The sequence below is a fragment of the Labrus bergylta genome, chromosome 12, assembly GCF_963930695.1.
Source record: "Labrus bergylta chromosome 12, fLabBer1.1, whole genome shotgun sequence".
In the NCBI taxonomy this organism is placed as follows: Eukaryota; Metazoa; Chordata; class Actinopteri; order Labriformes; family Labridae; genus Labrus; species Labrus bergylta.
The window spans coordinates 21,737,850-21,878,222 of record NC_089206.1 but is presented as its reverse complement, the minus strand read 5'-3'; the positions used below and the strand labels follow the sequence as shown (position 1 = coordinate 21,878,222).

Here is a 140,373-nt window from a genome sequence, read left to right as displayed (position 1 = left end):
CGCGCCTAAAGTGAGTAAGTGCCGTTTAAAAAGCTTGAAATGTAACTGAACCGAGACATCACAGACTACAGCGGACTGTCATCTGTGTGTGTGTGTTCAATGAGGTCCTTTGTACAGATATAAATGGAAAGAGGGGGACATGGAGGCCACTGAAGAGGACATTTTGTCTGACATTCTCTGAGTCGCAGACTGAATACCGGACTTTGTTGACTTTCATGTGTTTTTTTTTATATTGTAATTAACTGCAAATAAATTCTTAAGTTATAAAGTTAATCTCTTAATGGCAACAAAAAGTGGCGTCGGTGTTGTCTTGGAAAAATTAATAGAGAATTACCGCTCTTTTTTGGTTGTCTTTTTTCCTCAAAAGACCATGAACTGTAAATATTAATGTTTGAAGCCTGAGTGAAGTCATCCGTCTGTTCCTGCAGACCGCCATCGATGGTGGTCTGCATGCTGGAAATGCTGTCTCAGTCTAACTTTCAGTCAGCGATCACAGGGAATAAAGGTCACCACCCCTCGTCCCACTGGCTCCAGGTCCAGGACTCAAAGCTGATCGTTTGCTCTTACTGACATTGTTCCTTTTTTTCTAGATCCTTGCTTGTGTTGTTCTTACTCTCTGATGTACGTCGCTTTGGATAAAAGCGTCTGCTAAGTGAATTGTAGAATTGTAGGTGAATTCTCTTGATTATATCCTGCTGCGTTCTCACATCAGTTCACTCTGACTTTCTGCAGAATAAATACCAGGAGGATGGAGGAGAAACTCTAGAACGAAAACTTCAGGAAGGTTTTGCAATCATGAAAGCACTAATGGAGATTTATTTTTCTACATTATTATAAAAAAAAGGGCCTTTAAAAAATATGTTTTGTACTCTTTCTTGTAGGTCGGCCCCCCTGTTCAGCATCTACAGCTTCAAAATATTGAAAACAAGTTCAAACTGTTACATCGCTCCCTCGCTCAAGGTCAGTTAAGGTCATAAAAAAAAAAAAAAAAACAGCTGAGAGATCTGCTTACGAGATATTCCAGCGTTGGTGGCTGTCTCCTCTGACGTCGGTCTTTAGGCAAGGCCTTCAGCTCGGCTCCTCTGGTGACACAACAGCTGTCAGCAGAGTTCCTCTCGAGTCAACGTACAAATTTAACTATTTAAAAACGCTGTTAGAAGAAGTTTAACTTCATTATAACCACGTTTGGAGAGACGAGAGACGGCTTCTATCTTTTCCTTTCCTCTTGCTCTTCAGTTTTCAGTTTTTATTGTTTTTTTACACTTGATTGTAAATCAAATTTGTTTTATTTTCTGACTTTTTTCATTTTTAGCGGCAGGACAGTGGATAGTCAGAAATCGGTGCAAGAAAGAGGGGGGGAGAGGGTAGGAGCAAGAGGTCGGATTTGAACCCAGGCCGCCCACTTGCAGGACATCAGCCTCTGTAATTTTAACCATTACAGTATCGGCATCCCGACATTTGTTGTTTTTTAAAAGTGCTTTGGAACATTGACTGAGGCGATCAGAAGAAAAGCACAAAATGTTATTTTCCCGTCTTGTTTTCAGGGTGATTATTTGATCACTGCAGACGTATTAAACAACGATTAGATAACCTCGACTCACATGGTATTTCTTTCTGAACATACTTAACCCTAGAACACTAACGCTGGGTGATCTTCATTGTGTTGCTGCTGTCTGAGTTGTTCCTGTTTTTTTGGTGATTTAAAAAAAAACAAGTTCCCAGCTCTATTATTCAATTATTTTAGGAATTTTTCATCATTCAACGATTTTCTCATTTTCCCCTAACTTCAGAGCCTTTTCATAGCGGCCCCACATGATACCTTTTTTCTGTTTTATGAAACTTTGTATAAGGGGAAATTAAAGAAGAGTACTTCAATTTGCCATATATTGTTGTACTTTAATATATTTTGATGGGAAGTATATTATATCTGGTAAAATGTACCCGACGTTATTGATGGTGTTACAAAACTGTTATTTAATGTTCCAGGGTTAAATCAAAAAATAAAGGAGACAGAATCAATCAATCTGAAGACGTCACTTCTGTGCGTTTGTTTTTTCTTTTTCTTAGAAACTCCAATCAGTGACGGTTTTATGAAGAATATTTCTGTCTGGGTTTTTTCTTTTTTTATCTGAATTAGTACACGGTTATATGTTTCTTTCCATGAATCATCATTTGGGAAATGAAATTCAGCCACATTTAAAAAAGCTTTCAAAGTAAGAGACCCTGACATTGTGTAAGTGTGCAACAAACCACAGACCTGGAAATAAATATAGACCCGTATCATATACCACCATCTAGTGGACAAACCCTACAACGATGAATATGTTCAGGAGGAAACGATGGACCAAACCTGTCCTGGAAAAGGATGTTTGGAGATTTTAGATTATCAATAAAGTTGTTTTTTAAATCTACAAAAAACATTCAAATGTTTGTTAATAAAATGACAACAACCTAAAGAGATAATTATTTCTTTTTTTAAGCAATTCATGGAGTTGGATTCAAAATATTGTCAATTTAAAAATGATGTTACGACTCAAATGTTAACACACGATCAAATATTAAACTGATTTAAATGAAAGAGACGTCAGGAGGACTTTGAGTAGAACGATCTCAGACTTACACACACAAGGACATATTTGTAAATGGAGTCATGACATCAGAATTTTAAACTCTAAATTGATGCTAGAAAAAATCTTTGCCATGAATCCACAGCAATAAAATTAAAGTCCTCAGCCCACGATATAAGGAAATGCCTTTTTTTCATGACCTTACGTAGAAGTCAAACTCCTGCACACTGTCTGAAAATGCAGAAATACGTTGGAAACATTTCTGTACTAAAACTTATTAACATATTTCTGTATTTTCACCCAGAGCTCTCTTTCTGATTGTTCTGATGCGACCGTGTGCTCGCCATCGATTATGGAAACGTCTGATCGACTCATCTAATAATAAATTTCAAATTTTTTTATGACCCTTATTTTGAAATTAAAAAGTAAACTCCTGTAAGTGTTTCAGTACTCAAAATCGGTCTTGGTCTTGAGACAACTTTTTGAAGGTGTCGGTCTCGTTTCAGAATCAAAAGCCTTTTGGCTCGGTCGCACCCTGCCACGGTCTTGGTCTTGTCTTGGTCTCGCCCTGCCTTGGTCTTAGTCTTGGTCTTGGTCTTGGTCTTGGTCTTGGTTCGGTCTCGCCCTGCCTTGGTCTTGGTCTTGGTCTTGACTCGGTCTCCTCCTGCCTTGGTCTTAGTCTTGGTCTTGGTCTTGGTCTTGGTCTTGTCTCGGTCTCGTCCTGCCTTGGTCTTGGTCTTGTCTCGGTCTCACCCTGCCTTGGTCTTGTCTCGGTCTCACCCTGCCTTGGTCTTGGTCTTGTCTCGGTCTCGCCCTGCCTTGGTCTTGGTCTTGTCTCGGTCTCACCCTGCCTTGGTCTTGGTCTTGTCTCGGTCTCACCCTGCCTTGGTCTTGGTCTTGTCTCGATCTCACCCTGCCTTGGTCTTGTCTCGGTCTCACCCTGCCTTGGTCTTGGTCTTGTCTCGGTCTCGCCCTGCCTTGGTCTTGGTCTTGTCTCGGTCTCGCCCTGCCTTGGTATTGGTCTTGTCTCGGACTCGCCCTGCCTCGGTCTCAGAGCACTCTGGTCTTGGTTAGTGTGCTCTTGATTTATTGGCAACATTTTGGTTGTAGACCTGTATCAGTTTTCTCCAGATGAAAGTCTAGAACAGAACAGTTGCTCTCCTACTCAGCCGTCTTAAGAAAATGAATGTACGAACGTTTTTTGCAGATAAGTCGACGATTCGTTGCACCTTTACTCTAGAGGTAGAAAACATCCCACACATGCTCACAATAACTTGTTGTTTATCATTGTGTCACCTTTATTTGTAATTCTTTTTTTTTTTTTTTACATACATGTTTGAACATTTCAACAGGACAAAAAAAAACTGACAACAACCACTGCATGCAGGTATGATCACCCTCCTGAAGCCGAACACAGCTCACCTGTGCTTTCAACTTTATCAAGAAAAATAACAACAATAATTTAAAAAAATAATGAAGCAGCAAATTGATAAAGTGCAAGTCTTCACTCTGAAGGAAGTGTTCTACGGCAGCCGTCCCGCTCACTTGGCAACACACAGTGTATGGCTCTACTTTACGACGCGGCCGAATCAACCACGACCTTTCCAAAGCGGATGTGGTGTCGTCTCTTTGGGCGCTTTTCCCATGGTTTCCTTTTTAAAGGCAAATTAAGTTACATTATATACACATTTTAGAAACCAACAGCACAATCTCATGTCCCAAACGGGTGGGGGGGGGGGGGGGGGGGATTCTGCATTTTGACCCCCTCACAAACCCGTCATACAGACTGAAGCCCAGATTCCTACTCGGAGGTCAAATATTTGTCTGCAGGAACAGAACGGGACCCGCATTCAGAGCAAGACAAAAGAGTGGAACTCAAGATACACGAGACACCGAGGTCGCCATCGGCAGTGCGGATGTCTCGAGTTAAAAACATCATTCTCTAAAATCTTTAGATTTGTAATGGAGAATCAGTTCTGAGGAATTTATTTTTTAAAATAGCGTCAAAAGTTTCGAGTTGAATTTAATAAATTGGGAAATAAAGTTGCACACCGTGAACTTCTTTTAGTGTCCTCGACAGAGGGATCAAGTTTAAAAAGTCTGAAGATCAGATATGAGCCAAGTCAAGCTAACTTCAACGATAATGATAGAAATCCCTTCTTATTTTAGATTTATTAAATTTAGTTTTTAAAAAAAGGTGCCCAGGTGTGAGATCAGGAGAACTTTTAACAACCTAAACATAAACTTCAGTTGTCCCTGTCCGTTGTCTTTAAATGAGCTCACACGTCTCTTTGGTTTTTCTGACTTACCTAATAGCCGACTTTAACGCCGACACCCTCCCCTCTGTTGCTAAGCGACCAGATAGCAGAGTCTTCTGTGAGAAGCCTCAGATATCTGGGAATGCTTTAATGCACTGTTACCACAATTATTTCAAGGTGTCCTTTAAGTTTCATGGGAAATATTCACAATAAAGCAACTTCAATAAAGTCTGAATTCGGACATTAAACATCTAACCATGTGCAGAAAGTCTCCAGGTCCTTTTGTAAATAAATATATTATTTATCATTAAGTTAAAAATCACCTTTGTGATATTCCAAATATTCAGTCTCATCAACAAATCCCACGTGCAGATCCAAACCAATGACAGGCTGTGAAACCAATGTTTCAAAGCTTCTTCCTGTGTTACTGACCAACATAGTCCCATTAAATACATAATTTCCTTCTCTTTAAAGGTCCAATCAGTAAGATATATGATCAGACATTAAGGAAGCATGCTATGTTGAAGTGCTGGCTTCTCTGACAACAATGCAGCAGCCAGTATGTCCTCCTTCTAACTTTAGATTCTGCTCCTGAATGCTCTGGATTTGTGTGGACCAGAGAAACACATGGAAATAAAGAGGTCTCTCTCTCTTGACTTTGGATTGATTAATGTGCGACCTCTCCCATTTAATGTAGACCCTCTAAAGTCATAGTTTGTAAAAGCTTGTGAAAGCTGAAAGTTGTTGGTTTGTAAGTGGACTTTGTTGACTGACAAAAAAATATGGAATATCTCAAGTCAATAAACTGGGATCTCTGTAATCATTATTAACATTTTGAACTCCGCTGTTTGAAATGCACAAATCAACTTAGTTATTTCATTGCTGCACAATCTCTCAGGCATAAACGAAGATGTATTAACTCAAAAAGAACAATAAAGGAAAAGCACTCAGTAGATGTAGACGTAGGGCTATTGTACATAAAGGTGAACAGATAATACTCAGTTAAGATGCTTAACCACACGTTAATATGTGAAGTGTCACCTGTTTCCTTCTCGTCTGAAACTCGACCAGTTTCCTCCTTCTCTGCATCACTCTCAGACTAAACGCTTCATCTTTCAAATATTCTTCAGTAACTGGAGGAATAAATTAAGTCACTTTCTTCGATTCTCCCTCATGTGGACTTGCCTTTCACTAAAGCATGGCACGCGTCCAGTGTTCAAAGTGTATGTACAAAAAATCTAATCTACACACACACTCAGAGGCAGAGTGAACTCGAGCTGAATTTAACGTTCTGAAAGTCGCTCAGTGTTTTAGGGATTCAAGGAGAGCTCAGTCGTTCTTCTGCTCTGGAGTCAGATCCATCGGTCCTTCTGGAGACCCCAATTCCATGTTCTCTTGTGTGGCATCAAAACTGAACTTGAAAGCGCTAAATAGAGTAATAAGCATCAGGAAGTCAGCTGGGAAGTCAAAGTGGTTAAACCTTTTTTTTTTTGTTCTATTAAACCCCCCGTCTTTGAACTTTTCTGTAGATTTTTGTGTGGCGAGTCATCAGGTGACTCCATTCCTGAAGCCAAATCAAAACCAACCATTCAAATTAAATATCCTAACTAACTACTTCTATTTCCCCCCCTCTTCTGTTGACAACATTGGGTACCACATGTTCCTCTGGAGGTGTTTAGTCTCTCAGGCGGAGGTTCTCCGTCAGGTTTACTTGCTGTGGTGAAGGTACTGCTGCGTGAACATGTTGAGCTCGCTGTCCAGCCAACCTGCCTTGTTCCTAAACAACACAACAAACACATTCATAAGAATGGGATGTAACTTAAATAACAAACATTCAGCTCAATCAATAAGGTGCTATTGTTCAGGGTGATCCGTGTTTTTGACAAAAGCTCTACTGTGTAGTTTAACTTGAGCATGCAAGTAGTCGTCATTACTTTGTAATGCTTCTTCCTTTAAGGTCACATATTCTGTAAATTCCTCTTCTCCATGTTCCTCTAACTCTAATGTGTCTCTAGTCTGTCTACAAACCCCCCAATGATAAGAAAAGTCCATCCTCTCTGTCTTTTGTCTGCTCCACTTTTCAGAAAATGTGTGCTCAAACAGGCTGTTTGGAGATTTTCCCTTCATGACATCACAAAGGGCAGTAGCCCCTCCCCCAGGTGGGTGACACTCCCACAGCTAGGTGTTTGTTCTGCCCTCTGAGTCTGCCTTCTCACTGTAAACAATAGGACATGGAGAGAGGAAGCCCGAGCCGACCCAAGCCCTTCCAGAGAGGGGGCGTGGTCAGACACAGCTCATTTACATATTTAAAGGTACAGACACAGAAACAGCCTGTTCTGAGCAGGGCTAAAATAGAGGGGTTTATAGGCATGATCAAATACTGGATCAGAGTGGATTTAGAACAAGAAACTTCACACATGTTTTGGGGAGCTCTGAGACTTGAACTGGTTGAAGAGGAGGAGTTGCAGGTCTTTCAGTTAGACTCACATGTCTGGCTGTTTGTTTGTGCACCCTGAGTGATGTGAGGTTCTTACCGCAGCAGCTTAGCCTTGCTCTGCAGGCTGTCCAGGAGCTCAATCTTGCTGTTCATGTCAGTGATCTCATCTTCCAGGTTCTGACGGGTGACGTCTACCTGCTGGCAGAGCTGAGCAAACACACCTGCCAACTCCCTGATAACAAAAGACAGCAGGACACACACAGGGTTAGAGCACAGTAGTGCAACAACTATGAGCTACATTTGATGTAATCACAAAACCTGCTCTGAGGTCATAGTAACAACTGTGTCAGTATGGTGGACGAGATGCTCACTGCTGGACTTGGTGGCTACAGTTGGAGCCGGTGTAGCTGACGATGAGCTGCAGCTTCTCACTGGCGTAGTCCACAAACTGTCTCTTGAAGGCTCTCTCCTTGGCCTTGGTGGTCCAGGTGAGCCTCTCGTAGATGTAGAGGAGTCCGTACAGACCCACGGACAACGCAATCAGACGCCAGCCCACTGCCTTCCAGATCTGAAACACACAGAGAAAAGGTTAGGCTGAACACCTTCTCCAACCAGATATCTAAAGATACTCTGGTACTTAATTTAACCTATAAGTTATAATTATTTAAGACACATCTTTGCATAAACATACGCCTTTTTACTTACCTACATAAAGATAGAGACTTAAAAAAAAGTCAGTTTTTCTTGCATAAATAATGAATTTATTATGAAAATGTTTGCTTCATTATTTCATTTTTATCTAAACGTTTGTGTAAGTGTCATGTTGTGTTAGTGTGATGTTGTGTTTTCTCACCACGCCACCAACTACAAGGACGCCCATGGAGGTACGCGAGGTGAGGGAAGCGAGGCCGGTCACCATGGAGACCATCAGCTCCTCTTGGGTCATGGAGCTCTGTGGGAACGGAGGCATGCTGGTGCTGACCGGAGTCAGAGCCATGGGCCGAGGAACCTGCAGGGAGAAAAGAGATGACAAAGAAACTCAAATAAAAGTAACAAATACATGAATATTTCACATTTGCATTAACCGCTGTGTGTCTGCAGGGATCTCATTTGCTAGTTGTGTAACATTTTAGACATTTTTCTCTTGGGCATCAACAGCAGTGGATCAGGTCTGTTATATCAGCCTATCATATGATACTGTTTGTGCAGTTTTTGACCCCTACAACAGCATTACAAGTTGGCCCTGCTGTGTTTAGTTATGATCTGTAGGTGACAGTAATGAGCCAGCAAAGGCAGAAAAGACTGATTGGACATAAAGAACACAGGGTACAAACTTGAGGAGACATCTCTGTCACTGCCTTTTCCTCCTGATCAAGACTCATTAATCTATAGAGGGACATGTTTTGTTACCTTGTAAAAAAACAACAACAATCATTCTGTCTTTCACTCTGTGTAAGATAACAGCTCTGACAGTTTTTCGGGTCCTACAACTGGACACAGCGATGTTGTTCTTTTGCCTGCCGACCTCCAGCAGCAGTAAAGAAACACCTCTCTGATTATTTTTTGAGTTCAGCAGGTAGCCTCGTGGTTATTTCAAAAACTTGTTATTTAAATGATTCATCTCCCAAAACTGCATCTTCTACTGAACAAATGGCAATAATCAAAGCGGAACAAGCCGGTTAAGAGCGATGGGTGAGTAAATTTTCCTTTGGGAGATTTCGGAAAAGTATACAGAGAAGTTCTTGCAAAGGATCCTCTTTATTTTGAGTCGGATTAGGATGCTAAATGCTCTTAAAGGACAAGTATAAAGACCCTTTCAGGATACCATTAATCTGCTTATTCAGACTGGAAGGAGGGGGACTAATTTCTGACGCCTTTACCTGGTCGTTGTAGCCCATGAGGGCCCGCCTGCTGTTCTTCGGCCCCAGGAAGCGGTTCACCAACATGGTCCAGCCCAGAGAGAAGTGGAAGCTGATGTCCTCCTGGAAGTCCATGCAGAGTTTGTCACAGGCCAGATCGTAGCTGAGGCTGAAGCACTGACGAGGGACCAGCTTGTCCACCTGCTCTCTGACCGGGCTGGGCAGCAGGGGCTTCAGACCCTCTGCAAACACACACAGATGGAAACCAGGTCAGTGTGTTTGTTTAACTTAGGTCAGAGTAAACCATCTTTCTTATCCTTGGACATCAAAGCCCATTAAGACACAATCAGTGCTGTTATTACAGCAGACAGGTGTGAACCACAGGTGGAGGGTTACCTATCATGTCGGTCTGCGTGCCCTGCAGGGCGCCAGTGATGGAAGTGGAGCACCTCTCAGACATGTTCTTTCCCAGACCGTCCTCTATGTGCCTATGGAGCTCCTACAACAAAAAACACAACAACAAAGGAACTATCAAAATCTGAAGTTCAGTTTCACTGATGTCTCACGTAAATTAAAAGTTCATAAACCTAAAGGCCTAATCAAGGCATGAGTCAAGGCTAACCTACGATGAGAAATTGATGCAATCACAACACACGATCCCTCCAGTTAACTTGTGCAAGTCTTGCAGATTACGTTTGTGTGTGCAGAGCTCAAACTGTTCTGCAGCTCGTGTAAAGAGTTTAACCTTAGCTGTTTGTCCCCAGACTTTGCTTTGGTACACACTTGATGTGCAGGTGAAATCACCTGTAGTTGTCCTTGAGGACAAGGAATTTAGGAGTAAGAACTTGTGAAAGGAAGAGAGGTACCAGGTGATAGGCTGTCAAGAATGTAAAGGATTATCACAGAATTAGTTCTGTTAAATAAATGGTTAGCTATGCTGCGATTATTGTTTTCATAGTGCTGCAGCTCATGCATTGTTAAAATAAATACAGATAAACCTTTTGTGTAACACGGGTTCTTTCATGAGGTTATTTTAATCTAGAACAGTTTGACCTGTCATTCTGCCATTTCAAGAGAAAATAAAAAAAGACCAAATAAAGAAATGAATAAGCACAAAAGTGTCCAGTTTCTTGAGTGCTACGTGAATCAAAGTGTTTGGAGTCTCTTTTAGAGGTTTTTCAGTCAGGAGGCAGAAGCAGTGGGGGGGAATAACAGAGAAAAGTGCTGCCTGCTTCTTTCAAGGACTAAAGTTAATTAACTGAAGTGTTCAGACAGAGAGCAGCGTGTAGAGGAGCTCAGTGGAAGGCTAGAAATGTGCATCAAGGTTTCCAGTCTCGGATCTCTTTTTCTTGCCCATCACGAGCAAATCAGTCTGAAAAAAATCACCTATTATACAAGAAACATGATTTATATGATGCAATTCTTAGATTCTTAATATGCATCGTAAAACTGGACAATCCTGCAGTTTTCATTCCCCTGATTGTTTCACCTTTCATGATAAAAAAAAATGTAAAAATTTGCCCGTCTACTATATTTATTCTAAATGTATCTCTTCTGTTGTTGACCGTGCCTTTTAAATGATGTAGCTCATCCTGCACAAATTCTTGTCATTAAACCGGAGAGAGCACAAAGACAAAGAAGAAGACGATCAGAGACGGAGGTGCTGATCAAATTCAGCACTGCGTGTGATTAGAAAAAGAGCAGAGCAGGAGAAGCGTGCAGTCTGAGTAACTGTGATTAAAGTATTTAGCCAGGTTACTGCTGCCCAAGAATTGACACCTCGCAGCAGCACCTTCATCCCCCCCTCCCGTCTATCCCCAGTATTAGTCCATCTTAACTACTTGGGATCAGGCCCTCTACATGTGATGATCTGTGAGGTAACAGCTTTTGGAGAAATGCGTCCTGGCCTGTGCTTGCACTCCTCACAGATGTGAATAGAAAGGATTAAGCAGGAGCAGCATTCTTACGGCCTCCGTGCCCATCCAGTGAGGGTGAGGCTACATGAGTGCACCATTACTCAGACTGGGCTCTTATGTAACACAGATTAAAGGGGCTTTGTACAGGTCCAGTGAGCCAGCAGGATATCAGGGATGAGCTTTTATACTGTGTGCATGTAGATACTGGCTGAATGGTATGTAGGAGGCTGAAAAACACTTGTGTTGGGAGGAGGAGTATTTCTGGATGCACACGCAGCATTGTGTTTCTATTTAGGATCATACTTGTATCCTGTTCTATCACAAGATATTTTACACTGTTGTTAAAGTCAGACCGGTCTGGGAGGTGAACACAACAGATCTCATCAGCTCATCAGGAGCCTGTGTGGACCGAACCGTCTTCAAAATTTTAGTGACAGACTTTTGCATGCTTTAAGTGATCCACCATTCAGTACAGACTCCCCTGAGCTAGAGTGACAGCATGTGTGCCCTCACAGCAGAGCTAACCTCCACAACTAGTGCTGACGCAGACCAGCTGATAACCTCAAACACAACAGCTGACCGACAGCTAACTGCTGACAAGCACAGAAACATTCTGCACCTGTATGACAGAAGAGGTTAGTGAGCCTCTCCTCTCCAAAGGATAGACCTCACAGAAACTATTTTAAGCATCATTCCCCCCCTCAGCATTCTGTACTAGTTTTACGCAGGTCACATTGAGGACAAAGATTTCCGTTAAATCTGTGTTGAACTCACATTCTTGTAGACCTTGAGCACCACTTGTGACGGGTGGAAGTCCATGTGGAAGTCGTCCACCAGGACACTGAGCTTCCTGATCTCCTCTGCCATGGCATTAGACACCTGAACATGAGCAGAGAGCAGGGGTCAGGATTTTATTTATATACAAGAAGGAATCAAGCTGTTTTATAACGGCTGCTGAGAAGGCAGGTATGTTTGGATGAGATGCAGGGCTCACCTGTCTCTCCACCTCCTCAGTTATCTTCTTGATCTTGGCCTTACAGTCCATGGTCAGCAGGTCTAACTGCTTGTCTATGAACTCCAGTCGGTCCTGACGGTCCTCTTTGGTCTCGAGGCAGTAAACCCTTCACACCACAAACAAACACATTACTCACCAATTTGTCACCAATCCCACCCCCCCAACATTCCTCCTCTGAACTCAACTCACCTCTGCTCCTGTGCAGCGATGTGAACTGAATCCATGATGCGGCGCAGAGCTTCAGAGATCTGTTTAGCCCTGACTGTGTGCTGCTCGAACTTGGTCTTCACGGCTGACTGCGAGATGCACTCCTACAAACAGCAGCAGACAGGTCAGATACAAAGGCAGCGAGAATACCAAACACTTCAGACTTCATCAGACACTAACAATTCAGATCTGGATGATTCAGTGACATTGCTCTGTTCTAGCCTCCCTCCATCAATTCTGTAGATTTATTGAGGAAGAGTGATTCAAAAACATCAGGGAAGTAAGCATAATTCAGAAATGCCGTCAGACAGTCAGTCGTTTCTCAGAGGAGAGAAACTTGTGACCCGCTGAAACTGTATCACATGTTGTTCATTTTGAGGATCTTACCTCGAATCGCCTCTCAAAGTTTTGGAATTCAAACATTCTGGCTTGAAAACCTTCTGCAAGAGCGCCTCCTAAATCAGGAAAACCAAATGAAACTGTTAAAACTTGCTCTACGTTTCAGGAAACCTGTTATTTACAGCACTGATACCAAAATGATAAGTCACTTCAAGTATAACTGGAAAAAGAAGCCAAAGTTTGAAAATGTAAAAGTACGGAGCAGTACAAGAACTTCTAAAAGAAACAGGCTGATTTCTATCTTTACTCTGAAACATTTTATAAAAGTCTCTCCTAACAAGGCGACTACTTGAGTGACCTGCTGAACCTGTGATCATTGACAACCCTCAGGGATTGTCTGTACTTTATAAATGTCAACAGATATTTATCTAACACTGGTTAAGTGTCATATTCCAAACTGAAACACTGACCAACACTGAAAAATTAAATATTCAATTATTTTTTTAAATTCTGTGACACTCTGAAAGCTGTCAGGTTCCCCACCTCCTTCAGGCATCCCTTGAGCCTTCTGCACTCGAGCCTGGAGCACTTCCTTTGCAGACACGAAGAAGATGCGATCACTGGCCTGGCTCCGGTCCACCAAACCCAGCTCGTCGACTAAGAAGTTGGTGCACCGGTCCATATGCTGCCTTCGGACCTGTCGCAGAAAAAAACACTTACTTAAACGTGAATTACAACAAATAATGCAAAACGAACACAGCTTCTTTATGCGGTGTGAAAATGTCTATTAAGGTCTTTGGACAATGTGAAGTTAAGAGTTTCAAACTACCCGGGTGTTCATGTCTTTAACTGCACACATAAAAAAACACAGAGGCACAGAGACAGCATGAAAACATGTCCCTGTCAGGTCTGAACCCAGGACTTGCAAGCTTAAATGCAAAAACCAGTAATCACTGAGTTGAGAAGCTGCGAGCATACAGTTTTGTTCAGGAAAAATAAAAAATTAGAAGATTGGGATGTCAATTATTGTGGTTCAAGCATTTCTATAAGCCTCCTCAATCAACAACCTGAGATTGAACCATAAAAAAAAATTAATTGAACAAGGTGTGGTGTCATGTCTCAGCTGCCGACATTTCAAAACCAGAGCAAACAAACCCTGACAACAGTATCAACACAGCTCCATAACACTGAGGGTAACTGAGGGTAAAGACTTTAAACTTTAATACAGGTTATATCAGTTGGGGAGTGGAGAGAGGCCTGTGGAGCAGGAGGTGATCCTCAGGTCACACCCAGCAGACTGGATTGAGCGATGGTGATGGTAATACAGGCTAAGCCGTTCACCAGCCTAATCTGAGGCTACCGCTGAGTCAGCAGCAGGTTAGACGTGTACTAGACCTTAGGTCGCACAAACACAAGATGTCACTGTGCCAAGACTTTCCCTTTATCAGGAATCGTATATTCAGAGTCCTTGGAACAGTAACACAGGCTTTGCTAAAATGACTGCTGAGGAGGAATGACTAGGCTAGGTTTGGAGGTTTTGAGGAAACAAAAATGGATCTAGATTCCCGGGAGAAGACAGTGAAAACCTGACTGACCTCCTCCATGTATTCAGGCTCTGAGGCTGAGGCGTCCCAGCGGTTGTTAAGGATGAAGATGTTGGGGCTCGAGAGCCGCTCGTTGACTTTGTGAAAAAATGACTTTTCCTGCAGACAGAAAAAAAAATGGGCAAGGCATCAGAGGAAAATATATTTAAAACAATAGATTTGCATTGACATTGACAACCAAAGTCCTGCACATGTTGCCTCATCTATCTCAGCAGTGTTGTCTTACCGTCTGCATCAGAGTTGACTCAGAATTCGCCACCAGAACAAACACATCGGCATCCAGGCAGAACTTGTCGATCCAGCTGTCCAGTTCTGTGGTGACATCGATACCCGGGCTGGAGGAGGAAAACAGAGCCACAAGTGAGCCAACAGAAATCTAAAGCAAGTGAACAGTGAGCATGGCAGCTTTAACGTGTTCATGCCTACATTGAACTTGTGAAAATGTGCCGACACTAAGGGGGATGTGAAGGCAGCATGTGAGAAATGAAAAGTCAGAAATCAGTTGATCCAGACTTTAAACAGACTTTCAATCTCCTATGACGAGTTTTTAACTTGTTATTGAACAGACTGAACTTAATACTGATGTTTTTCTTGACATACAAGAGCAAACAAAACCATCAATGAAAGGATCCATCCAGCCATTATCTATACCGCTTTTCCCATTTGGGGTCGCAGGGAGCTGAAGCTGATTCCAGCTGTCATTAGGAGAGAGTCGGGATACATAGTGGCCAGGCAATCACAGCACTGACATATAGAGCCGACTAGCCACACTCACATTCACACCTACGGGCAATTATAGAGTCACCAGTTAACCTAACGAGCATTTCTTTGGACTGTGGGAGGAAGCCAGAGTACCCGGAGAGAACCCACACATGCACAGGGAGAACATGCAGACTCCACAGAGAGAGACTCCTGTCAGATGGGGATTCAAACCAGGAACCTCCTCACTGTGAGGCAACAGCGCTAACCACTGCACCACCATGCAGTCCTATTATTGAAAGGATGTTTATTTTATGTAGTTGTCATCAAATGGAGTGACTAGCAAGCCTGCAGGCTGGCTGAAGAAAAAGCCTCTATTTTACATTTCAAAGCTTTTTGATGAGCAATACGTTCTACTGTTTAAGGAAAGCAGGGTGAGATTTTTTTTACACTTACATATCTATAGGAAAAAAAGAGCAAACAGATAAAAGGTACGGCCTTGTGCACAGGAGTTGCCAAAATCAACACAAACCAAAAGTCCCTCGCAGGATCCTACCAACATCGCACCAACAACCTTTAACAAAAGTTTGTGTAATGTCCTTTCGAGTCAACATTAGAATGCAGCAGGTAAATGTGCAGAGCGTGTTGAAGAGTTTGTCTGTGTCGTATCCTGTTCTGCTCCTCTTCAGTTGCCTGTATAATGTTTTCTGCTTTTGCATTTGTATAGCCGATACATCCTCATGTATGTTTTAGTCATATGAACGTAAAAGCCAGTCTACATTACAAAACAATCCTCCTCCTCATGCACACTCTACCCAGGAACCACACAAGGCTAAAGCAGGCAGAGTATTTCTAGAAACAGAGAAGGCTTCTCACACAGTCAATCTCCTACTGTGTGTGTGAGGGAGCAAGTCAGGACAATGTCCAGACATGAGTTCATGTAAGAAAAACGGCTTACGGGTAAAAGAATAGCACGTAAATACAAGCTTAGTAAAAGTCAATTGATTGATATTCATCAATGTGCCCTTTGTCACAGTAAAGTCCATGTGACTATCAAAAGAAGGGAGGTTGATTAAATTACTTTAACTTGTGTCTCACCTGTCCACCAAAACCAGATCATCCCTTAGAAGAGCACACTTGGCTTTAGGCCACATCACACACACCAAACTGCCCGCGTCCAGGTCCTCGTCCTGGTGGAGAGCGTGGGCCAGCTGGTTCACCGTCTGTAAACACACATAACATCAAGAATAAGCTGGATTTACATTCACGTTCCACACTGGGTATGTTAAGATTAGAAACACGTTGCTGACCTTTATGCTCTTCCGCTCCTCGGATCCTTCAGTGAGGAGGAAGGACTCGTTGCCATCGGTGCCCTCCACCCTCAGGAAGCAGTTGGTGGTGTGTCCGATCCCCGAGGGAAGCACCTTGTCGCACAGCATGGCATTGATCACCGAGCTCTTTCCGTTACTCGTCCTGAAGAACAAACACAACACCTGTCAGCGGCACATTCAACCCAGAATCATGACACAGATTTACTAAGAGTTGATTTTTAATCATCTAGTTAAATCTAGAATCTGTTGATCATCAAAAGGAAGCACATAATTGGATTTGTAGAAACGAAGAAAAAAAGGAACACAAGGTGGCTATAAAGTTATTTTGTCTCAACATCAATAAAGGAAGTTCTGAAACCAGAGAGAGAAAGATATACATACCTCCCAAAGAAGACCACCTTCATGTGTCTGCGAGCGAGCACCTCTCCGATCCCTGCCACCTTGTTGAGGTAACCTCGGACCTCCTGGACCTGCTCCTCTGTGGTGACCGGGTCCAGCTCCTCATTTTTGTAGGTATCTAACATGAGGAGTGTAGCAGAGAGGAGTAAGTTCACAGTGCATAACCTCTATACAAGCCTGGCAGCAGAAAACTACAGAAGCTTGGCATGTGATGATGTAAGGTGTGATGCTATTCTCATACCCAGGAATGTTTTTTAATGTCATCCACAGATTGGATTTAACACTCTACTCAACTTTATTTACAGAACACAGTTGATCCAAAGAGCATAAGAATGTAACAGACAAGAAGAAGAAGAATCAAAATGAAAGATGAGGTAACAGTTATGTCCGATGTAACACAAAACCTACAGAGTTATGGATCCCTTAGCTGGATGGGTTATTAAAAAACTGAAGGCAACTGAATAGAAATATGTTTTAAGGAGAGTCTTAAAAACACAGATAGTGGGTGGGAGACGGATGTTGGGTGGTTGACGCTTCCACACTGACATAATCTTTATGATTGTCATCGTTTATGTAGTTAAAAAGGTAAATACTGCTGCCTGTTAATTAAGTCAAACAGCAGAAATCTTTGAAAAACAGAACCTTAAGAGGTAAGGTAAGAGAGACGCAATTAGTTCCTGTCGCTGCTTATTGACGACATGAAAACTGGATGTATACTGGAGAGGCAATGCTCCGATAACTACTGTGGTTTTACATGTTTTTCTTTCTTAATCTGCACTTTATTTGATTTCTTTATTCAAGTCAATGTATTTGTTATATTGTATGCATTGAAAAGTATAGTGTAGGGGGCGCTGGTGGACTAGTGGTTGCTGCGCACGCCCATGTACAGAGGCTACAGTCCTCCAGACGGGCGGCCCAGGTTCGAATCCGGCCTGTGGCTCCTTTCTCGCATGTCTATCCCCAGTCTCTCCCTCCTCGATTTCTGACTCTATCAGCGGACCTATCTCTAAATAAAAGACACAAAAACCTTAAAAATAAACCTTTAAAAAAATAGTATAGTGTAATAGTATGCAATGAAGTGCATGTTGCCTTAACAACACCTGATCCCTCAAAAACCAGCTGACAAATGAATGACTGAGTGAACGAATGAATGAAAAGAAAGGCTCTTAGTTTGTCTCCATCGGTCGGCGCCATCTTTACTTTCTGTTCTATATGACGATCTGATTCGAGAAATCTATCTAAATGTAAAAAGAAACTGTCAAAGTGTGTTCTGCTGTTTATTAAACTTACACAGTGCACTGAGAGTCGAAGGTTTAGATTGTGAACAGTAACAGAGATATTTGAAGGTGGAAAAGGCCTTGACCTCTCCCTGACCTGAGCCGTGTTGAAAGTGAAACTGAAATGATCCTGGTCTGACCTACAAACACAGCCTCAGTGACGAGTGCCAGGTGACCTTCAGGGAGCCTTCACACGTTAAATTGCCTTCTGATCGTTAGAAATAAAAGCATAGTTGAAAGAAGTGAGAAAGGCGGTCTGTACGGTACCTTCCAGAAATAAGGCGCTCTCCTTGATGTAGGCCCCTAACTGTTCAAAGATCCCGTTGATCTTCTTCTTTGCCGTGACAAAGTGTTTGAGCGGCGATGCGTTCACTTCCGCCATCAGTCTCTTATCCTTCTTGCCGTGGACTGCGTTGGTGTTGGGTCGTGTGAAAACCAGAGACATGGCACTGCACAGAGGATAGGACAAAGAACACCCCCTTATGAGCATTCACAGACAAAAAGTAAGATAAAAAGTAAAACAAAATGATGCATAACTATTTACACCGCCGCTGCTAAACCTATTTGGAACACTTTCATGTTGTCACGGTGGATGGTAGGGTTTTAACTATCTGCAGCTCACGGAGTGGTTTGAAATGTAAAAGTAAGACACAGCTCGTTGACTTAAATGCAGACAACTAAAGCTGCCTGTTAAAACGTAATTTTAACAAATCAAATTGAACAAAAAGGACTTAAGCAACCATAACCTGTTCAAATGTTTATTCAAGCATATTTTTTTTGCTACTTAGGCAGACTTGAAAGTTGCTCACTTATTCTTTATCCTGCTGTATTTTTACTGTTCTGTCAGGAATTGATGAGAACAGAAAATAAATCTACCACTCGGATATGTGCTTGCCAAGTCTTTGGACAGCACTCCAAAAGAAAGAGATTTACAGTCATTGTTTGATCTGAGTGGTTGGCAGATAACTCACTTTGTAAATTAAACTAATTGACCATTTGAAGAGATTCAATAAATGCTTGGAAGGAACAGATGAGCTCTCTCCTTAAATGTTTACAGTGTAATTTGTTCTGAATTTCCTCCGAATGTTATGTTGCTTCAGTGACATCAACGCAGCACGTCTCCAAACTTTCTGGTTTCCAAAACATTTCTGTGAAAAGGGTGAAACTTGACAACAATGCTAACATTACTGAGCAAAGAATCTAACTGTTTGAGACATCACTGCCTTCAACATGGAAGCCATCTTTTTCTCACAGCCTCTCCCTGACGCTGCTGATGTGCGGGGGGGGGGACAACAGTTTGATCTGATTTCAAATGCAATGAGATGATGCAATCCTAAAGTCCAAACCAGCAGCTTGCGTTATGTAATAAGTAATGCATTAATAGAGGGTTTGGAAAGGTCCCCTGAGGCATCTGGCAAAACACTGCACAGAACAGATCATTAACTATAAATGTTTGAAGGAACACTATCTACAACAACATCCAAGATGGCTGACAGTGATGTCCAGTGTGTACTGTAATCTTTACTACCACTTACACCTGACCTGACAGGAACTCTTCAGACAGAAAGCCTAACACAACTAATCCTATCCGAGGTGAAATTTCCTCTTAAGTGAATTAAACTGTGATAAAACCGTCTTACTACGGATTCACGACTGCAACACGAGGGCTTAGCAAATTCCTAGATAGTCTCTGTACCTAAAAGTCTCATGACCCCACCTGGCTGGACCTTTTTCCTATTATTCCCATCAAAGCAATGAATTATTCTGAGGTATAGATAAAACTATGTGAGCATCAGGCTATGCTGAGCTCAGAATCTTTGCTAGCTGGAGGTTGGAAAACATAATAAACTATCATAACAGTTTAATTAAAGGTTGGTACCTCAATACGTTTCTTGTGTGGTCATTTCTTTGACGTAAAGACATGTCAAAGGTGTCATTGCCCACGCTCCTGAAAGATATTTTTATTTTGCCATACTCCACTAGAGTCTGCATAATCTGCACATTATTCAATACAGTACAAAAGTAATCCAACGCTGCAAACTGTGAACACAATATAACACTGTGATCTATATCTTATTGATGCACTGGTTAGCCATAAATGCAAGATCACCTGTGCAATATAATTCAATAAAATACACCCTTCATATAGTCTACCTTCCAATGCATCTACATTTTGAGGAGTTGTAACAAAGGTGGTAATTGTACCTTGTGGGTAATAATGACATCATAGTGGATTGCATTATATTGAAAAGTGTACCTAATATTTTGCCAGTTTATGTATGTTCAAGGAGCTGCACATATTGGAAACATCAAGTTATAACATACTCCACTACGACTTCAACTATAATTAAAAAGTAACAGTATCATCTTTCTGATTATGTAAGCAAACACTGAAAATGAAGAAGCTTCATGTAGGTGAAAATTGATGTCAGAGCTGGAGTACTGAATTGCATCTGACAGTACAGGTGTTCACAATGCTATAGCTGGTTAGTGCACAGTGTCAACATGAAATAAACCTTTGTTGTTGGATGCTTTCTAAACCAGCAAAGTCACTAACTCATAGCTAGAGTATGTGTCAGCCTTTTTAGGGATGGGCCATTACTCAGCTGTGACCTTTCACACAGTCTGAAGGTAACACTGTAGGCATGGTTTCAATGTCTTTGATACATTTTAACAGTCAAGTTATTGGTGAATGTAACATGCAAAAACCTCACAAATACACCCAATTTAAGATGCATTTATATAGACTAACAACACAAGCTAGCCTTTGTTAAGATACTTGTAAAGGCTATCTCACGTAAGTTTGAATCGTAACGTTTCATACCCAAAGTGGGTTAAAGTATATCCTCTTTGTGCTTGTCCTTGTGTTATTAACATCTATTAGCAGTGACTGTCATAGTCCGTGCATTAAAATGCGACCAGCAGGAACAAAATCATGCTAATTTACAAGCTAACTAGCCACCTAGCATGCAGGGTGACAGACTGCTTCGGTTTCGTGACTTACCGTGGATGTGGGTCGTTCCTCAAAAATAATCCTCTCGCATCCTGGACCCTCGGGTTTGGAAAATGTCTTCAAGCTAACAAGCAAATGTTACTACGCGACTGTGTGTGAGTGATTAGCGTTAGCTGCTAATGCTAGGTGAAGGGGGCGTCACTGTTTGTTTCAAAGAGCGCAGCCGTTGCATCAAGTTTTTCTTCGCCGGTTAATCTCTAAATGATGTTAATAATTCCCATTAACTCAAAGCAGACGTGGGTAGATCCAGCACAGGCTTTCGTTTTTAGTCAAATAAACGCTATTTTGATGTTTCCCAGAGACGCATGAGAGGGACGTCTCGACCTTACAAAGTAAAAGTATCGCGATAACGCCGCTTCACACTCTTGAAATCACGTGTGACGTCACTTGTGATTTCCAACCTTTCCAACCTGCTAATAAGTTATGATGAATTTCTGGCTCATAAAAACTCTCCTGTAACATGTAAAGAATATAAAAATGGTTGTTAGGGCTTCTGCAAGCGGTATCTTGCAATTACTTAATTATTCTTCTGAAACCCATCAAGGAATTTGAAGAACCAGTGGTAAAAACCATTGCTTCCAGTGGTGTAGTAGTGCCAGAAGAAGTGAGGAAGTGAGAATACTCTTAATTTGTCCCCAAATGTTTTATATTCAAAGCAGTCCAGCAATAATTACCCAACCACTGCCAACTGTTCAATATTACTTGTGGAATAACTTTGTAATTCACTGCTTTACAATTGTCTATTTATTTACTCAGTCACTGCACTTTAACTTCAACTGTCTATTTATTTTTTTATTCATTGCACTAAAACTATTCATTTACTCATCCAGTCACTGCACAATAATAACTGTATATACTATGTCACTGCACCATAACTGTCTATCTATTTATTATTATTATTATCATTCATTCACTGAACAGCATATTCTCTCTCATATCACCACAAATACATTTTTGTTGTTGTTGTTTTTGTAAACGCTGCTGTTTAGGATTGCTGCTAACAAAGTTTCGTTGTGTCCTTGTATACAACGATAGTAAAGATTCTATCTTCTATCTTCAAATTACCTTTTATATGTGCACACTAAAACTCAACTTCCACAGCTTGACATAATAGAGTCTGGATTGTATATGTGAGGTTGAATTTACTTGCTCAATAAATAAATTAAATATTAAAAGCCAAAAGTATCAGCATTCATACCAACAGTCGCAGAACTAAGCAATTACCATGAAGAAAATAAATATGCAAAAAGAAACAAGCATGCAAGTCTTTTCACACTTTGTGTTCAATCCTTTATTGATCCCCAATAGTCTATATTAAGAGTCTAGATGCTGTTTTTCCTCGTGTTTCTCTTTTCCTTTTTGCGTCTGTCAATGTTATAAAGAAAATAAAGTCAATGCTGCCTCCTACCGGCACTGATGAGCACAACTATGATCCACTCATGCGTTTCTTCATCTTTAAATGGTCGCCAACAAACGTCTAGCCGTGCACAGCGCCCCCTGTTGCAGATTCATGGCAGTAATTCAGCAATAGCTAAAAAAAAATAAAACTCATAATTCCCTCAACACCCTCCCAATTAATATTTTAGATTTTTTTAGGCTTCTGATTGGACAGTGGAAAGACTAGGAAATAGGGTGAGAGTGGGGAAAGCAGCCACAGGTCTCGGTCTCACCCTTCCTTGGTCTTAACTTGATCTCAATCCCTAAATGTCTTGATCTTGGTTGGTGTGGTCTTCACTTACCCAAACTTTGGCATTCTTTAGAACGCCTCTCAGGCCGTTCACTCGTTCAAATAAAACAGACACAGAGTAAATCTAAAGATTTCTTTATTTGTATTACTTTATGTTCAGACAATCAGAAAATGACAACTCCTTTTCTTTCAAATGTCTTCTAATCTATTAAGTGATAATACAAACACCTAATGCAAAAAAACTTATCTAAATTAAAACGTAGCGAGACCTGCACGTAGTGGTTCTCAGAGCCAACTTCGATGCAGGCAACGCTGTACTGAAAGATCATTTAGTGAAATGAATCCTGAAGTCTCCTCTGCGTCTACATTCAGTCTGGAATACTTTCACTTGAGTTTACTCGTCGTTCACATGCCTAACTCGAGGAGCAAGGACAGCACCACAACAGGCTTTACAGATATGCAGATATAAATTGGTGTAGTGCTTCTTTAAGCCAAACTGATAATTTCTCAGTTTACCTTTTGATACAGCACAAATAAAGACCCTTCAGGAAGCCAGAGTTCCCCATTTCCCAGAGCATGTTTGTGATCTTTGACAAAAGCTCAAAACAAACAAAATATATCCAAGGCTGTGTTTCCTTGAACTCAATCTCAGAACGTAGATACACACAGCCAGAGCCCACTCAATCACAATTGGTCGCAAAAAGAGTGTAAATCTCAATCCTTGAATTAATATTCTGGATTCATATGCAGACAGATATTCAGTGCGGAGTTGGATAGTTTAAGAAGTGCTGATTTGGTTTTTTTTTTAATGTTGAAAAGTAAAAGTAATATCTCCAAAGATTAGATGGATATATATCCCTCCTAAATTCATCCTGTCCTCTATCAACGAAGAGGCTAACACCAGAAAGTGTTGGGCATTGTTATCAGAAGAGTCCATCATTCAGATCAGGAAGGCCAATTTGGAAAATGAGGGAAAGATGCTGCTGCTTCCAGGTGAACATGCTAGTTGTGGTAAAGTATTGTCTGTACATTCCAGCATGATTCTGGGGAATTCCTCCAGAGCGAGGCCCAGATTCATAAACAGTTAGCATTCCAGACTGAAGAGGCAGAGTAATAAACAGAACAAATGCAGCTTGAACTGGTACTTTTTTTTTTGCGCTATAGACACATCATCCTGCTGTGAGCTAATCTCATTTAAAAAAAACTATGGAGCTACAAAGTACATGTGCTTCCTCTGACAAAAATAAAACTCTACACAGACATTTTCTCTGCAGTTAGATGGACAGTCACCTGTCTCTTCTCTGAGGTAGTAAATAAGTAGAAATATCATTAAAGGCAAGTATAGAGAACAAGGTTTGACTCTTGAATACACCACAAGGACGTGTGTGTACCCGGCCCTTCAAAAATTGAGTTTATGAACACATCCCCGCGTTCAAAAGTGGTGAAACTGCCATACTGTTACAGGTTAAAACTAGCGTTTAATGATTTTTTTTTCTTTTTGCAGAAAGATACATGACAAGGTAGAGGTAGAAAGTTTGACTGAATTATAATGTCAATGTCTGCCGCTAGATAAAGAGTTTAGATTCATAAAATCTACCTTTTATAGTTTCAATCTAATGGCACAAGTAAGAGCCAAATTAACTAAAAGCAAAATCAAAGAAAAACAGAAACCCACAGTTCTGCGTGTTTGAGGTACAGATCATCCTTTTTTTTTTTTTTTCTAGAAATGTTGTAAGTGCTTAAACCCGGTCGAGAGTTAGACACTCAGAGAGGCACAACAGTAGCATTTTAAGACATTGGTGCAACACTTGGGAGGCTGGTTCCTGTGCTAGTGAGAGAAGTCCTTCAACAATCAGTTCATGGAATTAAGGCAGAAGAGAGAGCGTCACCCGACTCTCTTTTTCTAAATATCTTCTTTCCAATATCAAATCAATCACTCGCATCATTCAGCAGGAGGCGTCCTCCGTCTCCACTTCACTTTGACCAATTTTCTTTGAGTGGAGTGTCCATTACTGGAAGGCCGCTGGGGAAAGATCCAATTCACGTGGCATGCTGCAGAGTGACTCCGTCGAAGGAACCTTGATCAACGGTTCCTCAACTTCTTCCCGTCTCTGGCTTTGAACAGAGATGTCCAGGATTAAAGGGAAGGGAGGGCTGGTTGGGTTGGGGGACACTTTTTGTTTTAGTCCTAATTACATCAGAAACTCTTGAGCTCCAACAATACCAGAGCCTTAAAGGAATGGGTGTCAATACCAACAGCGGCATTTAGTAAAAAGATGGGGGAGAAGTGCTCTGGGAGGCCTTTCTTGAATTTACACTTTCTATTTAGTAAAAAAAAAAAAAAAAAAAAAAAGGAGGAGAAAAAATCACAGCAAGTATGTCACAGTGAGGACCTGTTCAGATCCATGGGTGCAGTTTGAAAGAACAGATAGCAGAGAGCAATTTTTGAGACTTCCTTTCATTCTAAATTACACCTCTGAACGTGCTTCAGGTCACATCGTGTAGCGAGGGTTGCCACCTGGCCATTGTGAAAATATGGAGATAAGAGGAAAAGGAGTAGACCATCTGTTTCAGACACAGATACTAACAAATCAACTTGATTCAACGGTTTTTTTTAAAGGCCTTTTCTAAAGCCGTTTTCACATATGCACTCCTGAAAATATCTGGATAATTTCAGGACTTCAGGATTCTCCCGACCTGGCTGTTCATATAAGCTCCTCACAGCAGGAGACTGTCCCTGTCAGACAGGAGGGGGGGGCAGGGGGGTCTCCAGAGTTAAGACGTGATGCAAAAAAAAAAAAGATGCTGAAGTTGCGGACTAAGCCACAGAGTCCACCATCGATGCTATATTGAGAATATTTACCTTTATATCAATGCTACATGTAATTTGGCAGAATCACAATGTCAACAAAAGAGCAGTGAAGAACTTACTGCAGAAAAACTTCAAGGGGTCCGGCAGGAGAAACTTCAGGTGAAGTCCGAGCTAAAAAAATAAATAAATTCAGCTGTTCACACATGCAGCTCCTCCTGGAAATATCCAGAGTTTTACAGGAGCTTTTTCTGCAAATGTGAAAGCCCTATATGACACATTTTTGTCAGCACACATTTCTTAACATGGTTAAAGGCTTTATATGTGATTTTTCACACTTAAATGTAATAGAAATCAAGTATATCCTCTGAAAATAACTCTGTGAGTCATAACTGTCTACAATGGGTGTAACACGCGAGTCCCACTGTCTGTGATGTTTTCAGAGTCCTATCTTCAGTTTGTTTACATCGTCGGGACAGCCGGCCGGCTCCTCCCCTCACATATAAAAGTTGTTTAATTGAGGGACAAGAGAAAAGAAGAATAACATACTGTACTCACTGCTTAACTGTGTTTCTAGATCAGGCTCATTTCAGGTAAATTTACATGCAGTGTGACGATACGGGCATAATAAAGATCGCTAGCATTAGCATGCTAACACAACAATGCAGCGTGAGTTGTTTTGGTTTCATGCTGGTGCTCAAGGGCAACATCTGCTGGATCAAAAAAATCGCATATAAAGCCTTTAAGAAATGGTTTTTGGTGATTTTCCCATCTGCTATCATGCAGTACAAGTATTAACAGATGCAGTAACTGTCCAAAATACCTGTTTGGGTAGCTATAGTTTGTGTAAAGAAGTTCGACATACTATTTTTCCTGAGAGATGAGGGGAAATTAGACATACCACTAAGGCCGTCAAAACATAGCTACGAGCCCAAATTCAGTTATTCTACACACGAGTCTAGTCCTGTTCGAGGATCATGGTACCAAGGACATTTGTCCCTCAGCCTGGCTGAACACCTGGTTATGGACTGAACAATATGGTTGCCAAGAAAGCAAATTTGTAAACTTTGTACGAGTCTAGTTAAAAAAATCCAACAATGTTGACACCTCTACAGATCCCGCTACAACAAAAATAGGAATCCCGAGCACCCGGTATCAAGTAATTTCTTGTTCCAATTACACAAAAAAAGCAGGGAAACTCCTGCACTCTGTCTGAATTGCATTTATGTTTGCAATGTTGTGTTACTAAATTGTTGGACTGCTGAGAATTTCCTCATAACACTTTTTGAAGTTCACATCTGAAAAAAAAAAAACAAGGTTCAAAAGGTCCATTTGTAGGACAAGATGGCCACTTCCACTCAACAAAAACTGGACCCTCTATTCTGTGCATCCGAGCGCAAAATTGTAGTGTGCGGACAAAAGGGGGAATTGAGATCGGGCCAAAGTGTTTAGTCATTGCTGAAACACTGAAAACCAAAATAATATCTGCTTTACTACTTTAAACCCGCCTTATCATACCCCCACCCTTTAAGTCTCTGCAAAGTAAAAAAAAAATTCAGAAAGTTCACAACTATACTCACGACCAATTTTCATGAGGAACTGAGTGGGGTTTCTGTGGGATGGTGCATTTGAAGAAGAGAACATGTTCACATGTTTTAGAGCACAGGTGGCAACCCTGAGATCAGTGACCTGGTTGGCACAGAGGGGAGGCAATCTATAGTCTTTAGGGCTCTTGATTTGAGCATTTAACAAAAAGGGGCTCTCGAGGATCTGGAGTTGCTGCGCTGCTCTCTGCTGTCACATTCAGACAGAAAGGCACCAGACCAAGAGAGGACGCGAGGAGCATCGCGTGAGGGGGAAACAGATTATCTGTTACTGGCCGCAATTTAAATCTAAACAAGATATTAAGATCAGTCTCCCATCTTTACATCAATAGATGCAACATCTCAAAATCTGAACGACGGGAAACAAGATAATTTCATGCACGTGTTGCTTTTTTCCGTCTGTCAAGTGTTCGGACCCCCAAATGTTTTTACCCATGGAGAGCAGTGGAGCAGCATCTAGGCTGCGACCACTTCATGTGATTTGGCATTCCCTGCTAGGTTAAAAATGAAACATAAGTGCCTTTAATCTAGTAATGCTACGTAATACAGCCAAATAGAGGATAAAGGTCGCATCAACTAAATATTATCGGGGATTCCAGTATGGATTTCTGGCTTTAAGAGCTGCTACTTTACTTTTAAAAAGAGAATCAGAATTTCAGATTCTGGCGTTGCTTAAATGCTTTTTGCAGTTCACATGAACTTGAATGACTGGGTGTACAGTATCCATTACTGTATCTTTAAGATTTAGGTAATGCAGCCAAGCTTTACAGGTATTGTAAACCATTATCGACCGCTGTAAGTGACTCAAAAACGTCCAAATTCTAACACGGTCTGGGTCTGAATTCTTGAGAAAAAAAAAAGGGTTCAATTTACACGACTTTAGAAAATGGTTGATAACAAAAGTCTTACATCTCCATCTACTGCTGCATTCAGACTGATCAGCTGGTGCTTCCTGGTTTACTGCATATTTAAAATGAGTTGACAGTGCCATTGAGTTTGCAATTTTCAATATTTTTAGCATGCGCTCGCTGTAACGGAGAACACTTGACACCGTCCTGTTTCTCTCTGTAAGGCTGTTTACGGTCCAATATTCTCAAAAAAAGAAAGGAAAGGTGAAAATTTATAAACATGATATGTTACTGGATAAAAATAAAAATCCCTAACACTGTGGAATTCCCAGGGTTTCCTAAAAGTGGATGACTACGCATTGTGTAGCACCTATGACAACTTTTAAGTGCTTTCACTGTAGGTCTAACAAGAGGCACTACACTATTTTGGTTGGAGTGAGACTATCTACATTTCCTCAAAGGTTCAAGCTTCCTTTTTTAAATAATGAGGTAATACTGATGAGGTGATTTGTTGTGTTCAACAAAAAAAAAAAAAAACTAAGATTAGCATCATTAGCACTGACAGGCTAAAGTTACACACTCGTTTTACAAATAAAAATGCCGTTCTCATGATTTACCCTTTTTCTTGAAAAAAAAACAAAATTCAAGAGCTTACTTGAAGGCAACTTTAACGGGGACAGAGCTGCTTACTGCTGAAAGGCCTGGTAGTAGTGAGGTAGGGAGCTGGAAGTGCTCATAGCAGAACTGCTGTATGCCTGAGGTAGCTGGCTGTGGTTGTGGGCGCCGGAGCCCTGGGGTACATGAGCCTGGGGAGGCTGGAAGAAGGTGAAAGGCCCTGGCGCCTGAGAGGACAGCCCAGAGGAGGAGGATGGAGAGGATGTGGTGGTGGTGGCTGGTGGGTAGCTCATCACTAACCCTCCCATCCCCATGTGAGGGCTGTAGGGCGGCAGGCTGAAAGGCAGAAATCCCAGGAGAGGCCCGAGGTCCATGTTAGTGGTGCAGGACAGCTCAGTTGAGGAGATAGCTGGGCTCCTGGACAGCAGGTGAGGGTCGCCGCCAGCACCCACCCCATCACCCAGAACCTCCCTCTGAGGGGAGGCAGAAGCAGAGGTAGAGGAGTTGGCCACACTCAGGTGAGGTGGGGGGGCACTCTGCAGGTCGAGCAGGAAGCTGTCCACGTCGGTGCGAGGATATGAGGTAGATCCGTGCTGGTACCTGGCCATGTTGCCGTAGGGCTGCTGCTGCGGAGCCACCGGGGGCTGCAGGTGGTGGTGGTGGGGATGGGAGGATTGCGGGGACATGTGGCGACTTACACCCATGCTTGAAGACAAGGAGCCCTGCATAAGGCCATGAGGGTGGCCCAACCCGGGAACAGGATTGGCTATGGGGTAGGAGTTGTACATGTCCCTGGAGTAATTCTCCATGGGCTCCTTCGAAACCGGGCCCATATCAGAGGTCACAGGGCTGGGCTCTTCCTTCACCGGGCACTGAGCAGCGGGGGTGGGTGTAGCCACAGGAGTGCTGGGTGCACAGGGTGGCATCAACCCCGTCTCCTGAGCATGACTCTTCTTCAAGTGGCGGGTCAGGTGATCCCTGCGGCCAAAGCGTTGTGCACAGCGCGGACACAGGAAGTCACGTCGGCCTGTGTGCACCACAGCATGACGCCGAACATCCTTACGGGTATAAAAGCGGCGGTCGCATCGTTCACAAGAGTACTTCCTCTCTCTCACTGGCACAGCAGCGTTTGTGTTTCCCTCTGACGGTGGAGGTCTGTCAATATGGGTGCCCAGGTGCTCCAGGAGGGAGGGCGCCCCCTCTGGGCAAGGCAGGTTTGCTGAAGCGCTGTGGGCCGCCACCAGGTGGCGCCTATAACCCAGCTGGGTGTTGTACTGCTTCCCACACTCCTGGCAGTGGAAGAGTTGCCTGCTGGCTGGTATGCTCTCCTGCAGCTGGCTCTTCAGATGGTCCTGCTGGTGGAACATGGTCTAACAGAAGGAACAGTACTGGCTCTGCTGGTGCGCGGGGACTCTGGCCAAGAGCCGGAGCAGACACAGACAAGACTCATGAGGATTCTCCAGAGCGCCGACCATCAGCCTGCAGACCTCTGCTCGTTTTGTTATCTTCGAGTGCTAGAATTAATGCTAAGTGCTGTTTGTTGACTGTTTGATGGTCTCTTGCAGCAATGACTAGTGGTCTGTCCTGCCTTACTGGGGCAAGCCTGTGTCCAGCACTTGGTCTCTGTGACAGCAGCTGCCATAGCAACCCCAAAAGGGCTGCGGTGATGAGGAGCTTTGGAAGCAGTGACTGGGTCTGTGTGTTCCCTGAGAAGAGCTCTTGTGTTGGCCCGCAGTCTATTTTAGTATTCAGCAGCCCTGAACGCCACAGACACAGCAGCTGAATCACAGAGGCAGATCAACATCTTTGCAGACCTGCAAACAGGAAGGAAAACTGTGTCACTTTGTGCAAATGATACCTTATCATTAAATTGTATGGCGCAGTAAGAAGCATCCTGGATGAGATGGATGATACGACGCATGTGTATTACAAAAATCAGACATTTTACTTTTATATACATAAAGGCAACAGATATTTAGTTTCATTGAAAACATCCCACCTTTTCTACTGCAGTCCCCAAAGTATGTTTTGTATATTTTAAAACCACTTCATTAAGCTTCCTGTGTTATCAATTATTTTGTAGTCGTTTAAAGAAAAGTGAGCGCTGTCTGTGAAATCATAATTAACCTTGATATATACTCTAGAGATCATTAAGGGGCAACCTTAATTTAGTCCAAAACCCCTTCATACTACCTCATGCAAAGCCGACCTACGCTGTCAGATGACGGTCGTTTGTAGGAATATACAAAGAAAATAAATCAATAATCTGAGGTAGCCTGAAAATGGCTTCCTCAGGTTCGTCCAGCATCTTATCATATTTGGGAGCTTGGTAATAAAAAGGGAAAACAGTGAAACGTTTTAAATGTGATTTTTTTAAGTTGCAAAGTCTCTCTGGGATGGAGAGATTGCTTTTAAAATTTGCCTAATGTGATTTTTTTATGTACCATCAATTCTTCCAACTTAAGCAGGGTACACACTACAAGATAACCGGGCCGTTTTTTGAAATCGTAAATTTCAAACGTGTTCAATTGTTATGATCAGAAATCCTGTTGTGTGGGGAGAACACAGAGGACGGATGTCGAGCAACGACTCTGTGCATTGTCACTTAGCCAATAAGGACGCGAGCTGACTGAAGCAGGAAGCACAACAAACACGGCCGTGGTGACGACGGCAAACGTGAAGTATAAAGTTAAATGGACGTCAGAAATTTAGGACCAACTTGTTGATTTGGGGCGACAACACGTGTTGTTGGATCGTGTTGTCGGAAAGGAGATGAACCAAAATGTTTACCGTAATGGATGTACCAGCTAACAGCTAGCCACCATTAGCTTGACCATCATGTTTGTTTACCATTAAGTCAAGTTTTCATACTCAAGATGGAGGATGAGTCAGTTAAGTGTGTGTTGTGCTGAGTCGATCATCCTTTTTGCTCTTCACACACGATAAGAACAGATCTGTTAATCTGTCATGATTTGTCATCATATGGGCACGCTCACATTTCTAAAATCGTTTAGCGTGTGCGGCGCCTCATCAACAGACGGAAAAAAATAAAACAGGCACGTCAGCAAAAAGATATCGGTATCGACCCCAAAAACCGTTTATCGGTCGAGCCCTTCAAACAAGACTTATAAATTAAATATGTTTCCTATTTTAAACTACTCATGTACATGAAGTATTTAAACTGCCCAGAGTAAGACCAGCAGCTGCATCAATAATTAACCCTCTGAACACTGAACAGGACCAATCCTGCAGAATTACAAATCTTACTTTCTCTGTGTATTAAAACCTTCATTTTTAGGGACGTCAGGATTCACTCACAATATGATTTATTTTACAAAATGAGAGCTTCTCATTGTGGTGTGGATTAAATGCTGCATCAAGTTGGTTGTTCTATTTGTGTAGTTCTCCGTCTTCTTGTAATATTTGCACACAGTTTTTTTCTCGTCTTTTATCTTCTCACCTCTTCTCATTTTCTGTCTTGGGGAAGACAAAATGCTTCCACACCTCCGATTTAAAAGACGGTGATGCGTCCTCAATTTCTAAATCTTGCTCTGCAGCTGCCAACTGCCTCTGCTCTGCAGCTGCTGACGCTCACCATGTTACTGCGATTCTTTTTTCAGAGTACCGATGTGAATCTTGACACCTTTCAATCCATTTATCGCAATTTTACAATGAATCTTTACATCCTTATTCATTGTCACTCACGATCATTTTAAAGATATTTGTTGTTGTGCGAGTAGTCTTTTACGCACTGTAGAGGTAAATAAACAAATACTAATGAATATAATATATTAGTATCTGCAGGGGACTCAGCAACTAAGGAAGTTTCAATTTGGATTTTGTCTTCCCACGATCATGAAAACAAGATAATCTAGATTAAACAATGACTCTGCAGCACGCCATGCTGTGCTCGTTTTCTCCATAGGTTTTGTTGTTTTTGTTATATTTTGGCCTCAGGAGTTCATCACCACTACCTCAACAACGGTTTATTTATTATTATTATCATCATATATTATCAGTGTAAAGATCATTAAAGTGTTCAGACGGTTTAAATTCGATAAATGCTCGCAATTCAGATGTTGTAAAATCGTGATTATGATTGCTGTCCTCAAGCGGCCCGAGTATCGGCTGCAAAGATTACCACAATACCTGTCTGAAAAATGTCAATCCTGAAACCAGACGAATCCAAAAAGCTTTTTTTTACCCACTCAATTATTACGTGTGCACCACCAACCTGACAAGGGACTACAGATGGAAATTAAACAATCTGGCGTATTTACATGTTTATGTTCATTAATGTTCACTTTCCCTTTTTTAAATGAACAAATAATTTAGCACCTATTATTCTGAAGGTAGCTGAAAGTTAGCTCCTTGAGCTTCATCTGACTGAATCCAAATGGTGTGAAAGCCAGTTTTCAAACCCACGTCTCCTTCCAAAAGGTAAAAAAGTGTAAAATATTAGCTTTTTTAAATATTTATTTTACTAATCGAGATGATTTCATTCTATTGCGATGCATTCTTTTGTGAATGCTCACTTTGTGGTAATGATAACATGTGTTGTCCTAATGTGTAATCTGTTTGGGTCCAAGAACAAAACAAGATTAATGGACCGGGGTATTTCTCTTCAGTCCTTCACTGCACAGTAGTTTCATCTCATATATTACTTTTTTAAAAGCTTCTGCAAGCTGCATGAAAACAGCTGCTCTTACACTGCCTTCAATAATATTTTAATTTACAATGCAGCCCCTGTTTACAAAGTTGTTTTCCCTTTTGTATCTCGGTGTTTAAACTTAAGTTGGATGTTCTGCCACACATTCCCCCATCATAAAAGATGTTAATATGGAATTACAGAAGAAGCAAGAGCAGCTGGAAAAGTGGATATTTGAGTGAACATGAGGGGGTGATGTGATGGGAGCTGGTAGTGCCATCTTGTGGGTTCACAACATGGAGCTGCCATGAAGCTCCGTGAGGCGTTTTTCTGCTTGAACCCTGCCGATGAAGTTGAGCTTAAAAGTGAAAATGCATCTTTAAAAACATCTAGGGGACACATGCAATCAGCCCGAGGGGAGTTTAAGTGAGCAGACGACGCGGAAAAGTGGTGCAGACTGCCGGGGGACCGGGGGTCACTGTTACCACACCGGGGCTAATTTTGACTGCTAGCCCAGGCTGCGCTTACAAAATTCGGCGGCGGTGGCTCAAGTTCGGTTAAAATATCGGATGTTTTTGTTCGCAATGAGCTGCTTTAACGTCGAGGAAAGCCTCCAGGAAGAGTTAGCATGAATGTTGTTGGAGTTAGGGAGTTAGCCGAGCAAGCATGCTGGTTTTAAAAAACACAAAAGATGAGCGCTTCACTAAGTTATATCGGAGTTTGTGTTGCGCGGAGCTAACTAACTAACTCCTCCATATTTTTTTTTTTGGGAGTTCACGCTGCAGATAAAGAGAGGAGGAGGGGGGGTTTACCGGACCACAAAGTAAACGGCGGCTAACTTACCGACTGTGCCTCCGTCCATCTCTCCGTCCAGCCTCCATTCCGCCTCCATATCGACATTTTGGGATAAGTTTTTCAAGATGTTTCTCAGAGTCCGGGCCTGGACTTGCTGCTGCTGGGCGCCGCGCTGGGAGCCATGCATTCTGGGAGAGTGACGTCACGACCCGGGCTGCAGAGAGAGGAGGAACTCCTGCAGGAACCCAGAGCTGCACAAACAAACACGCCACATACTTGGGGATATATTTAGCCCCTCATTGATTAAACCCGATTTCATATGAAAAGATCAGTCATAAATTATGTAGAGAGGATTCATTTTAAAGGAGTTTTGGTGGTGAAATTTGAAAGTTGGAGAAGTGAAACAATATGCTATATTTTCTGAACTGAAAACACAAACTTCACTCAAAGAAAAGTTGGGTCCCTTGAACAATGTTTGGAGCTAAAAAGCTACCAGGAGAGTTACGGTTTCACTGTTGCGGGCCCCCCAACACAACTTCTAGCATAGCATTTTATCTTCAAACAGTGTTACAGGGACCAAATGTTCCTATGAGGACAGTTTGTGTACAGAGTTATGAACATATACCACACTTCTGCAACTTTCACATTCCTCTACCAAAACTACATAGTGCACATTTAATTGCCAGGACTTTTGTAATCATTTGCACCCAATGATTATCCTCTATTTGCCGTTTATGCTGTTCTTCTGCATAAACTGATTTCAATTGAATCTGTTCTCTTTTTTCATGTGACTAATGCTGCATTCAGGTGCTCCTCGGGTGCTCCAAGTTTCCAAGTTTCTCGGCTATGATAAAGGCAGAGTGTTAATTACATAATTACATTTTTTATTATCATGGTTAGTTAGTTTGCACTATTGTCTCATTAAGTCTTTGATTATTTTGTGTTTAGTGTTGACTTTTAATGTTGTACTTTTGTAGGGAGCACAGTTTACTAAAAACAAATCTCTCGTGTGTGTGTGAGCATAGCTGGCCAATAAAGCTGATTCTGCTCTGATATTTTTTAAAACAAAACGTGTTCTTCTCTTTCTTACTTTCAATGCAGGTTACGCTACAAGGCTTCTGCTAACAATCTGAAGTAAACACTATTTAATGCATTCTCTGTTCAAGTTGCATGATCTGTTATACGTCTGAAAATAAGAATTACTTCCATTATTATTTTAATTGAACACATGTTTTGTATTTGTTGGGTATAATTAACCAACCATTGCCAAAACTATGTTTTGTTCTTTTTTGGGCCATGTTTGCCTTTTACTATATGAGAGAGGACAAGCTGAAGAAAAACAGGAAATGATGCAAGGAGAGAGAGGGGGACGACATGCAGAAATGGGCCGTGGTCAGAACCGAACCCAAGGCCTCTGCAACGGGACGACAGTCACCGTACATGGGGCGTGAAACACAACCACTAGGCCATCCGACGCCCCACCATTGACAAAACTTGAATCTAAATCTATGTCGTACTTGTCTTAATTCAATGTTGTAATACAGTTTTAAATTCCAATATATTGGTCAGATACACTTTTAGACATACTTCATTGCTTAGTGAAATGTTTTGGTCACTATAGCCAGCCAAGATACATGCACATTGTATACATGACATAGATTTAAGGTACAACAGACTCCCAGAAATCCAAAAATTACAATTAAAAAATCTTGTGCAGGATGATTATCTTGTGTGCACAAGATATCAACTGGTCTCTGCACATTTTTTGGGACTTCGGGGTTTTGTATATCATTCATTTGAGACTTGTGGTTAATACTACCTACATGTGTTGTGCACCAAACCGTACAGCAGTTGTGCACTTAAATGTGTTTATATGACCCAATTTATATTTTTTTATTTTCTGATTTAAATACCAAATATATCCTATTTCTCCCAGCTGGGCATCAGTTTTACAACACTATGGATTAGAGAAAATATTGTCTTAATGGACTCATGTTTTATCTATGAAGTGGCCGATATGTGACATACTTGTGCAGAGGGGAGGAAGCCTGAATCAAAAACTGTGCTCTTCTGATATCAAACATCATTATGTTTTCTGTTTAAATTAGCTACATTTGCATGCACGGGGGCTGCTCGATGTTTTGTTGCATTCCTGCGGAGGGTTTGACCTCTGACCTGGTTGTTGCATTCCTTAGAGGCTTGTCCTGCAGCAGCACACACTCTCAAACACACACACACACACACACACAGCCAGCCAGTCAGCCAGCCAGCCAGCCAGCCAGCCAGCCCTGCACTCACACTGCTTCTGTGCTACAGAGAGACGATATGTGTTGAGCTAGCTCCGAAAAGGCACTGCACATAGTAGCGACATATATTAGATACTAGCAGACGCCACAGCATTCTCCCGAGCTACAGGAACGTCTTGTTTTGGCTCCACAAAAGTGAACCTGGAATCGTAGTTAGCCATTTTGCTAAGCAGCTAAGTCGCCATCGTATTGCTTTTTGTAGACACAGAGCAGGCTAGCCGCAGACACAAGCGCAGAGGAAATGAAGGACAAACAAAAGAGAAAGAAGGAGCGGACCTGGGCTGAGGCGGCTCGCATGGTAAAAACACTCCTATTTAACGGTTCAACGAGCTGCATGTGAAATAACTTTGTGAATGAATTCATGTGAAACGATGGATCCAGATGTGTTGTTGTGTTTGGCCATTCTCCTCACGACCACAGCCTGAGCTATGCTAACCCAACCAGCTAGCTCCTGCTAACCTGCCCAGTTTGCAGGATATATATTTAAATATGTGTGTGTATTTGAAACATAACCAGGGGGCATATCTTTACCTCTGCTGCGCGTCTCTCTGACTGCTGATATAAAAAGTAACACACGTAACATGCTAACGCAGGCTAGCACGCTAGCATCCACCTCTCCTATTTTAAGCTCTTTGTTTGCTAGGCAACAAGCCTGCTAGCCGAATGCTAATCATCATTCAAGTAACCCGAGTCAAATAATAGCAACGCTAGCCTTACACTGAGAGTGTGTGTGTGTTGTGAACAAACCAGCATATTAAAACGTCACCTCGTTGTTCTCGTAACATGAAGGAAACGCGTATTTAATTGTAATAGTAGCCAATGTTGTTGCCCATAATGCTAGCTGGTGTTAGCACAGCTGAATGCTAACTCAGCTGTCTTGTGAATCCACATTGTGGGCTCGAATGCTAAAGATGGGAAATCAAAGACATCCTGCTGACGGGCATCAATCCACCAGCTCTTTGTCTGAATATTAACGAGCAGAAGATGCATTTTTAAACTAAAAAGGAGTGTTCATGTGCAAATGTACACGGCTAACCATTTAAACGAGCGAGCATTGTTTGATTTACTAAAATGCAGTGTGACTACTTAGCTCTTATGTCGGATAAATCAAACATGATGATTGTGTAGAGATGTTTAAGGTGTGTTTTTTTCACTGTGGGTGCAGTGTGTTCATTATACTTTGCTCCGATTTTACAAGACAGGCCCATGTGCTTTCTACTCAGATTGTTTGCAGAAAGCAAAACTGAAATCCCAATTTTGATTTTGATGAACTGGAGTCAACATTTATGTCCATGCAGTGCACATGCAGATACAGAACAGATGGTTGCAGGGATGCAATGCAACCAATGAATCGTTTCATTATCAATGAATTAACAGATTATTTTGAGATTAAACCAAATGATGCAAATTTACAAGATTTAAAAAAACAAAGATGTGAAAGTGTGCTGTCTTTAGTGACATCTTTTGAGGGCTTAATTTGTCCAACAATAGTTAAAAACCCAACAACTCTTCATTAACGGTCATACACGTTAAAGCAATGCAACAAATCCTCTTAATTAAGAAGCTTGAATCTGCAAATGTTTGACATTATCACGTGACAGATGACACACGATGAACATATTTCTAAAAATGATTAGGCGTTTTATTTTCTTTCAGACAATTTGTGGACTTATTGTTGCGGATGTACACAGGTCTGATGCGTAATATTGAATGTTTCATGAACCCTTTATGTGGTTTAAAGAGAAGTTTAAGTCAAGGAAGAGTTGGGTATTTTCAAAAACATATTCTGTGTTATTTCATTTTGTCTTGAAGGTGAAAGGATTCAGCTTGTTGGTGCTTTTTTTTGGTCATGGATTCACAGCTGCAGCTCACACAAACTCCTCGACTCTTTTATTTTTTCAAAACAGAGGGTTTCCTCCTCCGTTTAAAAAATCCTCTCCACACACACACACTAAGATCTCAAAACCATCTTTGTCCACATGAAAACACTAAAAAGCACCGTTACGGCTGTCATCAGCACGCCAAGTCAACAAAGATGTCCTTGACATACTAAAATGTTCTTGCCATTCCTCTGCAACGACCATTTCATCTACAAAGTTGTCCAATCAGGTCCCTCTGGTGGTGCTAACAAAACCTCTAACAGCAGTCCAACACCCCACTGTTGAGTTTTAAATCTTTAAACATCAAGCCAAGCACTTTCAATACAACATGTACGCCAGAAGAGATGTATGAAAGTCTGATAATTAATGTGTTTCCATTTATAGCATGACAGTCTTCACATCCTTGTGGCAGATTTCTCTCTTTGTTGAAATTAATTATGATATTGATTCAGGAGTTCCCTTGTTGGAATTGAAAGAGGGGAGGGGGGTCTTACAGGCTCACACTAGATCATAATAATAAATTAGACTTATATAGCACTTAACAAAGAACAACGACAAAAGAAAACAACACAAAAAAGAAATAATGTCAAGAGAAGGAGGATGAGCACAGAGTTTGTTAGTGGTTGTTTGTGATGTTGAAGAGGTGAGGTTTATTTTAAGGGATTTCTTGAAGGTTTTGAGTGAGGGGGAGTCTCTGATGGTTTTTGGGACTGGGAGCAGCAATGGAGAAGACCCTACCCCCCCAGGATTGATGGTTAGTCCTTCATGGGGGGTGCAGGAGGTTTGTGTCAGCAGACTTGAGAGTGCAGAGCGGGAGCATGCCGGTCTAGGATTGAGACTTCTCTTATCATTGCTTTTCCACTTTTCTCACACACTGGGTGACATCAACTGTGCAAGTATTGTCGTTGGAAACCACTTTTCAGAGAAGCGCAAAAATTTCAGGATCGGGTTTGCACCTACTTGACTTATTCAGTCCCAACGTTGGGCTTCCTGTGGTCACTTCTGAGTATTCATTGAACACCAGCGTTGAATTATTATAACCGGTATGCCTCACTGTGTTGAAGAGACTGACAACCTTTCATGTGCTTAAACAAGAGGGTTTAAGCACAGGACGGGGTAGCCTCCTCCCTGCCTCCTAGCATCCTGTCGACACTTCATATGGCGAAGTTAATGCAGAATCACGCTCAGCAAAGATCCGCCCCATTCAGACTGATTCCTAATTGAGCTGCTTGATTCAGTTTGGGGCTGATTTTCAATGTCAGTATATTTTTCGCTGCCTCCGTAAGCTACGAGGAACATTTTTTCATTCAGACCCTTGACAGTAAAGCAGCTCTTTTTAAGAGCTACACGAAAGATGAAACCATCGAAATTTTGCCTTTTATGTCTAAAATGCGAGTGGTGAGTCATCCCCTAATACTAACATAGTCTGATATCATCTGCAGATTTAAGTCTATTATGGATACATCCTTGTCCTCTGCCTAGAGGCATCCGATCAGTATCAAACATAACGTGACATGGTGCAATCTTGCATGTTGCTATTCTTTCAATAACCTGAACAGGTAATTTTGTTTGTGATTTTTGTTGAGAAGTTGCTTATTTTTTGAAGGTTTTGATCATATAAAATTATAAGGAGCAATCCGTTTGCTCCTTCATTTGAGCAACTTGTTTTTTTAGATCTTTCTGTGTCTTTTCCTCTAATCTTTTCAATGCACTTTCCCAGTCCGTGTGTTTTAAAGTTTTGTCTTTTCCAGGTGTTGGAGAACTTCTCAGACGCACCCATGACTCCCAAACAAATCCTCCATGTCATCCAGACCAAGGGGCTAAAGGAGATGCGGTAAGAAGCACACACACATAAATGCACACTTTGACTGTTTTTATGGAAACGAGTCATCTGCTAGTGTTGCTGCAACATTGCAGCATCATGATCCAGTTACAGATCTTCTCTAGAACCTGATTTCAGTAATGAGGGTTTGAGAATATTTCCTGTAGCCTAGAAATACATAATCCAATAAAGTGCAGTCACACCACAGACTTCATTAGTTGATCATTGAATCCTCCATTAGGCAATTAAAATCCATTTTGAAAAACACTGTCTTTTAAAGGTCACATATCCTCCTCCTCTTCAAAAAGTTTAAATGAGTCTCAGAGCTCCTCAAAACATGTGTGACGTTCTAAAGCCACTCTGATCCTGTATTTGATCATGCCTATAAACCCCTCTATTTCAGCCCTGCTCAGAACAGGCTGTTTCTGTGTCTGTACCTTTAAATATAAATGAGCTGTGTCTGACCACGCCCCCTCTCTGGAAGGGCTTGGGTGTCTCGGTGCTTTCTCGCTCCATGTCCTATTGTTTACGGTGAGAAGGCAGACTCAGAGGGCAGAACAAACACCTAGCTGTGGGAGTGTCACCCACCTGGGGGAGGGGCTACTGCCCTTTGTGATGTCATGAAGGGAAAATCTCCAAACGGCCTGTTTGAGCACACATTTTCTGAAAAGTGGAGCAGGCAAAAGATGGAGAGGATGGACTTTTCTCATCATTGGGGGGTTTGTAGACAGACTAGAGACATATATTAGAGTTAGAGAAACATGGTGAAGTGGATTTAGAATAATATGTGACCTTTTAAGTGTTTTTGTCTTTAGAGGCCAGTGAACTGATCACAAGGCAGCACACACATTAACTGAACTTGCTGATCTATGTTGTTCTAACCAAGCTTTTTAATTTCCTTTTACATTACATCGTTTCGTCATGGACCATCCGGCCTGCTGCGGACCCAAACAGGAGGTAGGTTGTATTCCTCTGTTTGCACACTCTTTTTTTTACTTCTCTTCTCTGACCACACTCCTTTCCTCTATTCCACACTTGTTCATATTCCTTGAGCCTTAAATGCTTACTCTTGGTAAAATAGATTAGCATGTTTAGGACACTCACGGTTCAGCAAAAGAGAGAGGAGAAATCATGACACAAGTGAAGATGCACAACTGTACACTGACGCGTCTTCAAGCTTCATAACTCTAGTCTAACCTTTGTATCCAGTCCTTTGAGTATGACCGTGTGTGTATTTGTTTATGTGCAGCGGTACAGCTCCTCTGGCCTGTCTGGTCACCATGCTGCACTCCCAGGTGAGGGGAGACCGAGTTAAGAACAGCATCTTCTTCAAGCTGCCTGGACGGATGAGCCTGTTTACCCTCAAGGTACTCAAACTAGCACCAAGCTGTTCGATGACATGATGTGAAAGGCCTCAATGTAGCGGTAGATTTAGTACATGACTACAGCAGAAGAAGAGCGTTAACTCTACATTTCACACTCTGTAGAAGAACGCCCTCCAGTGGACAAAGACGACATCAGAGACGGAGACGCCAACAGAGGCCGGCGGAAGCACGGGTGCTTCAGGCTCCAGCACTCATGCAGCGGCTGGTGCCTCAGGCGGACCTGCAGACGCCACCGAGCAGGAGAGCTGCGACTCAACCGAGACCAACGCCGGTGCAAGCGGAGACAATGACGGTAACACTGCAGCACACAACAGTGACCTGTCATCACACATACACCACAGACCTCTCTTTCATAATCCAGAGTCCTTCCAGTCCAGTTTATGGGGAGAAGCCGTTTACGCCCAAGAGTGTTATGGGGAAGCATAGATTCTGAACGGAGGCCTTCCCTATCACCAGCGCTGGTCTTTACCTGGGTTTGGTAGTCTTCAAATCCAAACCAAATCCTGCATCAGACATCTTCTCAACCCGCAGGAGATGGATGAGGTAAAAAAAAAAAAAGGCACCCAGATCCTGAAGCATCTTACCCTGCCTAGGAGATAAGTCATCTCCGTTTACAGATGCTACATATTTTTGTAGAATCGTTACTCGGGGTGTGGATTTTAGTACAGGAAGTGTTCTGGTTTCTGTTTGTAGTCTGAGTTGTATCGACCAATCATGCATCAGCAGGCTTCTGAGCATGCAGGGAATTCATTCTGTATTGAGAGCAAAAGCAGGTTAGAATGACATAATGGCGTATCGGCTCCCATCGGTTGCAATCTGAGGACACTTACCATATCTTTATAAACATATATCTGCATGCAAGGGCAGCGAACAATCTAGATCAAACATTTCAACTTCTTGACACGTGTTTAGATTTCCTGACTTCTTATTGAGCCGCCCTCCGTTCAACAAACAAACATTTTCAACTTTTTTTTCCTGGGTCCCTGGTGGTTGGTGAGTGCGCCCAATGTGCGGGAGCTGTAGTCCTTGGGGTCAGGCGGCCTGGGTTCGGGTCCAGCTCGTGGCTCCTTTCCCATATGTCGATCCCCACACTTTCTCTGTCCTATCTCTAAAGTTACAAATCTGTGTCATGATGCTGTTTTATCTTACGACCCGTTAATGACTTTTCTTTATCCTCTATGTTGTTTTCTGCTAAATTCTGTAAACAAATTGGAGGATGTTGGCCAATGCACGTCCTGTCTTGTATGGCTCTCTAGTGACGTCTCTCTAAAGTGACGGCACACTTTGAAATGTTTGAGATGCAGTGAAGCTATAAACTTATTTTGTTTCTCTGCGTTGAAGCCTCAGTGGATGAGAGCTCATCCAGCGCCTCCTGCTCCACCGAGCCGCAGCCGACCATCAGTCAGCCTCAGACCCGCCTCAGCAGATCAGCCGGACAGCAGGGACGCACAGAAGCACAGCAGGCCCAACACACTCCACACGCCCAGACCAGACTGAGCCGATCACGACAGGTTAGCACCCGGCAGGTAGACACTGGTTGCTCCATATTATTACCTTAAAGCATGTGTTCATTAGGCAAGAATCAGAGAGAAAAATTTGGATGACTCTTTAACATACTGACTTTTTGATTGGCTGTTCCACTGTTTCTGTTCCTACAGTCAGGGAGACAGAGGAAGAAAGCAGTCATGATGCCTCGTGTTGTCCTCACCCCTCTTAAAGTAAACGGAGAGCACGTCCCCTCAGGTACAAATCAATCTTTTTTTTTTTTTTTTTTTTTTTACAGTCAGAATTCAGAGGGTTCACAATGCCTTAAATTCAGCATCAAGTCGATCGTCTTTTGAAGTGCAGTTTTTATTTTTCTCTTGTGGCAGGGCCCATGAAGAGGAGTCGAGGAGGAGTCGATGTAGACTTCGAAACACCTGGCTCCATCCTGGTCAACACGAACATCAGAGCTCTCATCAATGTGCGGACCTTCTCAGCCTTCCCCGCTCACTCCCAGCAGCAGCTCCTGCAGCTCCTGCCAGAGGTGGACCGACTGGTATGTGGTCTTTCTCTACTCACAGTTTATCCACTGCTTTGTAAAGACATTGCACACTGTAATGGGATTACTGATTTACCATTAGAAACCAGGGATTTACCATTAGAAACCACCACCGCTGGTGGTGCAGTGGTCAGTGAGTGCACCCCTTGTATGGAGGCTGTAGTCTTCCAAGCGGGCAGCCCAGGTTCAAATCCAGCCTGTGGCTCCTTCTCGCATGTCATTCCCCACTCTCTCTCCCTGATTTCCGACTCTATCCACTGTCCTATCTCTCCATTAAAGGCACAAAAAGCCCAAAAATAAATCTTAAAAAAAAGAAAGAAAGAAACCGGGCTCTTGATCATAAGTTCTTTCCTAAAATCTCCAAGCATATTAGAATTTAAGGCAAAATAAGTATAAATGTTGAATAAAGGCCCCGACAGACCAAGGAGATCGTCGGCTGCCGGTCCTAGTTGGACTGTCGGTTAGCAATTGTCGCCCTAGTTTTTGCGGTGTGTCCAGCTCCGTCACTACCCGTCTGTCTTTTTCCGGATGATACGACATGTTGAATTGGCATCAGTCGGCGCGGTTGGTGAGAGGAATCTCTCTGATTGGCTGTTCGGAGGTGTCATTTATCTCCAGCTCTCGACACAGTGCTTTGCCATATGCTTAGTGTGTCAGGGCCTTAAGAGAAAAGGGCCCCAACATTGAACCCTGGTGGACTCCACTTTGATGTGTGTCTAAAAGGTCTTTTTAAGGTTGTCAGAATCAAGGATGTCAAAATTTACAATACTTGATACTTTGCAGTTACACGCATTAGAAAGTTTGCCTGAATTATTTTGGGAATTAAAACTAGAAATGATCCTATATTAGGCCGTGGTACCGAAACAGGCATCATTATCATTCGGTTTTTGTTAGAACTGTATCAAAGTTTAAATTCTGATATCTTAACGGCCTTACGGACATGCAAACTGGGAACATTTGGACAATGTAAAGGCTGGTTTAAGAAAAAAAACCTTCAGCTGTATTTTGTCAAATTCTATATTTACTATCTTACTTTTTGGCCACTGGATTGTGCAGGTGTGTTCTTTGGACAAAAAATGTTTGTCCTTCCCCTCAGGTTGGATCTGATGGCATGGCCCGACTGAGCAGTTCAGCTCTCAACAATGAGTTCTTCACCCACGCTTCCCAGAGCTGGAAAGAGAGGCTGGCTGAGGGTAAGCCATTGGTGCTCGATAGTCAAAAAGCCAAGCTTTACTGAAACCTGGTGACGGGAATGTGTTGACTACTCCCGGAAAGGAACAAGGGATGGAAGAAGCTAAAAGTAATCCAATTGGAATATGATCGACAAGATCATGTATACGATAAACGTGTAATCAGCTGATAAGCAACAATGTGCCTGTTAGGGCAGAAGAATACAACTAAACAGACTTCTGCATGGTCCATACACAGATAATATTCTGATGGTAGCACTATCCTAAAACATCACGTATTTCTGCAAAGGAAAGTCAAGCTTGTTTAGAAATGAAACCTGAGTTGCGGAGCTCCTCCTATAAAAACATTCCTATGTGTTTGTTTGGTTTAGGTGAGTTTACCCACGAGATGCAGGTGCGATTCCGACAGGAAATGGAGAAAGAGAAGAAGGTTGAGGCGTGGAAGGAAAAGTTCTTCGAAGAGTATCACGGGCAAAAGTAAGAGCCAACTCCTTTCATCAAAGTTTGACATCAAGCCAGATCTGGCCTGTCATAATTATGTGGTTCATAGTAATTGTTCTGATGCATGTTGAGCCATTTATATCGTTTGCCTGCTGACTACATCACAGGAGTGTGAGCTACCTTTTAGCCATGGCACTGTGAAATGCAGACAGTTGTTTCATGATGTCCTTAATACGTTTTTTGTGCACTTTCAGGTCTGGGCTGACAAAAGAGGAGTCCCTTAAACTGACGGCCAGTGAAGCCAGTGAAGTTGCAGCCAGTGTGCTGGAAAGTGATGTAGCTGTTGTTGCAACACCGAAGAGACGCAGTGTCGGTCGCAGGAGGAGAGACGGAAGGATGAGGAGACGCACACGAGCCGATCTGCGCCGAAGAGCCCGCCGGACCCTCTGTAAGGCCACTCCCCCTGCCCTGCAGGCGACAGAAGCAACTGAAGCCAGTGCTGCTTTGGACATCTCCACAGTCTCTATGGGCTCTCCCTTGTCTGACAACGCGGTGGTTCAAGGCGAGGTGGTGCTGCAGGCTGAGTGTGGTGTGGAGATCCCAGCCGAGAGCACCTCGATCGAGTCGAAGCCCTCTCCTGCTCCAGAGCCGGTCACAATACCAGCCCCCACTCCTACTCCCACTCCCACTCCTACTCCTACTCCTACTCCTACTCCCACTCCCACTCCTACTCCTACTCCCACTCCTACTCCTACTCCTACTCCCACTCCCACACCTACTCCCACTCCTACTCCAACACCGACTCCAAGCCCCAGCCCCAGCCCAGCCTCCACCAGCGCCAACGAAGAGCCAGAGGTCACGGCCCGCCTGCTCCCAGAGGAAGCTGCACCTGCTCTGGCTTCCACATCTTCCCCCTCCCCCTCCTCCTCCTCCTCCTCTTCTTCTTCGTCTGCCTCTTCACCAGCCTCCTCACCCTCCTCTCCTTCTGACAGGCAAGGGGCTTTTGCAGCAGGCCTGGACTCTTCCTCCTCCTCCTCAGCCTCGTCCAGTGCTGCAGTTGCAGCCGATCCCTTGGATGACACCGCCTCCGTTGTCACCTCTATCACCGGGGGCACCGCCACCAGCAGCCGTGAGAGCAGCCCTTCAGCCAGCCCCGCCACCACCCCCGTCCCCAGCTCCCAGCTCAAGGAGAAGAGGAGGACCGAGGAGGCTCAGGCCTTTTCCAGCTTTCCCGAAAAGAGGCCGCGGCTGGATGATCGTCAGTCCTTTCGTACCACAATTGACGGTGTCCGCACGGAGAAGCCGCAGCCTACAACAGAAGAGCCCAAGGTGCCGCCAATCCGGGTAAGTATTTATTCCCTGAACCCAAAGGTTCAAAGGATCTGTAAATGTCTTTCTTCAGAAATTAGTTTTCTTGCAAAGTTTAACCCTCTGTCTTTGTTTCACTGTCTCAGATTCAACTGTCCAGGATCAAACCTCCCTGGGTCAAAGGCCACCCCACCTACCAGATCTGCCCAAGGATCGTGCCCCCCGGCGAGGGCTCGCGGCGGTCGGGGACGGGGGGCGCGCGCACCTTGGCGGACATCAAAGCCCGCGCCCAGCAAGCCCGCGCCCAACGCGAGGCCGCTGCTGCTGTTGCAGCCACTAGCGAAGGGACAGGGACAGGGACGGACGGGGTCAGGCTGCGGCCTGCTACTGGGCTACCGGATAGCAGCAATGGACGACGAGCGAGAGAGCATCCAGGACCTATCGAGCCCGGAGGAGGAGGAGGAGGAGGAGGAGGAGGAGGACGAGGAGGAGGAGGAGGAGGAGGAGGACGAGGAGGAAGTGGAAGAAGGGGAGGTGGTGGGATGGAGGAGCAGGGATCGTCTTCGGGCTCTAATTCGTCTGGAACACAACTACAGCTTCACAATGTAGAGCCTGTGTCCCAGTCTTCTCCGTCGCTGTCCACTACCTCTACCTCAATGTCCCTGGAGCCCCCTCAGACCCCGAGTCCTCCTCCAGAGGAGCTCGCTGTGGGGGCAGAAGATGGAGAGGAGATGGAAGCGGCAAACATCCGGAGTTCCTTGAATGGTCTCGCAGAGAAGGCAGCGGAGTCCTCCTCTCCGGAGTCAGACTCTGTGTCCAAGTCTTTGACCACCAAGTCGGCCAGGCAGAGCCGGGACCCCGACTCTGCTGCTCCTCCCTCTGAGAGAGCTAACCCAGGTCGTGAAAAACCCTCCTTGGTCGCAACCTCAATCCCAGATTCCCTTCCCAGGTTTGGAGCTCAGGGTGTGGACGTTATTCAGACACTTGCCAGCTCCTGTCAGCCCAAAGAGCAGCTGAAGGGAAAGGAGGCGGGGCTAGGCGGTGTCATCCAACATGGCTCACATCATGTGGACCCACAGGATATATTTTCTCATTCAGCTACAGAAAGAAAGCAGGCAAATGCATCCTCGCCCCAACATGCGGACTCCTCTGAGAAAGATGACGAGGCTGGGACGCACAGCGACTCAACAGAAACGGCCTCAGACTGCGAGAATGAGAATGATAACCACCCCGATGAGGACTGGTGCCCCCAACTGCGCACGCCGAGAAATGGTCAGCTGGTCATCTGCAGCCCTCCTCCTCCTCCTCAGAACCAGCAGCCAGTCATCCACGCCCACGTGTCCAGCCGCCAAGGTCAGACGGTCATTCAGTCCTGCTTCCCCAACGGCCTGCCTAATCCTCCGCACAGCCGATCCCACTCCACAAACGTTGTGGTCAAAATGGAGCCTGGAGAGGATTGTAGAATCTCAAGACAGAGCTCGGCTGAAGACGAGTATCGTGGAGGGTTAAAGTCGGCCATCACTCACCCGGGCTCCGCTGCCTCCAAGAGACTGGCGAGCTCAGCCAGAGCTGTATCCACTGTGGAGGCCAACAACCCCTTGGTCACTCAGCTGCTACAGGGCAGTCTGCCCTTGGAGAAAGTTCTGCCCACACACTCTGCCAACAGATTAGAGATCAGCCGTTTACCAGGACCGCAACCCAGACCGCCCGTGGCAAGAACCCCAGGGGCACGAGGGAGGTCTGATGTCTCAGCCCAGTCTCCAAGCCTGGATCTGTCTGCAGCATCCCAGAACCACACCAAGTCTCCACCAGGCCGTCCAGTCTCCTGTCTTATGGAGGCCCCGGCTGTGTCCCAGTATCAGTCCCAGCAGGCCCCCGGAGCGGTCCCAGTCATCACCTCCCTGCCCACCTCCTCCTCTACAAGTTCAATCTATAGAAGTAAGGCAGAACTCAGCGCTGTGGAGGCTGCAGCCGTCAAAGACTCTCACGGTCCTCAGGGGCTCAATCCAGATAGACCACAGAACTCCCTTCGCACTCTACATAACGGTCCCTCTCCACCCAAGGCGGACCCCTGTCCCACAAACGTGTTGCCGACTATTAAGATCAACTGGCGTCCACCTCAGTCTCAGCTCCCCCACCCTCACCAACAGCAGCTGTCTCCTGCACCCTCTGTGAAGAGTGAAGTTGGTGCTCGCCCATCTTGCCAGGCTTTCTCCAAATCATCCCCCACCAAACCCCTGAGTGTTACCAAAAAGGAGCCCGGCAGCTCTTTGGACAGCTACTTGAGCGGAGGGGCGATGGAAGGACTCCTCAACATGGAGATGACTTTTGCCAGAATGGCAAAAAAGGAGCACAACAAAGGTCCCTACTCCTCTGGTTCCCCCTCCTCCTCCTCCCCGTCGCCCTCCTCCTCCCTTCCCTTCCATCTGTACGGGAAGCTCCCCAAGCAAGGAGGAGTCAGCTACACAGCAAACGTGTCGGTGATGGATAACGGCGGATTCGCTCGCAGCATGGCAGACAGTGTCCTCCAGCTGCGCCCCCGCTTGACCTCCACCCAGGCCACCCTCAGCATCCAGGCCTTTACTGACAGTGCGACCGAGGAGGTGGCGCTTAAGTGCTCGTGCCGCCTCAAAGCCATGATCATGTGCCAAGGCTGCGGTGCCTTCTGCCATGACGATTGCATCGGGCCCTCCAAACTATGCGTGTCGTGTCTGGTGGTCAGATAGTGTGTTACTTTGCTATCTGTGCTATCAGCATCAGCAGCAGGACTGGGGGGGGCTCAGAGTGTACAGAACACAGGAGGAGCCTGACAGGCAGGATTTGCCTTGTATGATATATTTGGTCTGTATTTTTTGTTGTTGCAGATTTTCAGATTTTTTTTAGCTGTATTGATATATTATTATTATTATTATGATTGTTGTTATTATTATTATTATTATTATTATTATTGTTGTTGTTATAATTATTGTGAATTCGGGGCATGATCGATTGTAAATTGTGCCTTTTTTTTGTTTTCTCTCCTCAAAAACATTTACCTCATCTTATCTCGCTCCACCTGTCATCATTCGGTGGCCATCATTGTTTTGGTCCCTTGTCTCCTCAGTGGACAGGGACTTATTCTTGTCTCTTTGCGCAAAGAAGTATTTTTTTAACCATTAAAATGAGTAAATGACATTGTTTCACTGCTTTTGAGTTTTTGCTCTTTTCAACTTTCTTCACGTTCAGTACAATCCAGCAAAGCAACAAAGGGCCAAACATGGCTGTTTCATGGATCCCACAGATCTGAAATGAAAGGACAAGTGCTCAGTTAAGATATACATCTTCCCAATAATGCCCTTCTGATATGTAACATAACCTACCTTATTGCCCTTAGTTGCCCCACAACCAAAACAGCATTGCCACCTTCAACAGACCCAGGCTCCACCCCCACAAGCTAACCATTTAGACTATAGTCTAATGGGAACCAAGCACCAGGAAACTACCGGGTTTGTCAAGTGGCAACCTCCCTTCGCTGGTGTTTCGCCCACTTAGTCCCACAGCACCTCTGGAATGCTGGACAGTGAGCTCTGGCATCAAAGAGCCTTCTCCCTCCATGCTAGTTCTCACCGCCCACCATACCCACTCGCAGGACTTCTATATATTACCTACTTTACCACATGACCATCAAAGACCAAACAGTATTGCCACCTTCAACAGACCCAGGCTCCGTCCCTGCAAGCTCCAGGAAGTGGCAAAACAACACTGATACTAACCCACATTGCCCTTAATGGCACCCATGAACAAAATGCATTAAAAATATGATTTTAAGGTTTCACTAGCCCCTCCAAAAAGAAAAAAAAATGATGAGAAAAGTCCATTCTCTCTGTCTTTTGCCTGCTCCACTTTTCAGAAAACGTGTGCTCAAACAGGCTGTTTGGAGATTTTCCCTTCATGACATCATAAAGGGCAGTAACCCCTCCCCCAGGTGGGTGACACTCCCATAGCTAGGTGTTTGTTCTGCCCTCTGAGTCTGCCTTGTCACTGTAAACAATAGGACATGGAGCAAGAAAGACCGAGTACACCCAAGCCCTTCCAAAGAGGGGGCGTGGTCAGACACAGCTCATTTACATATTTAAAGGTACAGCCACAGAAACAGCTTGTTCTGAGCAGGGCTGAAATAGAGGGGTTTATAGGCATGATCAAATACAGGATCAGAGTGGATTTAGAACAAGAAACTTCACACACATGTTTTGAGAAGCTCTGAGACTTATTTACACTGGTTGAAGAGGAGGAGAATATGTGACCTTGTGTGCAACAACCCTGTGCTTAAAAATTCAAAAGCTTGTATGAAGTTTACTTAAAACTGAAACCTAAAAAGCAAAACCTAAAATAACCACAAGTGGAGTCCAAATGTTCTGCGGGTTAACCTTTATTTCAAGAGCAACGTAAAGACTAATTCGTACACAGCCATCGTTAACACAGACAATACAAAATAAATATTCACCATCACTTTGTTCTTCATCACCAAATAAATACCAAATATATGTGCAGCTCGTTATTCCCAGTGTATTGCAATGTACTGAAAATAGTTTGTGAAAATAAAAAGGAAAAATCATATAAACAGAAGCACCGAAAAAAACAAACAAAACTCTTTAGAAAATTATTAAAAAACTTTCAGTTACAAAATATTTGCACTTAAAAAGATCCCAGTATTTTTAAATAAATAATAAGATATATAAAACAATTCATAGTTGATATCTTAAAATATTTCCTCTTTGTCCAACAACGCAGAGGAAATGATTTCCTGCCTCTTGGTTTTAAAATCTTCTCAGGTAGTGATTTAAAATCAAACAGAAGATTAATAAATAGATAATGAATAATAAATAGGCCAAAGAAGAAAATAAATACAGCAGACATGAATGAATAAGTTATTAAACCAACATTTTGCAAAGGACTTAAATAGTTACACAGCAATAGTAAGAATGAATCTACAAACTAGTCCTGGAGGTGCAACATCACTATGCTCATATAGAATACTATCAACATTATCGAATGGAGATGGGAAGTGTTCACTAACTAAGAGGATCTGCTCAGCTAAGGCCGTATACTGCACTCCTGATTTTGTTCTGTTTTCGACCTCGGGTCGCCCCTTCGCTTACAGTAACAGTTTGATTCCGGTGTACCACCACACGCTTTACACCCACACCCTCATGTCTTCACACATACCGTCATAAAAAGCAACATGCAAACAGCAAACAAATGCAAAGAACAGATGACAAAGTTCCAAATGAGAAGAATTAATTACATACAGTATCTAAAGGGTTTGGAAAGAAAGATTGGAGTTGTCACTGTGATGCCCCCCCCCCCCCCGTCCTCTTCTTTCTCTCCGTCAAACCTCGATGCCCTTCACCGCCTGGTTGATGGACTCGAGCAGAGCCCGGTTCTCAGGGTTCTGGTAGCAGTCTTTATTGGTAAACATGTGGGTCAGGGTGTCGACGTAGCTGTCGAAGTTCTGCTCGGACATCGGCTCCTGCTGGAAACATAGACGTCAGAAAATGAGAATCGGCGACATTGTACAAAATTGTACTATTTTATTACTAAGGTTACATTATTATGTGTTATATTTGCATTCAAAGAAGTTGAGATAAGTCAGAGCTGTGGTTGCGAGATAGTAGGAGGCAGGAGGGAGTTCATGCTAGTTGTTTATATTTACCATTGTAGGCAGGCGGATGTTGGTCAGGCTGCGGATCAGCGCCTGACTCAGGCCGGATAGCTCCAGGAACAAGGCCTCATTTTTGTCCTCAATTTGTTTATTCTCCTCCTCCATGTTCATCAGGTTCATCTCCATTGAAGAGATCTGAAGGAGATAGACACACAGAAGTCTTATATAAATGCTTCACTTAATTTTTTCTGGTCCTTTTCAAACCAGCAGCGGCTCCTGGGTGTAGGCTTAAACATACAAAGATTTATCTTTACTGTATTACCAGAAGCAGTGCAGCTGAGCTCACCTGAGTGTGCAGGTTCATCATGTCGGCCTCCATCTCTGAGTTGGACTCACTCAGATCGTTGATCTCCTTGTTGAGCTGCTTGATGTCCTCGTCGTTGTCCAGAACTGAGTAAGAACAACAACACCAATTAGCAAACAACATCAAGACAAATGTGGATTCAACCTATGAAGGCTGTTGATTTTTTCAATGCACGCATCCATCCATTGATACAAACAATCAATTTTCAATCTCATCCCAGGTGGTGTCCTGAGGTGTATCTGGCAAGTTAAGATACTTCCTCCCTAAAACTTGCTATGTCTTGACTCAATCGTCTTTTGCCGGTCTAACCTGTCTTGAAAACCAGAAAGTGACTGGAAGGATCTTATCCAGGTGCCTTAGCTGCCTCCTTTCAATCAAAAGAGCAGTGGCTGTATTCTCAGCATTTCCACTGCGCATCTGCATCTCATGTTTTCTCGTTCTACCTAGCTCTTGGTCATAATTGATGGGTTGAATGTAGATTGAGAAGTTAATAAAAGTTTTTCCTCCGGTCCAGTTCCTTAAACAATCTTTCCCATTTAACACCTGCACAGCTGCTAATGCTGAACCATTAAGCTGTGGGATCTCAAGACACCAAATGCACTTGCAGTCCTTCACTTTATGCCGTAACTCACTTCTAACCTGGAAGGAGCACTATTTAAGCTATTTAAGAGGCATTGCTTAAAATGTTAGGACCAAAGTTGTTCTCTTACCATCACTGGCTCTAAACTTTGCAGTGATGTACTCGTCTCCTGGGAACTTGGTCCTTTTCTTGTTGGCTGAAGCTCTGGGACAACCTGAGAGACTGAGAGGGGCAGCTGGTCAGAATCAAGGTTCATGGGGTTTAGCTAGCAAATTCATCTCCATGAAACACACTTTAAATCTATGTTACGGCTCTCAGATATTAAGGATACCTGCGATGTGTAAGGAAGCTTCCGTTTGCATGTCCAGAGCCGTCACATCCTGGCGTCGGGCAGGTTGGGCCCTCAGTCTTGAAGGCCTTCCAGGAGAACGGCGTGCCATTAAGAAGACCTTCCTTCTGCCGGCGTGCTGCAAGCGGACAGCCGTAGGCACTGCGGTGGGTGGCATACTTCCCACTGATGTGGCCCAGACTGTCACAGCCAGGAACTGGACACCTGAAGACAAAAAGTAGTCGTCAAGAAACTGTAGACATTTTGTCCCAAAGCATAATGTCTCACAATAAAATATCTTTGCAACCATGATAGACGTTTGTGTTTGGTAAACTCTACAACAGTTCAGGGGCTTAACCAAATACACTCTAAACTTTATGAATTTTAGTCATCTTCAATGATTGAGAAATTAAAACCTTGCTTTGGTATGGCGTTCCCCAGGGTTCAATTCTTGGTCCTCTGCTTTTTTCATGACTTCTATTGGTACTGGTACTGGACTGGTTCTTTTGTCAAAGTCTCTTATGCCTTGGCTTTATCTGATGTTAACCTTACTTTACTTGATTGTGTGTACTATAACATTTTGTCCTGTAGCACTTTAATACTGTTTTGAAGAAAACACATTACGTAGTGGGAGGCTTCAGTTGCTCACCTGAGCAGTTCTGAGTCCTCCTTGTCGTCCTTGGTGGGGGTCACTTTGATTCCACTTTTCTTGGCTCGAGGGCATCCGGACAGACTTAAAAAAAAGGACCAATCAAAGTCAGTACAGAATAATTGATGGAACAACAGGCAGGGACATCAGGGGAAAGGCTCCTCCTACCTTCTATGTGAAGCGTAGTTTCCTGTGATGTGGCCTGAACCGTCGCAACCTGGAGTCGGACACCTGAAACACACACAGAGACACACAGATGCTCTTTCACTCCACAGACTTACATCGACTGCAGACAACAGGCAGAAACCAACTTGTCCTCACTACATAATCAGAGTTCATAGTTTTTGTTTGGAATTTGTTTAAATATTGGACTTAATTATAGTTGATTTGTTAGATATTAGAGTTAAAAGGAGAGCAGGGACAGAGCTGTAGCTGCAGACTGAGTGCTCAGTGAACATGTTGGAGGTGAGAGACAGGAGAAAGCAGACATACTTTAGTTCAGCTGTGTGGGCAGCCATGAGGGTCCGAAGTGATTTATCAGCAAGAGGACAGCCTGACAGACTGGAAGATAGGTCAGAGAGAGAACGTCAGAAAACCAGACTGAGAACAGGATGTCTGAGCATGAGTGAAGGAAAGAGCCAGAACCTGAACCTGGACTGCAGAGCCAGGACAGAACACACACACGGAGGACAGGGGTTAAACTTAATGTATCTCTATAGTAGTGGAAAAGGTGGGCAGTGGAAAATAAACAGAGAATGTGTGAATGTAGAAGGTGAAACTTCTTCATCTAAATTAGAAGATCACGGACTTTGACTTTACTTGAAAACAGCGAAATCGCCCCCTGCTGGCGGTTACAAAAAAAAGCAGGTTTATTGCACTTAAATGATGGCTTCATTATTTCAGACCTGAAAAACAGTCTGTTGTTCGAGCTAAACAGCTTCACATGGAGGCAGTATCTGGGGCATGAATCATGTGCAAGAAATAATAATTTAACTAGTATGTAAAATACAAGCAGTATTTATGTGCATGCCAACCTCTGGATAGGTAATGTATGGACAGAGGCTATAGGCTCTTAAAAAAAATAATATATGTGCTCTTATCAACCGGCTTTTCAACTTCCAACATATTGTACTTAACACAGCTGCACATTTTGCCTCCTTGTGGCTCGTTTGAACGGAGAAATTTACCTTTTTTTTGATCCAAGATCCGAGTAAGTAAAATTCACTAGTAAGGGGCGGGACTCTGACTCTGAGTTCTGATCTAATTCATGCCACATTTCAACAGACTGGAATCAAATTTAGATAAATATCACCCTCTTTCATTCATTGTTTTCACACCAAATTATTGAACCGTAAAAAATACACAGCAATGAGTTACTTTTCTTTTCTTTACAGGATTTATCAATGTAAGAGGCAGAAATCCAATAAAATCAAACTTCAGCTTCAACAATTCACCTGTTTGTTGAATTGGACCATCAATGTGAAGAGCGAACTTACCTTCGATGTGATGCGTAGTTGCCGGTGATGTGTCCGCTGCCGTCACAGCCCGGAGTGGGACATCTAAAAAAAGACACATACTCACAGGTCAGCCTTTAAGAGTTAGCTGACACTGATGAACCACAAAAACACAAATCAGAACTCAACACTGTTTACACATCACAAAGGGGAGACTGGAGCGTCACATCAACCAAAACTCAAGTCTGGTGTTGTTTTTTGACAGTTTAATAAATGTCCCAGTCTATCAAAGTCCTCTGTGGTGATTGATGCTCGTTCTGTCTGAACTTTAAATGTTTTCAAATCCTTTGAGCACATCTGGCTTCAGCTAACTGAGACAATATTTCAGTGTGAACTGTGAACACAAAGTTAGTACGGAGGTCAGGTTGACTTACATGAGAATGTCCTTTTTGCTGTCTTTGGGTGGAAACTTGACCTTGAAGCTGCTGGTGGTGACCTCACCGGGGTATGTCCTGTCCTCCAGGTTCTCCGGGTCCTCCTCCTCACAGTCAGACGAAGTATAAGAGGGAGCCGCACACTCCACCTGAAGACGCGTACAGATGCATGATAATCAGCTAATAACAGGTGAGTGACACAGTGTTCCACTCTGTTTTTTTTAGTGAGCATGTCAGTACCTCTTCGTGGTCTTCCTCTTTGACCCCACTGGATTTGGTGAAGTCCAGCGGCCCCTCCCACTCTGGCTGAGCGTGGCCCTGAGACAAGGAGGCTGGGATGAGTTGAGAGGATGAAGACGAGGACGATGAGGGCTCTGGGAGCGGCATTCCCTCCCTCTTTGTCTTCTTCATGCTGAGGTCCAAGGTGCCATTCTCGTCCACTTCAATGTCCGACTCCTGCAGGGTTTAAAAAAAAAATTAAAGTTAGAGGAAAACCTGGTCCAAATAAATCCAGTAAGTGTGACTGAAGAGGGGGCATACCTTGGGGCAGGGTTCCCTGGGCTTGGTGCTGAGGGTCTCGGGTCTCTCCCAGCAGCGTGTGGACAGGTTGAGGATGGCTGTTGCCGCCATGTGAGCCGCCTCTGCGTCCTGGCTGTAGTCGTAACCACTGGAGGATGACGAAGCGCTCTTAGGGAAACCTCCTGACACGCTGTGGCTTGGGGAGGGGGCCTTAGGGAATGGTTTAGCTGTGTGGGAAAGGGAGAATCAATTCGCTGAAACAAAAATATGAGAGCAGAAAACTATGCAGCCTGAACCTTCTTAACATCACACAGCCCATAAAGTGCGGTTTAAATGTTTATGAAGTGTGTTTTGTTCTCACATTTGAAGGCTTTAGGTGATGTTTCAGTGCTGCTGGGCGTCTTTGGAATGAGCATGCGCTTTCCAAACACCTGGACGTCGAAGCTTGCATAGTCAAAAGACACCTTGGAGTATTTCTCCAGCTCCTTGGCCAGGTTGGCGCGGGGCGTGGTGGTCACTGTGTTTGGCCTGAAGCTGCCATACTGAGGGATCTCCAGCTGTTTCACAAAACACATGGGCCTGCAGGAAAAGTCAAGCCAATGTTTATTACTTCCCCGCGAGTGACATGGACACATGGTGTTTGCATGAATAAAAAATAAAAAAACAAGCATGCAGGGCAGATGTCTGACCTGAGCACTCTGTCAGAGTTGGAAGAGGGTTCGCTGGATGGAGCCTGTAAATGAACCTGCTTGTCCTGGCCTTTGTTCAGCTTCACTGCTGCAGCGATGGGGCAGCCGGACAGACTGAGTGGACAAAAGACAAAGAGTTCTGATCACTTGTGTAGGTATGTGTACGTCGTACTAGAGGATTGTATTCCTCTGCAGGGATTCACAAAATATTTGGATAGAAGTGACCGTATTTTGACAAGACTAAGGACAGAAGCTCCAACAGCATCATGCTGTCACCCTGATCTATACATAACTTTATTCATATTAAATATTTATTTTGATGCTTTGATTGTCACCTTGATGTCAGTATCAGACCCATTAAATGAAAAGTGGTGTGGCTCTGTAGGTATTCTTTATGTCCAAAGTTTTATTAGCAGGACCACGCCTAAAACCACACATCCAATTACCTGACAGCCTACTTAACACCTGGTCACCTCACCACACCCCATTTGTCTCAGATCCTTCTACCCACCCTCCCTTCCCTCCTTCTCATCCATTAACCCTCCTTCCTCATCCCTTCCCTCCTTCCTTATCCATTCTCTCCTTCCTCATCCCTTCCATCCTTCCTTATCCCTTCCTTCCCTACCCCCTCATCCCTTCCCTCTCACAGTCTGGGGCCGTAATCAGTTCGGGTGGATCCATACCCGAGACGGAACCCCCCACTCTGAGTCTCTCGCTCGCCCGATCAACCTCCCAGACCAGCCTAAAAGAAGACGGCCATCTCACACCTCCACCCCTCTCATACACATACATCTGTCAATATATCTTAGAATTCAAATTAAATGTTCAAATTAATACTGTTGTGGCGTGGTCCTTGCTAGTGAAATGTTACTGTCCTCGTCTCAGGACATTTGCAAGCTTCCTGTCAGCTATGTTTGTTATCTGTGTTTTTTTTTTTTTTACCTTAAGGGGTAAAGGATTCTGAAAACGCCAATCAGTGTCAGCCATGTCTCTTCTTAGCTTTCTGTTTTCTAGTGTTGTAGTCAAGACCAAACTAACCGAGACCATGACATCCCCAAGACCAGAGTGCTCCGAGTCTGAGACAAGACCAAGACTTTAAGGGATCGGGAAAAATTAGCCACAGCTAGGAACCTGTATGCATGTCATCTACTTTGTATTGTACATACCAGAATCGGGGTTTATTGCCAAGTACATTTACTCATACAAGGAATTTGACTTGGTGTATTGGTGCTAAACAATTAACAAGGAAATAAAGCAGAACTAGCAACAACTTAAATAATACAGTATAAGAAGATATTACAATATATTAAATAGAATTTAAAAATATAAAATATAAAATATAAAATATAAAATATAAAATATAAAAATAAAAAACAAAATGTTGTACATTTTGTTTTTTGAGGAAGGTGCAATGTAGGAGCTATGCAGTGGACTATGAAAAATTGTGCATTGCATGTGTCCCTGTTCAATAAACAAAAAATAAATAAATTCTCAGCCCTGAAGGTTGCGAAATCTACATTAGCCTCCAAAGTCAAACGTGTTACATATAAATGTGTGTTTTTGTGCCCATAGACGTTCATACTGTGTGTGTGTGTGTGTGTTGGTGTCCTTGAGTTTCATTAACCTGCGGTGAGTGTTGCGGTTGCTGTTCACATGGCCTTGGCCCGTGCAGCCGGGGGTCGGACACTTCAGGATGTTCTCGTGCATGGCCAGAACTGCAGACACACAACAGACACAAAACTCTGCTTAGTTTGTTGCAGTGATAAAAGACACAAGAGAAGAAGAAAAAGGCAGTAGTGGCGGTTTCACATCAGCAGCAAGAAATCATTCATTCAGTTGTGGTTAGACTCTCGGTGGAAACGCAGAGAAGTGGAGGAAGCTAGAGTGGTTATAAAAGTATTAGTATTAGTAGTTAATTCTGTAAACAGGAAAGCAGCAGTGGTAGTTCTAGGGTCATTAAAGTGCTGGTAGCAATAATAACAAAATGTCACTAGGCCTTCGTTTCAAAGCTCCCGCGGTGTTGAATACCTGAATACGAACTGAAAAAAGACAAAATACACGTCAGACGTTGAAGACTTGTCCTCTCTTGTGGGGTTTATGGTGGTATAAAAAGGTCATGTGTACTCACTCTCTGGAGGGATTCTGTCTTTGTGAGGACATCCGGACAGACTACGATGGTGAGGGTACAGACCGGTCACATGACCCGTCCCATCACAACCCGGGGTCGGACACTTCACTTCCTTCTTTTCTGAATGGGAGAAACAGAGAAGACAGACAAAAAACAAGGAATGAGTAAGTGGTGCAAGAGCCAAGGGAAGACAAAATCTCGTTTGCTGTTGTGATTTTTATCGATTACATTTTTTTTTTCTATAATGTGGGACTTGATTTAGGTTCCTAGTAGACGCTTAGGGCCCACTTGCAGCTCTGAACACCCAGGATTGGTTGAGGACTCTCAGCATAAAGACGGAGATCTCTTCACACATCATCATCACAATAATTTGCCCAAACCTCAAAGGTTACTAGATCTTATTGGAGGACAACAATGGTCTGGAAGAAGCTTTAAATCCCTTCAAAACTACAAGTGTACCTTTGCTGTAGTGTGAGGGCCGGCGGGCTGCAGAGGCGGGCTCGGAGCTCTTGCTGGAGGAGCTGTACGGATGATACTCCGGCGAACTCTGCGACTCCTGACCTCCCTTCACCTCCTCCGCCTTCAGGGCGATGGCCTGCTCCAGCAGCCCCAGGTTCCCCCGAGTCATATCCCAATTCTCAGAGTCGTCTGTGATCCCCGAGCCCTCTGAGACGCGATCCTCCTCCTCCTCCTCCTCTTCTTCTTCCTCCTCCTCCTCCTCCTCGTCGTCCTCTTCGTCGTCCTCCTCAGAGCGCACTTCTATGACCACGGTCGTTGGGGAGCCTTTGCTGGATGCTTGGTCCTCCTCCTCTTCGTCCTCCACTAGCACCTCCCCGTCTTCCTTCCCCTGCCTCTCATCCTCCTCTCTCTCCTCCTCCTCCTGCTCTTCGTCGTCCTCCTCTTCCTCGGTCATGGGGGTGCAGATCTTCACTGCTCTTATTAAATCCTCGGCTTCAGATCCCTGAGTGTGTGGACTGAAAGTGTAAAGAGTGTTGACTTCTTGGTGGACCTCCCTCTCCTCTTCTTCCTCCTCTTCTTCCTCCTCCTCGTCCTCTTCTTCTTCTTCATCATCCTGTTCCTCCCTCTGACTCTGCTCCGCTATAGATTCTTTGGCCTGATAGTTGTAATCTCCGCTGGAGTACTGGTGATCAGAGTTTTCCTGGCTCATCATCTGCCTTTCTTCTACAAAATTCTCTTGCTGCTCTTCCTCTACCTTTTCTTCTTCTTCATCCTCTTCTTCTTCTGCCACCTCTTCCTCCTCTTCTGTCTCTTTAAGCTCAGTAACATCAGCTTCTTCTGCTGCTCGCTCTGATGGTTGTTCTTCTGCCACCTGCTGAACTATCACTTCTTCCTCCTCCTCCTCCTCCTCGGCCTCGTTTGTGTCTGTTTCTTCCTGCTGCTGATCTTCGCTGAGGATCTCCGGCTTCTCTTCCTCGCTGATTTTCTCACTTTCAGTTTCGTTCTCTGTTAGAGTCTCGGTTTCTGAGGCGACACTTTCATTTTTCACGTCTTCTGCCGGGAGACAAACTTCTGTTGTTGTTGTTTGTTCTGGCTCCTCGGGCGTCACCAGTGGGGAGTCCGCTGTGGATGTGAAAGCACAGGTGAAAGTTATTATCACTGTTCACTGTGCTGCGATGCTGCTTTGAGCATTTCTAAAGTCCTAGCAGCAGATTTAAAGCGTCTCAGGGCAGCTTGCACGTTTACAGACAAACAATCTAGTGGGAAACCAAGAAGACTAGACTTTATTATATTGTCTGGGACATGAAAACCCGTGTGAGCATCGACTCTGAGGAGGAGGAGACGGCTCTCTCAAATGTTTTGAATTTTGACTGCAGTACCCGTTTTAAACACTAGGTGTCAGTGTTCTATTTTAGGACAATCTTTGCCTTTATTGGATAGGACGGCTGAAGAATGTCAGGAAACATTGGGAGGAGAAAATGTGAGATGACATGCAGCCGAGGTCAGATTCAAACCGAAGGCGGCAGCGATGAGGACTACAGCTTCTGTACACTAGGCGCTCGTCATAACCGCTAGGCCATCCGGCACCTCTTAAGCCTATTTTTTTTCAATTAAAATATGAATCTATGTATCACACCTATCAGAAAGGCGATATAGTGCCACCCCCTGTCTGAAGATATCTTTAGTGCATCTTATTGTGTCTGACAGAAAGTGAAGACCTTTTTGGGTTGACTCACTTTTTGTGGACTCTGGCCTGCCTTTTGTTTTATTTTTCTTATTCTCTTTCAGAACTCCTTCATTGTCCTCCTCCTCCTCCTCTTTTTGTTCCTCCTCCTCCTCCGCCGTGTCACTGTCGGCATTGAGTCCCTCGTCGGCTGCCTGTTTGGTTGGCTGGTTCCTCCTCTTGGGGGCGGACTGGTTCTCCTCAGCCTCCGCCTCCTCCAGCTTCCTTTTCTTCACAATCGGGCATCCCAGTGCACTGAGGAGAGCAGGACGGGTGTGTTTATTAACATGCTAACTCCAAAACATGCGATCACATAACTGAAGAGTCCACTGAAATCAACAGTGTGTGCTGCAGAAAATTAAAACATAAGCTGTAAAATCACACAATAACACTGCCTTCCATTTGCATGACTGTGCTTTAATAGATCAAGAAGCATGCAGGTTGTGTCAGCTATATGTTTTATAATAACTGGTTAACAAGCTGCTGTATGAATGTGTTCACATTTTACCTTCTGTGTCGAGAGTATCGTCCGCTGACGTGGCCTTTACCGTCACATCCAGGGGTGGGGCAGCTGCTGCTGACACACAAGAAAAACAGAACACATGATTCATACACACAGATATAGTTCATATATTTTTATTGGTCGTTTATGAAATGATAGAATCACTCACCTTAACTCCGGCTTCATGTCTTGTCCTGCAAGTTCTGAAGACGTTAAGAGAGGAAGGAGAAACATCAGATGCAGGAATAAGATACCAAACGATGGAGTGATACAACAGGATGGCTGCGATGTGATCATAGACTTTAAATATTAATGTTTGAAGCGCGTCTGTTCCTGCAGGGGGCGCTGGAGTCTCATCAATGGTGGTCTCCATGCTGGAAATGCTGTCTCAGTCTAACTTTCAGTCAACCTAACGACAGGCTGAGAGCTGGAGCTGAGGCGGGTTTTAAACCTCCTGACAAACCATTACACCGCGCCCACCTGTCAATCAGGTCAGCTACACGCCTTTTTGTGAATAACTCTTATCCTTCATCAAATCAAAACTAATGAGTCATCAAAACATTCACCCCCCCGTACAGTGTGTGTCCATCGAGACATGAGCTAATCACACCTGTTTTGTGTTTTGAACCAGGCTGTAAACATGTTAATCTCTGCTGTAAAAACAGGCTTTTTAGAATGGGATGTGACTTCCTGAGCTTCTGCAGCCAGCCTGTAGTGGACACTCCAGGAACTGCAGGATTTATGAACTTCTACATTGGCTTCATTGTCCATTTCGTTAATAAAGGTAATAATGATGAAAGGACAGCTGCTCATAGCTATATAATGATGCTTTCATTTTTGATTAATTTTTGATTTGAGATTAATAGTTATTCATTGCACTCTTATGTGTTTTTGGGAATGCTTTGACTTTATGTTGATACTTTTCAACTCTGTCCTCTCTGTTTAGTTTTTTAAATGATTTCACAGGGATGGTACGGTATCCTGTCAGCATGATTTCATGTAGCATGCTGAAGGGAAAACAGAAAAAATCCCCCAGAAAATCCGAGGAGATTCTGCGTGAACCTTTGCCAGGTTTTATTCCAAAACACCGCGGTCCTGGTTGAATCACTTTGCATGATGTCATGATGTGTAATTCAGGGTCAGATCACAAACAGCTCAGTGCTGCCCCTGAGTACATTCCATGAATACACAATATGAAAGGTCACATCAGTGTCAATTTACGTCAAGCCTGGTGTGTGTGTGTGTGTGTGTGTGTGTGTGTGTGTGTGTGTGTGTACTGACCTCGGATGGCCTTAGAGCGGGTTCTTGTTCGTGTCTCTGTTGTTTCTTGGCTCATCTGAGAAAACAGAAAAACATGATTCATAAGATAGATAGATAGGGAGGGAGGTAGGTAGGTAGGTAGTGAGGTAGGGAGGGAGGGAGGTAGGGAGGGAGGGAGGTAGGGAGGTAGGTAGGTAGGTAGGGAGGTAGGTAGGTAAGTAGGTACTTTGATGCTGTGGCTCGTCCTCTCAGTTGATTGGCTCTCCCCTGGTCCACCGGTGGCTGAGTGTTTGACCTTTTTAACTCATTTTCTGGAAGAAATCAACAGAAAAAGTTAAAATGTATTGTGAATGTTTTGAGGGCAAATGTATTGATTTTACAGATCTGTGTTTACAAAGCAGGCGGAGTTAGATGTAAATGCTGCAATTATGACTTTCATGTCCCAGAACTTTCCCCTAACTTTCCGTGCCTCTGCCGTGCTCAGGAAGTGAACTGGCACCTCTCCAGCTACCAGACCAAGTTTCCAGATTTGGTCCGCAACAGGACTTGAACAGGTGACCCTCCGGTTCCCAACCCAAGTCCACTCAGACTGAGCTACTACCCCCCCATAAACACACATTTTCATAGTTCTAGGAACTGTTGGAACCATCCCCCCTTTTTTAACTGATTTTGCACTGCAAGAACTATTTTAGTTCCTAGAACCCGGTTAAGAGGTACGTTTTTAGCTCCTGCTTTAAGTAGGTGCCATGGTGGTAGTTCCTCTTCAAAAAGTCCCATTTGAACCATTTGATCCAAAAACACCCGGAATGTTCATTAAAGGGGACATATTGTGAAAAATCCACTTCTACAATCCCCTCCCCTCCCCTGGTATCTCCACCCATGGACTCCACCCCCAGCCTAGAACAAAACTTTTGCGCAGGTCCGCCATTTTTATTCTCTCTTAAGAGGAGTGATGTCTACCTGGAAAACTCAGGGGGGTCATTGCATTTAAAGAGACACACACACCAAAACGGAGTGTTCTGAGAGAGCTGGTTTATACAGGGTCACAAACCTCCTCTGGTGCTTGATTCATGTTATATTTTGACCAAAGCACAGCACAGATGTTTCATTTAGACCACAGGGGGGACTGTTTGAAAAGATAGAAAATAGGTACAATATGTCCTCTTTAAAAGATTGTAGGTTTGCTTTATTTCCTGTGTTTTCGTAGCTTACTTTGATTTTTGTGTCTATTGTGGTATTGCATCTTGAGGTTTTTATGTCTTTCATTTGATGTAGATCTATTTATATGTCCTGTAAAACACTCTGAAAGGATTTATGTTTGATATTATCTGGGCCTTATCATTCATAAACCTGCCTTTGCTCAAACGGCATGAAATCCAAGACTCTAGTCCTATTTTAAATGTATAATAAAATAACGTAAATGTCAATATTTTGTTCAAAAGTTAAATATTTATTTCACTGCAGCCCATTTAAAATGTAAGTTCAATAAAATAAAGGTATTTATAATGATGTAACCGGTAAAATAGGCTGTTTCATTTGAGATTCCTCTATGCTGTGCAGATACAAAGGTATGTGTACGTGACAGTTTGACAGCAGGCAGCGGTGCTCATGACAGTTTGGGGATCATTTCGCGGACAAGTATCGGTTCATAGTGACTTTATGTCTGCCAGGGTAGACTTTGCGAGAGTTCAAATGTGCTAAACTCCACAAAGCAAAGGTTTTACGCGAATGAACAGAAATAAAAATGCGAGAAAGCGTAAAAATGTTGTTTAGTGGTGACAGAGAGCGGAGATGTAGGCCGGGCTGCCTGCTAGGACGAGGCCTTTCTCCTCTCAGAAACTGGCACAGTGACAAAACACCAAGCACACAAAGGCCAAAGGGGGTTATACTCTGAATATTATAGTTAAAAAGAGGACTTTACGCACACTTAGCCGCCATTGGAGCAGCCGAAAACAACTACACGCAATAATAATCGGTTTAAAAGCTTGACTGTTCGCTCATTCACACCTAGCTGGATTTTTTTTTTTTCTCCGCGGATGAAAAAGAAGAAACGACGTAAAGCTTGCTGACATCCGCGGAACAACAGCCGACATAACCGCTTCATCCCTCCCCCAGCCCTGCCCGGTGATAAATCCACCGAGAGGCCCGCAGAACAAACTCCAGAAAATACCGACAAATAAGTCAGCTTCATGCTCTTTGTCACGGAGACATAAAGCCTTACCTTCCGCTCAGACTACTGCCCTCCCCTCCCCCTCCGATCCGACATCTCCGGGGCTGAAAAGATTCACTTTGTACCCCCTCTCTTCTTCTGCTGCAGCGGCTTCAACCCGAAGCGCACACACGACCGGAACCGGCTCAGAAGTGGACTGAAGGAGTGTGACAAGCAGCTTAAGAGTGAGAGCCCAACACCCCCCTGGAGTCTGATCAGCACCCCGGACAGAGCCTGCCGAATCCTTCAGCACCATGGACAGAAGCCCCACTGCACCGCCTCCTGCAGGACAGCGGAGGAGCTGCAGCCGGCCGGGGTAGCTGGATACCCCCCACGCCAGAGAGGCTGGACAACGGTGTCAATATTTAAAAAGCCACAAAGCAGCTGGAGGACGACGGGGATGGAGGAGGATGTCACCAAACACGCTCCTCATAACTCCCAGTAACTTAAAACCAGCTGATTATTGTTGGCCAAGTCGGCTGTTATTAGATTTTCAAATACCAGTAGCCTAAAAATACTAATAGTGAATTATAATTACAGAATACAATGAGAAGACGTTAGATAATTCATCCAAAATGTTGTTCTGTATAGTCTTTGTCATCTTAAGCCATAATTTACCTCAAAAACAAACTCACTGACCAATCACAGTGCAGTCCATTGATGCCTTCACTATCAGCCAATCAGAGAGCAGAGTTTCCTTCATGTGATGTGAATCAGCGAATAGGAAACTGAGACTGATTTCCACACTAAAAAAAAAGGACTAAAAATAGTAAAGAGGAAGGGAAGAGTGTCATCATTGGACTTTTTAATTATTTATTTATAGGCAGATATTAAGGGGCTTCTGTTTAAATATTGCAAAACATCACTTTATAATTATGTTGTAGGAATATGTAGATAAAGAATATTATTTTCACATCTCATGTCTGCTGAACGGCTTCTGAAACATCTCGTGTAACATCTTTGGAGTTGTTTATATCATGTTTCCATAATGGTAATTTAGCAGCTGTTTAATACAGAGTTCATGTTTGCTGTGATATATGTATATATATATATATATATAATTTTTTTTTTTTTGTGCATGATGGGTTTCTCAACTTAAAGATGCACAATGGAGTTTTGGTAAAGAAATGTGAAAATTGGAGAAGTGTACAGATTCTGTTGTATATGTTCATAACTCTATACACAAACTGTCCTCAGAGGAACATGTGGTCCCTGTAACTGTTTGAAGATAAAATGTTACACGAGAAGTTGTGGTGGAGGGAACCGTAACTCTCCTGGTATCTTTTTCAGCTCCAAACATTGTTCAAGGACCCATTTTTTCTGAGTAAAGCTTGTGTATTTAGTTCAGAAAATATAGCATAGAACTGTTTCCCTTCTCCAACTTTCAAATTTCACTCCCAAATCTACATAGTGCACCTTTAAGAAACACAGTTTTCACAAGCCAATCTGAAGTTAATTTGAATATTTAGGCACCAAAGTGACCTGATGTACAATTGTTTACATTTGAGCATACAGATCGGCCTGTTCGACATGTACGTATTTAAGTTTAATAACTTTTATATAAATACAAATGATCGCTTGATACTGTCAGGTTTCAGAGACTTGGCGTTTAAAGTACTTAACATAACATGACACGATATTAAATGTAAATAAAAGTAAAAAATACTCATATATGATTCGTTCATTTATACAGAACATGCAGGAATGATATTTAGTTTACGGCTCCAATTGTGTGCGACATGTTGTATTTCTGTCTTCCTTTTGCTTAGGCCTGCTGTAATTATAAATGTAATGTAATTTATTGTATTTTAAATTTTAACTAATGCATTTTAGTTAGCCTACTGACAACGGGCCGGGGGCTCAAAGCTGGAAAATATCCACAAAGGCTAAAGCTGCTAATTTTACTGTATAGTTAACTAAAGGGGACTGTCCGCGAAACAATAAACTGATAAACTAAACTAAAGCTTTTAATAATATTTCAAGATCATCCAGTATTTTCTGTTGCTGTTATTATTTCTGTCCAGCAGGTGGCGCGTGTTCACCAGCACCAACAAACACTAAACCACAAGTGAGGGGAAAAAAACGAAGAAGAAGAACGACGAGGAACAAACCGTAGAAGAAGAGTGGGAGCGGACAAACCAAAGGTGTTACGTTATTGTTAACTTCTCAGGTATCAACATTTTTACTTTTTCTCTTCGTCCACACCTCAGATTAGCTTCGTATCTTTATAAAAACATCGTAGCTTTGACTGTCGTTAGTCTCCGTCGTTCTCATCGCCAGACGTTGAACTAGTAACGGCTGTTTCTGCCGCTGTGATTTATTTTAGAGATAAACTCTTTTCAACCACCGAGAAACAGTCATATTAGCATGAACGTACGTGGGCTGTGTTTTTTAGAAAACGTCTGTGTTCAGGAGGTTAACGTAATGTTACTTATTTGTCGGCGTTTTCAAAGTTAGAGAAGTTAAGTCAAAGTTTGTTACCGTGGCAACAACTGAGACGTCGGTGTGGTGTTACGGCGAGGAATGCACCCCTGCCAAGAGATGCACGCACCTCGCAGGACAATTCAGAACGTGGCAGACACTATTTCTACAAACATTTCCTCGGCAGACACTTAGAGCCAAACAGTGGCGGGTCTAGACCAATTTTACTGAGGGGGCCAAACTGGGGCCAGTTGTTTTGTCAGAGGGGAACATTAAACCCAAGTGAAAAATAGACAAAGAGGATCGCTTTAAAAAAATATATTTTGCTAAATAACAGCACACATCATTAAATACCATGATTTATATTTGATTCAGTAACAATATTTAATACTAGATTGTGAGTCAAATACTGTGTATGTGTTATGAAGGTGCTCTTCCTTTATGAGGGGTGGCCACAGGGGGGACCAAGCTCAGAGTTACAGGGGCACTGGCCCCAGTTGGCCCCTGCCTAGAACCGCCCATGGAGCCAAACACTGTTTGCAGATCATATTTACGCAGGTTAATGAAAAGGCGCCTTCTATCGAGTCTACAGAACAATGACGACACTTCACGTTTATTAAGTATAAACTTCACATAACTTTGTCATCCAGGGGCGTGTCCAGACTTTTTTTTTTAAGCGGGGCTGGCCCATCTGCGTCACTGACTGGAAAAAGGGGGGATGACTGGTTGCTCAAAGACAAAATGTAAAAGTATCTCTGAGTCTCTTGGAAAACAGAAAATGAAAAATGAAACAAAGAGGAAGGAAATCTTAATTAAATATTCACGCCATTAAAATAAACATTTCCATTCTCTCGCTGTAACATTTTTTGCCTGTTTTTTTTGTAATTTGCTTTTGTGCTTTTGAGAAAGGCTGTTTGTACGCACATCACATAGGTGGAGGCAAATGCTAAACAGCAGTAAGTAAGAAAGAGAAGATGTGCCTGCTCACTTGCTCAGTGTCACAAAAACTTAATTGAATCACAATGTTTTGACCTGAGGTCTTCTCCAGGTTTTATTTTTTATCTGAAGGAAACATTTTGATTCAATAAAGTTTTTTTGTGTGCAGGAATATCTTCCACTTTTTCTCCTTTTCTGCTTTCCCCTATTTTCTTCATATCCCAAATGTTGAATTGGTAACATAACAAATTATAATTTAATACATTTTGGGGGCCGCTCTTAACTTAACTAAGCGGACCATTACATCAGCATGGAAATCCAATGTTGCCATGAGGGTTGTGTTGATGTGTTAATGTTTCAAAGTGATATGGTTTATTTTTGTGTACGATGATTTACGATCTTCAAACTAATATTGTGATTTATTTTGCCTGTTTCACAAGTTAATGATCGTGTGTGATATATCACAGTGTAATTATCGGTCCTTGGTGTGTGTGCAGCTGCAGGATGGACATGTCCAGCAGGCTGGCTCTGTGGCAGCAGCTAGCAGAGAGCTGTGGTCTCAGTACGGTCCAGCAGGGTCTGCAGCAGGTCTGGGGGCTGCTGCTGCTCTGCCTCGTCTGCAGGGTCTGCTTCAGATTCGGTGAGCTGCACAGAACGATTCTTCTCTGTTTGTTGTTTTATCTTTATGATACTTACGAACACAGTTCTGATGAGATGTAACTGTAATGCATAGTGTTGTCCTGCTTGTGTATCTCAGTCAGTGGTTCCACAGTGAAGCACCTGGTGTCGGCGTTGTTTGGGGTGTACGCCCTCTTCCTGTTCTTCGAGCTGCACATGCTGTGGGTGCTGCTGCTCGCTGCGCTCTGTTACCTCGTTCTGCTGCTCAGCCGACACTCCAGCAGCAAAGGTGTCTTCCTCTCCGTTGTTATCCTCGTGTTCCTCCTTATCGGGTGAGCAAACACTACAGAATCATACTAACAAACAACAGAATTCCTAATGATGTCGTTTACTTCTTGCATTTAAACTAGAGGTGGCAAATGACTGGTGGCCCACTGACTCAGAGGAAATTGTCTCTTTAGTGGCAGAGAAATTACTTTGAGAAATCCCCTTTCATCATTTTCATGCAGGCTTCTGATACAACCTTTCAGAACAATAATTTTACCATAGCTTATTTAAATTGGTTTATGAATTTAATATTGGAATTTAACAACTTTAGTCTCGTAAATTTCTATTTTTTTTCTTTAACTTGGCACTATTACTCCGTCGTAAAAAGTGGCATTTCAGAACTGCTGCAGTACTTTTATTGAAATTTGTGAATCCCTTTAGTTTCTGTTGCAGGATGATGTCATGTGTAATTGTCTTTCTTTATTTCAGAGAGTTGCATTTAATTGATGTGGTGACCTGGCATAAAATCAGAGGTACAAGTTTCATTTTGACATTTTTTTTCTACAAACACAGAAAGAGCATCGTGTGTGATTGATTTAGAGCTGTCACAGAGTTCAATTACAGATGTTATCCAGCTGTGAAACGATAACACAGGAAATATTCTGCTCACTATAAATGTGAAGAGCACTGAAGGAGTAGTATGAACCTTCAGGCTGGATTTATAAACTGAGAAACTTTAACAATACACGGCATGATTCATCACAAAAATGATCGACTGAAATCACATCTTTGTAAAATAAATATTATTTACTGAAACAACCTTCGGTCTTGGGGAGACAGGGCCTTCTCCATTGCAGCTCCCACCCTCTGGAACTCTCTCCCTAAAAACATCAGAGACTCCCCCACACTCACTTCCAACAAGAAATCCCTAAAAACTCACCTTTTCATCACCGCCTACAACCACTGACTCTCATCCTCTTCCCTCGACACTATTTCTATGTTGTATTGTTCTCTTAGTTTTTGCTTTGTTTTTCGTTGTTTCCTGTCAAAGCGTCTTTGAGTATTTAGAAAAGTGTTATATAAATCTAATTTATTATTATTATTATTATTATTATTATTATTATTATTATTACTGGCTCAGTTGAACGAACGTGTGTGTATATGTGTGTGTGTGTGTGTGTGTGAGACAGGCTCTCAGATGGTGGTGGCTATGAAGGCCATCTCTCTGGCCTTCGACCTGGACAGAGGGACGGTGAACTCGTTGCCCTCCCCCGCTGAGTTTCTGGGCTACGTTCTCTTTGTGGGCTCTGTCGTGTTCGGCCCGTGGATCAGCTTCTCCAGCTATAAGAACGCCGCCGACGGCAGAAAACTGGTGATTAATTAACGGTTTCCTGCTTCCTCTGCGTGCATATCGCTTCTTCCTGTTTGACGTTCTCAGTTTGTAATGATGTTGTTTCTCCTCCTCAGAGCTGGTCCTGGATGCAGAGTTGCTCTTTCAGCTTCCTGAAGAGTCAGATCTGTCTACTGGTCTCCACCTGCATCTCCCCCTACCTCTTCACTCTGTTCATCCCCATCGAAGGAAACACATTCACACAGAAGTAAGACTCCTTTTTCATTCAAATCATAGCACACCTGCATCCAAGACGACATGAATACAGCAGGTGTTCGGTAGGATCATGTCCCTGCTCCCTTTTAATGTGATCGTGTGTCTCTTTAACGACCATGTGCTGTGTTTGATTAGCTCCAGGGATCTTAGGGGAAGTTCAAGTGGAAGTGAAACAAAAGCTAACCTGTGTGTTTGTGTGGTGTGTCTCTCAGGTGGCTGCAGGCTTACGAGAACGCGGTGTCCTTCCACTTCAGTAACTACTTTGTGGGTCACCTGAGCGAAGGCACGAGCATGCTGGCTGGAGCCGGCTTCACCGAAGAGAAAGACAACATCAAATGGTGAGTTTCATCGGGGGCTCAGCTGCTCTGAGGTGAGAGAGATCATGTGTTTAGAAAACATGTTTTTATGCTTATAATGGAAACAGTCACGGGAGCATGTTGCACTCACATGAGAAAATCTAAATCTGTTCTGTTTTCTGAATGAACGTGATAATTATCTCAGAATTACGAGTTACGAGTTGCTTGCATTTCTCAGCACAACTCAGTTGAACCACGTGAGGATCCAGGATTTTCAGTGATGCCCTTATTGTCTGTTGAGTCACTATGAGCCTGAATGCATCTCAGATCCAAAAATGTCTTAACGGCTCAACTGGATCCTGACCGTTTGTGTCTGAACTGCAAAGATCTGAGTTGTCTGCATGTGCAAAGTGGACAAAGACACGAGTATCTGTCCATGTGTCGAACCCAAGCTAAAATAAAACAGTTAAACTCGACAGTCTGGGAATGTGTTTGCTCACACAGAGTCTGTGTTTTATTGTTCAGGGATATGAGCGTTGTGAAGCCTCTCAGTGTAGAGATGCCTCGCTCCATGGTGCTGGTGGTGACGTCCTGGAACATCCCCATGTCCCGCTGGCTGAAGACCTGTAAGTCCAGGACAGGATTCCCCCTCTGTCTGTTTTAACACCCCGTGGTTACTAAACACTGAAGCACTAACACCATAATGAACAACATAAATCAGTATCTGACGAGGTCCAAGCTTTAAAAACACCAGTTTGAATTTTTCTGAACAAGTTATTACTTTATTAATAGAAAGTGTATTCTGATGTATTTAATCGTGTGTTTGCTTGTTCCCCAGACGTGTTTAAAAACGCCATGAAACTGGGAACTTTTCCTGCCATCCTGGTGACGTACACGGCCAGCGCCTTACTACACGTTAGTAACACAACGCACCTTTTATGCAGAATCTTTCACGGCGATGGAGTCCATTTAAAAATTTGGTATAATGCAATCAAGTTATTTTAAAGATTTATTTTTGGGCTTTTTTGTGCCTTCAATGGAGAGATAGGACAGAGCCAGAAATCAGAGAGAGAGAGAGAGAGAGAGAGAGAGAGAGTGGGGAATGACATGCGGGAAAGGAGCCACATGCTGGACTCGAACCCGGGCCGCCCGCCCAGAAGACCACAGCCCCCACACATGGGGCGCGTGCACCAACCACCGCGCCACCAGCGCCCCATAGTGCAATCAAGTTAGGTCCTGTGTTCACCTGGCTTTTTTTTCCAGGCAGAAAAGCACTGGCATGAAGCGTTTGTTTGCTGGGTGCTGCATGTCCGTCCTGTCTCCATGACAACAGTCTGTTGACAACAATCCACTGTATAACCGACACTGGTCTGTTATTTTTACTGCATGATTTTTTTTTTCTGATTGTTTATTTCCCGATCAGACACGGAGCTAGGAGGATGTGGGTACAAGACTTGATTTGTAGACGGCAAAACTACGGGAAATCTAAAAAAAAAAAATCAATTTGAGTGCTGGGAGCGGCTGCACAAAAAAGGCAGAGTGCTTAAAAAGACACTGCGCTTTTTCTCTGGGCGGCCACCTACTTCTGTAAACGCTCTCTGTTAATTGAAAATGACTTTAAAAAGACGCTGGTGTCAGAAAAAAAAAAGCGCTAGGTGGACACGGGGGCCTAAAGACAGTTGTTGTCTTTCCCTTTCGTTCCAGTTTTTCATGGACCAAGTGATGAAGGTTGTTTGTCATTGGTTGACGACATGTGTCAACATGAACACGAGCACGTCTTTCTACTGGATCTTAATCTTTCTCTTTGTTTTCTTCAGGGTCTGAGTTTCCACCTCGGAGCTGTTTTGCTCTCGTTGGGCTTCATCACATATGTTGAACACGGTATGAATTATACAGATTATACAGCTGTGCTATTTGAATCACTAGGAGGAGTTGCATGCGTGAACGCAAGGGCCAAATTTTTGCACTCTTTATCTGGAGTTTCTCCTCCAGCGTCCTCGTATTTATTCTGCAGAAAAGTCAGAGTGAGCTGATGTGAGAACACAGCAGGATATAATCAGAAGAAGTGGGAGGGTGCTGCGAGGTGCATGTGTGAACGACCACATCAGGAGGATTTTACTTGTACGATTATCAGTAGTCATGAAAATAACTATTCAATCTTTTTTGTTTAAACGCTTTCTTTTTAATCTGCACAATAATAATAATTTTTCTGTTATTGATCCTCAGTTCTGAGACAGAAGCTCGCATCCATCTTCAGCGCCTGTGTCCTGTCCCGACCATGTGCCTCGGACTGCAGCCATCAGCACAAGAAGGTACGCCTGCCGCTCTGCACACCTTTTTGAGACATCTAAACACAGAGACATTCTGAAGGATGTTAACGTCCACCTGCACATACATTACAAAGAGTGTGATTGAACTAAGAACCGAGATATCTAGCAGAGCTGACTTCACATTTTGTTTGGATCAAAAAGCTCAAACCTGGTTAAAGGGTCGACAATGTGACTCCCTTTGAAATAGGAGGGAGAGAGAAGTGACAGTATCAACATAACATAAGACAGAAAATGTATTTTAACTTCTGATCTAAGCCTGCTCAGTCAAGTTTGAACTCTTGAATGTTTTTGCAGCTGCTTCACTGTCTGTTTTGTCTGTAGGGTTCCTGGGTGATGCTACTGAACCTGGTCTTCAGCTTCCTGGTCGTCTTCCACCTCACCTACCTGGGCTCCATGTTTGACCCTGGAGTTGATGAGCAAGAAGTAGAAGAGGTAAGTCCACCTCGAGGACCCATTTTCATACATCATACACCGAATTGTCAACAAGGAATAGTGCAGGACACTGAGGCTTCAGTTTTTAGACTTAACATGAAGGGGGGGGGGGGGGTTAAGGTACTTGAAAGGTCTTGACTTGTTGCACTGAGAGAGGAGAAGTTAGAGCAGCAGTCAGATAAGTGTCACATAAATCTGATGTCTCCTCTGGACTAAGGTGATGTTTGATACGTGCCCGCCTCGTTTGAGAGATTACATGCTCTGGACTCTGTTCAACATGTAGCTCTGAGGTTCATCACTCATTTTACATCCCTGACTCATCACTGTTTGTTGTCTGCACGTGTTGGATGGACTTCTTTGTCCTCACGCAGACTTAAACACTGTAGTATCTACGAGTCTATTTAGGGTCTTCTTCCTTCAGACCTCCATCAGTCAGACGAGTACAGGGATTTATAATCTTTGAACGGTCTGTTCCAAAAAGTCTGAACTGAACTGAGGAAAAAAACGTTCAAGTTCGCTGCTCCTTTTACTTAGAACGAAGCACAAAAAGAGCTGAGACTTCATAAAGAGCTGGGTCTTCATCTTTTTCTTAAAGGTGCAAAGGGACTCTGCAGATTGAATGGAGTCATTGGGTTCTTATGAAGTCTGTCATAATATGAACATGTCTGGTTCTCTTTGCATTACAGGAAACTATTGAACCATTTAAAACATCCACTTTTATTTCAGTCTTCCAAAAGAGATCAATGCTCCGAACATTGACGCATGTCACATGTATCTCTCGTTTTGCAGGGTTATGCAGCCGTCCACACCATCCAGAGGTGGTCTGAGCTGAACTGGGCCAGTCACTGGGTCATGTTTGCCTGCTGGGTCTTCTACCGTTTGATCCAGTGACACTGTTGATGCGTCACAATACAGCTGGGTTTTGTCTGTAAGAAGCAGTAAGTTGTTATCTGACAGGAAAGAAGTACGAGGGATTTGCTAAAAAAGGAAAGAACCAGAGGACGGAGTGTTCTGCTTTGGAAGTCAAGGTGGACGTAATCAACACTCCCTCTCACACCTGTTTTTGGATGAACTCACCGACAGTATCGTGTACGAGCCCGGCATATCTTGGGACCATTTCAGGACATTTCATAAGAAAACTGCAGAAAAGAATCACTCCAACGATTCGACTGAATTGAATAAAATGATCGTAGGAAAGAGAGAATCCTGCATGTTAGACCTCATGAAGACCACAAAGGTAATGACTTACCTTTACCTGTATGCAGTGTGTTCAAGAGAGGAAGTGTTAAATGTGTTTTTTCTGATCTCAGCTGGAGTAAAACAGTGTTCATTTCCATCACATTTCGCTTTAACATATTAAGATGTAGGTACGTTATTATACAGATTTTTAAATGTTCAATAACTCTAAATAGTTTAAAGGTGGAGTCAGTAGCTTTTTCTGTTTCTTGTAAACGCAACATTCAATCTGGGCCCCTCCTCCTCCTGGACTCATCTCCCCCAGCACCTCTCACTCCCTGCAGGACGTGGTGTGTACGTTTACTGCTTGCACCTACACTGCAAGCTAACGCACGCTAGCACAAGCTAACCGCCGGTGTTTGTTACCTGCCTGTCCAACAGGAAGCAGACCAACTCCACGTCCACGGGTAAAAGACAACACAAGGTTTGGACCTCTTATGGGCAGGAGCATTATCTGATTGGCATTTCTCTTCTTTGCTGCTACGTCCACGTTCGTCATATTCATCAGTTTGAATGGCGTCCAATCACTGAATTGTATCCACTCCTAAACTCACCGGCTGCGCTGTCATTTGCTGGAAGAAACACAACAGCTCCGCCCAGAAACGTCAACCAGAACAAAGCAGAACAGTAAAATCCAGTTTCAGGAAAAAAGCTACTGACTCTGTCTTTAAATTTTCTTTTGTTACAACCAAGTATATTTTGTACTGCTGCTATTTGTTTTTCTATTTTTTCTATTAAAACAGTCAATATGGAGACTGAACTTTGGTGACTTTTTCTTGCTTTGTTTATTTTATTTACATACCCAAGTTTCCACGCCAGGCCCGCCCACAGAAATGGCTGGGCTCGTGAAAGGCCGGGTGATTGGGCCCTCCCAGGCTATGATCAGTATGCACATTCGATCAGTAGTGTTAGCTACTGACATTAGCTCCCTCCGGGGCCCTTTATGTTGGTACAAAAAAAAGTCTACGTCAAAGGGGTCTACATTGTGACTCCCTTTAAAGTTGTAGAGAGCTGTCTCCCCCCGCCCCCTCCTCTCTAGAGTCCATGCTCATACAGGTCGCCATGTGGTGGACACTGAAGCTTCAGTGTTTATCCAGCTCTGCATGGGTCTGTAAACCTTTCTGTGTTCTAACCTCTCTCCATTTTTCAAAAGCATCTCCAATATTGATCCTAGTTTGAGCACGTTTCTGCTCGTGGAGCTTATTAGAAACATGCAGAGGCTTTTTAGGTCGGGTACAATCACTTCTATCTGAACCAGTTCTCTTGCCCGCTTCCATCGCTGCAACACCTGTTGACCTGATAACTGCTCTCATATCTGGCAAACCGAGGGGCGTCCAAAACGGCCCTCTCTGGCAGAAAGTCAAGCCTTCAGGAAAGCAACAAATAACCGCTGATAAAATAAAATAAAAACTCTTGGATTTGTGTCCTGGTTTAAATCCATATTCTGTTTTTCTCTTTTGGATGCTGAGCAGGTATTGTATGGCAGGTTTATTGATGCAAATGTCTCCAGTGAATTTGCTGTGAAGTACATCACACACTGAATGTTAACCATGTAGACTGGAGTGGGTATCTGAGAATGCTTTCCTGCCTTTTTTTTTTTTTACTGGAGCTTGAATGAACTTACACAGTCGTATTTTTAAAGAGATATCTCCTCAGGTGAACTTCCAGCTGTGTGCAGAATGGACTTGGATCCCTCACCTGTGCTCTTACCTGCATCCAGTCAATCATTAATGTTTTCAGTCCGACAGGAAGTGTTCAGGTCAACACGGAAGAAGAAGAAAACGTCTCAGAATCCTCCCTGATCCAGGAGAGTCACAGGTTAGGGTCGGTCGGGGCTGTGGGCTGTCTCTCTTTTGTAGCTGACTGATTCATCTGCTTTTGTTACCGACAGGTGGACAGGTGAAGATTAAAACAGAATGGGAAGGACGACCAACTGCAGCTGGATTGGGTCTGAGCTCCCTCTGTCTTCACAGGTCTTCAGTGGTACGTACGTTTTCTTAACTTCATCTGTCGTTGAATGATTAGCAAGCTTCGTACATGTCACCTGTTAGACGGAGGCTTTCACACCATTTAGCCGCAGTCAGATGAAGCTAAAGGAATCGGCTACCCTCGTATTCAGTAGTGCCAAATTAGTGGAGGAACAAACAGTTTTTTGGATTTATGTTAGACTCTGACAGGACAGGTTGCAAACACAGGTGTTGTATTAAATATGAAGCTGAACACCTACATGTTTGAAATACAGTGAAGCCTTCAGTGTGACAGTCTTGATTTGTGATCTGTGTTGTCCATCAGCCATTAAAGATGAGCTGTGGCTCTTCCTCATCCCGGCCGGCCTGGCTGTCATCATACTCGGGGTGTTTCTGGAGGAGGTGGGCTTCTTCCTGCGTCACATCCCTTCCTCCAGACGTAAATGGCTCTACCTGTGGATATTAGGGATGTACCCGGTAACAGGATCCTCCTTATTGTTCTTCATACCTCCTCTATACTGCAGCTCATTCCCACCCTGATCTTTCTAACTTCCTTTTGTTTGTAACTCCTCAGGTGTTTGTGTTGACCTCCCTCATAGCACTCTATGTGCCTCGCTCTTCCTCGCTGTGTAATTTCATCGCCTCTCTGTGAGTGAACACGTCTGACGCTGTGATAAAACACACCTGTCGTGGCTGCACCTCCTGGCTGAGTCTGTGTGTCTGTATGTGCAGGTATCACTCCATCACCTTGCTGAAGTTCATGGGACTCATCACAGACTTCTTCGGAGGGAAAGCTCGCATGCTGTCCGCTCTGTCCGGACAGCGGGTATCTCCAGACCCGTTCCCCTGTTGCTGCTGCTGCTGTCTCCCAATGGTGTCCATCAGCAGGTAGGTCACACACCAAACACCGGCCTGATTAGCACGTTGCCCCTGAGCTGGAGGTGGTTTGTGTTCATAGCCAGTACTGCTTTCTCATGAGCTTCATTTGTGATATATCAACCTGACTGACTGACACTCAAACAAAAGCTATATGTCTTAAACATGCAATCCGTATAATAGACATCAGGGGGCGACTCCATCGTATGAAGAAATAAGTGTTTGTATGAATACTTTTCACTTAAAGGCAGGGTTGGTAATTCTCGTCAGATCCACTTTTTTAAGATTTTGGTTGACATGTCTTAAAGTTACCTAAAGTTGTGACCTCTCCTGCTGCATACTTGTTGATTATTTTGTCCCTCGTCTTGTGCGCAGCAGCAGCCGTGGTTGGATGATGGCCGCTGTGCTGCAGCTCTCTGTGGTCCGCAGCATTCTGTTCTTTGTCACTCTGGTCCTGTGGACGGATGAACAGTACGACTACGGTGATGTGAGTTATTTATTTAAACCTCAGCCTGTGTTTGTTATCACAGTGAACATGTTGTTGCAACGCTGCAGGATCTGATTTTAAGCCGACCCCACTCGCTTGGAGGACAGTGGCCTCCGTACATGGGGCGAGCAGATTAACCACTATGCTACCCTGTTTATAAATCTTAAGAATCACTTTTGCTTTGCTATGTTTGTCACCCTAATGACCAGATTAGGAGTCTCTGGAGCTACTATGATGGGAACAGCCTGATGCAGAATCTCTGAAGGCCTCATTAAGCCTCAAATAAATAATAATAATAACTTTATTTCTATAGCACCTTTTAAAAACACAGGTTTACAAAGTGCTTTGACAAACAGCAAAAACAAGAACAAACTAAACCAAACACAGAAGAACATAAATAACAGCAAGAACATAACATATGCAAAATAATTAAATACAATTCAACAGAAAAGAACCCATATTGCACGATATCCAACAGACATATATAACCCGACCATCACAAGAACCATGATAAGAACCCAGGAAACACAAGAACCCAACAACATGAGCTGAGACCAAAAGGAACCAAAGATTTAAAAAGATGTAAGAAACTAAAAGAGCTGAAAAAAATAAAAAGATAACAGCAATAAGAAGGTAAGAGCAGTAAAAGAAATAAAAACAAGTGGTTAAAGGATAAAAAAAAACCTATATTATTAATAAAAATAAAAAGTATATATAAAACATGACTAGACAAAGTAAGTAAGATAAGAAATTACCAAGTTAAAACATAAGAGTTAAGATAAGAGCATAAATACGAGATAAGAGCATAAATAAAGAGCCTAAATAAAAGGACAGTAAGAAGTAAATAAAGATAAAAATAGTAAAACCAGTAAGAAAAGACATTAAGAAGACGACATCACATAAAAGCAAGTCTGTAAAAGTACGTTTTAAGAAGGGATCTAAAAGAATTGAGGGAATCTGGAAATAAAGACCTTGCCAAGTACAGAAGTTTGAATGTTAACATGACAAGATGGTCTGAATGTTTGCGGTTTTATCTCCATGTGCACAAGTATCTCATAAAACAAAATCCGAGAAGTTTGAGAGATCAGGAAGGAAGTACTCACAGTGCATTTTTGCATTAACAGTCAGTGTGAATACTGTGATGCATGCATGAGTTTTAAAAAGGAAACTCAACGTTGGTTACTTAATGCTAACTGTAGTTTTTAAAATAGTACACAACCACCTTCTTCATCTCCAGGTGGATTCTGTCAACCCAAACCTGTATGTGAACGCCATCATATGTGTGTCCACCTTTGTGTCCTTTTACGGCCACCTCCTGTTCTACAAAGCCACAAAGAGTGCTCTACATGGCTACGGACTGAGTGCCAAGTTCATCTGCATCATCGTGGTATTGGTGCTCTGCGGCCTGCAGAGCGGCATCTTAGAGACCATGGGGGCTCTGGAGGTGATCCCCTGCACGCCACCTTTCTCCACCCTGACCAGGTCCCAGTGTAAGTCACAGGACAAACATGTTTGCTCATCTAGCACTGCACGTGTTCACATATGTAAATGTCACATACATTCCCCTCAGTTGATCAATTGTAGGAATCATTTTAGAGTCTGTGTGAAGGTTTGCATCAAAGAGCAAGGCAAGTTTATTTATGTCGCACATTTCAACAACAAGGTAATTCAAAGTGCTTCACACAAGACATCAAAAAGCATCATGACAGAGAAAAGAAATTAATAAATCTGAAAATATGTTCAAATAAAAATAATTCAAATGAAATTAATTGAAATAAATCAAGTAAAAAAAAAAACAACAGTGCAGAGTTAAAGTTTAAAATCTTATTAAAGCTGTTTAATTAAAGGCAGCTGTAAACAGGTGTGTCTTCAACCTGGATTTAAAAGAGCTCAGAGTTTCAGCAGACCTGCAGTTTTCTGGGAGTTTGATCCAGATATAAGGAGCATAGAAACTGAACACTGCTTCTCCATGTTTGGTTCTGACTCTGGGGACAGAGAGCAGACCTGTCCCAGACGATCTGAGCGGTCTGGATGGTTCGTAATTAATCAGGAGGTCACTAATGTATTTTGGCCCTAAACCATTAAGCGCTTTATAAACCAGCAGCAGGATTTTAAAGTCTTTTCTCTGACAGACTGGGAGCCAGTGTACAGACCTCAGAACTGGACTGATGTGATCCATTTTCTTGGTCTTTCTAGAGCAGACGATTAAAATACATTTCACAGACATTTTAGTGAACACTTTTAAAATCTAAACTCAGGCATGAAATGGACAACTAGCTGCAGATTTATAGTTATATATAGTATTATAAAAATCAGATTGAAGAGCGACCTGTATCGAGGTGCACAGCAGTAAAAAGGACATATGACAGTAATCCAATATTGGAAAAGAATGGTTTGTGAACCTGCTTGTTGTGTTCTCTGTCTAACTTCAGTGATCTACCACTATTGTGTGATCGTGGAGATGTTCTGCATCGGCCTGTACGCCCGCCACACTTTCCGTAAGGTGGAGCCGAGCGTGGTGGAGGACGAGGAGAGGCTGGTGGGTGTGACGGACAAAGCCGTTCAAACAGACGACGTTCAGAGGACTCGTCCAGAGCCAGGACAGAGGTCAGAGGAGGTTAGGCCCAGACGCTGCCTCAGCAGTGCCTCCGATCATCACAGCTACAGTAACATGGAGGACAGCCTGTGTAAGATCGAGCACACACCTCTGGAGGGTTTCCCCTTTCCTCCGGCTAGGAGGTCACGCAGACCGGAGCCAGTGGAGCTCGGGCCTGTAGAGGAAACTGATGTAGACGTGACCCATGTTACTGTCAGGGCTGATGTGAACTATCAGGAATCTAAAGATGTTACGATGGTTTGACAGGTGATGGCATCAAACAGAAGACTAGATTATGATGGCCCTGGATTGGATGCATGCGGGCATAAGGACTTACCTTGGAACTGGACACCCTGTGATATTACATATGGAGCAAAAACAGACACATATACGTATTTACAGAGAAGACTTTGCCTGACTGTAAATACTCATTCTCAACATTATGCAGAGTCACCAAACCTGTACAGCTTAAACTTAACCAGGGGTGTTGATTGAATTGTTTTTACGATGCGGATGTGGACGATTCTGTATCGATGTAGTGACAGATCATAATCGATTCTTGCGTACTGACTTTGCTCGTAGATTTTCCCGCTGTGACCTTCACCCATATTTATTTGTGTTTACAATGTAGAGTCATGTATGTTGATTTTGGTTTCTAAAGCACTTTCTAAAAAAAAAAAAAAGGGATTTCAAATGTATCTGACTGCTTGTCTTTATTGACTTGTGACAACTTGTGACATCACAATGCACATTTGAAAATGAACATTTTTCTCTGTGTTGTAAGACTTATGCAGACCACAAACAAAGGACTGGATGGGTTTAGATCACATTTTTTTGGTCGGTAGACACTCAGGTTACCCAAATATATGTTCAAAAAAACTGTCCCCTTTAATGTCTTGTGAGAGAAGAGCAGATATGAGATTATTCATCTTTTTGTTCCTGGATAATTAAAAATAAACTATTATAAATAAATGAAAAGGAAATGCTCGCTCACAGGTCCCTTTAAACTACATGTTGAAAGTATTTAGTTAAAATTAACTGTGACAGAAATAACGTTGTATCATGGATCAGGTGACGGTTATATTTTAGTTTGTACTTCTATTGTTAATGCTGGGATTAATTAATGTTTTTAAAGACTTACTACCCTTCAAGTTTCCCACCAAGAAGCAGAAATACTGCCGTAACTACTTTCTGAATCCTGCTAGCTTCCTACGACATCCTTTCTCTTCCGGTAAACCCTCCTCACCGCCTCTTAGCCAATCACAGGGGCGATAGCTGCCCCTCGTCCAATCAGCAGCCGCCTCAGTCTTTTGTGCGTCACAACCCTTCCCTGCGCTGCTGCTGCTCTTATTTTGGCGGCTGTGCGGAAAACATGGCGGAAAATTTGAAAGGTAACTCATGGGGGAACTCAAACGACGTAATATTCAAACTCACGGCTTTAAACCTTTACGTTTGCGTGAGACTTAGTGAAAACACGTCGAAAACTGTAGCTGTACACGCGTGGTTATTCTTACGTTTACGTAACTACAACACAAATTCGATGTAAAGTTATTGTTAGTTTGAGAAGAAAGCGAAGTCAAATGAAGTACCAGGCGGTTAAATCCAGCCTCCTTTGTGTAGAAATTGTTGTCGATTGAATGGAGATTAACTTCGATCAATCGTGTCTGTGATATCGATTACGGGAGGCGTACATTAATCGCTTTTTAAAGTTACTGTGGCACCATTGCATTGTACGGACAGGCTGCGTGGTTTAGCGGCAAAACTGTAAGCTTAACGCGCCATGCAGCCTCTCCTGCAGGTTTTCGTGCAAATACTTTGTGTTTTAATTGAATATTTTTTGTCATGCACGAGTTTAAAAAAAGTACCTGTATGACAAAAGTGACTTGCATGCTCCGAAACTCTTTTAGATGCATTGTGTCGATGACCTTTTCTAAACTATCATACGTAAACCATCTCTGTTTGTCACTTATATCTGCTTATTAAAACTGCAATGTTCAAATTACATGAGAGATTTAGCTTCTGTGATTGCTCTCTGCATGACACCGTTTGGTAAACTGTCTGCTTCAGCCTGCTTTCTGTGAAGTCTTCCACTGTCGTGTTTGTCGGTAGAAAGCGGGGATATTAAGATTAAAAATGAGATTTTATTGCAATAAAATGCTCATCATGGGGTTATATGTATGCCGAATTAACACATGCCTTCGACTATTATCAACAAGTGTCAAAACCATGTGTTGTTACTTGGCATATTTCAGCAGCAAGCAGTGTTGCTTTTAAATTCACACATTTTTAAGTGGAGTTTGGTGTAGACTTTGGAGCATTTGTTTTTCAAAGTTTTTTTTTTTTAAAGTGATTTTTCTGTGTGTCAGTTTGCAGCGTGCCCTGTAAAGTGTCATGGGATGAGCTGGAGGCTCTGTGTCGCACTGCAGGGCTTCACTGTAAAGAGCTTGGGGTGAACAAAGCCAACGTCAATGAGTATGAGGTGGAGTTCCTGTGTGACTACAAGAAGACAAAGGTAAGAAGAAATCAAACATATATGACGATTTACTGCCGTTTACAGCTTCACTGTTTGGTCTATTTCAAGCATGCACTGCATACCTTTCATACTGTACATTGATCAGAGGTGCTGCTTGTCAACAGGCAAGGCAGGAATCTTCTTGGGGCTCTAAATGACAGTAGGAAACCTCCCTAAGCGGGCCCCATCTGACAGCTCTCACTCATATGATAGTTGACTGAATGGTTCTTATCTAGCCCTAAATATAGGGGAGAGACGTCCGCAAAATTATTTTGTTGGTGTAGCAGGGGGAGAGATTTATGTAACAGGGTGTTGGATTAATACCAAAAGTGTGTTGACAAAAATGCAGCATGCGTAAGGACAGAAAAGCACATTTGTCATGTTGTGGGCACAAAGGCAGGCCACACCCTCACTTCCTCAATTAACTACAAACCATAGGTTTGCATACTTTCATTTTTCACTCAATTTAACATAAACATAAAATGTGCAGTATCTATTCTTTGTCGACCCGATAAAGAATCCAGTCCCTAACTGAAGTTGTTTTGTGTTTGATGAGGAGGAGGAGTTCTACCTGGTTAAGTGGAGGGGCTTTCCTGAGTCGGAGAATTCCTGGGAACCCAAGAGGAACCTCAAATGCACCAAGCTGATGAAGCAGTTCCACCTGGATCTGGAAAAGGAGCTGAGGCGCCACAAGAGACGCTGCATCCCCAAAAAGCTGGACAAGGAAGTTTCCACGTTCCTTGTGCAGAAAGCCAAACTCCGTCAGACTCTGCAGCGCTGGGAGAACCACTTGAACCAGACTCGCAACAGCCCCGGTCGAATTTTTGTCATCAACGATGTGGACTTCGAGGGCCCGCCGAAAAACTTTACCTACATCAACAACTACAAAGTAGGGCAGGGCATCGTGTTGGACGAGATGGCGGTGGGATGTGACTGTAAGAACTGCTTCGAGGATCCGGTGAACGGCTGCTGCCCCGGCGCCTCGCTGCACCGCATGGCCTACAATGAGAAGGGGCAGCTCCGGATCAGGGCGGGGAAGCCCATATACGAGTGTAACTCTCGGTGCTGCTGTGGCACGGATTGTCCGAACAGAGTGGTGCAGAAGGGGATCCAGTTCGACCTTTGCATCTTTAAGACGGAGAACGGGCGTGGGTGGGGCGTCCGCGCGCTGCAGCACATCAAGAAGAACACTTTCGTCATGGAGTACGTGGGCGAGGTAAGCCCTGGTTTTTTAATCATCGTCAGGGAAAGTCGTTTTTTAATGTTTACGACTCATGCAGCTCTCTGATTTGGGATTTTCTGATCTGATGATTTGTTGTTTCTTAACGCAATGCAGACTGAATTTTTTGTGTGACTGGAGCACTGCGACGGTTATTACCGGTTTGAATAGGAATTTTCCTCTTCATCCAAAAAATTCTGTCTCTGTAGGGATCCTTTTTGTAATATTGTCAGGCACTACCTACCTGATAACCCGATCACATCCTGGTTAAAAACAACCTGAATCTTATGCAGCCAATCAGCAGACAGGGAGGACGTTGCAGGAATCACCACCAGTTCTGCTTCTGCAGGCTGAAGCAACTCTTCTTCTATTGGATTGCAAAGCGGCTTCTGCTGTTTCCAGTCTCACGATGCTTCTTTTTGTTTTGCCTCTGAGCGGTCAAAAACGTCCCCCTTGTTGAGTTTGTGACATTTGATCGTCTGATAAATATTTAAACTCATTATTTTGAGTTTTTAAAATCAGACATTATCTATATGTTGTGCCTAAAAAAATGTTTGGTATCCGTTTAAATATCACCCGGTCTTGTTTCTCTCAGATCATCACCACAGACGAAGCGGAGAGGAGGGGTCACGTGTACGACCGCCAAGGCTCCACATACCTGTTTGACCTGGACTACGTGGAGGACGTGTACACGGTGGACGCAGCTCACCTCGGCAACATCTCCCACTTCGTCAACCACAGCGTGAGTATCCTTTCATCTGTGGATGGATCATAGTCAAACATTCAGAGGATTTTAAAGGCTTTATATGCGATTTTTTTGATCCAGCAGATGTCGCCCTTGAGCACCTGCATGAAACCAAAACAACTCATGCTGCATTGTTGTGTTAGCATGCTAATGCTAGCGATCTTTATTATGCTCGTATCTTCACACTGCATGTAAATTTACCTGAAATGAGCGTGATCTAGAAACACAGTTAAGCAGTGAGTACAGTATGTTATTCTTCTTTTCTCTAGTCCCTCAATTAAACAACTTTTATACACGAGGGGAGGAGTCAGCCGGCCGTCTGGGCGATGTAAACAAAGTGAAGATAGGACTCTGAAAACATCACAGACAGTGGGACTCGGGTGTTACACCCATTGTAGACAGTCATTACACACAGAGTTATTTTCGGAGGATATACTTGATTTATATTACATTTAAGTGTGAAAAATCACATCAAGCCTTTAAATGTGTTCAGCTGTCTTTTTTACCCCGAGTGTGAATAAAAGCTTCTGATACAGATGTCGTTCTTTTTTTTGCAGTGTAACCCCAACCTGCAAGTTTTTAACGTCTTCATCGATAACATCGACGAGAGGCTCCCGAGGATCGCTTTGTTTTCAACACGGGCCATTCGGGCAGGAGAGGAGCTCACCTTCGACTACAAGATGCAGAGTAAGTGTTGCTGATTCAGCAGATAAACATGTTTTAGATTTAACTAAAACCAGGGAGAGCTTAGCTTTCAGTCTAACCCCAAAATTCCAGCAGATGTGTTTCGGTCCGTCTTCGCTCCGTCATGTTAGCAGAGCTGATTTACACTTTAGTCAGTGTGTGTGTGTGTTCTTTCACTGGCTCCGCTGCGTCTCAGCTCCATCAGCGGATACACATCTGCTTTATTTTTCAGAATAAAACACTCAGTTACGACGGTTCAGAACAACGACTGTATGTTGTGTTTTGTTTAAACGGTTTTATACCACATACATCGTATTACTAATGCTTTCCAAATGAATCTGGAATTAATGCGGGAACTCCTTTGTCTCTGCACTCCAGCTGTTCAGTGGTTCATATAAAGTTCAGTACTTTATATTACTCTCTGAGAACGCAGCCTGTGGGTGTTGATGGACGAGGGAGCTTGGAGCGTACACACAATGCACGCGTATCTGGTGGAAGTTCTGGGTTATAGCGCTCTCAATTTAAAATGTTTTGTCGTGTTATCTCCGATGTTTGGCTCATTTAAAGTCTTTGTTTTTGAAGATTGTAGACTCAAAGTCCAGAAGATTAAGATAATTGATGGTAATGAGTAAGATGACGGTTAACAGACTTTATGCAAACATACTCACAGTCTGTCCTCCTGACACACAACTGAACATGCAGGTATAATAAGGTCAAACAACGACCACTGCTGATGTCCTCAATCAAACCCATTTAACATAACAAATAATCAACAGAGGTCAAAAAACACACATCATGGCTCCTGCAGCAGGAAGATTGGGAGAGTTGGGATTTACTTTAGTTATTAAATCATAGTTTGTTGTACGCTTCAAACTTGCAATGTGTGAAATCAAATTTATTCATCATAGAAAAGTAAAGCAGAAACAAACGAGTGTTTTCTTTTTTTGGCAATCAGGGAAAGAACAATTTATTCTTGTCATTTCCTTGCGTTGCTTCTGTTGCAAGCTGACAGAATACGCTTCATACAAACTGCCGTCCCAACTTTCTCTATGACGCGCCGAGCGGCTCGATGTCATTTTGGAGGCAGCTGCGAGGTTAGCTAGCGCATTAGCTCAGGGAGGGAGAGAAGAGTGAGGAAGATGAGGTTGATGACGAGGACCTTTTGCATTGAGAAAAAGGAAACAGCACTGCTCTCACTTGGACTCATTTTGGATTCAAGACTGACCACGTGTTGCAAAAAAGTACCGTGTGAGACGTGCAAAATGGTAGGTGGACATTAGGAAGTGTAAGTGTGCACAATGCAGTAACTGTTTATGTAAAAGAAGAAGAAGTGGATTTGAACATAGTGCAGGTTTAGTCTTTGTCAGTAAGGGAATAATCATCTGAAAGTCGCCCTTCATGTTCAGCGGGCTGAATGTTTAGCTTAGCTTAGCGTGCTCTTGTAGTGACCTCTCAGTAACCTGACTCCCGTTTGTTTCCAGTCGATCCAGTGGACACAGAAAGCACCAAAATGGACTCCAGTTTCAGCCTGGCGGGGCTGCCCAGCTCTCCGAAAAAGAGGACTCGAGTGGAGTGCCGGTGCGGCTCAGACTCGTGTCGAAAGTACCTGTTCTGACGAGGAGACCGCTGCGGGGCAAACACGCCCTCGTCTGTGTAAAGAAGTGGACATATGTACATATTTGTTTCGTTTACAAGGGTGAAATTCGCCGCCAACCTTTTCTATGTGAAAGCAATGAACTCTTTGGAGGTAAAAAAAAAAAACACAGAGCAGAGTGTTGAATGAATCAAACAGGAAGTGGAAACTCAATGTTTGTCTGAAGATTCAGGACTCTTACAGTGGATTATTTCAGTACTTTGAGTAATTCATGTTTTTTTTTTTAAACGTTCTTCTCTGTTCCCTTTTTTAATGGCTAGACACGTGGAGATAGATGTGCGAGCGTGCATGTACAGAAGATGACACATTAATTTGCAGGGCCGCTGTTGCCGTTGAAGCATATTTGACATTATTACCAACACATCGATTGGAGGCATTTATTTTTTATTTTTATCATATTAAATGGTCACAAGAGGCACTCGGCAAAGTGTCAGTATATTCTAATGAGATGAAATTAACGAGTAAATTCAGGAGCTTTTCTTGAGATCTCGACTTATTCATCTCGTTAACAACGCTGGCTTTCATTTCAGTTCATGTGTTTTATTTTGTTTTGTTCAAGCAGTACAATGAAGAGGCAATGTAGAACTCAAAATCGGTCCATTTTTTTAAGGTCTTGTCTCAAAATCAAAAACATTTTTACTCGGTCTTGTCTCTGTCTCAGACCGGGTAGACTCCAGATTTGAAATCAAGACCACTACTGATAGGATATTTTTCCAAGTCATTACTGTGATTAGAAGGAAAACACCTCTTTCTAAAAGAAATTGATATTTATGGTCTTGGTCTCGGAGCACTCTGGTTTCAGATGTGTCTTGATCTTGGTTAGTTTGGTTTTTTACTACAACACCAGTAGAGGCAAACTTTTTTTGTCACTTTTTTTTTCCGAAGGTGCAGGAAGAATCCACTTGTCTTCATACAAGGAAAAGAAAACAATGCGTAGTTAAATACATTCATATATGTATGTTTTCATGAATCTAAACTCAAAGACTTTCACGCTCTGCTGATCTCTGGCAAATCTGAATCCTTTTAGCTTCTTTAAAATGTGTTTTTATTTTTTTTACTCTTTCCATTATGCTGCTGATGCTCAGTGGAGTTCATAGTCGATTTGTAACTCTCACTTTGATTAAAAACTTGAGGCTTTTTCATTGTTATGTTTAAGTATGAACTGCCAGATCAACGTGTGCATCTGTTCTGAATAGAGCCCGGCCGATAGGGATTTTTGTGGCCGATACGATAAAGATATTGGGAAGGAAAAATATTAGATACCAAAATATCCTCAAATATCTTTCTTAGATTGACCTTTGATCTTTAGATATAAATATAGATAAACATTTATTGCTTTGTTCCCTCGGATGAAAGATTTATAATGAAGACAAAACGGTCACTCAACTGGAAAAAAACTGACCATGCCATCAACGCTTGACACTCTGGAGAGTGTATGTTGTAATCCATACAGCACCCTCTGCTGGTGACAGAGAACAGCTAGTGTAAGACAATGAAACTCAAAAGAAATGCTCTTCGACTGGTGAATAAATCTAGTAAAACTCGACGCATATCTGCGATAAAATTTGCAGATACTTTATACTCACTGGATAGGCTGCCTTGTTCTGAATGTTAAAACTGAAAGATGAAGAGTGTGACCTCACATCGCTTCCAGTCCCAAAGCCTCACTGATCTTGCTTCATGACTCCAAAGTGTTGTTTTTAAACCCCATTTGAGAACTGTTTCCCATCGAGGCTACAGCCGCCTTCAAACCTTTAAGACGTTTATAAAGTGTGGGTCACCATGCTACAAATAATTCCCATAGTCTACACAGTCTGGCATTAAGAAAGGAGGTATTTCAGAGGATCTTTTGATCTTTGAAACTCTGGGATCTATTACCGTCTTCAGACTACCAATCAACCGAAACACACCATGCTGCTCTCTTGAATATATTAATTACGAGGCAACCGACTTGAACCTGCAGACAAACTGCAGCGAGGGATCAGCCGTCCCTGCTGCTCAGTCTGACTCAGCTTTGACTCATTGCAGAGTTTCATGTGGTTTAAAGGGCCAGTTTATCCAGAGGACAACCAGAATTTTTTTTTTTTTTAAATACTTTATTTCCACCCTACAACGACGTGGTGTCATTTCTTTTAACTCGTTGTCCTTCTTGTGACTGTTCAGTATGAAAGTCGGGGGCGAGTAGCTGATATGTGTTTGTATATATTTTAAAATTTTAGTTTTCTTGTACTGTAAAATGTGACTTTTTTTTAGGGTGAGGAAAAAAAACTGTAAATAAATGCTTAAAAAGTATGATGTGCTTTATGTTTGTTGTTGCAGTGTGACTAATTAACTTTTAGTTTTCATGTTCAACCACTAGAGGGCGCTTTGAACCACCTTTTATCTTTCAACCTTTCACCACACAAAATGTTTTTAAATCTCACTCAGTACTTGATAGTGTTGTAGTACTACAAATCGAATTGAAAGCATTTTTTCTTGGTTTTGTCTCTACTCAGACTGGGTGGACTCTTGATTTTAAATCAAGACCACCACTGTCATTACTGTGAAGGGAAAACACCTCTTTCTAAAAGTACAAATAACTTTTTTATCCTTTTTTATCCCCCGGTTAAGTCCGCAAAGTGAGAGACGCCAGCTGCATACAAGATGATGATTTTTTTATCGATAATTATGGTCTTGGTCTTGTCTCTGTCTCACCCTGTCTTGGTCTAGACTAGGTCTCGACCCCTAAATGTCTTGGTCTAGACTAGGTCTCGATCCCTAAATGTCTTGGTCTTGTCTCGGTCATCCTTGAAAGTCTGCACCATAATATCTAGTCATTTTTTTAAACCTTTAATTAACCAGGAAATAAAACTTGTTGAGATTAAAAGTCTCCTTTTCAAGAGTGTTCTGGCCAAGACAGGCAGCAGCACACATTTCTACCAATACAGACCCACAATGCCTGGCAACAGCCGCCAGCCATCGGCCATGAGCGTTGTTGACATAGACGAGCTATAAACCTGCTTAACGGGGGCTCCTCTTCTCGCTCTACTGCCGGGATGTAAACCAGAACTTCAAGTAGCGTGGAGCGGTTTGGTTGCATTCTGATCTAGAAAACAGAGACAAAGTTGTAGGTGGGTGGGTTAATCTAACACATAACTACTCGACTTGAACAATCTGTAACCACATTCAGCACAGGCGTGTGGATGTTTACCTGCAAGGAGGAGCTAAGGCTGGTGGTGCTAACCCTGCTAATGTTAGCCACAATTGGCTAAACCTATTTGACATCGTTTCCCTGCAGGCGCTTTGAACCCATGTTCAGCTGTGTTGAATCATTTTTTTTTAAGGGTTTTGACTTTAGATTAGTTGACTTGTCTGAAATTAAATTTGCCTTTAATCTAGAACTGTCGCTATAGGAACATCCCTAGCTGTGTGAAGCGTCTTCTTACAATCACATGCTCTGCAGAAAAGTACAAGTAGATGTTCTTTGGTTTTATATCCTGATTGGGCTTTGACCTCTCCTTTGGATTAAAGGACTTCTTGACTTCTGCTTGTGTCTTTGACTTTGGGGGTAACGTATTCTGTTGAATATTTTCTGCATCAATACCTTCTTTCCTGGCCGAGGTTACACGAGCAATCTGTGGGATCCCTGATGGATGTAAGCTTTGACTTGACTTATAAAAGGAGGCAGGCACATGGTGTTGTTTTGTTAAGAGTAATTATCGTGAGTAAGTAAGCATGAAAGTAAATGGATCATGACACTAAAGTCCGGCCTGATTCCATCAATCAGCTCCATGTGTGGTCCTTTCTCTGCGGTTCCTTTGTTGAAAATGTAGGCCAGCGTGATGTCCTCAGTAAAGGCTCAATCTTCCAACCTTAAGGGGTGTCTACCTCACGCCATGTGGTTCTGTGGATTTGCTGGATTTGTGGCAGATCAGGATTCCCTGAGCTTACCCATTGAGGGGACACGGTCGGTTTGATGTCAATGAAAGGTGAAAAGCCACATCAGGCTCACAGCGTGTGTCCGGGTCAAATGACACCACAGTGCTAGTTTGTTTGGACTACCAGTAGCCTTTCACCTGGGGTTGTTTGGTGTCTACAGTCTGTCTCCTCTTGATGCTGGCTGTCAAGAAACCCTTCCCTAATGTGATTAGGTTTTGTTCAAAATGTAAAAGTAAAATACAAGATACAAAGTAGCACAACCCAAATTTTCCAAACTCCAAAGCCTTTGTCATTACGGTTCATTCTGAGCTCAGATTTGTATTGCAAAAATGAATAATGGTTGCACTCTTTGAAGGCATTTTTAAATTATCAAATCATCAAAAACACTTTCCTGGTTTCCATGAATCACTGTGGATTAAAGTACAAGATAAGATTGCTAGTGAAGCTTTCATCAAAGTTAATACCTGAATTCAGTCATTTTCTATTTGCCCTGAAACAGAAAATACAGCGTTCTCCCCAAACTGATGAACCATGTGGTTTTTAAATAAAGGAGCTGGGAGTGAAATACTGTTTTCTGTTTAATGCTTGTCAAGACTTCAGCTGATGGTACTGTGAGTCTTTAGAGGTCTGAAATATTAAAACTCCATGTTACACTGTTACAGCATCTCTGTGTGCAGCAGAAACTTAAATCCCAGGGGGTTAAGTAAATAAATAAGAGGACCAAACTTTGGCTCTGTACACTTTGAACTAGTTTCCTTGCAGTTTGTTGCAGACCACATACATTTGTTTGCGTATATATTTTCCCCAGAGTAGTTTTACATTGTCGTCATTTGTGACCAAAAGAGGGCAAAGACCTTCACTCATGTCTCTAGCCTTGTTACTGCTTAGTTCAGAGGTAAAGATGCAATGATTGTGACAATCAGGACAGATACTGATGTTAAAGGATCCAATCAGTAAGATATCTACTGACTGAAATGATAAAGTGACCTTACTATATGATCAGACATTAAGGAAACATGCTATGTTGAAGTGCTGGCTTCTCTGACAACAATGCAGCAGCCAGTATGACCTCCTTCTAACTTTAGATTCTGGTCCTGAATGCTCTGGATTTGTTTGGAACCAGAGAAGGTAGGCGCTTGTAAGACACCCCCCACACGGCCGATTTGGATGCCCCTCGGTTTGCCAGATATGAGAGCAGTTATCAGGTCAAACCAACAGGTGTTGCAGTGATGGAAGCGGGCAAGAGAAGTGGTTCAGATAGAAGTGATTGTACCCGACCTAAAAAGCCTCTGCATGTTTCTAATAAGCTCCACGAGCAGAAACGTGCTCAAACTAGGATCAATATTGGAGATGCTTTTGAAAAATGGAGAGAGGTTAGAACGCAGAAAGGTTTACAGACCCATGCAGAGCTGGATAAACACTGAAGCTTCAGTGTCCACCACATGGCAACCTGCGTGAGCATGGACTCTAGGGAGGAGGGGGCGGGAGGAGACAGGTTTTTTGAAATTTGTTTTGAGATTTTATATATAACCTTATTAAATGTGCCTGAAGTGATATGTGTGCTCCAGTTCTTTCTTTGGATCCTGTCTGAGAAAAGGAGTCCACTAAATTAACTAATAATAAATAAATTATATTTTGAACATCTTTGGTACTTTTCTGAGAGCACCATTTGGAGAATGGCTGAAGAGCGAAAGTTTCTTTCTACATTTCCCCAGAGTGAACAAGAGCTCACCATCATCACATCAGTAAAATGCAAACCTTTAAACATGTTTTGTTTGCACACTGTGCCCTGGAGTCTCAGTCATAATAATGTCCTGATCATTTCAAATGAAATTTATTTTCATTACAAAACCATCAACAGAAATCAGAAATCGCCAGAGTCATGCGTAATAGCTCAACCACTTTTTTTTTAATAATACAGAACAAAGGGAAACCGCAGCGTCTGACTTCACTCCATGATATTCAGCAGTCAGAAGAAATTCCCTTAACATCCGTCAAAACTTCAAACCTTTGGATGTTTATTTTTTGACTGTGACAGGATGCGCAGAGATGAGATTATTCTTCTAAACCTTCAACACGTAATGTTCTACTTCAAGGTGAAAATAAATCATAACAAATCTGAAGGATTCAACCTCTCTGAGACTTGGTAATGTTTTGAATTTCATAGCCCCTATGATACATTTCTTTAACTTTCACACTAAAACAGTCAACGACTGATTCAGACATTCACTTGTCAAATTAGTATGTGCTGCTGGAGCCTCGTCACACCAGCGTTTAAAACAGCTGTGTTGTGCTGTGCACAAGATGCAGTGTGAAAAAGGCCAACAAGTTCTATTTCTTTAAAGGTCACATATTATCTAAAATCCACTTCACCATATTTCTCTAACACTAACAAGTGTCCCGAGTCTGTCTACAAACCCCCCCAGATGATGAGAAAAGTCCATTCTCTCCGTCTTTAGTCTGCTCCACTTTTCAGAGAATGTGTGCTCAAACAGGCCGTTTAGAGATTTTCCCTTCATGACATCACAAAGGGCAATAGCCCCTCCCCCAGGTGGATGACGCTCCCACAGCTAGGTGTTTGTTTTGCCCTCTGAGTCTGCCTTCTCACTGTAAACAATAGGACATGGAGTGAGAATGCTCGAGTACACCCAAGCCCTTCCAGAGAGGGGGCGTGGTCAGACACAGCTCATTTACATATTTAAAGGTACAGACACAGAAACAGCCTGTTCTGAGCAGGGCTGAAATAGAGGGGTTTATAGACATGATCAAATACAGGATCAGAGTGGATTTAGAACAAGAAACTTGACACACATATTTTGAGGAGCTCTGAGACTTATTTAAACTGGTTGAAGAGGAGGAGCATATGTGACCTTTAAACTCCCTTTGAACTTGCTCGTCCTATCCTAACTGCAAAATCTAAACATTTTTATTTCCTTCTGCACTTTGGAGCTCCTACCAGCTTGTTCATTTCAATGAAATACTCCTCTAGAAATAAAACCTGCAGTGGAAAATAAGTGTAGTTTGTGATACAGTATAAAGCTTCTTGTTTGACTGAATGCCTAAATTGACTCCTAATTTGGTTAGCTTCACCACTAGCATCTCTGCTAACAGCTTGCTTATTTTGGTGTGACCTGGCCGTTAAATCTGTATATCCAATGTTTGAGACAAAACTTAAACATTAAAGGATAATTCCATTGTACAATAGCATGGTTGTTATCTGGAGCTATCCTTTTAAAGAGGATAACAATTGGAGTTCTGATTTGATTCTGACTGAAACCGCCATGTCGACCTGCTTGGTTTTCTTTGTTTTAGTTCTTCAAAGAAACATTCAAAAGGTGGCTAATGTATGCAGGAACATTTGGCCTGTTCGAAAGCTTTACGTCAAGCTGTTTTCACCTTCATTAATCCCAACATATGTACAAAAAAATCCAGTCAATTAATTATAATCTATTACATGTTTTACAAAAAGGGACTTCAGTAAACTTCATTGGTTTGGAAACACATTCAGATCTTTGAGTCGACATGAGAAATACCGAGGAAGCATTTGCAGGAATGATATCTTCAAGATGCAAAATGTGTTGGTCAGTATTTTCCCTCCTGGCTCGATCCTGTTACCATCATCCAACACATACACACAATCATACCTGCCAATAGAAACACACACACTCTCACACACACACACACACACACACACACACACACACAAACACACACACACTCACAGTAAAAATACGATGATGAGGAACTCTTCTGTTGCATTTCAAAGTTGGTTTGCTGTCAATATAATACACACTAAATAGTACAGAGGTCACAGTAAATTTACAAAAGATAATCTGCCTGAGGCAACTAAAAACAGAAAAAGCACGCTCAGTCCTCTCCAGCGTCAACTGGGAATCCTCACGTTTCTCTGGCTTTGTCCCACAAATGAAAATGGAAAGAGTGGTCATTTCTCCTTCATCCATCATGTTGATATCCAAGAGAAGGAGAAAGAAAGAAAACAACCAATAGCTGAAAAAGAATCCAACAAAAATCGAGAGCATCGTCAGTCTGCGGTACAAAAGTCTACTATGTGATCCATTTTCAGTCCATGACCTTAGTTCCTCCGGGTTTGGATGGGAAGAGCAACAAGTCTCCCAAAAATGTCACGAGTGTACACAGTGTTCTATTTCCTCCTCTTGAATGACTTTTAGCACACACAGAAGAGACACATTTCTCTACTCTTTGTTGCATTGGTTTTTCATGGAGTAAGGCCATAATTCTTAAAACTAAAAACAAGATTCTCTGTGGCATGCTGTTGTCAGGTGTTTTTTTTTTTTTTCTTATGCCACGGCCGAGACAAAGGGGCACCTCAAACCCCACTTTACAAACGTTTTCACCCTCGGTCTTAAACTCGGACTTTGTCATCTTTTTCAGACATTCACTGACAAATTACAATCTCTGTGCCCTGTCCTTTACTTTCACCTACACTCCACTTCAAGTTACAGATCATTCTCAGAGAGAGAAACGGGAGAGAAGCACAGTTCATCGATTTAGATTTGTGCAAAAATAAAGCAGTAGATGTCCCCTCTACTGCAGTTCTCATTCCTTCAATACTCAGTGTCCCCCCCCCCCCCCCCCCCCCCCTAAATACCCTCTGTGTTCAATAATCTTGTCATCTAACATGGTGGTTTACATTTTCTTTTTTAAAGATGTTCAGCGGCATTTTAAACTTTTATAGTGTAGTTTTCAAACGTATCTTGTACAAGGGAGTATTAGGGCAACATGGGGGGGGGGGGGGTGGAGAGTTCAAGATTAAAGTCACAAATGAATAAAGTCGTAAATTTGCAAAGAGAATCGTAAATTTAGGAGAAAGAAGTCGTAAGAGAAAAAAGTCATGCAATTAAGTACATTAAAGTCATGAATTTACGAGAAGAAAGTTGTAAATGTAGGAGAAAAAAGTCGTAAGAGAAAGTCAGAAATTTACAAGATTAAAGTCGTAAATTTAGAAGAATTAAGTTGTAAATTTGTGAGACGAAAATCGTAAAGTCAAGAGATTAGTCTTAAATTTACTAGAATAAAGTTGTACATTTATGAGATTAAAGTCGTAAATTTAGTAGAATAACGTCGTAAATTTAGGAGAAAAAAGTTGGAAATTTACGACGATCAAGTTGAAAATTTAGGAGAATAAAGTCCTGATTTTAGTCTAGTTATAGAGCATCTTGAGCATCTTGTGAAGTTCTACTTTAGTAAAGGTTTCACAAATAAGTAAATACTTCAATATCAGGACCCTGAAAAGATTCTGGAAGAAGCTCGGGCAGAGGAAACGGCTTTGAGGGTTACCCTTTCTTCAGGTGTACTGCTGCTCTTCTGATACAACCTTTCAGAACCATTTTACAAATTTAACATTGTTTATTGACTGCTTTAGTCTTGTTAATTTGGCCCTAATACTCCGTCGTAATCCTGCAAATGAGACTTAAGGTAAAATGTGTTAGTAATGTGACTTTATATCCTAATGAATCTCAGTAAAAAGCTTTGATTTGTATCACTGGTTTGAAAGTCAGAATTCAGACTTTAAATAAAACAATACTGAGTTTCATATGTGACCTAAATCTGTCGATTTTGGAATTATATTTATTTTTAAAATAATTACTTTTTTTCATCTTAACATGGACATTTTTAAAAGGAGTACAGTGAAATGGCTAAAGCTCTTCTCCAGCAGTTACACCAAATCTCTCTATCTTATCAAGCCTTGTTGAGTTAGTTCTAATCCCAAAGGCAAGACTCAAAAGTTAAAAAACGGACATGAATGATCTTCCTGTTGTTACCTTAAGCTCCTGTTTGCTTTAGGGGAGATGGTCTGCTCTGTGCTTTGGTTGTATATCGTCACATTTTACTTGACAGACAGCTTTTCACATGGATCAGACTTGGCTTAAAAAACAAGTGATTGGAGACGTGATTACAGTTATCAGTGCCCAGTTACATACAGTAGTCCCTCTAGATAATAAACTCTAAAGCACATCTACTTGTAAAAATCTGTTGTTACGTTTGATGTTTGAAGGTAGATTCAAGGCTTCAAGTCCTCTTAGTATGTTTTCTGTTTTACAAGGGAGCAACACCAACTGTGAGTGCTTTAGGATGCGATCACTCGCACAGATGGAAGTTTGTCCCGAATCGTTTTCTGCACAGACTTTCTGCACTTTTTTCTCCTTTGTAAATGGATTTTGTACGATCAACGGATCGTCATGTGGAGGTAAAGACAATCAAAACAAATCTTTCTCATTAAGTTTTGGTGTCTTCTAGAGACTCCAAATCAGAGGACATCACGACAGTCTCTCAGTCTCTCTCTATCTCCGATATGTGCCGATATAACTAGGATTACAATACAATATTTGTCCATTTCTTTTGTTTTTTGTGACATTCAACTGGATATAGTTGTCTGTGCACCGCTGTGTGAAGTGAGATATGGTGCAGTCCTTATGTCCAGTGATGGTGGTGATGGTGGAAGATGTCACAGAGCCAACTCTGATGGCTTGTGGTCTGTTGGTGAGAAAGCTGTAAACCCATTATTCAAATTCAAAGTTTGGTATTTATTCTTATATAGCTTATTTTTAGAATTTCTAACTTAGTGTTTCAGTGCTCTGTTGTTATTCTGGCCCATTAAAAAAAAAAAAAATCTTTGATAGTACATTTGAGGGCTCAATGCACTAAATGTGTTTGTATATCTATATTTTTCTATCTCTTAAGAGCCAAGAGAGATCCGAGAAAGAAATTGGTTGATGTATCATTATCGGAATTGTTTCTCTCCCTTATATCGGTGTCGGGCCTCTTGGTTTTAAAAGTGACAAGCATGTGTTGGATGCTTTCACTGAGTGTCCAAAGAAGTCAGCTTGCATTGAAATGTTGAAGGAAATGGGGTTAGGGTTAGGGTCTTCTGCAATAATTTAAGATGGCTAACAAGTTTATGTTCTCAGGTCCCTTGTTTCTAGTCTTCTTTAATCATCCTGTAGGTTATTTGGTGAATTTTAGTGCGAGTGTAAAACTGGAAAACTTGAAGCCTAAAATGGGTAGAACAAAAACGGATGTGTGACTTGACAGTGGCTACTTCACTTCACAGTCTATGGTTAAAACATGTTTTAATGTTACGTGATCAAAGTGGTAACAGATACATTGCAGCTTAACTTGACTTTTATTTTTAAAAGCTAAACCATGTCTGATATTTTGTACTGAAGGGTGAAGAAAACTGGAGCGTTTCTTTTGCTTCAAAGGCTTCAAAGAGGAAAAACTAGTTTTGTGGTTTCTACATGAAGACGGTCAGTTAACAATTCAAATGATTCATTAAAAATGTATACCAAATTCAACCTCCAACAGCTATTTACATACATTCACAAGTGCATTTCATGCTCCAGAAATGCCAGGTGGTCTGTCAGAAATAGTTGGGTGCATATTGTAGCTTTGGGGAAATGTCCACTGAACATCTGCGCATGGACGAGCATGGCAGTCATCATTATCTGTGACTGAGAGATGGCTAGTGGGCATTTAGGGGGACATGTTTTTTGAGTTATTTAAAGAAAAAACCTGCTCTTGGCATTGTTTTGTTCCATCGTGGTCGTCTTTGAGGGCAGGACTTAGTTGATCTTTTTTGAAATTTCCTCATAGAACTCATAGACACTCAGAGACTCAAACTTGAAGAGATTTTAGAGACGCATTTTATGCAACTGGGCACTGTGCTATCACGCGCCATAAAATATGGTTGGGCGGAAACTTCTGCTACTGTAACTGAGATAATCTATTGTCTGAAATACAGTATATGCACAGAATTAAAAGACACATGTTTTGATGGCACATATCTGCAGAAGTTACCATATTTGTCTTCGTTAATATCAAGAAGTAGACATGAATAACTCGTCAACAGTGACAACAAAGGAAGGACATCAAAGCTGGTGTTTTTGTCCCTTGAGTTTATGTCAGACACAGAAACAGTAATTTTATGTTCCTTATTTGGGGAAGAGCGTTTGCACGGTCAGTTTATAACATCTCCCTTGCCCCTGATAAAAGGTCACTCTTCATAATGTCACTCTTTGGGGTGCCTTTATGTCCTATACTGTCCAACACGTAATACTTCGGCTGCAATTTAATATTTCATAACGATAGAGCTGAAAATAACAGAGACTACATTTGGATAAAATGTGTCAGAAAATCCAAACAATATGCTTTTAGACCCCTACAGTCATTTTTGTCAAGTACCAAACCGGATGACCACAAACAGCAATGTCTGCGGTTCATATTAGACTCAACTAGGTTGCATCTCTCTCTAATTTCCTCTCAGTGTTTAATAAATAATCCTATCTGGGTTTGCCTACCTACTGCAGCATGTTAGTAAAATTTAGCTATTTAAAATGGGGAAAAAAATGCTTCAATGTCCTTAGTAATTTCTTTTCACAAAGCTTACCAAAACATCCTTTGTTTCAAACCCCTCTTATTGGCCACGTTGACATTCTTAGCAAAACTGCTTATGTAATCTGGCTTGGTTTCCACAATGTTCTGCTATTAAAGTTTGTCTCTAATAACCAAAAGTAAGGGTCTGACTTCATGTATGCCGTTGTTTTGAGTGACAAAGGGTTTGGTAGATGAAAACACATGCTTACCATTCCAGTGTTTTTACCATTACCCCCTACTGTTTACACCCATGACTTAAATGTAGCTTGCATTGAATCAAATGCCTAAATAACTCAAGCAACACTCCCACAACACGTCTGTTGGCTTCCCCTTGATTTTCTCTTCTAGATCATCATCTCTGCTTACATGACACAATAAGGCTCTCGTGGCAGATGAGGTTTAGTCCTGCAGCAGGCTGGTAGGTGGGAAAGGAGCCCTTTCTTCAAGTCTTTGTTCAGGAAGAAACAGACAATAGGGTTGACCCCGGCTTGGGCGAAACTCATCCACACCGTGGTGGAGAGGTACCGGTGTGGAATTGTGCAAGCCTTGACAAATACTCTCCAATAGCAAGCCACTATGTAGGGAGACCACAGCACCAGGAACAGCAGGGTGATCACGTAGAACATCCTGCCAAGCTGCTTCTCAGCTTTGAACTCCTCCATGCCCAATAGGCGCCGGTTCTGGTTGTGCAAGTTCTGCCGGATTCCCAGCAGAGTTGGCGGCATTGGGCCCCTGCCAAAGCCTGCAATCCAGTTTGCTGCTGCTTGTCCGGTGGCCCCCGGCCCGTGGAAGGTCCAGTTCTGACTGATAGCCGGCACCATCTGGACTGGCTTCATCTTGCGATGCTTGTACTCAAAGAGGAGTAACTTCATATAGACAACATGTGTGGCTAGAATGAGCACAGCCAGCATTAGCATGAAGCCTAGCGTATCATTAGCCTTGAAGTAGCGGTGCTCAAAGATGCACTGGTCCTCCTCTCGAATGAATTTATAGGTGCCCACGTCAAAGACAGGAGGAAAAGCCATAGCCACTGACAGGGTCCAAACCATGCACACCACTGCCACACATGTCCAAAATGTCATACGTTTTGAGTAAAAGCGGTGGTGTGCAATGGCCATATAGCGAGTTACGCTAATGCAGAACAGCATGAAGGCGGCATGGAAGCAGAACAACACTGCCATGAATGCCACCACCTTGCAGCTCAGCACGCTGTAGGTCCAGGCCGAACCGTTCTTAATAGACACCAGAACAAAGGGGAAGCAGATGGCTGAGCGGATGGTGTCGGCCAGACACAAGTCCAGCAGGAAGTAGTAAGGTGCTTTATGCAGTGCCCGGTCCCGCAGTACGAGCAGAGACACCACCAGGTTGCCCACCAGGCTGATGCAGATGATCAGCCCCAGCAGCACCAGTTTGATGTAGGTAGAGACAGCCGACGAAGGACTATCTGCTACAACACCTCCTGCCGTTGCCACCACCGCTGCCATGGGCCCAGCAGGCCCTTCGCTGCTTTCATTCCCATTCGCCATCCCGAACACACCCCCAGCCATACCACCTTTTCTTCTGACGCCACTCCCCCACCACCTCCTCCGCCTGCTAGTTGATCCTTCGTCCTCGTGGTTGCTTCCGTTTTGCAGTTCACAAGGAATAGGAACACATCAGTCCACATCGCTCCATTTTGAGCGGGGTCCCTCTGTGACACGTCTTCTAACCTCCCGATCCCTAAACAAGGAAGACATAGAATGACATTTTTGCAGTTAGGTGTTGACTTCCTATGATACTGGGAGAAAATTTAAAGCCATCTAAACACAAATGTTTCTGAGACCAAATGTTTTAAGTACCTTGGGGTTTGGTTTTGTTCAAACTCTTTAGTGAAGGTTTATTTTGGTGTAAGCAGACATTCAATAGGTGTACTGTCTGTTCAGTGTACTTACAAGGTCACTCCGTGTCAATTTATGTGCAATGTGAAGCTACGAGCTAACTGAAGAGTGCTAACATTAGCATGCTAACACAACAATGCAGGCCACAGTTAAAGGAAAAATGTTTCCGCCGCTTGTGCTTAATGGTGCTTAAATATGGTGCGTGTAGAGGGGTTGGAGGTATGTCTCTGAAGGAGAGCGGAGGCTGCAGTATAGAGGAGGTGTGGCCACACAGCAGTTTGTTTTGTTTTCATGCTGGTGCTCAAGGGGGACATCTACTGGATCAAAAAGTCACATTCTCCCTTTAAATTAAAGAAGAAAACGTTTAAATCCCTCTTCTGCAAAGTTATGGAACTATCTTCTAAACATGCTCTGTGTAAATGAATTAAACATAATAAAGTGTCTGAGTGATGGGACTTTTCCTCACACATTGGGAAGTTAAAACCGAGGTGTGTCTAGCATCCTTATTCCCTATTACATTTTTTTAGTAAATTTCAGAACCATGGTCGTTGGGTGCATGTTTGTTAATCAGCACTCATGAAGGGTTAAGATCCAGTTGCTGTATCAACACACAGTTATTTTGTGGTGAACTCTGTGTGACTCAAGAGTTTATAAATAACTACAAAAAGCTCAGCAAAGTATAGCACGACTCGCTGTCCTCACCAGAATCTCATTTTCATTCAACAAACCCCACAGTGGATCCAAGAATATTTATACGACTAACATATTATCTTACAGATATCCTTTGTTCCTGGAACACTTTGCGGCTACAAAAAGTTGAAGGAAAAGGAAGACAAACAACATATTGCAAATCAAATTGAAGACTGAAACATAGAAATACAAACAGGAGAAAATGAAAGAAGAAAATGAGAAAAACGTTTGACCAATAAAGAAAACATTGGCTCAACGTTGAGCAGCAGCTAAGGTCCCTAATGAACAGTCAAGATTTACATTAGCCAGGTTCAACCAGCTGAGAAGACAGGCTGTGTTTTCTAAAACTATCTAAGATGTCCCTGCTCTGTCTCTTATTTCATCTGGAGGTGTTTTCAGACCAAACAGTCCTGGGGGAACTCCCTGAGAGGAACTGCCCATTGGGGATCTGGCCTGATAACGTATACCTTCAAGGGCATCTTTTCTATTTGCATTTGCACCACCAAGTGAATCCTTAAGTGGCCAGCAGTTGGTGTAGCAGGGCGATATACATCGACAACTATAATAACAAGCTCAGGGATGAGAGTCTGAGATGTGTTTGTTGTGTTAACGGGTGTGTGATAATAACAGAGTTGTGAATGATAGGTCTGTTTATTAGAATTCACTGTTGCAACATTTTCCATATTCCTGTTGATTTTTTAGCTCTGCAGTAACGGGTATGTGGTTTTTAAAGATGGCAGACACTGGTGCTGCTTTGTCACGTATTTTATCCACTCATCCTGGGTAATTCACTGGACCGATGTCCTTAAATTACTTCCTTTGGGGTGCTGGTTTAGCTCAGTTGGTGGGGCAAGTGCCCCATATACACAGGCTACAGGGTTAGACAAACCGGCTGCAGGTTCGACTCCCGTCCTCATCCCTTTGATGCAAGTCTACCTCACTCTCTTCCCCCAACATAATTATGTCCTACCAATATAGGCAAAAATGTCAAAAAATGAATTTAAAAAATGTCCATCTTGGAAGGTTACCCTGCGCTGGGAAGTAAAATATCTAAAGTAGGCGTTAAATGGAAGTATTAGAACCAATATTGGTAAGAGCTCTTGCAGTGAAATCACCAGAAAAAAAAGGAAGTGGGGTCTGATCTGGTTCTTGGTTTTCAGCTCACGAGGCCTTCTGCCATCTTTAATGTTCTTTGGTATCACTTTGCTTTCACTGCTGCTGTACAAAACGCCAGCTGTGAGAACCATGTCACTACAGGTGCTCTGAAAATATCTTTGCCTCCGCTTTGCTGTGACTTATGCAATTGAACTATTGAATTACATTTGTTCCCATGACAACCGCGAGGTATTTCCAGGATCCTATGAGAAGGTCATATAGAAATGTTTTAACTGCTTTGCAACTGGAGTGTCCTTGCTCTAAATTTTATTTGAGTTTCTGGAGATGGATAAGCACAAATGCTGTAACTCGATGAATAGATGCACGTTAAAAAATCTACACAGTAGCTGGAGTGAGCGCATGGCATTATTCAAAAACCTTACCATAACCCCAAAACCACTAATAATACTATGGTCAGACAAGACAATATCAGCCTAAGTCTAATAACAGAATGTATGCCCATACCAGGAATGAAAATAGGAATCCGGAAACACTCCTTGCCCTTCCTTCAAACCCCTTTCCTAAATAGCTGGTCACATTTTATGTAAAATCCACTTCACCATGTTTCTCTAACTCTAATATGTGTCTCTAGTCCGTCTACAAACCCCCCAATCATGAGTAAAGTCCATCCTCTCCATCGTCTGCCTGCTCCACTTTTCAGAAAATGTGTGCTCAAACAGGCCGTTTAGAGATTTTCCCTTCATGACATCACAAAGGGCAGTAACCCCTCCCCCAGGTGGGTGACACTCCCACAGCTAGGTGTTTGTTCTGCCCTCTGAATCTGCCTTCTCACTGTAAACAATAGGAAATGGAGCGAGAATGCTCGAGTACACCAGAGCCCTTCCAGAGAGGGGGCGTGGTCAGACACAGCTCATTTACATATTTAAAGGTACAGACACAGAAACAGCCTGTTCTGAGCAGGGCTGAAATAGAGGGGATCAGCAGCAGTTTCAATTTATCCAGGACAACAGAGCTCAACAGTGACCGTTAGATACTGTCAAAGTTCTGTTGCTCTACTTCCTGTTTTGATACACACCTGCTTTTATTTTTAAAGAGAATAAGGAACTTGTGGTAGACCGATGGTTAGAACATTAGCTCAAACGCGGGAAAAAGGAACTTGTTACGGATCAAAAGTAAATCAAATCAGGTAAAAAGGACGGTTAGAAACTGAAATGTTTGTCACAAGGGGGATATTATTTTTTGACTCGTCCACTGAGACGTCTAGGAGTGATTCTTGCAGACCATTTAAGGTGCAGAGATGTTCGTTTTCATGACTGTGACAGTGGAGTATCTTTTTTATGTGCTGTGCATGTTAAGATCAATACACGGTCTCAAAAACCCGATAAAGGTTTTTCATTTCGCAAATAAACATTGTGTCCTGATTAAGACTGAAACTAGCATATACTCATAACCGACCAGTGAGGTGAGACTTTTAATGCGCCGATTGAATTTCAGTTCATGTTAGCACACTGTCAGTGTAAAGCTTAGGGCAGCATTGTGAAGAAGTCGCAGACGACCTAGTGGTGAGGTCACCCCCATCATGTTCGGAGGCTGTAGTCTTTCAAGCAGGCAGCCCGGGTTTGATTCCGGCCCTTGGCCCGTGTCATTCCCCACGCCCCCTCATCACGATTTCCTCCTCAATCCACTGATCTGTCCAATAAAGGTAAAAAGCTCCAAAACAAAAAAACACCTTTTAAAAATCAAATGACATCGACACGTTTCGATAACATGGCGACAAAAATCCAAAAGTCCTACAGGCACCCAGTAGCAGCTTTAGGTTAATATGGCTTGAAGCTTTGTTACTTTATGTTATCATAAACTAGTAAATTAACCAAGATTTTATCGTTTTAAATCATGTGGTGTCAGAAAGAATTGCAGTATTTAATAGTTTGACGACCAAATGCACAAGTGTGTCGTTAAAAAAACTGCCTCCATGTCTGTGAACTTCTGGGTTTTAATATGTGAGGGGAGACACAAAGCAAACAATGGTGAATTTCAGTTTTGCCTTTTCATGATATAAACCACTGGATGTATCACAACACACCTCTGATTACAGTATTAAGCTGTATCACTTGGTTAGTATGTTATACAGCTGTTTTAAAAAAGGAGGAATGAAATCTCATTTGAAGAAATCAAAACCCTTCTTTGTTTTGCTCCTTTTAAAAGGACAAGTGTATGCATCTATGGGAAACTGTGAGGAGAGGCTGTGTGTCTTGAAGGAGGGGCTTTGTGAAGCTGGAAGTTGGTTGGCGGCGGAGGGCAGAGTCACTGTCAGGAACTGGGTAGCAACAGCAGCCCAATACCTCTGGCTTGATGTTGGTGGGAGGAGGCGACAAAGCTCACTGGATGAGATGTAGACTGAGTTTGGTCTCTGACAGCAGGGCCCAGCATCAGGCCTCCTCATGAGGAGCCTACAGGTCTGATGAGGACTACTGCCAGAGAGCCACCAGCTGCTGCAGTCCAGTGTAAAAAAAATCACAAAGCACAGAGCATGTTTCCCTTCAGGAGGTGGCGCTATGCTCTCTTGAGGGGCACATTACACCAAATCGTATTAAATCACTTGGCTGTCCCGGTGCAGAGCGAGGCCCTACAGCTGGGGGAAATCCTGTATTATTTATCATCAACACAACACGGCGTCACTGCTGCTGTGATGCATGCATGTAATATGAGGATTTGCTCTGATGATCACTCTGTCGAGGCTGAGGCAGACAAAAGACACCAGTCCCACAGAGCCGGGGGAGTCTGGGCCTGCAGGAGGCAGCAAGCACTCAAATAAAAAAAAGCATGCAGGGGGATGCAGAGGCAAGCTGCATGCACATTTTGCAGATCGGGGGACCTGTGGGCAATACAAAATGGTAGTCATGTTGTGCTCCTTACCTGCTGTGGGGCTGCTTGTCCTCCACACTATATGGCAGGCAGGCCGTCTGTTTTGTTGCAGTCTACATAAAATACGGGCTACAACGATCCACCTGGCTGTTCCCACTTAAAAATGACAAGCTGGAAAACAAAAGATAAATACGAAATGCAGCAGTGTCAGTCCTCCAAGTCTGTGGAAAAGGGGTGTCTAGGAAGCCTGTTGCGGACCCCCTTTAAAAAACAAAGGTTTTACAGAAGCTAAAGCTGCGTTTCCTCCTTTTTCTTGTGCATGTCATGTCTCCTTGTTTTCCACAGACGTGGGTTCATCACCATTCAGATGCTGTTTATTTCATCAGTGTGTCAACTCCACTCTTGACTATCATAAAATCCCTACTCCAGCGTTTGAAAATTCATAATTCCCTGCAGCTGACAGACTCCAGCAGACGCCCTGTGGAGCATCTCCTGCTCGAGGTTTTCGGAAACCCTGTTGTCGATCCTCCGCCGCACTTCCTTTCGCATTGTTCCAGTCAGTCCAAGGGAACCCTCATCTTTCTTCTTCTTTAAACCCTTTGGCATTATGAGACATCCCCAGGCAGGTCTTCTGGTCCGAAACGGATCTGTTTGTTGAGGCCAGGAAGTCCCGAGCAGGCGGGTTCGGGCTGCGGGATGACACCGAGGCCGATCCTCATTCTGTCCCGCAGCCCGTCAGCGGCCAGCCGGGCATCTCACCAAGCAGAGAGCCGTTCCGAGCCAAGACGGGATGGGAAATATCCGAGATGAGGTTCCTTTGTTCCTGAGCTGTCTCCGGCGGGTGGACGAGCTGCTTTATTCGGCTTTTAGTGCGGGTCTGGTTTCGGGAATGAGCGCAGTATTCAGGCGTCAGAAGAGGCTACTGCTGCTGTTATCGGCAGGGATGTTAATCCCGTCTGAATGGTCCATGGGCAGAGGCGCAAGGGAGGTTTTTGTGGGGTGGGATGCGCCCGACCCCCCCCCCCCCCTCCCTGTAGAAGAAAAAACACCAGAGAGCACCAATGTATTCTATATTTTTATAGAGAAAATATAGGCTGAAATGATAAATAAAATCGTATTACCTTTGGGGTTTTTTTGTTTTGTTTTTTTAGATTTATTTTATGTTTTTATTTTAAAAACAAGACAGTCCATGGGTGGAAAACCAGGGGACAGAGAGAGTGGGGAATGACATGAAGCAACAAGTAGTCACACATTGTACAATTTTCTAAAAAAGGCAGGACTAATATGTGCATAAAAAGAATGACTGCATTTTTCTAGATAGATTTTCTGTATTTTTGTATAATTCAATACATATCGCAGATAGATCCGTTTTTAACAATATTGTGCAGCCCTAAATGGAACAATCACATCTTAAAGGAAGAATGTGTGACTTTTTGATCCAGTAGATGTCGCCCTTAAGCTCCAGCATGAAACCAAAACAAACTGCTGTTTGGCCACACCTCCTCCATACTTAAGCCTCCGCTCTCCTCCAGAGACACACCTCCAACCCCTCTCCCCTCGAGCTTCTCACTCATTATAGACAGTCATGACTCAGAGACACATTTACACAGGATAGACTTGATTTCTGCTGTATTTATATTTTTTTTAAGATTTATTTTTGGGCTTTTTGTGCCTTTAATGGATAGAGAGGACAGTGGATAGAGTCGGAAACCAGGGAGAGAAAGTGGGGAATGACATGCGGGAAAGAAGCCACAGGCGGGAAGCGAACCCGGGCCGCCCGCTTGAGACGACAGCCTCCATACATGCACTAACCACTGCGCCACCAGCGCCCCTGTATTTATTTTTGAATAGTTGCTTTAAAAATTGAGCTTCCCTTTTAATTTTGTTCTAATGAGTCTTTAATGACGTCCTGTCAGATGTAACGCACTTTAAACTGCCACGTTGTCAAATATGCGATTCAAATAAATGAGTCTTTCCTTAAAGGCTTTATATGCGATTTTTTGATCCAGCAGATGTCGCCCTTGAGCACCAGCATGAAACCAAAACAACTTACACTGCATTGTTGTGTTACCATGCTAATGCTAGCGATCTTTATTATGCTCGTATCTTCACACTGTATGTAAATTTACCTGAAATGAGCGTGATCTAGAAACACAGTTAATCAGTGAGTACAGTATGTTATTCTTCTTTTCTCTAGTCCCTCAATTAAACAGCTTTTATACACGAGGCGAGGAGTCCGCCGGCCGTCCTGGCGATGTAAACAAAGTGAAGATAGGACTCGGAAAACTCTGAAAGCATCACAGACAGTGGGACTCGGGTGTTACACCCATTGTAGACAGTCATGACTCACAGAGTTATTTTCAGAGGATATACTTGATTTATATTACATTTAAGTGTGAAAAATCACATATAACGCTTTTAAAGAATGTTAGAATTTCTCGACCCAATAGGATTTGAGTTCTGAAGTTTTCAGAGATAATTCAACAAGTCATATCCATGCTGCCTCTCTTCGGCAGTAAGCGACTCTTACTGATGCTGGTAATGAATGCTGTGTTGACTAACGAGGCGGCTGCAGTGGTGCTCCGTGTACTTTAATGGCAGTCATGCAGGGTACTCAGATCTGCGTCTGCGGCCCACTGTGCTGGAGTCAGCAGAGGTCACAGGAACATGTGGCAGTGATGGTGACATGAAAAGCTTCACAGTATGGTCTGGCTCTCTGCCTTCCTCGTGGCCGCTCGGCTGTGTGTTTTTGTGTGGCGGGGATTTATGCGTCAACAGATGTCTGCTCTGCTGGAAGCTGGACTCTGCAAAACCACAAAACCCTTCCACCAACTACTCTTTCCTGGACTTAAGCCCCTCTCACACATGCACTCACTCCTCTAAATTACCCAACAACATGCATATTTAACCAATATCTAAGTTTTGTATTATATTTGTTCCTAACATGATCCTTATGAAGCTGTTCTGAATTGTTTGCACCAGAGTTCTTACATTGATGAATGCCATGCCCTCACAACCTGCTCATGCATGTTCCTAATTAGCATTGAAAAACGCCCCTTGAATGCCCATATATGGGCACGAGATGCAGGGCTGTGTGCACACACAAGAAGGCACATAGGATTAAAAAAGAAGAAGCAAAGCGACGTCAAGAATGAGTTAAATATTTAAAAAGATGCACACTGGACTCCAAGGAAGAAATACTTTTAGTTGTTCCAAAATGGAGGAAAGAAAAACACAATTAGGCTGATTTATATTTTATTTAGTAGCATCAGTAGTGGATTTAAAATATAAACTACAAACTAAATTTGGATAACATCACTCGTAGTACAATCATGCCGTGCAGGAAGTCTTTTTAAGCCGCTCTGGTAGTGACTTGTCAATCATAAAATTGTTCTCCCCCTAAAGCAGACGTCGCTCTTTTGGTTTATTTTGCTTCATATCAGACCAGAATCTATCACCTGAACATCCTGTTGTGTTGTGGGACACTTTCAAATTATGGATTGAGACCATGAATTCTTGAGGATAATGGCTGATGAGGTGTAACATAGTTTGTCGTTCACAAGAACGTCTTGTGTGATAATAAAAAACGGTTGTACTCAGTCGTTACTGATTCAGGCTAAATGGAAACATACGTCTTCTCTTTCTCTTTGTTGCTTTTTCAGAGCTGTTCCCATGAAACTGTTACCTCTACCATGGATCAAACATTCATTTTTTCACAGCGCTAGGCCTCGTGGGACACGTTAAAATGTGCTGTTGCACTTTTGTGCCGCCTTGGAAGTTGTGAGAAATGACTTTTAACACATCTGTTGAATCATCGAAACCAAGCAAAAAAAAAAAAAAAAAAAAAAAAGCTAAATAATACAAGGCCTCCAAATTCTCACTATCGTATATAGTTTCTTTTTGATTGATTCTAAAAGGGAATTTTTAAATGTTGACTCACTTAATTTTCATTCTTCCAGCAACACCCACTGCCCGAAAATTTGACCTAGAAAAATTGATCACTGAGGTTGCTTTAGTCAATATACAGTAGCCACTGTTATACACGGTGTCTAGATTTGAGAACCAGTAAGTCATCTCTGTCTGACTTTGCGACTGTGCCTGAAAAAAAACGCAAGTTTTACAAATACATGTCAGCAACTCACAGGCTGAGATTTGGCAGAGACGGGGTCACTAACGGCAGGACAGTATTTCCCATCATTCACTTGGAAGAAATTTACAGCTACAACTTTTGACTAGGTAATATATCTAGTTTATTCGGTAAGGAATTTCAAAGCTGGATTATGGGTGATGATATGACTATGCCAACCTTGATTGATAATTATATCAGAATTGGTTAAATAAAAGAGGACAGAAAGTTGGAATTTTTTAAGCAAGAATTTTGATAAATTCAAGTATTGTTGCACAAATTAAAGTCTTAAATTACCACATTAGCTTCAACAAAGTCTAGGATTAATTGTTTTTTTCATATACCCTTTTATTTCAATTTTGTTCATCTTGAGTTAAATTTAAATTTGTTAAATTCTGTTTCCCAAAACGATACCCTGTGTTTTGCTTTGTCTCCTGTTTCACTCAGAAGCGGTTTCCCAGTTTTTTATCAGAGCTGTATAGATTCACGTCATCTGCATATAAAACCAATTTTATCAGCTTAGACACTCAACATACATCGTTAAAAAACAGTGTGAGCAGTTTGGGGCCTAGTACAGATCCTTGCGGAACCTCACAAGTTTACCACAATAAATGAGATATCTACAATTCTAAAATGTATTTATGAGAAGCTTAAATCCAAAGCGACATCAGAGAGTAAGAACAACACAAGCGAGGATCTAGAGAGGAGGAAACAACCACAGGAAGTGCAAACTAACAGCTTTAAGACAGATCAGACACACAGGTGATGACAGGAAGTGACCAGAGGCAGAGGACAACGTCTACAGCTATTTTTGAGAGTTCTAATCATTATCGTCATTATCAAACAAAACCATCATCATTATCGTCATCAATAATATCAGTAAGTGCGTAGGATATCACATTATTTTTAAATATTTTTATCTTTCATCGATAGAACTTTTTTTTTTTTTTAAGATTTATTTTTGGGCTTTATCGGAGAGATAGGACAGTGGATTGAGTCAGAAATCAGAGAGAGAGTGGGGAATGACGATGGCAAGGATTCACAGGTCAGATTCAAACCTGGGCCGCCCACTTGGAAGACTACAGCCTCTTACATGGGCACTAACCACTGCGCCACCAGCGCCCCATCGATAGAACTTTTTAACCACGTTGGTCCCATTGAGATTAAGAACCTCTTTTCCAAGGGAGACCTGGCCGACAGCCAGCTCTACTATGAGTATGCTGAGCCTCTCCAGTTTCTTTAGAAGTCTGAAAAAGTCTGTAAATACCACAACTGTAGACCAAATTGTCTATTGCTGATATTTCTTCCACCCACTCTTACCACTGAAAATTAATTCAATGACATGACACCAGATTGTGCAAGTGGTTGATTATCACGGTTTGCTTTCCTTTACTTTAGTACGAAGGTGACTCATCCTATTATCAAACTAAGTTCAGCAGAATCAAGATATGTTTCACACCTTAAAAAACTCATCTACCTGATCATTAAAGTTTCGATGATGAAATAAAGGATTTAAAATGTTAGAATGACAAAAAAAAATACAAATGTAAATGAAGCAGTTTTTTGTGTGTTTCCATGATTCATTTATTTAAATAAGACACTTTGAAAACCACCTAATGCGTGACAGCATACATGCCGGACTCAAATCAATCAATCTGTGTTTGTATAGACACAGCGAGTCAAAGACCTTACTCTTTGTTATCTTACAATGACCCAAAGTTAATCCATCATGAGCATTAAGCGACATTTATCAAAGTTACAGGGCAAGAAAAAACGTCCTTGGGCTAAACCAGACTCATGACTAACATGGGATAGAGGGAGCTGCATGTTGTTCACTAGTACATCACTGGCATGGCTAAAAACACACAGATGCATGTACAAGAACATTAACACCAGGGACTTCAAATAAAACAGAAACAGTTAAATTTCTCAGTTGCAACACTTGATATGTTCTGTTTGGTTTATTCCATCACAAAAGGGAGTTTCAATATTTTGCAAATCATCAAATTCTGTTCTAATTTACATTTTACTCAACGTCTCGATGAATCAATGAAACCAAAACAAACTGCTTTTAGCAACACCTCCGTCATACTTCATCCACCACATCCGCTCTCCTCCACTTCCAACCCGCCTCCCCTTGCATTCACACGAAGGAGTTAGCAGTGGAAAAAAGGTTGTCCTTTGCTCGAGCTGCCATTGCCTGTGGCCTGCGTTGTTGTGTTAACAGGCTAATGTTAGCACTCTTTAGTTAGCACGTAGCTTCACATTGCATGTAATTGAAACCAAAGCGCAAATGTAAAAGGCACGTCATTGAAGAAATATGACATTTTCTTTCAAATAATAGCACACACGTCCCTTAACAATCTTTGTTTACCCTTTGAGTTTAAACCTGCCTTCTGTGTGCATCTTTTCATTTAATTTCATTCATCGTGTTGCCGTTCTTATTCTTGCAAAACATCTCACACAGAGAAAATAGAACAGCACAAAAATATCGCAAAACAGCCCGATGAAGTCCGGAAGGCAACACTGTTTCCTAATAAGGTTAATACTGATGGCGCTCTAACAGGACACAGATTTCCACGCAGGTTGAGATGACCTTTTGAAAACACAAAAAATAACCTCAGAGCAAGTTGTTTACATTGTTAGAATGTCAGGCAGCATATAACTGGGCTTCCCCCCTCGCTCACTGCTGTTAATGCTTCCTCCAAAACATGTGCTAGTGTACCATTTGAGGTTGTTGATGCTGAAGATGAATTCTAGAAGACGGGTTTACAAGCAACAACCATTCTGAGGCCAGGAAATAATAGTTTGAAACAAAAACAAGATGTTCATTGCTGAAAAACAGTTTCTCTGCAGAAAGATTCGAAAGGAGAATTTAATTGGAGCTCCGAGCGTGAAGAGTCACTGTTTTTTAGTTTTCTTTGTGAATTTGTCTTCCTTAAAACGTTCTTTAAAAAGAAGAATACATTCAGAAACCAAAAGCAGAGCTAGAAAATGAGACAATAAGACAAAAAGAAATCGAGTAAAGCACTTGAAAAAGACGTCACACACGGAGTCTGCTTACAGAGACTTTAATAGAAAACAGGATATGAAGTTTCTACAGGAGTACATAAGTTCTTACATTGGTCACATAATAATGATTATTATCTCTTGAAATAAAACCGAGGTCCTCGTATTGGATGGTTTCAAGTTGTTTAAAGTTGCAGATTGCGTCATACAAAGAAATACATGAATAACTCCTTTTTTTAAATGTCAAAGGTTTGAATGTTTCTCTGCCAGTTTGTCCGACTCAAACTTTAGACCACTATCAACAAAATTCATTGCTTTCTAAAAGATGGAGCAGCTTCTTTTTCAGGAGCATGACGGCTTCTTTTCTGTTCCTGTCAGATATTCAGAAACAGTTTGAGTTTTGAAGGGTAGTGTTGTTGTCATGACAACACTGACCGAGACCAAGACATACCCGAGACCAGAGTGCTCCGAGACCAAGACCAAGACCACAAATATCTCTGAAAAATCATTATCTTGTGTGCAGGAGGCGTGTCACTCACAAATTAGACCGTAACACCGGGAAGGTTGAGGCCGTAACCGCAGGATAAAAATCAAATTATGAATGACAGAGGCGTTTCCCTTCTAACCACAGTAATGACGTGGAACAATAGCCGATCAGTGGTGGTCTTAACCGGTCCTGATTAAAAATCTGGAGTCCGCCCAGTCTGAGACCGAGAAACAACTTTTTAAAGAATTTTATGGCAATTAAAAAACTGTTGGGGCACCAGTAGCCTACTGGTTAGTGCGTGTGCCCCATGTAAGGAGACTGTAGTCCTCCAGGCTGGCGGTTCAAATCTAACCTGTGGTTCCTTTCCCGCATTTAATTTCCCTCTTTCTCTCTCTCTCTCTCCCTGATTTCTGACTCTATCCACTGTTCTATCTGTAAAATAAACCTTTAAAAAAACAGCAACCAGAAATGACCCGATATACTTTGCTAAGGACTTTTATTTTTGTTGCCGTGGTGTCGATTTTTACTAGCATCATATATCGAAGTTTAAAACTCTGCAAACGTGACAACTATGAATTGTAACATCTGCATAAGAGTTGCCTAACTAACAACGTTTAAGTCAGTTAAAAGAAAAAAATGTTATTTACTGAACGTGCCGTCATTCATCTCGTCAGTGGTTGTGATTTTGCTCCTGTTGATTTTAACTTCTCTAACTGCAGTCGGGTCTCTGTGTGCTCTGTAAATGGTCAACTTTGAGATCGCAAATGTCCCAAGATGCCGTCATAACTCGCTCTTATATCCTCTTTTATTCTCTCTCCTCAAGACAGAGGCAGAAAAAACGAAGAGACAATTAAACTAAAAAGGTTGCAAATGAAATAAGATCAATTTCAGCTGGACTAAAGTTCAACACGACTTCGTTAGTAGACCTGAGCTAATAGGGCTTCTAACTGGGTGCTAGATGACCTTTAAAATAATGAGTGTAAGTAAAGAGTAAGTTCATCCAAAAACAGGGTTTATACATTTAACTGTCGGGAGGAAAATCTGCAATCTGAAGCGAGCAAAGTTTCACCGGGTTCACATTTTTGACGGGAGTAATTCTTCAAACCATTTAAATGTGGTTCTATATTTTAACCACAGATGCTTTACAGATATTGAAAGAGCTGACGGAAAACCTTATTTTAAAATTCTGCTTAAAGGACTTTCGCTATAAAATCAAAAAGAAAAAAAAGGTTTGTCTCGGGTACGATTCAACCTCTTGTGAAAATCATCATTTCTGAATGTGCTGAGTAAGAACTCGCTACAAACGTTTGTAAGGGAAGAAGTGATTCATTTGACACCTCGACTACTTCTATTTTTTTCAATTTTCACTCTGAATCACGTTCCCTGAGAGTTGGTGATCTCCCAGAACTTCTAAGCAGAATAAATACCTCAGGCATAATGTGGGATCAAAGCCTTTCTCACATTGTTGATATTTCCCACGAGAACGCAGACAAATGAAGTTCCTCTGCAGGTTTCCAGCACACATCAGCGTCGACTCATAAAAACGTAATCAAATCACCTGCGGAGTTCAGAGTGAATTCATTAATGAGCAGGAACATAACGGCCGCGGTCATGGTCGACCTTCTGCAGCGTGTTCAGATTTTATGGCACTAAAGGAGACCCGACATTCAGCTCGACGCGAGGGGAAATCATTTGGTAAAATCTAAATAAATAATAAAAAATGGCTGGATCCCATTTTCTTCTTGATGCACTGTGTATAAACATGGACGCAGTCTCAGCGACGTCACCCTTTGGTTTTCTGGCGCAGACTTTTGAAGTCCCTTCGTCGGCGGTCGCCATTTTGGAAATGCTGCCTAAAAATTGACTTTCTATCAGCCTTGAATCCAGATCAAAGAGCTGGAGCTGAGACGAGCCGTGAAGGGCATTTTCAGATAAGACGCAGTGTGCGCTGAGCTCACCAAGGAGTAGGGCGCAGAGCAGAAGGGGAGCGCACACGAGTAGCGCACGTTGCTAGGCGACCGCAACGATAGTCGGGGGAAATATCGACTTTCTGGACGTGCGGTATGTTTTGTATCTGTCGAAAATTCGGTAGAGAGCTCCGACCTTTCTTCTGCTGAGGAGGAGGAGATGAGCAGCGAAGAAGAAGGGGCGTGTCTTCATGAAATCCTCAGGGCGGTTGCGGCTTCAAGAACACAACCAACATTTCTGATGCCCAAGTTGAACATTTTTTAACTTCAGAGCATCGAGCCAGAATAGCAAGTGGGACTTTGCGCTCAGCTCAGCCCGGCACGCCCCATTTTTGGAGGCTGTGGTCCTCGTCGCAGCAGCCGTGGGTTTGAATCCTCGACCCTTTGCTGCATGTTGTCCCCCGCTCTGTCTACTCCCGTCATTACTCTCTTCAGCTGTCCTATCCAGCAGAGCTCATATACATAACCCATGCTATAATTATTTTCCATATTGATTGTTTTTTTCTTTTAAGTCTTGAAGTCATAAATTCACTTGTTCTTTGTCGGTCTCTGTGCTGAAACAACAACAACAACGTCCCCTCTGAGATTAAATATCAACACGTTTAATTTCAAACATGTAAAATAACAGAAATGAACCTACTACCAGCGGACAGAAAAAAAAGAAATAAATACAAACAATCAAAAATATTATACAAGTTACAAACACTGACATGTCAGAAGAGGAGCGGGGGAAACTTTAATAATTTATTTTTTTCAATCTTTTTTATCCTTGTTTAATCTGAAAGTAAAATCTAATTGTTTAAACCTTTAAATTTTAAAGCCAAAACCATTTAATTTAAGTATACCTAAACTGGCTCACACACACACACACACACACACACCCCCTAACACACTCATCCTGATACAGATTATTTTAGAAACCTTCTGCTGTTTTTTAGCCGCTGACTTGGCAGCTCATGCAGAAATCTCTGACGTTATCAGTCTCACTTTGAATCACCTTATCTCAGCTTAACTTCAACTTGTCTCTTAATATTTCTCAATGTCCTCTTTAGTTTTTATTAGTGTTGAAGTCAAGACCTCACTAACCAAGACCAGGACATACCCGAGACCAGAGTGCTCCAAGACCAAGACCAAGACATTTAGGGATCCAGACCAAGACCTTAAATATCTCTGAAAAATCATTATCATGTGTTTAGGGGGCGTGTCACTCACTTAGAACGTAACATCGGTAAGGTTGCGTCCATAACCGGGCGATAAAAATCAGATTATGAATGAATTAAAGTCATTTTTTAGAAAGAGGTGTTTTCCTTCTAATTACAGTAATGACTTTGAAACATAGCCTATCAGAGGTGGTCTTGATTTAAAATCCAGAGTCCGCCCAGTCTGAGACCGAGACAAGACTGAGTCAAAATGCTTTCGATTCTGAGACGAGACCGAGTCAAAATGCTTTCGATTCTGAGACGAGATCTTCAAAAAGTCGAGACCAAGACCGACCTCGAGTACTACAACACAAGTTTTTAGAGCATAGTTTGGATCTTAACTGGTGTGTAGTTTACTTAATACTTTCTAGTTAAGAGTTGTACCTTTTGTCTTTATCTGTTCTTCTTCTTCTTCTTCTTTTCTTCTAACTGCTGCAACCCTTGAATCCCCCTCTGGGGATCAATAAAGGATTCTTTTATCTGAAGTTTTCTCTTCCCCGATAAATGAAGTGTCATCGACAGAACAGTGAAATGAGAACTGAATATCTGTTGTCTGACGCAGAACTAGTCGTCATGTTTTCTTCATGTCGCCAACAGATCCTTTCTTGTGTCCCTCCACGTTTTGAAAAGTTATTTTATAAAGTACACAGACATGTTTGTTGAAGGTCTTTGATTTCAGATGAGGTGTACTTTAGTCACAACTCAGCAGGTAGATGTGTGATGATGTTACTCATCCTGAACTGTACAAAGACAGCTTGTTTTGTTTTTTTCCGCTCAGGTATATCAAATTAACTTTCCTCTTATTGAACATATTTTTTTTTAAGGTTTCCAGAGTGTCTTTATTGGAAAGTGCAGAAGTTTGCATTACACTTCTTCTTGTGTTTTGATTTGCTGAGGACAGAAACGATTCCTTTCCTCCTCCGTCTTCCAGTGACGGTATAAATACAGAGCGGAGCTTTAAAGCACATCTTCTTCTTCCTCTTCTGTCAGCAGGTGAGTTTAACCTCTGATTTACTGTCCGTGCTTACACATCAAGTACCCTTAAATGTCACCTAAAGAGGATTTTAAAACAGTCAATAAATCAGACATAACTACAACTTAAATCCAGACTTATCGTAATACTTCTTTATTTCATTCTTTATTACACCTTTGGTTGTTTGTGTAAACTCTTTCTCATGTTTCCTACCTGTACAAATTCAGACTTCTTGACACCCCACACAGTCTGCCTGTCATCCTTTTTCTTAAAGGTTGCCAAAAACCCATATTTCCTGTGGAATAGAAAAGGCGCTCCCTCGAAGAACGACGAGTAGAGAAGACAGCAGCAAGCGGGAGGTTCTGCACAGAGGAGACACGGTGAGCACAACTCTTATTCCTTTATGCCAAAATATGAACAAATACTCAAACAAGGATCATCACAGATTGAAGGATTTTGTGCATGGTTACAAGCTGGCTTGAGTAAATTGTTAGGAACTTAGTCCGAGCGGCCGTACGGTCGGTGCATGTTCAAATAAATCAAATGACGGCACGCAGCAGCAGCAGGCGTGAAGGCTTTCAGAGTTAAAAGACTTGGCTCCTGTTTGGCTGAAGGAACCAAAATGGTTTTTTTTCATAACTGATTCAGGAACTTGATGATAGAAGATTTTATACAAATCTGTGCTTCTCAAACGTTTCTCCAAAACGATCACTTCGATCTTCTTCTGATCTAAAAAACTGACCAGACTCAATCGGACACTCGTACTCAGGAAGGTCAAAGCGAAGTAGAAGCATTTTTGTTCAATCTATCTTCTCAAATATCTTTTGAGGATCTCTTAAATAAATACGAGAACATTCAGACATATTTTGTGGTCTCGCTCGATGGCAGTGAATTCAGGAAACCGTAAAAAAAAAAGGACGTCACTTCTTCAGATTATATGAAAACACTCACAGAAACTGTCCTCTGTCTGAGTTTGATTGAACAATAAAGAGCAAACTAGGATCATATTTGATACGTCTAAAATATGTTTTGGTGAACTTTAGTCCTGTGGAAATTGTCGTTTTTGTACGTTTGGATCTTATTTAATTTGCGACCTTTTTAGTTTAATTGTCTCTTCGTTTTTTCTGCCTCTGTCTGGAGGCAAGAGAGAATTAGGGAGGATATAAGAGCGAGTTATGACGGCATCTTGGGACATTTGCAAACTCAAAGTTGGCCATTTACAGAGCACAGAGACCCGCCTGCAGTAAGAGAAGCTAAAATCAACAGGAGCAAAATCACAACTACTGACGAGATGAACGACGGCACGTTTGGTAAAGAACAATTTTTCTTTTAACCAATTTAAAACTTACTAGTTAGGCGCCTCTTAGGTATTGTTATGCAGATGACACAAATTAATGTGGTCACAAATTTCAAACTTTGACATGATACCAGTTAAAATCAGGCAATATTGATACCTGTTTTGATACCATGGCAACAAAAATAGAAGTCGTAGGCTGCAGATAGCGCGGGATATCTTGTTTCCAATGATCAAAAACGTCAGAAAAACCCCTGCACACTAGATTGCATAGAAATATGGAGTTTGCATGCATTTATGATGTATTCATTCCTCTCATACACACCTGTGTTATGAAATAGATTTAATTTTTAAAATGTCCAGTACTTTATGATACCATCGATCAATGTTACAATTCACTTAGCAGACGCTTTTGTCCAAAGCGACGTACATCAGAGAGTAAGTACAACACTAATCCAGTCATACACCGCCACCGAAGCAGCGGGAGCAATGCGGGGGTAAGTGTCTTGCCCAAGGTCTTTCGGTTGAAAGACGATGACTCTACCAACTGAGCCACAGCCGCCCGATTATTCAAAACAAATTGAGATGATATTGATTTAAAACACATAGTATCGAACATTTTGACAACTTTTACATATACATTTTATCTGGATGTGGATCTAAGGAGTATCCAGCAGATCTGTAGGTTTTCTAAATATGAAGAATAATTGCTGCACAGCTGTGGATCTAAAGGCCTCTTGAATGGGTAGTGTGGTGCTTTGCACGGCAGCCTCTCCCCTCAGTTCATGTACGAGTGGGTAAATTGTGTGAATGTGACATTTAGCGTAAAGCGTTTTGAGTGGTTGGAGGACAAGAAAGTAACCTTCAAAGTGGAGTCTATAATAATCTATAATTAACGATATTAAAACAATTTAAATACCACAAGACAAACCTGTCTTTGGTTGAAATTGTCTGATCAGGGGTTTGCAGGATGTCCTGATTTTAAGTGTTAGAAACCAAAATTTAGTGAAAGCTCTAGAAGACTGTGGACTGTCTTCTTCTGTCTAAAATCCATTTAAGAATTGAGGCAACCTCTTAATTATTGTCCCATAAAAGTTTATTCTTTTCATAGTCTATGTACTAATGCCATTATAAATAAACTAAGTTGTCCTTACCAGGCCCTTGAAAGTCAGAATAGTAGATTTTAAAAAAAATTAAATGTCCAGGACATTCATGTAAAAATCTATCTGTGCAGGGTGCTGTTTTGTACGTATCTTTGGAAAAATGCAGTGATTGAGGGCAAAGGTTTTAAAAAGGAACAACAGCCAGGCATCACCGGCGGTTTTGCACGTTTCACACCTCATGAACGTTTTCTAAAAAGCTGCAGCCATCTTCTCTGCAGAAATCAGGAAATGGGTCTGCAGCGGTGAAACGCAGTTGTTGTTGTGAGGCATAAACAATGTGAAGAGATCCCTGAGATCACTTCAAACATATCCTAGAACAGGTTTGTGTTCTATTTTTTTGTTGTTTCATGTAACTTGTTCAGTATTATCCACTTCTCCTGGTTGAAAGTATTTCTTAAAAGCCATTAGTTGTACATCAGCTGGTTTAAAACGAAGATAAACGGTTACATTTAAAAGCATTGCTTGATCCATGTCTACCTCAAAATTGAAGTTAAAAGAGGAAAACTGTTCATCCATAAATAAGTTAAACGTGTCTCAGGGCTATTTGTAACAACCAAATTATATCTGACACAAATCCAATTTAAAAAATCAAACGTGCAGAATTAGCAAAGTTTTGATAAAGTCGTATGCAGATGATGTGATGTCTTATTTATACGATATCCAAAAAGCTACACAAGTGGATAAAGGTTACAAAAAGGTAGTAGAAGGAGAAGTTAATCTCAACAACAATTGAATTGATTTTAATTTAAGTTGGTTCACACGTTGATTTTCCTCTTTAAAGATCAACTCCATCGACTTCGTCAATCATCCAACATTTAATCAAATGACGACATCAAGTCAACATTTTTATTTCTTTAAATAAAACAGCATCAGAGTCAGCTGTATGTTGTGTTTTTAATTAACTAGTTAATGTTTACATGCTAGCAACATTTTACACTTTATGACTATCATGTATCAGCAGCTCTTTCATTTGAAGCAGTTAGACTTATAAAATGAAGCTTACTGCAATAGTTGAATGCACTTATTGGTCGCTGCCTTTAATTAAAATAAAATAATCTAAGTAAATTTAATCTCGAGTTAACAACACTGGCTTTCCCATGATAATAAGTTAATTCATGTAACTTGTGTAGTTTTTTAGGATCTGTCTTTTACCTGTGATGTGATTTGATTGTGATGTGAGGATTTCTGAGCTTCTAACTCAAGATTAATTTCTTTGCAGACAGAAAATGAAGTGTAATCTTATCTTTTCTTTTTTCTCAAGATGTTTAGCTTTGCTTAAATATGTCCTCTGACCAGGCCTCAGGCCATAAGTGTTTAAATCGGCTCTCAAAGGTCACATTTAGAGCAAGCCAGGCTGCCATCAAATCATCACCCTGCATGAAGGTTAACCGGAGCATTACATCGTCTCACTGGTGCTTGAAGCAGCTCTTTCATTGTTTGCATGTACGGTTGTCAAAATGTTCCAGACTTGAATTTAATTGAATTTGTACCAAGTATTTTATAATGATACGGAAACTGCACCTGTAGGAGACGAATTAAGCCATCAAAAAGTGCACCAAAGACTTTTGTGCAATGTAGACCGTGCATGAGGTTTACTGCTCATTTTTTATAATTAACAACAAGAAATTACCCATACAGGCCATATTCCATATTCCATATTTGTTGCTGTGTGATCAGAAAAGGTATCGATATCATATGACTTTTGCTAATTCAATTCAAGTTTAAAAATAGTGGTATTGTGACAACCTCAAAGTCTCAAAACCTGCTTCTTTTATCGGCTAGAAATGTGCTGTGGTGGCAGGGGGTTTTCAGAAGTTGTTGGAAGATCCAAGAAGACGCCTTTTTTAACCTTAACTACATATTTGACAACAGCGTCTAGATATCCATTATTTACAGTGTTGTGAAAGTTTCATTTCCACAAGGGTTATTGGAGGTTTTTGTGAAAGTATCAGCCTTAAAGCAAATGTGCACACTGACTCCTCGAGGTTCAGTTTCTCAGGATGTGGCTAACGACTTGAGCCTTTTTGTCTCCTGAAAATGTTTGAAAGTCCCAGCTAAACTCATTTTAAACACTTTTTAACATTTTTCTCTTTATCGGATAAGACAGCTTAAGAGAAACAGGAAGTGTTGGGAGGATAGAGAGAGCAGGGGGGGGGGGATAACATGTTTGAGATACATTTCTTCTGAAAATATTGGAATTGCTGGTTTCTCGAAAGAAATACCAACACGTGGAGTATGAGTCAGGGAACCTTTAACATGCTGCACACTGGCTCATACTGCTCCTTAAATACAGAAAACCATCCCTCAGTATTGATACATCAAAGAACAGTCCCAAAAAAATGTATCAATACCCCGAGCAATATCAATTCTTAAACCTCTGGTAAAGGTGGTAAGACACCCGTTGATAGGTTGTAAAGAGGACAATTTAGGAACTTGAATGAAAAGCCAGTTTCAGCTGAACTACTCCTCTTGCAAAGGACGGAGGTCGGATTTAAACCCACGGCCGCTGCGACGAGGACTTTAGTCTCTGCATCGCTAGGCTACCAGCGCCCCTTCAAGCTCTGTCTTATATGTTCATATAATCCTGTGAACGTAACAAACAAAAAAAAAATCCATATGCAGATTTGCCAAATTCAAATTTCCAGCTTCGCACGCACATCTGCCCACATGAGAATTTTTTTTGTTCACCATCCTGCAGCCCTGCACATCTACAGAAACCTCCAGAGTCAATATTAACAGATCAAAAAGAAAAGATTAACTTCCTCCGAGCTCATGTGTTTTAACCTGCTGGTTAATGAACCGTAAATTAAGCAGATGTGATGCACCAATAAATCAAGCCTCCTCCTCCACATTCATTTCAGTGTATGAGTGTGATTGGGAAGTGTGATTGTAGATATGGGAGTGTGTGAGTAATACACACTCACTGATCGTAGTACCACAATGATGCATCTGCGACTTTCCACACTTGTTATGTGGCCGATTATGATATCTAAACAGGAAATTCTCCTTTAACCTTTTTGTGGCCGACAGGTTGACTCACAGGAAAACCGACCAAATATCAGGCATCGCATCGGATTGCTGAGAGTGTGATGTGACTAAAGCTCTCCTTCACTTTGAGGCTCTTGAAGGGCTTCTTCACAGGGGGTTAGGGAAAGCCAGAATGAGAAGCCACGCTCTCACTTTTATTCTGAATTCCTGTCCGTGGGTGTGTGCACTTTGCATAGAACACATTGTGTTGGCTGTTTTGGTTTATTGTGTAGATGCACGCTTCCCTACAGCCTCAAAGAAATCTCTGATGTGGCATTGAGATAACGCTGAGAAGAGGCCTATTCTCACACTTTGGATTATACCTTATTTACATGAAGCTCTCTGTAGAGAGAGCCGAGAATGCATCGTCTTCAATATGGTGGAAGACGAAGCGATGACATGAGAACAAAAATTAATGGAAAAATGACCTCAAGAAACTGATTAAATAACCAAAACACGAGGAGGAGTAACAGAAGTCGAAGTCTGCAGAAGCTCCTGTATTCCTTCGGACCCCGAGGGGAGACATAGATCTTTTTTTTTTTTTCTTTAAATGCACGTGTGATTTATCAATTTGCATGGGCGTTTGAGTAACTTGCATGTTCGTCTTTTTTAAAAAGCGTGCAGGAGTAAGTCATTTGCATGTGCGTTTTATTCATATTTCTGGCCCCCGGTTTCATAACCACATGAAGTGAAGAATACATTGTCCCGGTTCTGATCCGGCGTTCCTGTGTTAAATGGTTATTTGCCTGCCGATCACTTTTCAATCACGCATCATCTGAGTATTTTTTCCTTCAGAACGTCTGCTTTTTCTCTTCGTGTAAAACGTTTCAGATGACTCATCCTGCACTCAGGGGCGTTCACTTATTTTTACGACCAATTAAAGAGCTTAGTCTAGTATTTACGCTCTTCCGCCATGACTTTAAATTCTACCTGTTACCGCACGGCGCGCTGGCCTGGAGCTACGAGCTACGAGCTAGTATGAATACCAACAAATATGAACGTATATTTTTCTTTCATGGCTGCACATTTTAAAGGAAAATGATTAGATCATAATGGATGTTTATTGGCTTTTGCACAGGTACAGGACAGTGCAGGTATAATTCTTACAGTGAGCTTAGACGCTTTCTGGCCTGCGGCATCTCAGGTTGTAGCCCGTGAAGAAGAAGCATCACTATGAGGAATCTGTGTGAGCGTGAGTTTGGTGTTCAGTGAAGAACTGTTCCAGGAATCCAGGCGGCATCTTTTGACAAACACGAGTTAGTCCCGGTGGTTTCAGGTGGCATCTCACCGTGCCGCCAAAAAGAAGTGGAGCAGCTTCGTCTCCCACTCATTCTGGAGACTTCTGTGGTGATGCTATCTGTGTGTGTGTGTGTGTGTGTGTGTGTGTGTGTGTGTGTGTGTGTGTGTGTGTGTGTGTGTGTGTGTGTGTGTGTGTGTGTGTGTGTGTGTGTGTGTGTGTGTGTGTGACAGACAGAGAGTCTGTGCTGCAGGTGCAGGTGAAGATCTGCAGGAAACATCTTGAACCACTGAAGACTTTAATGTGTGAGCAGATGGATGCTGATTGGCTGCTTGTGCATTATTTTCAGATAAACAAAGCTCTGATCTCGTGTTTTAACTTTGGACAGAGACGTGCGGATATAACGTCAGATTTTGACTTTAGACTATATTTATTTTAATCGCAGTATTTCTGCACTTGTGTCTCTAAAGGTGTTAGAATAGATGATGCACACACACACACACACACACACACACACACACACACACCTTTGTCTGCCATTGTTACTGTATGTGGTTTATTAATGTTTTACATATTTGTTTACATATACTTTTCTGCACCTTGGGTTTTTTTATTTTTTAGGTGGTGGGGGGGATGTTTTAACATTTTTTGAGTGGAGCTCCTGGAGTTTTCTGCCTCTTCCTGCACTGAATTTTCTCTATTTTCTTATCAGTGTGAACGTATTTATATAAATGTTACCGTGCAAAGAAATCCATGAATAAAATAATAAATCAAAGAAAACACAAATTTAAAAAGCTCAACGGTAACGTCTCACCTGTACTCTCTGCCCAAGTAGAAAAGTAAAAACAACAACGCAGAGCTGAGGAGACCACGCTAACCAAGACCAAGACATACCCGAGGTCACAGTGCTCAGAGACCGAGGGGTCCGCCCAGTCTGAGACTGAGACGAGTCCGAGACCTTGAGACCAAGACCGATTTTGAGTTCTACAACACTTGCATTTTTTGAAAATCCCGGTTTAACTATCTCAGGCGCACAAATCAAGTGTACAAATGAGGTAAAGAATGAACAGCACGAGTTAGTCCCTCATCCACTCGGGTTGTTATTTGCTGCTGCTGGGAAATCAGAAGAAAATAACTTAGAAATATCAAAATCTAAAAAAATAAAAAAGAAGCGTGTTTTCTCATGATAACGGGGTAAAAAAATAATGATAGGATGGTCACTGTGATGGTCGGACAACGACTATCGGCTACCTCGTTAGGTGTACCAAACGAAAAAGTGTCTGCCCGTGGAAGCGAGAAATAAAAGTGTGTTTCTTCTCCTTCCAGTAAATAAAAAAGTTTTGTGATTAAAGCGTAAAAGTCTCTCCTGTTCCAACAGAGATGCCAGAGACGTCCGGTGAGCGTTTGAGATGTGGACCAAATCAAAGCCCTCCTAAGACGCCCCCTCGACCACGGAGCGGGGAACTGACTCTGCCCACCTCAGGAAGTCAGGTATTCAACAAACACATCAAAGAAGGGCCCTCGTTCACAAAAGGTGCTGAAGTACGCACAACATTAGAGCACAGATAAAAATCAACAAGGAGTGGTCGATCTCACAAAATAAAAGCTGACATGTAAAGTCATAAAAGTTCATGTTATCCGTGTGTTTTCCTCTCAGAGCTGCGGCGTCATGGAGGGTGTCCGGCTGAAGCAGCAGAGACCGTCAGTCCTGCGTCAACTTTCCCAAACGGCTTCCAGACGACAACACGGTACTCACACACTTTGGTTTTCTTTATCTCCACATCAGCAACATCATTTTATTTCATGATGTGTTGACATTGTTGCACACGCGTCATCCTGTATTTTCTCGAGCTGCAGAAACGATGTTGAACCTTGTAGTGCCCTCGTGGTTGTAGCGTGCGTTGGTGCACAGATTTACAACAACTAAAAGATCTGCATCAAAACTCTCCTACTCCAGTTCCTTCAGGAAACATTGCGGCGGTCTCTGTTTGCAAAGAAGAGGCGGCTACAGGACATCTCTCCCGCTCCTCCTCCCCTCATGTGGGCTCCTCCCCCGCACAGGGTCATCACTTCTTCTTGTGGAAGAGAGAGGGCGCTACACAGGGCGCCAAGCAGAGCGCCACTGAGACCAGGCGTCAAGACGGGTGAGAAAGTCACAAAAATAGCAGGATGATATTTAATTAATACTGATGAAGCAATCTGCATGCATAACATAACAGCAGAGTGACTCGGGCATGATCTACCTGGTTGAAAAATCACAAATAAGGCTTTTTTACAAGTTTGTATCTGTTACTGCACTGTTAATGCACAAATTTCGCACACGGGGGATCAATAAATGTTTATCTTTACTTTTTCCAGATTAATATGACCCCCTTTCTGTTCCTTGCAGCATCTCTGAAGCGACCAGCGCTCTGTTTGTGAGTGGATTCTGCCGCTGGCCCGGCTGTGACGCTGTTACAGAAGATTTTCACGGTTTCCTGAAGTAAGTAAGATTCCTGAAGATGAAAAATCATGGAATTAGTTTATGAGCTAAAAGTCTCACTTCTGAGTCATTTCATCGAGTTACTTTTGCAGAGCAAATAGAGCCGCAACACCAAATCATTCCTGACACAACACAAGAGAACAGAATATGTTATTGCATTTATCCTGAAATGACTGAAAAGCTGGAGCCAAATACCTCAGAGGAGTAACTGTTGGACTTTCCTACAAAGATTTATCACAATTAAGGATTGACGCTTGCATCCAGGTGACTCACTTGAGGACATGACAGGATTAAAACCAAAATAAAACAGGATGCACGGGCATGCAGAAGTCATTTCACGTTTCATCATGACTTTACTGAGACAAGCCCAGAATCAACCCACAGCTCCGACAAAAGATCGACTCTATTTAAAGATTTTAAAGGAAGAATGTGCGACTTTTTGATCCAGTAAATCTCGCCCCTTGAGCTCCAGCATGAAACCAAAACAAACTGGCCTGTTTGGCCACACCTCCTCCATACTGAAGCCTCCACTCTCCTCCAGAGACACACCTACAACCCCTCTCTACTCGTGTTCATGAAGGAGTTATGAAATGGAAAGCACCATAATTAAACACCAGTTAGCACAAGCAGGGGACATCATTGTCCTTTGCTCGAGCTACATTTGCCTGTGTCCTGCATTGTTGTGTTGGCATGCTAATGTTAGCGCTCTTTAGTTAGCTTGTAGCTTCACACTGCATGTAAATTAACACAGAATGATCGTGATCTAAAAACTCTTACTAACATTCAAATAATCAATGAGTATGTTCTTCTTCTTCTCTCCAGTCCTTGACTAAAACAGCTTTTATAAAAAAGGGGAGGAGCCGGCCGTCCCGTCCATGTAAACACGGCTCTGACAACAACACAGCCAGCGGGACTCGAGCTTCTCCCTCATTGTAGACAGTCATGACTCAGAGAAACATTTACACAGGAGAGACTGGATATTTATGATTTAAATATCGCAGATTCTTCCTTTAACTTTGGAATATATAAGTTGTGCATCAGTTCAAATAAAGCCCAGAGCCAAACAATCTACAGAAGGCTCCTGTACCTGTTTACACTTTGACAGTAAATAAATGAATAATCTGACGTTTGTTGCTCTCTGTTGTCTTTCAAGGCATCTTAGCTCTGAACACGGTCCCAGTGACAGAAGCATCGCTCAGTGGAAAGTCCAGCGGGATATGGTTCAGGGCATGGAGAGTCAGGTGGGTCTGCTTCAACAGCATGAACGCTGCAGTGAAGAAACGTAGTTACTCATATCATAACATATCATCCTATCATATCCTATAGTGCATATAGTAACATATATCATAGTAGAACTTCTCTTTGTTGTATCTTATTGGAATGTATCCTATTGCATCGTAACATATTGTATCGTATCGTGAGTGACCTCGTGATTCACACCTCTGATCTTGAAGTCTATGATTTGAGTCCATTTCATGTAAACTCAGTAACTGTCTGTTTTTTCTTGCAGCTCCTCCTGGAAAAACAGAAACTGATCGCGATGCAGCTCCACCTGCACCTCTCTGAAAACAAATACAATGATCAGGTATGATGTCACTTTTTTTTTTCTCATTAACAGACTATCTTCATGTGGCTGGTGCCTTCTGATCTCTGTGACCGATTACAAATCTCATCTTTCATCACGGAGATCCTCAGATCCATCGATCAGTTGCTTTTAAATCTTGAATTCTCTGTACAGTTTCCTCTTTTACTATTTATGTCCACCTCTGTCATTGCATGCAGAATGTGTCTTCTGATTGGCCGTACAGCCTTCCTCTGTACCTGCCCCGGCCTCTGGTGACGGATGGAGACGCAGTGCAGCAATGGGCCATTAAACACCTGGAGGAGTTGTCCCAGCACGGAAACAGAGCTGCTGCGTCTGCACACTTTCTGCCCGGTAACACACACACTCAATGACAGATCATTCTCAGCCAAGAAGCAGAACTGGATACATTAAAAATATTACTTAAGAGAAATTCTCTTAAAATATTCCCTTAAAGGAGCAGTATGTAACTCTGACACTTCGTGTTTAAAATGGGTACTGCAGTCTAAATTCTAAACATTGTAGAGAGCTGTCTCCACCGCCCCCCTCTAGAGTCGATGCTCAAACAGGTCACCATGTGGTGGACCCTGAAGCTTCAGTGTTTATCCAGCTCTGCATGGGTCTGTAAACCTTTCTGTGTTCTAACCTCTCTCCATTTTTCAAAAGCATCTCCAACATTGATCCTAGTTTGAGCACGTTTCTGCTCGTGGAGCTTATTAGAAACATGCAGAGGCTTTTTAGGTCGGGTACAATCACTTCTATCTGAACCACTTCTCTTGCCCGCTTCCATCACTGCAACACCTGTTGGTTTGACCTGATAACTGCTCTCATATCTGGCAAACCGAGGGGCGTCCAAAACGCCTGTGTGTGTGGGGGGGTCGCCTTAAAACCGCCTACCTTCTCTGGTCCAAACAAATCCAGAGCATTCAGGACCAGAATCTAAAGTTAGAAGGAGGACATACTGGCTGCTGCATTGTTGTCAGAGAAGCCAGCACTTCAACATAGCATGTTTCCTTAATGTCTGATCATACAGTAAGGTCACTAGATATCTTACAGATTGCTCCTTTAAATACACATTTCTTTCCGCTATAAATGTTGTGATTTCTGAAATGCTGGTTTACACTTTAGTTCTCACATGCTCTGATTATGTCGCTGCATCGGTTCAGTTCCCATATAACCCCGATCAGTCGTGATGACGACGACATGATTTAATGACTTGTCGTTGTTCATGTTACAGATTTGGTCCCCAGGATCGAATGTTACAAATACAACAACATCCGGCCTCCATACACCTATGCCTACTTGATACGATGGGTGAGTTTTCACAAAGGAGGTGAATGTGAGATGCTGACTCTCATGTGAAGTTGTTTTCTGTGATTGATGAGTAATCACCATCTCTGGTTTCACTACAGAGAAGACTTCTCAGGATCGTTGTTGAGCTGATTACTAGAAATGCTCGTTTCTACATCCTTAAAATATTCAGAAACATGATTCTCAATTTACCCGGAAAATGTTGAGTCAGCTTTTTTCGTTCGCTGCGATAAATCCAGTTTTTAACCAGAAAATGTTCTGAAGTTTGAACTTCAACTCACTTACTTAAAACAAAAAATGGCACAATAGACATTCCTGGATTTTAATTATGAAGGTTTTGCATTTACAAACTTCTTTGTCACATCAGTGTGTTTGTCCTCACTGTTTTTGCAGTCCATCCACGAGTCTCCGGACAAACAGCGCACTCTGAATGAGATCTACAACTGGTTCACCACCATGTTCTTCTACTTCAGACACAACACTGCAACCTGGAAGGTTTGAAACTCTCACACTGGACAATCACTCATACAAAAGTTGTATCCGTCACGCGTTTCAACCCGTAATACGAGTTTTAAATCATCTTAGTTATTCATTAAAAACAAGGTCTGCAGTGATTTCCTTACAGCACAGTCGCATTGGGATCATAGTTATTTTCTGTGTCACTTCAGTTTCTCTTCTCTTGCACATATTCGCAGGCTGAGAGCCAATCAGACTGATTTCTCTCCCCGACTGGTCGCCACCAATTCTACATGTTGAATCAGTCAAATAGACTCAACAAATGCTCCCTTCCAAGCTCCGCCCCTTGCCTTTCGACTAAACACATCCCCCCCACCCCTCCCTTCCCACCTTGGAAGTCTTTACTCCAGAGTATATTTACAGAGGGTGTCAATTTTGGTGTTTGGCGAACTAACAGTGATCCTTTTCTACCCAGAATGCAGTGCGTCACAACCTCAGCCTGCACAAGTGTTTTGTGCGAGTGGAGGGAGGGAAGGGAGCTGTGTGGACGGTGGATGAAACGGAGTACCAGAGGAGGAAAGGACAGAAGTATCACAGGTACAAACAGGACTGACAGGAACCTGAGTCTCTGTAGTCCAGCTACAGTGTGGACTCAAGTGGCTTCGGTAGCTTATTCAGTGTGTATATGTGTGTGTGTGTTTTCAGGGACTGTCCTGTGAAGTGGTTCAAGTCCTACTCTCATTACTGTCCAGACGACGCATGAAGACCAGCAGATGGCAGAACTGAGCTCCATCAATCCGGCAGCAGGAGACACCAGGAAGTGCTTCATAGCAGCGTCTCAACCTTTTCTCTCTTCAGAGCCCACGAGTGATTGATAAAAAAACAGCTTAGAAAATTAAACTGAACTCTATGCATTGTGGGTAAGGCACCTCGAGCAGTATATTGATATTCAGCTTACAGTGAGACACTTTGGTTTTCAAGTTACCCTGAACTTCCACCAGATACGCGTGCATTGCATGTCAGCTCCGCTCGCCTTTGTCCATCATCAGCAACAGGCGGCGTTCTCAGAGCGCAGCGCCGCGGGACAGCTGGGGCGCCGAGACAAAGTAGTTCCCACAACAGGGGAACCCTAATAAAACCCTAATTAACACAACAACAAACACACATACAGTCATTGTTCTGAACCGTCATAATGGAGTGTTTTATTCTGAAAATAAACCAGATGTTTTTAATGTTGTTTTTGATGTTTGACTTCCTGTCAAGCTCAGGCGGCTCTGCTATATATTGAGCCACGACATCCGGCAAAAATAGAAGTCTTGCATATCTGCTGCAGAGGACTCCGGACTGACGGAGCACACAAAGTTATCACTCCTAACCACATGGAGTCATAACTGAAGCCTGTGTGTCGCTGCATATCAGGAGGTGTGAACAGCACATAAAGGCCGTGTCAGCCGTTAGTTTGATCGCTATACTGTTTGAAACCTGAAGTTTAGCATTTTCTCTGTTGCCATCTTGTTTTTTTTGTTGTCATAAGTGACCATATATTGGGCTTCAGAGGAGAGAGAGTTAGGCTGGCTGCACACTAGACGATTGTAAGGCTCCGTTTTGGTGTGTCTCTTTAAATGCAATGACCCCCCCTGAGTTTTCCCTGTAGACATCACTCCTTCGCTAGCGAGAATAAAAATGGCGGACCTGCGCAAATGTTTTGTTCTAAGCTGGAGTGGATTCCATGGGTGGAGATACCAGGGGAGGGGAGGGGATTTTTTTTTTTTTCAGAATCCCACTGTGACATCACAAGGAGAGCACATTTGAAACAGAGCATTTTTCTCTGTGTTGTAAGACTTATGCAGACCACAAACAAAGGACTGGATGGGTTTATTTCACAGTTTGTGGGTCAGTAGACACTCAGGTTACCCAAATATATGTTCAAAAACACTGTAGAAGTGGATTTATCAGAATATGTACCCTTTAAGTCACAGTGTTTGTTTTCATAAAATAAACAGATTTGTCTGTGTTTTGCTGCCAGCCTGATTTAAAACCGTGTGTGAGTCAGTCAGTAGGTCAGAGGTTCATCGTCTCACATCCCTCTCTGCGTGCTGAACAGAAAATAACCTCCCACACTTTAGCCTCTTCACATCTGTGATCTTAATTTTCATAAAACAGTTTCATTATGTGTCACATACCTCTTTAACTCTATGTGTTCTGTCTGTTCCCACACATGTGCCGTGTTTGACATGAGTACAGATACTGAAACACAAAAGGCAATAAAACGTGCTGAAGAAGACGGATGAATCAAACAGGATGTGCACACTGTATGACTTCAATTTAGCACTCGTGTGATTTACTATATTTGTCATAAAAACACACAAACAACACTTTGTTGATCTGCCTCTCGATTCTGCCTGACTCTGACAGCGTGTTTGTCCTGTAAACTTAAATAAATATCAAATTTATTTCAAACCAACAGGAGGTTAAAGGACTTTAGCTGGAGCGGGCAATGTTTTATTTTGCAAAACCACAGAAACTGCAAAAATTCTGAAAACAGTGGTGAGGATTATTCAGACATTTAAAAACCAGTTCCAGGTTACTAAAATGTAAGAAGTCTGTTTTTATGGATCTGGATCGATGCCAATCACGCAATGATTTCCACACATTATGAATTGTATCACAATAACAGGTGCTTTGACTTCCCTTTTTATTTTTTATGTTATCTTTTATTAAAAGCTAGTTGCAAAATGTATCATTTACATTAACAGACAATCCATTTGAATCAAAATATAACATGACATTAAATACCTTAATCTGTGCATTAGTTCCAGTTTTTCTGTTTTTATTGTCTTTCATATTTTTTCCCCCAAAATAATTTAATGTTCACAGTGAAACAACCAAACAAATGAAATATAGTTTCATGAAGCCCCTCATGCACACAAAAAAATATATATATACATATATGTATTTTTTTTTTAACTTTTTGGGACTTAAGGGGCTCCGTAGAATAAAAAAAACCCCACAAAAGTAATCTTTATTGAGTTTAACCCTCATTTCACAGTTTAGATTCTGTGTAAACGGAGGAAATATTACAGCAGCTTTGTCTTTAGTGTTTTTCGCTGTTGTACCTCCAGGCCGGTAGGGGGCGATAGTGTTGCTGTAATACGCTTGTTGCTGTAACCCCGCCCCTCGCTCGGGGTGAAAAGAACAACAAGGAAGTGACAGAAAGCGTTTTGTTTTTGTGTTGTGTGTCTAATAAAGTCGCCGTTTATTGTCTGCTTACATGTTTTATCTGTGAGTGTGAGTTTAAGATAATGTTAGCCATAGTGTAGGTGACTCAGTAAACCAGCTGTCAGACTGTAGTTAGCTCGTTGCTGCTGTTAAAACATCAGTCTGTAGAAGAAGAATGGCAGACGAGGCTCCTTTCCAGTTTCTACATCACGAGTTGATTCAGTACATCTACAAGACGGCAGAAAACGGAGAGGCGGTAAGAAACTTTCATTGTACTTAAACTTTCTGTTCAATGGCTGGATTATCGTAACAGTTTGAAGTCGCTAATTTAGTAATTTGTGTCATTCATTTAGGAAAATGGGAGAAATATCACCAAACTGGAGAACATGGGCTTCAGAGTGGGCCAAGGACTGATGGAGAGGTAACTGAGGATTTTTCTGTTTGTTATATAATAATAATAATATAATAATAACTTTATTTCTACAGCACCTTTTTAAAAACACAGGTTTACAAAGTGCTTTGACAAACAGCAAAAACAAGAACAAACTAAACCAAACACAGAAGAACATAAACAACAACAAGAACATAACAAATGCAAAATACTAAAATAATTAAATACAATTCAACAGAAAAGAACCCAAAGTGCACGATACCCAACAGACATGTATAACCTGACCATCACAAGAACCATGATAAGAACCCAGGAAACACAAGAACCCAACAACATGAGCTGAGACCAAGAGGAACCAAAGATTTAAAAAGATGTAAGAAACTGAAAGAGCTGAAAAAAATAAAAAGATAACAGCAATAAGAAGGTAAGAGCAGTAAAAGAAATAAAAACAAGTGGTTAAAGGATACAAAAAACTATAATATTAATAAAATAAAAAGCAAATATAAAACATAAATATAAATAAATAATATAAAATACTAAATAATAATTTGAATCATCACAAACTCTTCAAGAGGTGATCAGAGACAGATGTATCATTTAAAGTATTTTGAAGGATATATGTAATTGATTAACATCTCTAAGAACAGAAGTGTTATTATTTATGAATAAAACACTCGGAGCAATGCGACACACAGTAGTCCACTTCCAGGGTTTCACAAATGTTCCCATGCAAAGGACCCCCACATTGCATACAATATAGTTATGTTAAGCCCCAAAATAAAATAAAATGCTCCTTTTAATCAAATAAATAGCTAAATCTGGGGCGCTGGTGGCGCAGTGGTTGGTGCGCGCGCCCTATGTATGGAGGCTGTGGTCTTCCGGGCGGGCGGCCCAGGTTCGAATCCGGCCTGTGGCTCCTTTCCTGCATGTCATTCCCTACTCTCTCTCGCTCTCTGATTTCCTACTCTATCCACCGTCCTATCTCTCAGATAAAGGCCCAAAAAGCCCAAAAATAAATCATTAAAAAAAGAAGCAAAATCTTAATTTCCTTGTGGAGCAAGGTGGAGAGTGACAGACAGTGAGAGAAGAAATAAGTGAACTGGTGGCTCTATGGAAGAAATGTGTAACATTATTTGAACACAATATAAACTATATTGGTGTCAAATATATTGTCTTAGTCTTATCCTAGATCTCGTTTGAAAATAGATCCATTGATCTTAAAAGACTCTTAGTGTTGACCCGTCCTATCCCTCAGACCTGAAAAGCAAGTCGCGCAAACATTTTCAAACATTTTTGTCTCCAGACTGACAAAAGAGACGGCCCGGTTCAAAGACGAGCTGGACGTCATGAAGTTCATCTGTAAAGACTTCTGGACCTGTGTGTTCAAGAAGCAAATAGACAACCTGAGAACCAATCACCAGGTAACTCTGCGGTCTCATTCACTCACCATTATTCCTACAGTTTAACCCGATCATCAACATAGCCACCTATACCACTGTGTGCTGTGTTGATGTGATGCTGCTGTGTGTTTCAGGGCATCTATGTTCTGCAGGACAACAAGTACAGATTGCTGAGTCAGCTGTCAGCGGGGAAACAGTATCTGGATCTAGCTCCAAAGGTGCGCAGCTGATCCCAGATCAGGAGGGCTTTACGCAGCTCCACATTCACATTTATGAATCAGATAATAAACGGTATGATGATGAGTCCATCCCTCCTCATCGTATGACACTGCTGACCGTTTGTCTCCCCAGTACCTGGCCTTCACCTGCGGCCTGGTGAGAGGAGCTCTGTCCAACCTGGGAGTGAAGAGTATTGTGACGGCCGAGGTCTCCATCATGCCCGCATGTAAGACACTTTGCATCACCGCTCTGTCGTCCAATCAGAGACAATCTGAAATAGACAGAGATTGGTTGACCGAATTGGTTCTTTTTCAGGAGTTTTTCTACCCACATCTCTCTGTAATCATTGACAAATAAAAACCGTAGTCGACCGTAGTCAAGACAACCGGGTGAAACCGACCTGTGGAAGACAATATGTTTACAGACGAGCTAAAGTATCCGAGTAGAATTTACAGGAGGTTTCTATCACAGCAGCGCATACAGCAACAGTACAGCAGCTTTCAATTAAGCATGGAATAAATACCTCATGCTTAAGAGGTATTTATTGGTTCTGTCCACTAGGTGGCAGTCCGACATCACACCTGGAATTGACAACATATGAACATACAAAATTGTGATGTCAGACACATTGGTTGTGTTTGAAATCACTCACTCAATCCCTTTTCATTACACAGGGAGTTTTCTGTAGTGGACTATATAATACACTCACTCAGCACAATTAAAAAAAAAAAAAAAGGTTAATGGACTTAAAGGTTTTATATGTGATTTTTCACACTTAAATATAATATAAATCAAGTATATCCTCTGAAAATAACTCTGTGAGTCATGACTGTCTACAATGGGTGTAACACCCGAGTCCCACTGTCTGTGATGTTTTCAGAGTTTTCCCGAGTCCTATCTTCAGTTTGTTTACATTGCCGGGACGGCCAGCCGGCTCCTCCCCTCACATATGAAAGTTGTTTAATTGAGGGACTAGAGAAAAGAAGAATAACATACTGTACTCACTGCTTAACTGTGTTTCTAGATCACACTCATTTCAGGTAAATTTACATGCAGTGTGAAGATACGAGCATAATAAAGATCGCTAGCATTAGCATGCTAACACAACAATGCAGCGTGAGTTGTTTCGGTTTCATGCTGGTGCTCAAGGGCGACATCTGCTGGATCAAAAAATCGCATAGTAGGCCTTTAAGCTTGTTATGACTACTCAAAGTGCTTTGACACCACAGGTCACACCTAACCATGTAAAAAGCTGTTAGCACATTAGAGACTGCTGGAGTCTGCAGACATATTTGTCAGCCTTCTCTCTGACATTCCTGTCCTGCTGTCTTTTTTTGCATTAAAATAATTTAAAACCATCTGAGCCAAAGGAACAAAGAGCGGTTGTATATGTTGTAGTGACTTTTTTTAAAAACAAAGCCAATATTGTCCAAAGCGGTCACCACTGAGGTGTGAGTTGTGGAACCATTCCCAGACTTGGCTCTTGGTGTCGCAACAAACAAACACCTGATACGCTTTTCCTCGAGAGTCTTCAATCTGTTTGTTTTAGTCCATGATCAGGATTCAATAATGCACATAAATGTCTCATTACGTCTAAAACATAATAAAACATTTACATTCAAGTCCACGACCAGGCACAATGGAGACAGTCAACAAAACGATAAGCCTCAAAACACACGCCTGAATCCAGTTACCTGGAGCCTTGGCTTTATGCACAGAATAAGCCAGGACTCTACCCAGTGGTCAGTATCGGTATTACACTCAAAATACAAATTCACAGTGTTGTGTTTGAGTTTGATTCTGTGCAAAGATAAAATAAAAGAAGCATTTTGGCTACAACACGTGTAAATTAAATGTTTAGACTAATGCATCTTTTTCTCTCTCTTCTTTGTTCTGCAGGTAAATTCCAAGTAATGATCCAAAAGATGTAGCCGCCATCAGACGCCTGCACACACACTGCACTCATTAATGCCTTCTTATATCTTAAAGTTGTTGTCGGGGGGAAAAGGGAAGTGCTCTTTATTATCTGTATAAAACACTCGTCTTTACACTCTGAGGATCACAGAGATGATATGTCAATATTATCCTACTTGAACAACTCTTTCCAGTGCCATGGTGATTCATTATGAGATTGATTATTTAGTTTTATTCTCTTTTTGTTACAAAGCTCAGAAAATGAATGTGTGATGAAATATTGTATGTATGGTTGGCACCATCTAGTGGCGTTTAGAAAAACTACTCGATGACAGTCAAACCTCTTACTCACTAAACTGTTTATCATTTTTAAATCATTATAATATATTGATTCAAATCTGTATGTGTATAAAAAAGTACAATATATATACATTAAAAAACACTGCAAGTTAATAAAGAAGAGATGTCTTTAGTGCTCTTAATCAAAAGCTTTAAAATCAGTTGATGTAAGAAAAACATGTACATGCACAGACTTCATATTAATATATCAAAGTAAGGACATGTAGCAAAAAAAAGCTGGGCAACTTTAAGGTCACATATCATCACCATGTTCCTCTAACTCTAATGTGTCTCTAGTCTGTCTACAAACCCCCCAATGATGAGAAAAGTCCATCCTCTCTGTATTTTGCCTGCTCCACTTTTCAGTAAATGTGTGCTCAAACAGGCTGTTTGGAGATTTACCCTTCATGACATCACAAAGGGCAGTAACCCCTCCCCCAGGTGGGTGACACTCCCACAGCTAGGTGTTTGTTCTGCCCTCTGAGTCTGCCTTCTCACCGTAAACAATAGGACATGGAGTGAGAAAGCACCGAGTACACCCAAGCCCTTCCAGAGAGGGGGCGTGGTCAGGCACAGCTCATTTACATATTTAAAGGTACAGACACATAAACAGCCTGTTCTGAGCAGGGCTGAAATAGAGGGGTTTATAGACATGATCAAATACAAGATCAGAGTGGATTTAGAGCAAGAAACTACTTCACATACATGTTTTGAGGAGCTCTGAGATTTATTTAAACTGGTTGAAGAGGAGGAGGATATGTGACCTTTAAATTAACCAAAAGAAAAAAAAAAAGGTTAAGAATAAAGTATGAATAAATGAAGACGTTTCCCTCTGATTACAAACCTCCTCACAGATTAAATAATCGTAGCCCTGATAGTGGGCAGCAGTATTACGACGGCATGAAAACAACAGACTCTCCTTTCACTGATGAATTGAAATATAAAGATGAATGTACATAAATCACAGCAGCTGTCCGTCTAAACTCCAGTGTAAAAACTCAGCAGCAACAGAATGTTTGGGTTGCCCGGCAACCATTATTTTTTTTCACTCCGGCTCTGTAACCGTTTGGATTTGTTTTGATTCGAAATGTTATTTCTGCCATGATGAGTGGTTGGAATCTTTGTGACATCACGCCATGACATCAGAGATCAAAGGCACCAGATCTTAGTAGGGTCAGCTCAGAAAGTGAAGTCGTCTTGATGCGTCGCAGCAGCTGGATAGGAGAGACTTTAATAACCACACGGGTAGTTTAGTGCCGGTCGGTCATTAATCGTTTTACATTTGACATTTTAGATTGGAAGATTGCAAGATTTGGACTTGAATTGATCCATAACACTACTTAATACTGAAACACAAAGGTTTATCGTTGAAAAAAGTGGTTTTAGGGTTTAGTTACTCTTTAAAGACACAGCGAATCAAAACAATGCAGAGCCCAAACGCCAATCAGAGCACGGTGCAGACATTCCCGATGCTGACGACCGAGACTCTCCGTCCTGTCATTGACATGTTCCTAGATAGGCTCACTTTTGATCAGTGGGTCAGTCTGGCGGACAGCTCCGCTGACATGAGCACCAA

At 42.3% G+C, this 140,373-nt stretch overlaps 10 protein-coding genes across 20 annotated transcripts; 6 read left to right on the top strand and 4 right to left on the bottom strand.

Annotated features, from left to right (window-relative positions):
- Positions 1-3,841: 3,841 nt before the first annotated feature.
- mfn2 (mitofusin 2) lies at positions 3,842-21,260 on the bottom strand. Its single transcript, XM_020630335.3, has 18 exons — positions 20,913-21,260; positions 18,176-18,357; positions 16,614-16,749; positions 16,212-16,374; positions 16,000-16,124; positions 14,429-14,537; positions 14,194-14,301; positions 13,142-13,295; positions 12,647-12,714; positions 12,242-12,363; positions 12,032-12,158; positions 11,812-11,916; positions 9,518-9,620; positions 9,143-9,363; positions 8,116-8,271; positions 7,634-7,830; positions 7,360-7,494; positions 3,842-6,602 (listed from the first exon to the last, which is right to left on the bottom strand). The coding sequence occupies exons 2-18, from the start codon at positions 18,351-18,353 to the stop codon at positions 6,533-6,535; spliced, it is 2,277 nt and encodes a 758-aa protein (XP_020485991.1). The 5' UTR covers positions 18,354-18,357; positions 20,913-21,260; the 3' UTR covers positions 3,842-6,532.
- Positions 21,261-22,727: 1,467 nt separating this feature from the next.
- Positions 22,728-34,109, bottom strand: LOC109981572 (zinc finger protein PLAGL2-like). The gene is made up of 2 exons (XM_020630415.3): positions 33,976-34,109; positions 22,728-30,298 (listed from the first exon to the last, which is right to left on the bottom strand). The coding sequence occupies exon 2, from the start codon at positions 29,849-29,851 to the stop codon at positions 28,556-28,558; it is 1,296 nt and encodes a 431-aa protein (XP_020486071.1). The 5' UTR covers positions 29,852-30,298; positions 33,976-34,109; the 3' UTR covers positions 22,728-28,555.
- Positions 34,110-36,163: 2,054 nt separating this feature from the next.
- Positions 36,164-49,474, top strand: asxl1 (ASXL transcriptional regulator 1). Of its 3 annotated transcripts, none has more exons than XM_020630337.3 (11): positions 36,164-36,531; positions 39,865-39,948; positions 41,183-41,302; positions 41,423-41,612; positions 42,662-42,831; positions 42,979-43,063; positions 43,192-43,358; positions 44,458-44,554; positions 44,923-45,028; positions 45,247-46,336; positions 46,447-49,474. In XM_020630337.3, the coding sequence occupies exons 1-11, from the start codon at positions 36,475-36,477 to the stop codon at positions 49,024-49,026; spliced, it is 4,746 nt and encodes a 1,581-aa protein (XP_020485993.2). In that variant the 5' UTR covers positions 36,164-36,474; the 3' UTR covers positions 49,027-49,474. The 3 variants fall into 3 exon arrangements, with proteins under 3 accessions (XP_020485993.2, XP_020485992.2, XP_029132531.2); XM_020630336.3 differs by having other exon boundaries at positions 42,662-42,846; XM_029276698.2 differs by lacking the exons at positions 36,164-36,531; positions 39,865-39,948 and adding an exon at positions 39,959-40,892 and having other exon boundaries at positions 41,185-41,302; positions 42,662-42,846.
- Positions 49,475-50,690: 1,216 nt separating this feature from the next.
- Positions 50,691-65,525, bottom strand: myt1a (myelin transcription factor 1a). Of its 2 annotated transcripts, XM_020630353.2 has the most exons (23): positions 65,252-65,525; positions 63,257-63,341; positions 63,052-63,106; positions 61,940-61,973; positions 61,777-61,845; positions 61,282-61,523; positions 59,546-60,667; positions 59,087-59,206; positions 58,583-58,673; positions 56,959-57,072; positions 56,631-56,848; positions 56,291-56,496; positions 55,991-56,206; positions 55,751-55,899; positions 55,359-55,421; positions 54,355-54,423; positions 54,031-54,093; positions 53,863-53,946; positions 53,217-53,438; positions 53,016-53,107; positions 52,288-52,391; positions 51,993-52,136; positions 50,691-51,812 (listed from the first exon to the last, which is right to left on the bottom strand). In XM_020630353.2, exons 3-23 carry the CDS (start codon positions 63,104-63,106, stop codon positions 51,669-51,671), a joined length of 3,621 nt encoding a protein of 1,206 aa, XP_020486009.2. In that variant the 5' UTR covers positions 63,257-63,341; positions 65,252-65,525; the 3' UTR covers positions 50,691-51,668. The 2 variants fall into 2 exon arrangements, with proteins under 2 accessions (XP_020486009.2, XP_020486011.2); XM_020630355.2 differs by lacking the exon at positions 54,355-54,423 and having other exon boundaries at positions 65,252-65,524.
- A 1,772-nt stretch (positions 65,526-67,297) lies between these two features.
- LOC109981492 (protein-serine O-palmitoleoyltransferase porcupine) lies at positions 67,298-76,141 on the top strand. The gene is made up of 13 exons (XM_020630302.3): positions 67,298-67,409; positions 69,094-69,236; positions 69,354-69,546; positions 69,971-70,014; positions 70,672-70,853; positions 70,949-71,079; positions 71,300-71,425; positions 71,909-72,009; positions 72,222-72,298; positions 73,201-73,264; positions 73,610-73,695; positions 74,035-74,145; positions 74,935-76,141. The coding sequence occupies exons 2-13, from the start codon at positions 69,101-69,103 to the stop codon at positions 75,034-75,036; spliced, it is 1,353 nt and encodes a 450-aa protein (XP_020485958.1). The 5' UTR covers positions 67,298-67,409; positions 69,094-69,100; the 3' UTR covers positions 75,037-76,141.
- A 909-nt stretch (positions 76,142-77,050) lies between these two features.
- On the top strand, positions 77,051-82,005 carry si:dkey-16n15.6 (organic solute transporter subunit alpha). Of its 3 annotated transcripts, XM_020630372.3 has the most exons (8): positions 77,051-77,199; positions 77,273-77,364; positions 77,674-77,825; positions 77,923-77,996; positions 78,081-78,236; positions 78,600-78,711; positions 79,949-80,201; positions 81,144-82,005. In XM_020630372.3, exons 2-8 carry the CDS (start codon positions 77,298-77,300, stop codon positions 81,569-81,571), a joined length of 1,242 nt encoding a protein of 413 aa, XP_020486028.1. In that variant the 5' UTR covers positions 77,051-77,199; positions 77,273-77,297; the 3' UTR covers positions 81,572-82,005. The 3 variants fall into 3 exon arrangements, with proteins under 3 accessions (XP_020486028.1, XP_020486029.1, XP_020486026.1); XM_020630373.3 differs by having other exon boundaries at positions 77,144-77,364; positions 78,603-78,711; XM_020630370.3 differs by having other exon boundaries at positions 77,146-77,364.
- A 140-nt stretch (positions 82,006-82,145) lies between these two features.
- LOC109981543 (histone-lysine N-methyltransferase SUV39H1) lies at positions 82,146-89,258 on the top strand. Of its 2 annotated transcripts, none has more exons than XM_020630375.3 (6): positions 82,146-82,698; positions 83,674-83,819; positions 84,379-85,035; positions 85,634-85,780; positions 86,341-86,470; positions 87,949-89,258. In XM_020630375.3, exons 1-6 carry the CDS (start codon positions 82,680-82,682, stop codon positions 88,080-88,082), a joined length of 1,233 nt encoding a protein of 410 aa, XP_020486031.1. In that variant the 5' UTR covers positions 82,146-82,679; the 3' UTR covers positions 88,083-89,258. The 2 variants fall into 2 exon arrangements, with proteins under 2 accessions (XP_020486031.1, XP_020486030.1); XM_020630374.3 differs by having other exon boundaries at positions 84,376-85,035.
- A 10,090-nt stretch (positions 89,259-99,348) lies between these two features.
- gpr173 (G protein-coupled receptor 173) lies at positions 99,349-107,977 on the bottom strand. Its single transcript, XM_020630399.3, has 2 exons — positions 107,054-107,977; positions 99,349-102,173 (listed from the first exon to the last, which is right to left on the bottom strand). Exon 2 carries the CDS (start codon positions 101,999-102,001, stop codon positions 100,817-100,819), a length of 1,185 nt encoding a protein of 394 aa, XP_020486055.1. The 5' UTR covers positions 102,002-102,173; positions 107,054-107,977; the 3' UTR covers positions 99,349-100,816.
- A 10,047-nt stretch (positions 107,978-118,024) lies between these two features.
- Positions 118,025-133,329, top strand: foxp3b (forkhead box P3b). Of its 5 annotated transcripts, none has more exons than XM_029276699.2 (14): positions 118,025-118,134; positions 118,615-118,783; positions 119,038-119,143; positions 126,863-126,975; positions 127,142-127,232; positions 127,442-127,628; positions 127,874-127,966; positions 129,120-129,207; positions 129,477-129,551; positions 129,749-129,902; positions 130,786-130,862; positions 131,253-131,354; positions 131,791-131,912; positions 132,021-133,329. In XM_029276699.2, the coding sequence occupies exons 4-14, from the start codon at positions 126,865-126,867 to the stop codon at positions 132,076-132,078; spliced, it is 1,158 nt and encodes a 385-aa protein (XP_029132532.1). In that variant the 5' UTR covers positions 118,025-118,134; positions 118,615-118,783; positions 119,038-119,143; positions 126,863-126,864; the 3' UTR covers positions 132,079-133,329. The 5 variants fall into 5 exon arrangements, with proteins under 5 accessions (XP_029132532.1, XP_020485976.1, XP_020485978.1 ...); XM_020630320.3 differs by having other exon boundaries at positions 118,027-118,134; positions 118,692-118,783; XM_020630322.3 differs by lacking the exons at positions 118,025-118,134; positions 118,615-118,783 and having other exon boundaries at positions 118,794-119,143.
- Positions 133,330-134,490: 1,161 nt separating this feature from the next.
- Positions 134,491-138,918, top strand: trappc6b (trafficking protein particle complex subunit 6B). The gene is made up of 6 exons (XM_020630308.3): positions 134,491-134,790; positions 134,888-134,955; positions 136,229-136,346; positions 136,460-136,543; positions 136,677-136,770; positions 138,444-138,918. The coding sequence occupies exons 1-6, from the start codon at positions 134,710-134,712 to the stop codon at positions 138,473-138,475; spliced, it is 477 nt and encodes a 158-aa protein (XP_020485964.1). The 5' UTR covers positions 134,491-134,709; the 3' UTR covers positions 138,476-138,918.
- Positions 138,919-140,373: the final 1,455 nt, after the last annotated feature.

Excerpts from the sequence above, each read along its gene's own strand:
- mfn2 (XM_020630335.3), bottom strand. The coding sequence starts at position 18,353 with ATGTCTCTGGTTTTCACACGACCCAACACCAACGCAGTCCACGGCAAG. Across the intron at positions 16,125-16,211 it reads AGGAGCGGAAGAGCATAAAG|ACGGTGAACCAGCTGGCCCA; the intron begins GTCAGCAACGTG and ends GTGTGTTTACAG. Across the intron at positions 8,272-9,142 it reads TCATGGGCTACAACGACCAG|GTTCCTCGGCCCATGGCTCT; the intron begins GTAAAGGCGTCA and ends TTCTCCCTGCAG.
- LOC109981572 (XM_020630415.3), bottom strand. The coding sequence starts at position 29,851 with ATGTTCCACCAGCAGGACCATCTGAAGAGCCAGCTGCAGGAGAGCATA.
- asxl1 (XM_020630336.3), top strand. The coding sequence starts at position 36,475 with ATGAAGGACAAACAAAAGAGAAAGAAGGAGCGGACCTGGGCTGAGGCG. Across the intron at positions 39,949-41,182 it reads AGGGGCTAAAGGAGATGCGG|AGCGGTACAGCTCCTCTGGC; the intron begins TAAGAAGCACAC and ends TTGTTTATGTGC. Across the intron at positions 41,303-41,422 it reads TGAGCCTGTTTACCCTCAAG|AAGAACGCCCTCCAGTGGAC; the intron begins GTACTCAAACTA and ends CACACTCTGTAG.
- myt1a (XM_020630353.2), bottom strand. The coding sequence starts at position 63,106 with ATGAGCCAAGAAACAACAGAGACACGAACAAGAACCCGCTCTAAGGCC. Across the intron at positions 61,846-61,939 it reads GACATGAAGCCGGAGTTAAG|CAGCAGCTGCCCCACCCCTG; the intron begins GTGAGTGATTCT and ends CTTGTGTGTCAG. Across the intron at positions 52,137-52,287 it reads TGATGAACCTGCACACTCAG|ATCTCTTCAATGGAGATGAA; the intron begins GTGAGCTCAGCT and ends TATCTCCTTCAG.
- LOC109981492 (XM_020630302.3), top strand. The coding sequence starts at position 69,101 with ATGGACATGTCCAGCAGGCTGGCTCTGTGGCAGCAGCTAGCAGAGAGC. Across the intron at positions 69,237-69,353 it reads CAGGGTCTGCTTCAGATTCG|TCAGTGGTTCCACAGTGAAG; the intron begins GTGAGCTGCACA and ends TGTGTATCTCAG. Across the intron at positions 73,265-73,609 it reads CATCACATATGTTGAACACG|TTCTGAGACAGAAGCTCGCA; the intron begins GTATGAATTATA and ends ATTGATCCTCAG.
- si:dkey-16n15.6 (XM_020630372.3), top strand. The coding sequence starts at position 77,298 with ATGGGAAGGACGACCAACTGCAGCTGGATTGGGTCTGAGCTCCCTCTG. Across the intron at positions 77,997-78,080 it reads TGTAATTTCATCGCCTCTCT|GTATCACTCCATCACCTTGC; the intron begins GTGAGTGAACAC and ends CTGTATGTGCAG. Across the intron at positions 78,712-79,948 it reads AACAGTACGACTACGGTGAT|GTGGATTCTGTCAACCCAAA; the intron begins GTGAGTTATTTA and ends CTTCATCTCCAG.
- LOC109981543 (XM_020630374.3), top strand. Across the intron at positions 85,781-86,340 it reads CCCACTTCGTCAACCACAGC|TGTAACCCCAACCTGCAAGT; the intron begins GTGAGTATCCTT and ends TTTTTTTTGCAG. Across the intron at positions 86,471-87,948 it reads CTTCGACTACAAGATGCAGA|TCGATCCAGTGGACACAGAA; the intron begins GTAAGTGTTGCT and ends GTTTGTTTCCAG.
- gpr173 (XM_020630399.3), bottom strand. The coding sequence starts at position 102,001 with ATGGCTGGGGGTGTGTTCGGGATGGCGAATGGGAATGAAAGCAGCGAA.
- foxp3b (XM_020630319.3), top strand. Across the intron at positions 127,967-129,119 it reads GATTTTCACGGTTTCCTGAA|GCATCTTAGCTCTGAACACG; the intron begins GTAAGTAAGATT and ends TTGTCTTTCAAG. Across the intron at positions 129,208-129,476 it reads TTCAGGGCATGGAGAGTCAG|CTCCTCCTGGAAAAACAGAA; the intron begins GTGGGTCTGCTT and ends TTTTTCTTGCAG.
- trappc6b (XM_020630308.3), top strand. The coding sequence starts at position 134,710 with ATGGCAGACGAGGCTCCTTTCCAGTTTCTACATCACGAGTTGATTCAG. Across the intron at positions 136,347-136,459 it reads ACCTGAGAACCAATCACCAG|GGCATCTATGTTCTGCAGGA; the intron begins GTAACTCTGCGG and ends TGTGTGTTTCAG. Across the intron at positions 136,544-136,676 it reads ATCTGGATCTAGCTCCAAAG|TACCTGGCCTTCACCTGCGG; the intron begins GTGCGCAGCTGA and ends TTGTCTCCCCAG.